Raw genomic sequence first — 144,179 nt, 5'->3', positions numbered from 1 at the left:
ATCACTTTAAAATTGTGTTGAGAGATTGAAGAACACAATGGAGAGAGACCACCAGTATCCGATTGTAGTCGTGTGCTGGGGGCGGGGGGATGTGTGTGCTGAAACAGAGGCCGGCAGCAATAAAGTGGGAGGTGGCACGGAGGTGGGCTTGGCTGTGGTAACACGTTGACCCAAAAGGCATAAGGTCTCGAATGTAACACAGGTTTACTTCTTGTTCCTAAAACTGCTCAAAGCAGGCACTCCGTTCACAGGGTCATTAGGGGCCCAGGACCCTTCCAGCTGGTGGTCCCACCACCCCCTGGACCCTCACTTTCATTTGAATCCAGGTGAAAACAGATCCTGGGGATGCCCCTGCGTCTGCAAAACCTTAGAAAAGGTATAGCTCGCTTCTGCGCCCATCCCACTGGCCAGAACTCACTATACCCCCTTGTTTCTCGTGTTCTGGACTTGTATCTTTTCCTCAGGAGTAAGTGCCATTTCAGCATTATCAAAGTCATGAGCTTTTGTGTTGGACTCATCAATGTGATACTTAAATTAATAAAACTTTTAATATTAAACCACCAGTGTATGATGGGGTATTGCACCATTTACTCAGATTTTTATTGAGTTCTCACTTTTCTGTTTATAAAGGAAAATAGGCAATGCTTATATTCTTTTCTTTGCATGAGCTTTCTGCTTTGTAAATGAATCAATGCATTGCCCGCATAGTTTATGGCATATTTATTACACTTAGAAGGTTACACTTAGAAGGTTATAGCGGTCCATAAATCCTTAAAGACGTTAAGCTGAATTTTTTTATGTGGAGCATTTTTAAAACCTTTATTAAATTTGTTGCAGTATTGCTTCCATTTTGCATTTTGGTTTTCGGCTGCAAGACACGTGGGATCTTGGCTCCCCGACCAGGCATCGATCCCACACCCTCTGCAGTACAAGTGCAGAGCCTTAACCACCAGGACAGTCCCTAATGGAAGGTTTTGAAGAGTGAATAAGTAAACAGCTGTTGAAAAATGATGTATCTGTGCTTTATAAGACCATTCGTATGCTTGTTTTTTCAACCTGTGCTGGACCCTCTGTCAGGAGGACCGATTGCAGCCTCAGCTGCTCTAGTGCCTGGGCTGGGTCCAAATGCCACATCACCTGAGCTTCCTTTTCATCTGTAAAAAAAGGTACCCAAAAGATGCAATGTCTCAAATCCCAACAGCCTACTGTTTTGTGGGAATTCACAGATACCTTCTCCAGTTTAGAAGCCATGAAGGACATTGTTTTAATCCCCCTTTGGCTTTCTGAGTAAGAGAGGTGTGGAGAAATCACAACTAAGTTCAGTTTGTATAAATAATAAACAGTCCTCTGTCCCTCTCCCACAAGGAAATAGAGAAAGCAGAGTGGCAATAAACCACGTCATGCGGGACTTGTGAGGTGGATCAGTCATTAAACACAGATCAGAGCAGATAGCGAAGCAAGTGATCGTCAGCCAAGCCCATGATTCCTGTGTTGGAATCACATGGTCTCTCACTTCCTGGAATTGAATCACAACAGAAGCAATGTGCTGTTCAGCTTCCCTTATCAAGAGAGTCCGCATGATAAGTCAGAGGTCCACTTCATCTATGGCTTGTCCCCACCCCACATGGCAAGTCCCACACAAGACCTTTGCACAGGGCTGCTCTTTCAGGCAGATCTGTGACCCCACTGGGTCAAGAGGTCACTCACAGTTACACAAATCAGGGCTTTTCCCGAAAAATGCAAGGGAGCTTCCCTCCATCTGTTATCTCGTTAAGCCAACTATGTGAAAACCCAGATTAGCACAATTTTGTTTAAATAAGAAGTCTTCACTTTGAGAAATGACAAGCTTCCCTAGTGCATTTAAAACAAGTCAGCTCCCAAACTAATTTTTGACCAACACTCAATATTGTTAACTGCATATCTCAAACAATCAGAGAGTAGACATCAACCATTACAAGTAAAGGGGAAAGAAAATATCTTTATCAAATCCTCCAAACATCCAGGCACCAGGGCACATGCCTCATATATGTGCTAGAAATAAATCTCAAGTCTGGCAATCTATGCAAGCCTAAGTCATCACATCACCTTCCTTCTTCAAATCAAAGTCAACTCCAAGTCCCTGGAATAGTGAAACGTCCAATGGTGGGTGCTCCTGACTGTCCCACACCTTCTCCAAGGTTATAAAAAGGCACACAGAGCTAAACACTCATCTCCCGTCCACATACATGGAGCCCATGGAAGTCCGGCGTCCAGTGGCTTCCAGTGCCAGGCTTGGGTGCAGGAAGCAGCAGCAGGAAGATGGTATCTCCAGTGGCCAAGGTCCAGCTTGCATGGTACACCACACAGCCACGCCCTCTTGATGTCTCCCCACCTTCCCAGAGGCTGCCAGAGGGAGAAGAGCAGAGCTCCTCCAGTTCACCAGACCCCCAGATTCCTGTCCCTCCTGAGCCATTGCCTTGCTCTCAAAGGCAACAGCTTCTCTCTACTGTCTATAGCATAATCCCCTCAAGAAGCCAAGGCTTCCGGAACCCAGATCCAACACGGAATCTAGAACTCAAACACAGGAAGAAAGGAAACCCAGTTGTACATGGCTCCTGATTTCCTCTCACAAGTCTGGCTTTGCTGAAGCGTGGGCTTCTGGGTGGCAGTCAGTAAGAAACCAGCATGACAAGATGCTTTGGGAAAGGGCGCTTCATTTGCTTCTAGTTTTAGAACTGTTCTGGCCTAGGAGAGTCCTGCTGAGTTGTGTCCTGAAAACATCACGTTTGACATTTCAAGTCGGCATGGGTTGATAAGCATTTGCTAGGAACGCAGAAAGAACACGGCCTGAAAACGCTGGGATGGACTTCACTGGTATAATAAAGTGGACCCGCCAGAATCCACTACTTGTTTGATGCTTACAAATACTTATTGAACATCTACTATGTATCAGGCACTATGTCAAATGATGACCTGGAGGAGGGCATGGGAACCCACTTGGGTCATACACAAGAAGCAACTCAGTACACATCCAATGATGACATAATCCAGTCTCCCGTTTGCAGCGTTTAAAGCAGACAGATTCATTGTGTGATCTGCACACAGAAATGGAGGCATTTCAGATGTGAAGGGGCTGAAAGAGACAGATCCTGCCCTGGGGTGGCTGCATCCGACCCCGTCATACACAAACATGGCACAAAATACCTGGAGAGCCATTAGGGCAAACCAGGGGTACTAACGCCAGCCACAGTGGGGACTCTGAAAAGGCAGGACATGTTTAAAGCCATCTCAGTAATCGGCCTGGCTGAGGCCTGAGTTGGGGTTTACACTGTTCTCGCTTCATTAAAAAATGTTTTAGTATCTATTACAAGCAGGCTCTGTGTTAGACTCTGGGAGTACAAGCTTTAAAAGAGTCAAAATTCATGCCTGGAAATGCTCACTCAAAAGTAAAGGAAGAGGCCAAGAAAACGGAACTGCAAAACAATGGTTTTTAAAAGTGCTGCAGTCAAAGCATCTTTATGGTTGGCAGGACTGTAAATCGGGGCAGTCGCTGTGGAAGACAGTACACAAGTCGCTCAAAACTTAAGAACTACCCTTTCATCCAGCCAGCCCACTTCTGGGTATATATCTGAAAGAATAGAAAATAGGATTGCCAAGAGATATTTGCAAACCCATGTTCATTACAGCATTATTTACAGTAGCCAAGGTGTAGAAGTACACTACATGTCCCTCAAAGAATAAATGCGGCTTGTGATTTATATACAGTGGACTATTATCCAGCCTCAAAAAGAAGAAGGAAAACCCTATCATATGTTACAATATGGATGAACCTTGAGGACATCATGATAAGTGAAATAGCTTTCCATGTGGCACTAGAGGTGAAGCACCCGCCTGCCAGCGCAGCAGATGCAAGAACATGGGTTCGATCTCTGGGTTGGGAAGATTCCCTGGAGGAGAGCATGGGAACCTGCTCCAGTATTCTTGCCTGGAAAATGCTATGGACAGAGGAGTCTGGTGGGCTATAGCTCATGGGCCACAAAGAGTTGGACATGACTGGGCACAGCACAGCACATCAGCAAGTGAAATGAGTCAGTCACAAAAGACAAACTGCACACTTCCACCTATATGAGGTATCAGTAGCATAAGATGAAAAAGTTCTGGAGATCTGCTATAGAGTGATGTATATATAGTTAGTACTACTGCCGTCTACATTTAAAATTATTCAGTTCAGTTCAGTCATTCAGTAGTGTCCGACTCTTTGCGACCCCATGAATCGCAGCACGCCAGGCCTCCCTGTCCATCACCAATTCCTGGAGTTCACTCAGACTCACGTCCATCGAGTCCATGATGCCATCCAGCCATCTCATCCTCTGTCGTCCCCTTCTCCTCCTGCCCCCAATCCCTCCCAGCATCAGAGTCTTTTCCAATGAGTCAACTCTTCACATGAGGTGGCCAAAGTACTGGAGTTTCAGCTTTAGCATCATTCCTTCCAAAGAAATCCCAGGGCTGATCTCCTTTAGGATGGACTGGTTGGATCTCCTTGCAGTCCAAGGGACTCTCAAGAGTCTTCTCCAACACCACAGTTCAAAAGCATCAATTCTTCAGCGCTCAGCCTTCTTCACAGTCCAACTCTCACATCCATACATGACCACAGGCAAAACCATAGCCTTGACTAGACGGACCTTAGTCGGCAAAGTAATGTCTCTGCTTTTGAATATACTATCTAAGTTGGTCATAACTTCTCTTAAGAGGTTATAAACAACAAGGTCCTACTATATAGCACAGGGAATTAGTTAATATCTTGCAACAAACTATAATCAGAAAGATTGTGAAAATAGTCTATTAATATATATAACTGAGTTACTCTGTATGGCAGAAACTAATGCATTATAAATCAACTGTACTTCAATAACGTTTTCTAAAAATTAAATTGTTAAGATGTTAAATTTGTATGCTTTTTTTAAACTCCAATAAAAAAGACATATTTTTAGGCTTTTCCCTTGCCTGGGAATCTGGGAGATTTTCAGAAAAGAGATGCTGTGTCAGCCAAGCTACAGGCTTCCCAGGTGGCTCAGTGGTAAAGAATCTGCCTGCCAATGCAGGAGACACAGGCTCAATACCTGGGTCAGGAATATCCCCTGGAGGTAGGAAATGGCAGCCCATTCCAATATTCTTGCCTGGGAAATCCCATGGACAGAGGAGCCTGGTGGGCTACAGTCCATGGGGTTGCAGGAATCAGACATAACTGAGCAAGTGAGCACACGCACGCACTCAGCTGAGCTGTGCAGAGAGGGCAGAAGTTAACCAGGGAAACAGGTCAAGGGAAGGGCTTCTAAGCTGAGGAACCCCCAGAGCTCATAACACTGAGCAAGTTCTCAGGGAGCCAAGGCTAAGCAAATTCTGCTTAAGGGCCAGAAGCAGTGAAATCAAAGAGAAGAGGACTTGGGACCGGTAAATCATTACCCTTTACCTGCCCCAGCAAACAGAAGGACAATATCCTGGGATGATCAATGCTGGCAGAGACTCGAGTTCCCTCTCTGTGACCCTGGACTTGCTGTGGGTGGCTCAGCAACGACATCCCCAGGAGGCATGGCAGCCCCCGAGGCGACCCCAGGCCTCCTAGCGAAGGTCTTCCTGTCCTGACCGCGCAAGTGCGGCCACCTGTGATCAGCGGTCTCACATCTGCCTATCAATCCTCGTCAGGGAGATGGGGGTGGGGAGGGGAGCAAGGTACAGAAGTACAAAACAAACCCTGACTGCCTGTGGAGAGAAAAAACAAGAGCAAGAACTGGTTCACAACAGCAGCAACACAGCCTTCCTTGGAAAGTTACAGGCAGAACGCATCCGCATAGGTCATCAACCTGGGTGTCCCTGAGGGGTGTGAGCCCTGAGCACTCAGCTAACCCCAGCACTGTCCAGACCACCGTCTTAGTCCTACAAATAAGAGCATGAGGAAGAAGAGACTTTGAAAGTCCTGCCTGCCAAGCAATGAAGAGGCAGCAGACATAATTTGCTTCTTTCACTTTAGCAGAGAAAGAAATGAAATGAGTATGAATCAGCAAGGGTTTCAGGCTCCACAGCAAATACAGAGATGAACACACACACACATGCTCAAGGAACCTAGGATTAGGCAGAGGAAATGAGACACTATACGGATTATGGAAACAATGGTTGGTGCAGCTCAGCAAGCTCGTCAAAATGAGCAACATCACTCAGGCACCAACTGCTGGGTTCTTTTTTGGCATCAACAGAGTTGGGAAGCCTTCAGGGAGCCTGTATTTTGGGGTGCCTAGAAGACTTCCTCCCTGGAAGATCACCCCTGTCATTTAGGACCATCACATCTGGAATGTGCTGAGCTTGATAAAGACAGTGAGGATGAAGGATGTGCTGATGGATGAACAGATGGGCCATGGCCTCTTCCGTCCTCCACTTCCTTCCTCAAGCCCACTCCACGGGCATCACCCCAGGACACTCCAACTGTCACCCAGCAAGGAAGAACCTCCGGCTCATGGGGCTTGGCTTCTGCCTGTATGTCCCCAAGCAGGTCACACATTGTGCTCATGGTTCCTTTTAGCTTTGCTCAAGATGTCAGACTGATTAACGTGGTCAGACTGGTTAAGAAGCCTCCTCCTCCTCCTTCTGGTAAGTTCCTTAACTAAATAGAACGCAGTGGCTCATGGCCCCAGCCCAGTGATTGAGAGTCACTTCAGTTTGAAACACAATTCATACACCTGTACATTCCCATTCTGGACAGAGGAACAGACTGATGCTCTGAGCAGAGGGAAGACGGGCTACTCTTTAGGGACATCTGTGACTCAGGTGTTAAACAAAACTGGAGTGCCTGGAGAAGAGCTAGAAACTCCCCCAGAGGATAAAGAGGACCCCTCAATGCTGTGATGGGCGGAAAAGGCGGTGGGCACAGCTCCGCCCCTGCCACTCCCGCAGCCTCCCACGCACCATGGTGGAGGGACTCTCCAGCCACAGAGCAAGCCCCTGGCTCCTGTGCAAAGGCCCTGAGACACGTCGCCACATGTGTCCAGAACAGGTCTGCCTGTACCTGCCCTCCTGCTGCCCCTCCTGGTGGCATCCTGCCACAGCTCCTGCAGCAGAAAACAGCCCCCTTTCCTTCCAGGGGTGCTACACCCGCAGAGTGCTGCAAAGAGGGGCCCTGGCTCACCCTGTCCTCCTGACTCGGGGTCTCCCGCTCCCCTTGTCCCTGAAGCAGCCCTGCTCTCTTCCTCAGCTCACACAAATGCAGCCCTTACCCCTTTTCCTGTTTTATTTGTTTAATTATTACAATGTCGTGTTGGTTTCTGCCTTGCAACAATGGGAACCAGCCATAATTACACACTGAGCCCCCAGGCCTCCTCCATCTCTCCCCTCTAGGTCATCACAGAGCGCCAGGCTGGGCTCCCTGTATTATACAGCAACTTCTCATCAGCCGGCTGTTGTACACAGGATAGTGTATATATGATGATGCTACTTTCTCCATCCGTCCCACGCTCTCCCTCCACCATACATTCTCCACCTCTGTGTCTCCATTCCTTCCCTGCAAATAGACTCATCAATACCATCTTTCTAAATTCTATATATATATGCATTAATGTAATTGACATGCAACATTTGATTTTCTCTTTCTGATTTACTTCACTCTGTATAACTGGTTCATCCACCTCACTAGAACTGACTCAACTTATCAAAAAAAAATCTGCAAACAATAAATTTTAGAGAGGATATAAAGAAAAGAGAACCCTCCCACACTGTTGGTGGGAATATTAACTGATATAGCCATGATGGAGAACAGGATTGAGATTGCTTGTAAAACGAGGAAGAAATCTACCGTGTGACCCAGCAACCCCACTACCAGGCATAGACCCTGAGAAAGCCACAGTTCTAAAAGATACACGTGCCCCCATGCTCACTGCAGCACTATTTACAACAGCCAGAACATGGAAGCCACCCAGATGTCCATCGACTGATGAATGGATAAAGAAGATGTGGTGTGTATATACAATGGAGTATTATTCAACCAAAAAAAAGAGCAAGCTTGAGCCTTTCCATCCTGTATCTGCTCTCTCTCTGGTGCTCAGACCTCATGCCTGTGTCCCTCCTTGGAAACAAGGAGCATATTTCAGCTCCTCCCAGGAAGCTGTACAAAGTGATTCCTCCCATGAAAGGCTTTTCCCCCAGCCCCCCAAGCATAGCAACCACGGCAAATGCAGAGCAGGTCTGGGAACCCAGGGTCACCATCCCCACATTCAGTCAACTCAGAACCTCAGTTCATGCTCTGCTGGAACACAAAGGGCATCAGCGGGCATCAAAACACCACCCACTTCCCGATGATGCCCCAGGAAGCCTGGCTGACGATAAGAGATCCAGACTCCATCTCAAGACTGGGCTGCTCTCTTCCCTATATCTTTGTGCTCTACAGGTGAGGTCAAGTCTTTAATCTTCCCTTTGCCTCAGGTCTGGCAACTTTTACAGACCTTTTCCTTTTATAACTGGAGTAGCTTCCAAGGCATCCCCAGTAATACCTGCAGTCTAACAGGTCAGTTCAGTCACTCAGTTGTGTCCAACTCTTTGCGGCCCTGTGGACTGCAGCATGCCAGGCCTCCCTGTCCATCACCAACTCCCAGAGTTTACACAAACTCATGTCCATTGAGTCGGTGATGCCATCCAACCATCTCATTCTCTATCATCCCCTTCTCCTCCTGCTTTCAATCTTTCCCAGCATTAGGGTCTTTTCAAATGAGTCAGTTCTCTACCTCAGGTGGCCAAAGTATTGGAGCTTCAGCTTCAGCATCAGTCCTTCCAATGAATATTCAGGACTGATTTCTTTTAGGATGGACTGGTTGGATCTCCTTGCAGAACAAGGGACTCTCAAGAGTCTTCGCCAACACCACAGTTCAAAAACATCAATTCTTTGGTGGTCAGCTTTCTTTCTAGAACAACTCTCACATCCATACATGACCACTGGAAAAACCATAGATTTGACTAGATGGATCTTTGTTGGCAAAGTAATGTCTCTGCTTTTGAATATGTTGTCTAGGTTGGTCATAACTTTTCTTCCAAGGAGCAAGCGTCTTTTAATTTCATGGCTGCAGTCACCATCTGCAGTGATTTTGGAACCCCCCAAAATAAAGTCTGACACTGTTTCCATTGCTTCCCCATCTATTTGCCATGAAGTGATGGAACCGGATGCCATGATCTTAGTTTTCTGAATATTGAGTTTTAAGCCAACTTTTTCACTCTCCTCTTTCACTTTCATCAAGAGGCTATTTAGTTCTTCTTCACTTTTTGTCATAAGTGTGGTGTCATCTGCATATCTGAGGTTATTTATATTTTCCCCATCCATCTTGATTCCAGCTTGTGCTTCGTCCAGCCCAGCATTTCTCATGATGTACTCTGCGTATAAGTTAAATAAGCAGGGTGACAATACACAGCCTTGACATACTCCTTTCCTGATTTGGAACCAGTATGCTGTTCCATGTCCATTTCTAACTGTTGCTTCCTGACCTATTCATCAGTCTATAGAGAGTACCAATTTCAGTGCATAAAGACATACTTTAAAAAGCCAACTTCCAACCTCCAGTCTGGTGTGTGAAGGGCTTGGGAGTTGTCATCGCCACCCTCCCAATAAGAAAGAAAAGCTGAATAAACTGAAGATTGGTGATTCTGGTTAGATCCCTCAGAGAACTGAGGTTGCAGAGCAAACTGCTGCCCCCTCAACTGGAGGGACAGACAGGCAGGTACAGAAACTGACAGCTCTCCAGGAGGGAAGCCCGCAGCTGTAGCCGACACCTGTAGGAACACATGAAGCTGTGATGGGCTAGTTGCTGGAGGCTCAGTGGGGACAAGCTTGAGAACTAAAACCGTTAAGGGGATCCAGGCTTTGAGGGGTCCTAGTAGCTCAGTTGGTAAAGAATCTGCCTGCAACGCAGGAGATCCAGGTTCGATCCATGGTTGGGGAAGATCCCCTGGAGAAGGAAATGGCAACCCATTCCAGTGTTCTTGCCTGGAAAATCCCATGGACAGAGAAGCCAGGCAGACTACGGTACACGGGGTCGCAAAGAGTCGGACGCGACTTAGCAACTAATCCACACTTTTGTGAGTGTTCCCCCCAGGAATTCTACAAGTTCTCATTATAAAGATCAGCTAGAAATCCCCTCTTGTTTTTCACAGGAGGAGGGAAAAACATTGTGTTCTCATTAATAAGACCTGCCCTCTAAAGGAACTATTTATCAGAAGGTAAGCAGCTGAGGCTTTACCAAAACCTGAGTGACCTGGGAGAAGGGAACCATCCAGTCAGGCTCACAAAAAGACTGAACTGCAAGCCTAGAAAACACTCCTTCTCCTCCACCCCACCCCACCCACCTCATCAACAGGGCTCCTACATAATTCCAGGGGATTACAGTTGAAAGAACTGCAAGCCTCAGACCCTATTTAAGGAGTCTCTCAGAAAAGCAAGGACAACAGGGAAGATGAAAGTAAGAGCATTAAAGGCAAGTTTAGCTTCTGACACCACCACAAACAGTAAACTCAGCATAACACCTAGCCTGATATACATAAGCCTCACACCAAAGGCCTGTCTACCTCAGGTCCTTCTGAAACAGTAGATCTGACTTTCAACAAAAAAAATTACAAGGCATAATAAAAGCCCACCCTGCAAAAAAAAATCCAGAGTTTAAAATAACAGTGACTAATTACGGTTCCAATGGAAAAGGTGAGCACTATGAAAGAACAGATAGGTAATATAAGCAGAGAGATGGAAACTGCAAATGAGAATCAAAAAGAAATGCTTGAAATAAAAAGCACTGTAACAGAAATGAAGACTGCCTATGATGGGCTTATCAGTAGACCAGACACGACTGAGGAAAGAATTGGTGATTCTGAAGAGGTGTCAATGGCAACTTCCAAAACTGAAAAGCAAAGAGAAAAAAGTATCGCAAAGCATGGAGCAGAATGTCCAAGAACTGTGGGGCAATTACAAACAGTGCAACAGACGCACAATGGGAATACCAGAAGGGAAAGGAGAAAAAGAAACAGAAAAAAATATTTGAAGTAATACTGTCTGAAAGCTTCCCCAAACTAATGAGATATGCCAAACCAGATCCAGGAAACTCAGAGAACACCAAGTAGAGTAAATTTTTTAAAAAAAGAAAGAAATCTCCTCCTAGTCATATCATACGTAAGCTGCAGAAAATAAAAAATAAAGGGAAAATCTTGAGAGAAGCCAGATGAAGGAAAAAATATCTTACCCTAAGAGGAACTAGGATAAGAATTATGTCGGTCTCTTTAGAAACCGCGCAAGCAAGAAGACAGTGGAAAGTGTCAGGAAGAAACTAATCAGCTTAACACTCTGGCTCCAGTGAAATTATCTTCTAAAATCTTTCATTAGAATGTCTGTCAATAAAGACATTCACAGAAGAACAAAGAATGAAGAAATATATTGCCAGTAGAACTGCCTTGCAAGAATATGAAAATAAATTCTTCAGAGAGAAGAATAGTGCTAGAAGTTAGAAGCTCAGATCAACATAAAGAAAGGAATTGCATTGGAGGAGAAATAAGTGAAGGTAAAAATTATTTTATTTTCTTATTCATTGATCCAATAGATAACAGCTTGTTCAAAATCGTACTTGCAACAATGTACTTGGTGGTTACAGATTATGGATAAGTGAGTGAATCAAAGCAAGGTTATAAAATGTGGTGCCCTAAATAGGAAACCTTGAAAACAGAAGGGCTAGCTTTGTGGTTTAGAGCTAAGATGGCACCTGGCGGAAGAGATGAGGGTGCGGCCTAAGCTGTTTGTTAAAACTTTTGATTGGCTCTCTCCATTTTGGAGCAGTGGACAGCGCGTGATCACCATAGACTCTCTACAATGAAGCACATGACGACTTGACCTTCAATGTGATTGGTGCAACTATGGTATATTAAGATTTGACCTTTAACGTGATTGGTGTAATTGTGGCATATTACAATTTGACCTTTAACGTGATTGGTCCAACCCTCTCAAAACCCCCTTGCTTGCCTATACAAACCAAGAGCTTGTGGCAATAAAGCGGAACTGCTTAGACCGAACCCCTGTTGAGTCTGATTGTCTCTCGCTGGCCGAGGGGCTGGGTTGGCGGACAGCAGGCTCACCTCTCCTCGGGACCCCTCGGCTTTGCTGAGGGAAGTTCCACTGCCTCTCTCTTTCTGCGGAGCACCCCCCACAAAAGACAGGAGGGAAGAATTGGGATGACTCTGCTATATTTTCACTATCTATGAAGCAGTATAGTGTTATTGAAAGTGGACCTGAATTAGTTGTAAACATATATTGCATTATCTAGGGCAACCACTCAAAAAAGTTTAAAAAAAAACCAACAGATACTGAGTTGGTCAAAAAGTTCATTTAGGTTTTTCCATAAGATCTTATAGAAAAACCCAAACAAGCTTTTTGGTCAACCCAATATAATTGATATATGCTAAGAGGAAAGATAAAATGAAACCATATATAAAGCTTTATTAAAAGCAGACAAGACAGAAAAAGGGGAAAGGAGGAAAAAAGAAATGAAGAACCAAGGGCAATGACTAGAGGACAATTTCAAACATGGTAGATAATAAACTAAAACAATAAACACTCTAAATTGGATGGTCTAAGTACATCAATTTGGAGAGGCAATGGTGCCCCACTCCAGTACTCTTGCCTGGGAAATCCCATGGACGGAGGAGCCTAGTAGGCTGCAGTCCATGGGGTCGCTGAGGGTTGGACACGACTGAGCGACTTCACTTTCACTTTTCACTTTCATGCATTGAAGAAGGCAATGGCAACCCACTCCAGTGTTCTTGCCTGGAGAATCCCAGGGACTGGGGAGCCTGGTGGGCTGCTGTCTATGGGGTCTCACAGAGTCAGACACGACTGAAGCGACTTAGCAGTAACAGTACATCAGTTAGAAGACAGAGACTGTCCGAGTGGATTAAAAAGAAGACCTAATTAAATGCTGCCTACAAGAAACCTACTTTCAATTTATGTATTTATTTTTTGGCTACACTGCGTGGTTTGTGGGGTCTTAGTACCCTGACCAGGAATCAAACCCAGGCCCCTGCAGTGATAACACCAAGTCCTAACCACTGAACCACCAGAGAACTTCCAAGAAACCCACTTTAAACAAAAAGATACAGATAGACTAAAAATAAATGGATATAGAAAACTTTGAAACCCTATGCATTTCTGGTAGGAATATAAAATGTTGCAGCTGTGTAGAAAACAGCTTGGCAGTCCCTCAAATGCTTGAAATTACCACGTGATTCAGCAATCCCACTTTGAGGTTTATACTCACAAGAATTCAAAGCAGAGACTCACATAGATACTGTACACGGATATTTCAGCAGCATATGCACAACAGCTCAAAGGGAGAGACAACACAGACTCCGCTGGCGGATAAATAAACCCAATGTATTTGTACACACGATAACATATTTTTCAACTGTTAAAATGAAATTAACTTCTGATACACGTTGCAACACGAATGAACCTTGAAAACATTATGCTAAGTGAAAAGAAGTCAAGGACTGTCACCATATAGGCCAAAAATAAGAAAGACTTCTGTGTGGCAGGCAGAAGGAAGGTATGCAGAGAAGGCTCCCTGGAACTGCCTTGCGAAATGAGCGCAGTTTCTGCAAAGAAGGGCATTTTAGGTGGAGGAGGCAGCTGAGCAAAAAGGTGCAGCAGGGAGGTCATCAGTCAGGTGTGACTCATGTGTAACGTAGACAAAGGGGAAAGTTCTGGAAGACCTTGTCCCCACCCCCACCCCCGTATCTGCCTATTCTGACCACCTGCAAAGCCCAGATTCCTCCAAGAACCTGCCCTACACACACCATGTCCCACCAGGGTACAGCCCAAGGTCTACGGAATCTTTACAAACCAAACACAGCCTGGCGCAATGCCTGCCTCCCAGACAGACCTTGATAAGTCAATACCAACTGACTCTGGCTTCATTTACATGATGGGAAACATGACTGGTGTTTGTCAAACAACTGGAAATTGTACCGCCACTCCTGCCCCCTTCGCTGGTTAATGGTCAGTCTCACAGCGCTGCCTCATGCTGTCTGGCGGGAGGCTCCATATGACTCAGGGCTCTGCTGACATTCCAGGAGGTCACAGCAGGGACACTCCCTCCAGACGTGACCCCCGGCACACAGCTGTGAGCACCAGCAGGTGAGGGGTGGGAGGGCCTTGCCCCTCTGGGTGTGCACTTAGCAACCTGATTTCTGAAGAAGAGAAGGGAAAAGATGACCCAAGACAATTGCTGCTTCTCCAAATGAATGTATATCATAATGAAAGAGAAAAATAAAATTTGGCCCACTTTTATAAGCGCAGATGCCTTTTTGCAAGCTTGATGGGAACTTTGGATGACTACACAGAAAGAATATTTTGAATCTTCCAAATTTCTATGCATGTGTGCATTAGATTTTTGACCATTAATGTTCATAAGATAAAATTATAATATTAAGCAAGAAGCGTCATTTTAAGAAGAAAGCACTTAAGATATTTAAAATGAGACATATATATGAATATAAGACTTAAATAGGCTTAAATATAGAATACATAATGGTAGATTTGGAAGATGAAAGCATTTCAGAGTAAAAGCAATAGTAAGTTATTGGCTTTATGATGATGATCTGGTGGAGAGCCGTGATCACCTTACAAATGGTAGTGATCACACCTGACATTTATTAAGCAATTACTGTAAAACAGAGGCTTTGCGAAGAGTTCCATGTGTTTCCTCATTTCGTGTTCTCCAGAGCATGGAGAAGGCAATGACACCCCGCTCCAGTACTCTTGCCTGGACAATGCCATGGACGGAACCTAGTGGGCTGCAGTCCATGGGGCAGCTGAGAGTTGGACACGACTGAGCGACTTCACTTTCACGCGTTGGGGAAGAAATGGCAACCCACTCCAGTGTTCTTGCCTGGAGAATCCCAGGGACGGCGGAGCCTGGTGGGCTGCTGTCTATGGGGTCGCACAGAGTCGGACACGACTTAAGTGACTTAGCAGCTGAGCGCTCCAGTAGCTATCATACTATTATCCCATTTTACAGATGAAGAACAGAGGCCTGCATTAGCTCAGCCAGGGTCAAGGTGACAAAGTCCAGCCCTGAGTTCTAGTCTTGAGCCTAAATCTTCTATCTTAACCCCCCACCTACCCTGAGACCGTCTCCTTGAGATGGTACCTATTCATCTATCCACTCACCAAAGAAGCGCTTACTGAGCGTCTGCATGCATACACATGCCACGTACCAGGGGATGAAAATGAATCTGCAACAACCTGTCCTCAGCAAATCTTTGGTAAAACTGCTATGAAGATAGCAGCTGGATTCATAATCGCCCCAACCGAGAAGCAACCCAATTGTCCTTCAGCACATAAGCAAACCGTGGCACCCACACATGGTAGAATTCTATCCAACAAAAAGGAATGCACTATTAATACATGTAATGTGGTACTAGTGTTACTACTAGTTACATGTACTCGTTACGACTAGTATCTCTTATGCTACATGTAATGCAATACTAGCAATACATTAACACATATTAATAAACAACTTCATGGGTTGCAAGGAAATTGTGCCCAGTGGAAAAAGTCAACCAAAAGGTAACACACTATATGAGCTTATTTATGTATAACAGTCTTGGAATAACAAAGTTAAAGAGCTGGAGAAAGCTTAGTGTTTGCCAAGGGGTTAGGGATGGGATTGGGAAGGAGGAAGGCGGCCACCAAGGACAGCATGAGGGTGTCTTGATGGGATGGAACCAGTAGGCATATTGATTGGAGTGGCTGTTATAAGCGTAAGTTATAAGCAGGGCTTCCCTGGGGGCTCAGATGGTAAAGAACCTGCCTGCAATGCTGGAGACCTGGGTTCGATCCCTGGGTCAGGAAAAATCCCCTTGAGAAGGAAACGACAGCCCACTCTAGTAGTCTTGCTTAGAGAATTCCATGGACAGAAGAGCCTGGTAGGCTACAGTCCATGCGGTCACAAAGAGACTGGGCTGAGCGACTCACACTTTAATAAGCATACTCACCTGTGATAATATTGCATAGAATTATTCACACACGTAGACTCAAAGGCACAGAAAACAGAGGAAATCTAGACAAGTTCCATGGAAGAATGTCAGAATGCAGGTGGTAACACTGTATGCGCTGTAGTTATGTGAGATGTTATCATTGGGGGAAGCTGAGTGAAGGCGTAAGGACCTCCCTGTGCATTTGGGGAGAACCTCCTTGAATCTTTAAATGATCTTAAATGTTCTAAAAAAAAATGTGGACTACTCTGTAAGTATTCTTTCTTTGTCGACACTAACCCCACCAGCAGCTGCAACATTGCTGCTGTGGCCCGGGGGTCACTGCCCTGAAAAAGCAAAGGTTTCATGGTCTTGGCAGAGGTCAAATGCAGGTGGCCTATGGTTAAATAAGTCAGCAGTTAACATGCAGCAGTCAAAGGACAGTCTCAAGTGCTTTTTTTTTTTTTTTTTTTGGCTGAAACATGGTCCTTTTACTGGGGGCTTCCCTGATAGCTCAGTTGTTAAAGAATTCACCTGCAATGCAGGAGACCCCGGTTTGATTCCTGGGTCGGGAGATCCCCTGGAGAAGGGATTGGCTACCCACTCCAGTGTTTTTGGGCTTTCCTTGTGGCTCAGCTGGTAAAGAATCTGCCTGCAATGAAGGAGAGCTGGGTTCCATCCCAGGGTGGGAAAATCCCCTGGAGAAGGGAAATACCCACTCCAGTATGCTGGCCTGGAGAATTCCATGGACAGTTCATGGAGTCGCAAAAAGACACGACTATGCGACTTTCACTTTCACAAACACACATTTTGCACTTTTACGCACTTTCTGAAGTATGATCTGAAATGAGCCATACATGGAACAATTGCTTCCACTCATATGCTGTGCTTCTTTCTGAAGAATTATCCCATTAGTGACCTAATCTATAAAACATGCCACCCATGAGCCTGAGTCAAAGACCCTAAGTCCCATGAAAGAACAGTAGCATCTGGCTGCCGGTCCAATCAAAATGACCAAAGCCTTCTCTTGGGGCAACAGAAACACAGGCTCTGTCTTCATCGACACCCTCTAATCCCCTCCAGACTCACTCTCTCTAAGCATTCACTTTTGTCCAATATAAGAGTCTGGGAATTCCAAGACACATCCGAATTTCACAGGTATTCGAGCAGGAAAAAGGCATGCCTTAGAATGCATGGAATACTGTGAGATTCCATCCAGATACCTCCAGTGAGGTCATATAACCTCTGCCCACATCTGGAGTACAGCCTCCCTTAATGCCTCAAGGAAAATGTTTCCACGTGCAATGATGCAATCCCTCCATGCGAAACTCAAGGTCCAAAGAAACCAAAAGGTTTCTTTCTGTGAGATAAGAAGGTGTGTGGGGAAAGAGGAGAGTGTGTGGTTATTTGTAGCAGTGCGATGAGCTCATATGAAACATGTCAGAAAAACCAGGGCCCGGAGTCATGTGTGGATGCGAGCACGTGTGGGGGTGTGGGCGTGCATGGAGACCAGCTGACCGGAAATGCATGATTCAGCCACACCGGCCCTGTCACCAGGCAGGGATGGAGAGATAATCGGCTACTTCCTGCCTGGGCAGGGGTCAGGAAGGCTCGGTGAGTCACCCAGCGGTGACCCAGGTGTCTCTGCTGAAAGCAACAGGGTCCCAGCCCCTTCTCGATGCACTTCCTCTGCTGAGTCACCGCCTGACTATGAAGGGAAATCTCCGGGAGCAGCAGCAACATGCTGGTGCCCACAGCTGACAAGAGAGCAGCTTCCAGAAACCAAACAAGCCTGTCACCCTGACAACAGAGAGGGCCTGAGAAGGACAGGGTGTGGTCACGAGCACCAGCCCCACCGCCCGGCTCCCCCAGGCCCAGGCTGGAGGGTTAGTGCATCCCAGGTGAGGAGGCTCAGAAACTGGCCACTCAGTGGAACCAGTCGGGAGTCACTCAATCACAGATCCCACGGGGCCCCAGACACCACCCAGACCAGGTGCGGACAAGACTTAGGAACAAGTGCACTTCAGGATCACGGACAGAGAGAACAGACTGTGGTGGCCAGGGGGAAGGGGCTTTGGAGTAGGGACGGAGTGTGAGGTCGGCCTTAGCAGATGCCAGCTCTGATATACAGGATGCGTACACGGCAAGGCCCTACTGTAGAGCGCAGGGAGCTATATTCAATACCCAGTGATAAACCATAATGGAAAAGACTATGAAAATGTATGTATGTATATAGCTACAGCACTTTGCTGAGCAGCAGTAATTAACACAACATTGTAACTCAACTATACTTCAATGGAACAGTTTTTTAAAAAATTTTAAAGGAATAGGTGCACGTGGATGGAAGAAAAAAATCTGCTTCCACTGACCCATAATAGATAATTTGGTGTTTTAATGCAGGCATTAAAAAAATGCCTGTGAATGTAGGCAGACATCTGTGTCTGCCACCAATAAAGTCCTAAGATGCTCATGTCCCATTATGGTAGTTGTGGATCCTGAAACACCAGCCACGCTTAATCTCTACTTGGAAATCACAGATTTTTTCAACTTGCCACTACATCTCGCTATTTAATCCATTATTAAAGCAGCACATATGTCACTGTGTTATTAATACAACTGTATCCCACCATTGTATGGTAAGGATAAGGCAGGAAAATCTCAGAGAGCAGGGAGCAAGCTCTCCTCGTGGAGACGTTCTCAGAAGCCTGAGAGGTTGGGTCAGAATGCAAAGCTCTTCACCCATGAGGCCACCAGTGCTCTGGTCCCCAGGAGAAGAGCAGGAACATTCTGGGTTCATTGTTTTTACTTTCTGTTGGCGGCTGCCAAGAGTCTCAGCTGTCATTTTTATAGCAGTTGTGATGGTCTGTATCACATGTTAAGAGGTGGCAGGCCGTGGGACACTGGAGTCCACGTGTGGTCTCATGGAAATGCCTGCACCCTTGACGGTGCTCACCACGCAGAAGACATTTGAACCCTTTAGGAACATGGGAAATACTTTCTCAGCACTTTCTCTCCCTCTCTCTCTGAGACTCTCCTGATCCATCTTGACCTCAGGCCTATTATCCAAGTCTGAAGTCCTGTCTCCTTCATCTGATCATGTTCTCAAGAGAACTGAACTGAAATCTTTCTACCTAGCTGCTGATCAGCCCAAACCCAGGATAAGAAACCAGCCCAGCGGAAACCAGTTGAAGCGGAGTTTCCAGGGCCCTCATAGACTTATTTCAACACACTGGCCAGAATCCATAGATCTGATGGATGATTCAGAGTCTGATTAAGAAACTCAGCATGTTGATGTCCTAATCGGGCAACCAGAATGATCACCTCCTGTACGCCAAGGGAGTAGCAGGTGAGATGATGCCCTTCAGGCCCCAGGGTGATATCAGGGTCATTTATCATCTCTGAGCAGCACCCCTCATCGGCCATTCACCCAAGTGCACCAGCCTGGTTACAGTCCCACATCATGGGACCCCAGCACACTCTGCACATATTCATAACATATCAGGTACATTGTGTGTGCATGCTGAGTTGTGTCCCACTCTGCGAGCCCATGGACTGTTGACCACCAGGCTCCTCTTCCATGAAATTTTCCAGGCAAGAATACTGGAGTGGGTTGCCATTTCCTCTTCCAAGGGATCTTCCTGACCCAAGGATTGAACCCTCATATCTCGTGTCTCCTGCATTGGCAGGCAGGTTCTTTACCCCTGAGCCACAAGGTACGTACATGGTGGTGATGAAACACAGAATCACTGCTTCACATGTGTATTCCCTTCTGGGTCACAGCAGTGTGAGAGCACAGGTTCCCACACGTGCCTGACACTGGCCACCATGCCCTCACCCGCCTCTTCCACATCCACCTCTGTGATAACCTCCTGCCCTTTGTTCCACTTCCTCCCCTCTGAGGTCACCCTAGCTCAGCCAAATTTAGCTTTGAAAACATAAAAGCATGTGCAAGGAAAAGCACACTGCCACATGCCCTGTAGGCCCGCCCACCCACCCCCCTCCCTCCAGAGGAGCCCTGGGCTGCGTTGGGTACTGGGTCCCAACTGCCTTTATTGGCATTCACTCTCTGGCTCAGCTGGTAAAGAAACCACTTGCAATGTGGGAGACCTGGCTTCGATCCCAGGGTTGGGAAGATCCCCTGGATAAGGGAAAGGCTACCCACTCCAGTATTATGGCCTGAAGAATTCCATGGGCCATATAGTCCATAGGGTCACAAAGAGTCGGACACGACTGAGTGACTGCCACACACACACACACTCTGTTCACATTCGGGATGTGCACCGTATCATTGCTTCCACGATGATCTTATTTTGGAAACTCTTCTGCAAGGTCACACAGCTAAGATGGTATTTGTGGCATAATGAGAAACAAGTTTGGTCTTTTAAAAATTTTAATTTCTGGCTACACTGCGTCTATGTTGCTGCACACAGGCTTTCCCTAGCTGCGGCAAGACAGGACTACTCCCCAGCTGCGGTGCTTGGGCCTCTCACGCAGAGGCTTCTCTCCTTGCAGTTCCCAGACTCTAGCGCTCAGGCTTTAGAAGTTGTGGCGCATGGCCTCATTTACTCTGCGGCATGTGGAATCTTCCCGGACCAGGGATCAAACCGGTGTCCCAGCACTGGCAGGCGGGTCCTTTACCACTGGACCACTGGGGAAGCCCCATGTTTGGTCTTTGTTTCCACTCCCGGGACACAGCCCCTAATACCTGCGGCAAGTCTTGAGTGATAGGAGTGTCTTCTGTTATTCATAAGGAGCTCCCTTTGATCAAACCTGAGTTATTCTAATGAGGAGACACAGGTGCGGCCCCCAGATGCTGAAGGGTGGGGCTTCCAGGATGGGGCAGTTTCAGCCCTCCTGGGTGGCCCTTGGGAGAGGCAGTGGGACTGCGGATCGAGCTCTATCAAAACTCTTAACAAGATTTGCTGAATTTCCTGGTTGGTGGACACGCTGGGGGCCAGGACCTCCACACCCCCTCCGACAAACCTTGCTCTAAGCATCTCTTCCTTCGAGTGCTCCTGAGTTGCAGCCTTTATAATAAACTGGTGACAGCAGGTGAACTGTTTTCCCTGGGCCTTATCAGCCAGTCTGGCAGATTATCGGACTTCAGAGCCATGAGTCAGAAGCCAGGTAACAACCTGGGATGTGCAGGTGGTGTCTGCAGTGGGGGTGGTCTCGTGGATGGAGCCCTTAGCCTGGGGGTCTGCTCTGGCCCCAGAGAGCATCAGAGTTGAGCTGAAATGTTGGTAACCAGCTGGTGTCAGAGAATGGGCTGTTGTGCAAAAAAACACACCTGGTATAAGGAGTGATCTGGAAACAGACCAGAACTGAACCAGGAGGGGAGCTCAGGCACGGCTGATTCAAACCCCGGGCTTCACCAGCTCTTGGTGCAGCCACCTGGCCCTGGCTTCATGGCTCTGAAAGGACTTTGGCTCCCCAGCCCTGCTCTGAGCAGCGAGCCTGAGGTGCAGGCCGCTGCCCCACAGCCACGGCTGAAGGCTTTCTCTGGGCTCACAGGCTCCCCACAGGCAGGCTGCCTTCTGAGTCCCTTCAGGGGCTACAGGGCCTCCCAGGCTGACTCACAGGAACCCAGAAACACATTAAGAGGCAAAACCGATGTTCAGCTCTCAGCCCCAGCTTGTCTGGAGTGTCAGACACACACCAGAAACAACGGTAGCAGAACCAGCCTGAGGCCTCGGCAGAGAAGAGCAGGGAGGTCTCGCCACTTCCCTCAAACACCTGTGTCCTTCCCCTTCCCCTGGTGCCTCCTCACTACAGAGCCTGCAATTTAAAAAAGAAAAAAGAATGAAGATCGGAGATTTTTCATTCACACAGCCTAGCTTGGCGATTCCAGCCACTGCACTCCCACTGGCGTTTCCAGGAGGATCGGTTAAAATCCTAAACACGTTTTCTCTGGGCACTTGCCACCAGGTTCCAGACAGCAGGAGCAGTTGAATACTAATTACTTGTAGACAAGGACGTGTGAAGACCATCTTTCACTTTCTTCACTATTTAAACCATCTGTTCCTGGCGCTTCTTGTTCCGACCTACTTTCCAGAAAACAAGTGGATAAACTGGCAAAAAATCTCTACTTAGGATGAAATTCATAAGATTTCTTTCCTTCCTTATTTGGCAAGTAAGTATTGGATGCCTCCTGCTCCTGAGCAGTGGGCTGAATGCTAGAGAGACTGATGGGCCAACACCACACTGTTCCTACCCCTACGTGCTTAAGCCTGGTGAGAGAGCAGACGGGAAGCAAAGAATTACACCAATAAACGTAAAAGGACAAGTCTGGGAATCCTGCAGGAGAGATACATGTGGTCCAGGGAGTGCATTTCACAGAGATTTAAATTGGTCATTGTGCGGATGTGAGAATGAGGCCATAGAGTCCTTGGGACAATAAGGAGATCAAACCAGTCAATCCTAGAGGAAATCAACTCGGACTATTTATTGGAAGGACCAATGCTGAAGCTCTAATACTTCAGCCACCTGATGAGAAAAGCCGACTTATTGGAAAAGACCCTGATGCTGCAAAAGATTGAAGGCGAAAGGAGAGGGGGACAACAGAGGACGAGATGGTTGGACAGCATCACCAACTCAATGGACATGAGTTTGAGCAAACTCCAGGAGATGGTGAAGGACAAGAAAGCCTGGCATGCTGCAGTCCATGGGATCGCAAAGAGTTGGACACAACTCAGCAACTAAACAACTAAGGGATGTCTCCCCTGAGGACATGACCCCAGATACATCAGGAGCTCCTTGGATGAGAGGGGGGAAGGGACACCAAGGAGCAGAAGCACTAACAGGGACGAAGACCCTCCAAGGGCACAGACAAGGGAGGTACAGAAAGTCTACACAACCCGGGAGGAGTAAAAGTGCTAAGATGAAGCCAGGGAGGTGGCTGAGGGCCAGGCCATCCCGTACATGGTGAGCTGTGCTTCTGGGGACTGTCACTAAGCCCAAGAGCAATAGGAAAAGAAAAAGCGACAGCCTTGGGAAAAGCCCCAGTGGAGGGAGGGCTTTGGTCACCGGGGTAACACAATCAAACAGTTCCTTCAGAAACGTGACTCTGGTTTCGTGGTGGTAACAGTGAGCAATGTCAGCCACACTGCACTCCCCTTACAAAATAGGAAGACATATGAACCAATACCTCCTCTGGGGATGACAACATTGATATACACAGAAGGAAAGCAGCTTGTGCAGGTCACTAGAAGTCAAAGGGCAAGACCTGGGACTTCCCTGGGAGTCCAGTGATTAAGACTTTGCCTTCTGGGCTTCCCTGGTGGTTCAGTGGTAAAGAATCCTCCTGCCAATACAGGAGACACCGGTTCGATCCCTGGTCCCACCTGCCTCAGAGCAACTTAGCTCATGTGCCACAACTGAGCCTGTGCTCTGGAGCCTGGGAGCTGCAACTACTGAGCCCACACCCCACAACTACTGAAGCCTGCACGCCCTAGAACCTCTGCTCCACAACAAGGAAGCCGCAGCAACAAGAAACCCCTACGTCACAACTAGAGAGCAGTCCCCATTGGCCACACACGGCAACCAAGACCCAGCGCAGCAAAAGAAATACATAATTGCATGCCTGCTCGGTCACTCGTTCACGGCCAGCTTTTTGTAACCCGGTGGACTGTGACCCACCAGGTGCTTCTGTCCAAGGGATTTTCCAGGCAAGAACACTGGAGTGGGTTGCATTTCCTACTCAAGAGGATCTTCCTGACCCAGGGATCAAACCCATGTCTCCTACATTGGCAGGCAGATTCTTTACCACTGAGCCACCTGGGAAGCCCACTCCAAATAAATAATTACTTTTTAAAGAAAGACTTCCTTTTCCAATGCAAGAAGTGTGGGTTCAATCCTGGTCCAGGGGCTAAGATCTCACATGCCTTGAGGCTAAAAAACCCAGATATAAAACAGAAGCAATATTGTAATCAATTCAATAAAGACTTTTAAAATGGTCTACATTAAAAAAAAAAAAAGTTTTAAAAAATTAAAAAACACCAAAGTGTAAGATTCTTGTTGCATGTTCCCAAGTCTCTAAACAGCCATTTTCAAAAAAGTAGATGAAAAATACACTGGTAGACACATTAGGTGACCCTCTTCTCTTAAACATTTGACACACTGATTCTTTGTGCAGGTATAATTGACTCAGCCAGTAGCCAGAAATACAAGCTGCGTAAGCCCACCCCTAGGGATGGTTAAGCCTCTGACCACCTCTCTCCATACACTTCTCCTCTTTCTCCTCCAATTTCTCTTCACTAAGTCATTCCTAACTTTTTAACTGCAGTGGCTTTCCTCTGGCAAAGATTGGTTCACTGCCTTTTCAGCATAACCTCATCAGTAAAAGTAAGAGAGAACCCAGAGTCCTGCAGAGGAAAGTACAGTGTTATGTGTTACTCCCTAAAGCAAGTCTAAGTCATCCTTGACCCCTGAGTCTATAATTCAGCCTTAAATTTGTTTAGGGGAAGTTCTTTATAGCAGGCCTCAGTCTTTGCATCTGTAAAATGGAAGTAAGACCTCTACTCTCAGCAGTGGAGGACAGGTCATTCCAACCAAACACCCTGCTGAGAACAAATAGTACAGCTAGAAAATGTGAACAATGTCTACCGGGACGGAGCAGGAAGCTAAAACTGCAGTGAAGAATTGCCATCTGGAAAAGATAAAAGCCCAGGAGATAAGCCCGTGCATGTGTAGACCAGTTTTCTCCTGGAGGCATCTGCTCATTCCAGGGGGTTGACTGAGAGGCTGAGCAGTGATGCTGTAGCCTCACCTGGCTAAGGGCCTGGGGACTGGAGTCTAGGGACAGAATGAGGAGGAAGACATTGTGAAAATCCCTCACTTTAGATTGAAACCTCACAGGACTACAGTGGTAACAGGGCAGGGGACAGTCCCATAGGAAAACGATGCTCCGTTTCAAAGGAGCTGAATCACTGAAACTGGACTGATGCAGTCAGACTGTTTGCAGCCTCAGGCGCCCAGCAGAAGAAAATGACAACATCTGGGGGAAGACAGCAACATATGAATGACCTCTGCAAGTAAGTTCATAAGAATAATGCCCTGTGCACATCCACAAGTAAGAAGGCACGTGAGGAGACAAAATCACAGGATCGAAAACCTGCAGAAACAGTAAACAGTGAAAGTCAACAAGCATAAATCATTCCATGCTTAATATGTTCAATGAGATACAAGACTAAGAATTTCAGCAGAGAAATGGAAATCATTTTGAATCGCCAGTCTATGTCTGACGCAGGATGCAGCATGCTTGGGGCTGGTGCATGGGGATGACCCAGAGAGATGTTATGGGAGGGAGGTGGGAGGGGGGTTCATGTTTGGGAACGCATGTAAGAATTAAAGATATTAAAATTAAAAAAAAAAAAGAACCAGTGGACATTGTAGAACTGATAATAACCAGTATTAAGAACAACCACAGTTAAGAGTTCTTGGGACAGGTTTAAGAGAAAAATAGTCAACTAAAATATAGAAGGCAGGAGGAAAATAAAGGAGGCATCGAGTATCAGAAAGATGGAGATCACAGCAGAGCTGAAAACAGAAATAGAGCAAACACTGAGAATGCCTAGCATACGTGCTTAATAAATTATTGAGGGAGAGAGGAAGGGGGGGAAATGTAATATTTAAGAAATAACGATTGAGAGTTTCCAAAAACAATGAAGAACATAAAATCCCAAATTCAAACCACTCTAAAAATTCTGGGAGGATAAATTAAAAAAAGAATTCCACCCCAGGCACATCATAATAAAGCCACTGAAACTCAAACACAAAAGTAATATCTGGATTGCAGCAAGGGAAAAAAAATGGCATATTACCTGTAAAACACCTAAAATGAAATGTCAGCTGACTTCTCAACAGGAAGCCAGTAGAAGGGTACCTTCAAAGTGCCGTGAAAAATAGCACATATATACAAGACCAAAAATTTAAAAAGGAAATAGCTCTACAAATCCTACAGACATTAAAAATACCCTAAGAAGGTATTATGAACAACTCTAGGAAAATAATTATGAAAAATTGAGATGGATAGTCAAAGCACCAAAGAAATGAAACTTACCAAAACTGGCATGATTACACAGAAAATTACAGTTGAATCCATCATTTCAAACCTCCCCAAAAGAAAGGGTCCACATGGGTTCACTGGGAATCCTACCAAACACTCAGAGGAGAAGTAATGCTCCGCTTATACAAATTCTTTTCAAAAAGAGAAATGAAGCCATCTCCAACTTAATTTTCTGAGGCCAGCCTAACCATGATGCAAAATCTCTTAAGAACGTTATAAAGACAGAAAGTTTCAGGCCAATCTTACTCATAAACACAGACATAAAAATCTTAAAGCAAAGTGAGGGTAAACCAAAGGCAATAATATATAAAGAGGTGAATATATCCCAGACAAGTTAGGTCTATTCCAGGAATGGCAGATTGCTTAATATTCAAAAATCAGTCAGAATCATGAGATATCTTACTAGCTGCAGAAAAGGCATTTGATAAAATTCAGCACATATTCCTCTCTTTTTAAAAAAACTCATAAACATCTAGGGATAAAAGATAATTCCTTGCTTTTATTTTTTTCTAAAACAGCTGCAAAAACTATAATATCTCTGGTGAAAAGGGAAGTACTTTCCTTCTAAGATCAGGAATGAGATGAATGCCCACTCTTACCAGCTCTATTCGACATTTTACTGGAGGGCCAAACAGCAATGGAACAAAAATGGAAAAGGATAAGAATTGGAAAGGAAGAGATAAAACTCGTCATTGTCTGACCTCATAATAGGTTTAGGTAGAGAGTCCAAAACAAACAAGCAAAACACTACAGGAAAACTATTAGAGCTAGTCAGTGAATTCAACAAGCTCCCAAGATACAAGGAAATTTTCAAAACCACAATTGTTATTCCTATGTAACAGCAGTAAATAAAGAATAAAATTTTGATGATGCCTTTTAACCTCTTCATGATCTTTGTAAATGTACCATTCAGTCCAGGAAAAAAAAAATTGTGATGAAAGTTTTTTCTTGTGGAAAAAAAAGATAATTTTTACAACATCCTCAAAACACACACACACACAAAAGATCCTAGTCTGAAAGATAACAGCAACCTCTTGAATTCAAAACTCTCCACACAACCTCAAAAAAAAAAAAAAAAAAAAGTAACCACCAAAGCCCCACACAACCTCCAAAGCACTGCCAAAGATAAAAGAATAAAAAAGAATGTTAAAAAAAAATAAAGCTTAAGATTATCAAGGAGCAAAAATAAACCACAATGCTCTCAGCATCCTCAGGATAAAGAGGAACTGAGAATTATGCAGAGAAATATGTACCTAATTACAAGAAAGCTACTGCTGGAGTTCTGCTGTGTGTTCAGGTCCTTCGGAGTAAAAGTCTTAAGAAAATCTCCCATAATAAGAGACCAGTGAACTATGCAGTCACACAGGGGCCCATGCTCAGTAGGACACTCTGCCTGGATTAAGGCTGTGTTCCTGCCGTCATGAAATTCTTAACTTTACCTTTGAACTGATGTTTTAGAAGTGAAGTCTGGGCCTTCACATCTCCTTGGCCCCTTGGCATCCCGCTAGACTGCAGGAGGGGTTGAGAGAGGGATTCTGAGAGTCAGGAGGAACTCAGGAGCGGCTTCCTCCTTCCCACTTCGCAGTTTGGTCCAGAAGCATCTCTGGGCTGCAGCCCTTCACCCTTGCTGTCCTCTGTTCTAACCTCCAGCGTCATTCAGCACACGGGGATCCAATCTCATCGCCCGCCTAACCCCGCCCTCAAGCGCTCAGCGTCTGTTCTTCTCAGCTGTGGGCATCCCTTCCCTGAGCCTCTAGGTTCTCATAACCCCAATTTCTTCCCTTTGTTCCTCTAGCCTTCAAGGCAGCACCTGTTCTCTGAAGCTATTATCTCCCTGTTACCCAAAGGTTCCTTCTTGGCTTTCAGTTTCTGAAACCTGGGTAACCATGTCTCCTTATTCAACTCTGTTGAGATAATGTGATTTCTGCTCTCTCAATTCAACAGATACATACAACACATATTCTTGTGACTTCAGGGTAGGGAAAGATTTCCTAAGCAAGACACAGAAGTGCTAATCAGAAAGAAAACATTTGGGAAGTCAGATTACATTGAACATATCAAAAGACAGCTTTTAAAGTATTAATAGGCAAGGAAGGGATATTTGCTATTCATTGAACACACACACACACACACACACACACACACACACACACACACACACAAAGTAGGCCTTCTATCCAGGAAAAGACCCTGATGCTGGTAAAGATTGAAGGCAAAAGGAGAAGAGGGGGACAGAGGATAAGATGGTTGGATAGCATCACTGCCTCAATGAACATGAATTTCAGCAAACTCCAGGAGGTAGCGAATGACAGGGGAACCTGACATGCTGCAGTCCACGGGGTCACAGAGAATCACGCACGACTGAGTGACTGAACTACAACAATCCAAGCATAAAGAACTACAAGTCAAGGCAGAAAACCCAATGAACAAAATATTTTAACTATATACAATTTTATTTGCCAATTACACCTCAATAAAATTGAAAAAAAAATGAGCAAAGACTTCAAAATGTACTTCACAAAAGATAATATCCAAAAGTCTAATAAATGTATGAAAAGGCACTTGACTTCATTTTTCACAAATGGGATACAAATTAAAATCAAGATGTCACTACACACCATCATAGAAGCTGGAGTTAGGACTGATAATGCCAGGCAAATAGCAGGGACGCATGCCTCAGAGTCTTGTACGCTGCGGGTGGGAATGTGAATTAGCACAACCAGTGCGGAAACCTGTTCAGCATCACCTACCAAAACTGAACACATGCCGATCACCCAGCAAATCCACTCTTGTTTACACAGCCAACCGAAACGCAGGCTCTTTGTCACTGAAAGACATATGCAAGGACGTTCATTGCAGCGTTTTCCTTAATAGCCCCAAACCGGAAAGACACAAATGTCCCAAAGCAGGAGAATGGAAAATAAATCGCGGTATATTCATAAGAAAATATCATATAGAAAATAAAATCAACTAAAACCGATGCGACAATAAGTATGAATCTTAAACATTTAATGTTGAATTTAAAAAAAATACAGACACCAAAGAACATACACAGTATAATCTTGTTTTTTTAAAAACAGCAGGCAGAACCAAACTCTAGTAGTTTAGGGACATGGATGGTAAAACTCTAAAGAAAAGCAGGATCATCACATGTGTTAGAATAGTGGTTACTTCTGGGAGGCAAAGAGGGGTGAGAATTAATAGGGGGATGAATAGGTCTTCTAGGTACTGGCAATGTTCTATTTTTAATCTCATTTTATGGTTTTTGCTTTTTGATAAATTATGGAATGCTACTTCATTTTTAAGCACTATTTTTTAGGTAGGTTGTATTTTGTAAAAAAAAAAAAAAGTCAAACTGTAGATAATAACGCACATTTCTTAGGATCATTGTAAGAATGAAGTGAACTAAGGGGTATAGAAGGCTTTGCAAACTGCTCATCATGTAATAAGTATTTAGTACATGCTTGCTATTATTATCAGGTGTTCTACAATTGAGAGACAGAAATAATCATGAACCTGGTCAGGAGAAAACAAAACGCTAACAAGAAGTTGTCAAAGAGGCTAAAATGGCTTCTAATATATACGAAAGACTAGGTACAGGGTGGAGGTGAGTTTTAAGTGTATTTGCTACAAATTGAGGGTTTCCCAGGTGGCACTCGTGGTAAAGAATGTGCCTGCCAATGCAAGAGATGCAAGAGACACAGGTTCAATCCCTGGGTCAGGAAGATCGCCTGGAGGAGGGCATGGCAACCCACTCCAGTATTCTTGCCTGGAGAATCCCGTGGACGGAGGAGCTTGGAGGGCTACAGTCCATGGGGTCACAAAGAGTCGAACACGACTGAAGCCACTTAGCACACATGCACTCTACAAATGAATGCCAGGAGACAAGGAACAGTGCCTACCACAATGTCTGCTTTATAAAATTTTCTCAGTAATTATTAGAAATACAGATGATGGATGGGTGTGTGGATGGATGGATAGACAGATGGACAGGTGGATGATGGATGGGTGGATGGATAGGTAGGTGGATAGATGGATGGATGGATGGATAAGGGGGTGTGTGGATGGATGGGTGGATAGATGGTTAGATAAACTGAAACAAGAGTTAGACTAATGTAAATTTTGAAGTTCCAAGAGTGTAGACTTTGTCCAGGCAGTTTTCCTTGCTCAGAGCTTAACACACATACAATAAAACTTTTAGGCTTTGTGATAACAGGGAAATCGGTGACCATTTTTGCAGGACTTGTTTTGGTCTTTCCTGTCTGTTCACTAGCCAGGGAAAAGGCTTATATCAAGAAGGATCTATAATATCTGCCATCAAATGGGTAATTTATTTTACCTACAAATTAAGCATTCTGCCAGGGCTATCAATCTAGGCTGAAGGCAGACAGTCCCCCACAGGGAGCAGAGCTACACTGATGCTTATCCGATGCAGCTGGATTTGCTAGGCTAAAAACATGTTTTCCGACGACAGCCTAAAATGACACCAGGCATCCAGAATGGAGACCACTGAAGCCACAATTTCCAGACCAGTATTATAGGTAATTGTAGTTCTCAAGGTTCTGCTCATCACAGAGACAAGAAAACATCATTACATCCACCAAGCAGCCGCACTCATGCTGTCTGGGTCTTAGAACTGCAGATCAAGGAGGCTGTTGAGCCAGGCTACAGTCACATGGCAGTTGTGTGCACTGCACTTTTTCCTATTCCAACTATAAGGCAGAATAGGCTCTCTCAGGAAGCCTCAGTGTCTCCATCTACCCCTCCATCCCCAACCCCAGCCATGTCTGTAGTAACACAGTTACGATGGAATCTGTAGCCTTCCAGGCTTATTTCTTGCACACACATTTCTTTCTATTTTAAAAACAATATCCAACTATATATGTATAATCTACTAACTCATGCGTTTGCTCTCTGTCCCATGTTCCTGGCACAGAGCTCCTAAAACCCTTGGAACTTCCTGAGTAAGTGAAGTGAAGTCGCTCAGTCGTGTCCGACTCTTTGCGACCTCATGAACTGTAGCCTACCAAGCTCCTCTGTCCATGGGATTTTCCAGGCAATAGTACTGGAGTGGATTGCCATTTCCTTCTCCAGAGAATCTTCCTGACTCAGGGATCGAACCCGGGTCTCCCGCATTGTAGACAGACGCTTTAGAGGGAAGCGAGCCACCAGGGAAGTCCTAAGTAAGAGGAGTCTTTTTTATTATTATTTTAAAATAGCCCTTTTTGATCATACCTGAGTTTATGCTAATCAGGTGATCAGGGTCTGGCCCCTACATAACCTCAGGATGGGGCTGGTCACTGGAAAGACCCAGCAACGAAAAGCTTGGAACTTTCAGCTCCACCCACTGACCTAGGGCAAGAGGGCAGGAGGACTGGAGAGTCAGCTTGGTAAGACTCTTGAGCAACGAGATGTGATGAGCTCCTGGGCTGGTGAACACGTGGAGGTTCTGAGAGGGCACACCCAGAGAGGGCAGGGATGCTCTGCACTCCGTCCTGCATACACGCCCTCTGCATTTCTTCCATCTGTCCTGGGCTGCTGTTGAGTCGCTATCTCTGACTTTTTGCAGCCCCGTGAGCTGCAGCCCACCAGGTCCCTCTGTCATGAGAGTTTTCAGGCAAGAATACTGGAATGGTTGCCATTTCCTACTCCAGAGGATCTTCCTGAACCCATGTCTCCTGAGTCTCCTGCGTTGGCAGGCAGGTTCTTTACCACTGAGCCACCAGGCTGTACCCTTTATAATAAACCTGTAACTGCAAGTAAAGTGCCCTTCTGAACTCTGAGCCATTCTAGCAAACCACTGAACCAGAAAAGAGGGTCCTGGGACCCTCTGATTTGTCATCCAGAGGACAGGTGGCCCCTGCGTCTGGCACGTGAAGTGGGGGGCGGCGTGTGGGACTGAACACTTTAACTTGCGGCATCTGACACTTAACGCCAGAAAGTTAGTGCAGGGCTGCGTTAAATCACTGATACCCAGCTGGTGCTGCAGAACCGATTGGTGTTGGGAAACACCCAGAATATACCACTCAGCACCTTGCTTTCTCTGCTCAGTGCTTCTCATAAACAGCTTTCACGGGAAGGGCTCTGGACTGCACTTTACTCTTTCAGTGGGAAAGCAGGCACTCACCACAGCCCCTAGGCTCCTGGTTCTTCCAGCATGTCTCACCCCCAGCTCCCGGGTGCGCTCCTGCAGCTCCTGCCCTCAGAGCTCTCTCCTGAGGCCTGCCCCATTCTCCCTGGAGGTATCAAGAACCAGGAGGGCCCACCGGATTAAGAAGGCCAGCACCAGGGCCTTAGAGAGCAGACATGGAGAACATAAGAGACTAGAGAACAGGCTTGTGTACACAGCGGGAAAGGACAGGGTGGGACGAACTGAGAGAGTAATGCTGAAAGGTATATTACCATACGTAAAACAGGGAGCTAGTGAGAAGCTGTTGTGTAACACAGGGAGCTCAGCCCGGTGCTCTGTGACAGCCTAGAGGGGTTGGATGGGCTGGGGTTGGGGAAGAGGTTCAAGAGAAAGAGGACGTATGTATGCTGTGCTGTGCTAAGTCGCTTCAGACTCTTTGTGACCCCACGGACTATAGCCCATCAGGCTCCCCTGTCCATTATATTCTCCAGGCCAGGTTACTGGAGTGGGCTGCCATGCCTGCCTCCAGGGGGTCTTCCTGACCCAGGGATTGCACCCACACCTCTTGCATCCCCCGCACTGGCAGGCCCTTTACCATTAGCACCATCTGGGAAGTCCCGGACATACAGCTGTCCCATACCTACAGCCGATTCATGTTGATGTATGGCAGAAACCAACACAAGCAATTATCATCCAATTAAAAATAGATTTTAAAAAAGAGGGCCCAGGGCCTGGCCTGCAGGTGGTACACTTTATACTCTGAGTTCCCCCATGGGGATGGGGCATGCACTGAGGCTTCATCTGAACTCACCCCCTGACCTGTAGTCTTCTCCCCTCACTCCCTGCTCCTGCCCCACTTTCATTTCCTCGACTTTCCTAGCAACACATCCCTGGTAAGTCACATCGCAGGTGTGTCTGAGTAAGATGACTCACCGTGCTTACTATTCCACGTATGGGTTATGCACTCGTCCACCCAGTCTCCCGTGAATGGGTTTTTGTGTGGTTCCTGACTTCACCTGTCCCAGACCATACCATACACACATCTGCACACCCATCCTACAACAGAGAGCTTCCTCGACCCCCGTTTCCCACCCCGAGTCTTAGGAGCTGGCCAAGTCAGTGGTCTGGCCTCCCTTCATCAGAGCTTGAAGGACCAGAGGGCCCGGGGAGGCACGCGGCCCTCCTGGAGCACCACAGCCCCGGGCACCCGCCATAGCCCCACTAGCTTCTCAGTCGTGCAGAAAAGCAGGCATGCCTGGTTTGTCTCCAAATCTTTTTCTTTCCCTGCCACCCTGTATTTATCAAGCACAATATTACATATTAAAGGAGAACAAATAAGAACTTTGTAGAATTCCACCAGGGCTTTGCTAAGCATGACATTTGGAAATGAGAACAATTTTCTGAAAAATGCCAGCCACGTTGGCACTGTACACACACATGGCCCCCACACCCCTGGGTTGGGTTTTTGGTTTTGGTTCTAGGGGGCTTTTTCATGTTACAACTGTGTCTGTCTTTGTGTCTTATTTATCTCACTGTCAAGTGTATCATGGCATAGGTACAGATCTTTTTTTTGTTGTTAATAATATACTAGGATTTGCTAAAACAAACACACACACACACTAACATAGAAACCCTTTTGAGTTTGCCCTAGAATTAATGAGACTTAATTCAATTTCCGGGAAAAGAAAAAAAAAACATGTATCTACAAAATAGAAACAGACTCACAGACACAGAGAATAGACCTGTAGTTGCCAAGAGAGATGGGGCTACCGAGGGGTGGGGTAGTGGAGGAGGATGGATCGGGAGCTGGGGATTAGCAGATGCAAGCTGTTATACACAGAATGGATAAACAGCAAGGCCCGACTGCACAGCCCAGGGAACCACATTCAATATCCTGTGATACACCATAATGGAAAGACCATAAAAAGGAAGGTATACATACGGATAACACAGTCACGTAGCTGTACAGCAGAGACTGGCACAACGCTGTAAATCAAGTATATGTCGATTTAAAAAACACATGGAAAGAAGGAGCCCACCGAGAAAACATAAGAGTCGTAAACACAGCAGCGAAGAAAGCATCACCAATATTAGCCACTGAGAAGACAGATGACTCAGCAAGCTTGTTTATTTTTCCTGGAGTTAAGTCAGGATCAGAGGACTCAGCCCACACAACTTCCGAACTGCTCAGCTGTCAGGTTCCTATGTAATCAATGGTTATTATTACACACCCTCCCAGAGGCTGGGCCTCGTATTTCTAGATCAATGACTCAAGAGTCCTTTTGTCAGAGAAATTACAAGGTTTTACACCCCAGTGTCTAATCTCTTCCTAACACCTTGCTGTGCCATGTTAAGTGCTTCAGTCATGTCCAATGCTTGGTGACCCCATGGACTGTAGCCCGCCAGGCTCCTCTGTCCGTGGATTTCTCCAGGCAAGAATACTGGAGTGGGTTGCCATGCCCTCCTCCAGGGGATCTTCCTGACCCAGGGATTGAACCTGCATCTCCTCTGTCTCCTGCATTGGCAGGCGAGTTCTTTTTTTTTTTTTTTTTTTAATTTTTAGTTTTTTATTTTTTAAATTTTAAAATCTTTAATTCTTACATGCATTCCCAAACATGAACCCCCCTCCCACCTCCCTCCCCATAACATCTTTCTGGGTCATCCCCATGCACCAGCCCCAAGCATGACAGGCGAGTTCTTTATCACTAGCACCATCTGGGAAGCCCCTCCTAACACCTTGCTGCTGCTGCTGCTGCTAAGTCGCTTCAGTCGTGTCCGACGCTGTGCGACCCCATAGACGGCAGCCCAACAGGCTCCTCCGCCCCTGGGATTCTCCAGGCAAGAATACTGGAGTGGGTTGCCATTTCCTTCTCCAATGAATGAAAGTGAAAAGTGAAAGTGAAGTCGCTTCAGTTGTGTCTGACTCTTAGCGACCCCGTGGACTGCAGCCTACCAGGCTCCTCCATCCATGGGATTCTCCAGGCAAGAATACTGGAGTGGGATGCCATTTCCTTCTCCATCATAACACCTTGGACGGTCCCAAATTTAAAAAAAAAGATGAAATCCTGATGCTGGAGAGGCTTCATTTATCAATGCTACTCTGAAATTTTCACAAGGAAAAGGCTCCAAGTGGGTTGAAAATTTCATTTTGAAATGAACAGCGAGGACATGGAAATCTATTTGAAACTCTCTTGTTTAAGAAACCTCTAAAAATGAGCCAAACTATCTTATTCTCTGGGGAAATCACTGGAATAGACACTTCCTCCACACTGTTCTCTTGATAACAGAACCTAAGGCAGGAATCTTTGGATTCCTTCTTGATTCTCTCCTCGTGGGCAGACGTTTGATCTCTCAGTGTCTGAAAGACCCCCTCTCATCTCTGGCTGTGTATTTCCACTCATGGAATAGTTCCAAGTGACATTTCATTCTGATGATAAATCTCCAACACGTTAAGTATACCTGCTAGTAGCCCCACCTCTTTCTTGAAGCTTTCGAGACAACTAATAAGGTCAGTCCACTTAAAACCCCGATGGCAGTGCAGGAGCCACAGGGGACATGGGTTCGATCCCTGGGCCGAGAAGATCCCCTGGAGAAGAAAATGGCAACCCACTCCAGTATTCTTGCCTCGAAAATTCCATGGACAGAGGAGCCTGGAAGGCTACAGTCCATGAGATTGCAAAGAGTCAGACATGACTGAGCACACACACACACCACTTAAAACACACAACCCCCATGTGAATAGAAGTGTTGTGGCTGCCATCTCTGGGTTGTGTGATAGAATTGGAGAAGGCATTGAACACATAATCGCATTTCACAACCCTAGGATGAGAGAGGTCCAACCATAACCGTCTCCTCTGTGTGTTTCAGTCACATCCAGCAAAGACTTTTTTTTTTTTTTTCATAAAACAAGCTGACTCACCTAGACCTCTCACCATCTCCTGCTGACGCACCCCTTCCCATTCTGGAAAAAAAAAAAAAAAAGATCTCAATTAGTCTCTGGGAATTTACATCCTCTGGTGGGAGGTATACCTTCCAGGCCAAACCATCCACAAAGAGGAGATGCTTTTTCCGGAGAGCATCTCAGTACTGACGCTTTAAGAACAAAAGACAAAGTTAAGTTCTGAGCGCACAGGCGCTCAAGTCTCAGAGAGGGGAGGGACTCAGACTAAGAAGCGGGTGAGGCAAGTGGAATGACAATGTGTCGGAGTCTAGGTGATTCATCCCAAACCTTCCATCAGTGGCCGAGTCAGAGGTTGCAGCCAGTTCTCCCAAATCCTGGCCTGGGCTCTCTTTCCACCAAAATGTATTGCTAATGTTATTAGAAACAAAGAACACGCGAGGGGACAGAAGGTACGCATCAAGGCTCCCATCACCTGCCAGTTACTTTTTAAATAATAATAATCATTGTTATTAATATCACAGAATGTTATTTCTGAAGACGCAACTGTATCACTTCCCCAGCAGTTTCATCATCATGTGCCCCCCAGGCCACCCCTCTGGGCCTACGACTCAGAGCATCACCAGCCAGACAAAGCTCAGAATCCTTAGCCTTTGCCTCCTGGAGTCCACACCTCCCAGGTGGCTCCCCGCAAGGCCTGTTCATCCACCACCACCACTTACTTGACCTGGCCCAGATCTGTGTACTCAACAAAAACTAAGCCAAAAAAGTACTCTAGGTCTGCAAGCTTACACAGTCAGATAAGGGAGACACGTGCTGAAATTATCCAGAATATAGACATAGATATATAGATAAATATAAATAGATTGCATTTTTGCATTAAAATTGATTTAAGAAAGAGAGGTTGAGTAAATTGTATTTCATTTGTATGTGGGTCAGAAAGAAACAGAAATAGATGTAAACCCTCAACGTAACACTGGATGTGTAGCCCAAACAGTATAAAATGCCAGGTTAATGGAAAACAATCATTTTCAATCGGTCTGCATTGACACCAAAGGCATGGACGTGAAGAACTGAAACTTACATTTTACACAGCTATCACTGATCTGAAAGTGCCAGGTGACCCCAGAGCTAGGAAACCTTCTCTAGAGGGCCAACCTTTGTCTCAGGTCATCTTTAGCAACTGCTTCAAGGAGCCGCAGCAGTGAAGGAGTCTAAGCCCCAGTCCAGCTCCAGGTGCCGGCTGTGGGTACCAGCCCTGAGGCTGGGTGCTGGGCGCCCTCTCCACACACCTACCATGTCAGCCCGGGGGCTTGAACGGGGTGACCCAGGGTCCCTCCCAGCAATTCCACTCTTGAACTCCTAAATAGCAGGGAGCACACTGTAGATGGATTTGCTTGCGTGGATAGCAGAAGAGGATGGAGCCACCTGCGAGTGTGTGAACTAAGATGCTCTGTTCCTCGTCTCGCCTGAAGCATCACCTTTCCAGGCTGACTGCCCCAAGGCTGTGGGCCTTCTCTGCCTCGATGGCGCCCCGACTGCTCTCCTGCTCCCTGGACCCCCAGCGCCTGGCTGGGGCAGCCTTTTCAGTCCCTTCTCTATGCCAGTGACCGAGGTGGGAAGACAGGCTGGGACCTGGGGCCCTCGGAGGCAGGGCTGCCGTGCCTGCACCTGGACACAACTTCCCTCAAGCAACAAAATATGAAAAAAAAAAAAAAAAAACCCGAATGGGACTAAAAATAACTGCGTACATGCACGGTTGGGGCAAATTCTGGACCAAAAGATACAAAGACCAAAAAACCCAGCTTCCACTTTTGAAGGGTCTGGAACAAAAACGGGGTTGGGAGCAAAAGCAGGGTACTGAGCGCCCCCTGCACTCGGCACTACAAAAGGGTGGGCAGGTTACCTAAGCCACCCTCCAGCCAGACCCCTAGACACACCCCTACCCTCACCCCATGGAAGGAACAAGCTTGCCCCCTCACCACAGCGGAGGCCCCAGTGAAGCCTTGCCTGGATTTCTTGTCTGGCCTCTGATCATTATCCATTATTCAGGGAAGGCTGAGAACCCTGGCTGGTGACAGTAGAAGGATGTTGGAAGCAAGGCTGGGGGAGCTTTTTCTGAGCTAAAAAATCCTGTCACAGAACTCGCTGTCACCCTGGCCTGGAACAAGTTCGTGCCCCCGAGGGGACCACATCCTGCCACCCACAGCCTTCCACCTCCACGCAGCTCAGAGGGCGACCTCACCGGGTAGGCAATTTGCCTCAGGGCTTTGCCCAGTTAGTTAAATTTGCTGCTACCAATTTAGATTTGTGGAAGAGAGGATAACATTTTTTTTTTAACCCTGCAATAAGCAAGCAAGCTGTAGGAGAAGACGCGCACACACAGGATGAAAAGGGAAAGTCAACTCTTCTAAAGATGTTACAATTTTTAATTATGTATGTAATAGAAGTAATTGTTCTCATTGTAAAAGATTCAAACATAGAAGTTTACAGAGTAAATTGTAAAGGTCCTGCTTTATCATTCCCACCCATTCTAACTACCACTACTATCCATTTGATATGTATCATTCAAGTCTATTTCTACGTATTGGCATATAATATACATATAAATTTATACATTTTATATAATTGCTATATAGTTGTATTATTAAATCATGTTTGTATATTTTATATTATAATTTATAATGATATTAAGTTATAATTATATTGATTAAATATAAATGATATATAATTAACATAAACTATATATTGTTGCATTATATAAAATATTTTATATATTATATACAATTTATTATGATGACATGAGTGATACCATACTACTACTAGTATTAGAGATATTTTCAAAACTGTATGTTTATCTCATTATTTTTGATTGTAGCACAGTTTTCCATAGTATGATCATATAATTTTTTAACCAATTCCATATTGATGGCCATTTAAGTTGTTTCAGATATTTTATAATCATATATCCATGCATATGGGTATATGACATATATCATTCCTTAAGATAAGACATTCCTATCATTTTTAAATTTATCCATGTTATAAATAACTTTCTGTACAAGTATTTGCATTTATGTCTTAGGACAGATTTCTAGAAGCTGAATCACTGAATTGAAGACAAACTTTTAAAACAAAAGTTTTACATGCTTAATTATCCAACTATCAGTCAGAAAGTAAACCGCACTCTTGCTCACAACACCACACATACATACACACACAATATTGACTGAGGACGTTCTGGGTGTCTGTTATCAACCATACCATGTTTTGACATGAGTTTTCAGAGCCATCTCATTCATTCTCGTAAAACAAAGCTGAGTTTAGGAGTGCCAAGAGTATATCCTTCAAATACACCAGGACAGCAGCTTAAGCCAAAGAGAACAGACTCTATACTAGCCATACAGCAGAAGGAGGAGCTCCCCACAGCCAAATAACACGGAAGACACAGACCGAAGGCTCAGGTGTTGGAGTGAGACACAGATTTGAATCTGTCTCTACAATGTGAAGCCTGTTCTCTCGTGACACCTGTTTTCAGCTTGTGTTCCCTTCTCGCCATAGCCTCCCCTTGCCTCCATCTCCTCCTCAACCCCAGTCACTTCGCCTCTGCCCTCAGACCAACCTTCCCCTCCACCAGGCCACACCCCTCCCTTCTAAGGCTTCCAGGTCTGCATCCCACTGGAGCACAGAGGCTTGTGACAGACCATCACACTTACCCACAACACCGGAAAAAGGAGAAAAACAAAAGCTAAATAGCAAAGACATATTTTTACAAAGCTCTGGGCCAGGGCTTGCCTGGCGGCTCAGTCGTAAAGAATTTGCCTGCCAGTGCAGGAGGCAAGGGTTTGATCCCTGGACTGGGAAGATCCCACAAGCCACAGAGCAGCGAAGCCCACGCCTGTGCTCTAGAGCCCCGGAGCCGCAGCTACTGAAGCTGGAGAGCCGCAGGGCCCACGCTCCACAACGAGAAGCCCCCACAGTGAGAAGCCCTTGTGCTGCAGCTAGGGAAGAGCCTGCACAGCAATGGAGACCCAGCACAGCCAAGAAAAAGCGAATAAATAAAGTTATGAGAAAAAAGATATTGGCCAGCAGAAACCAACACAGGGTGCTAAAGCAATTACCTGTTTATTAAAAATTAAAATTATAAGAGTAATAAAAAAGCCATTGGGAACCACAGATTCAAAAAAAAGTCTAAAGGCACTAAACTGTACAGAGAGCCAGGGGCTCTTCTCCGTGGTCACAGATGGCACTTTGTTCCGGAGGTGATGGCTGGGTCGGGAAAGGTGGGAGGGTGAATCTGAGGGACGGGAGGTGATGGATACATGAGACTGAGACTACATGAGATCACAGATATAAATGCACTGGTTCCCTCCCATCCCAGCCCTTGACCCTGGACACCCGAGGTATACTAACATCCCTTCTAACTTTTGCAGTGAGAGCTAGAAAAAATAGTTTAGGTTATTCTAGTTGAAGGCTCTCAATTTTGGCTGCATGTTAGAATCACCAGGAAATTTTTAAAAATACATCCATGGTGGGGGTGGCGGGGAGGGGAGGGCAAGAGGATGTCCGGACCAAGTAAAACAACAGCTCTGTGGCAAGACCCAGACCACAGTGCTTCCTAAACTTCACCAAGTGAGTCTGGGGTGCTGCCAATGTTAAGAAGCGCTGGTTTAATTCCACCTGTTCCTTTCATCCCTTAGACTTTAGATTTTCACATGTTAAACTATTTTATCTCCTCCGCACTGCTGAGGGCTCAGGCCACTTCTCAGCCCCCTTTCTGTCTTTACAGCGTCCAGGGACTGCCTTGGTGGTCCAGTGGTAACGACTCCCCACTTCCCCTGCAGGGGACACAGGTTCAATCCCTGGTTGAGGAACTAAGGGCCAATATGCAAAAAGAAAAGGTTCAGTGTGTCTTTACAGCATCCACCAAAGTGCTCTGCGTGCAGTAGGTATTCCATAAACATTCTCAAAGTGATAGATTAAATAGACACCCATGAGAGTTAATCTTTAGGCACTTAACATAGGGAAAAAATTGCACTTCTTTAAAAAAAAAAGTCAGAAAGAGAAAGACCAGCACTGTATGTTAATGCATATCTATGAAATTTAGAAAACCAGTACCAGTGATCCTACATGCAGAGCAGCCAAGGAGGCCCAGAGGTAAAGAAGAGACTTTTGGACTCAGCAGAAGAAGGCGAGTGTGGGATGCTTTGAGAGAACACCACTGAAACATGTGTACGTGTGTGTTACCATACGCAAAATAGATAACCAGTGCAAATTCCATGTGTGAAGCACTGCACTCAAAGCTGGCGCGCTAGGACAACCCAGAGGGATAGGGTGGGGAGGGAGGTGGGAGGGGCATTCAGGATTGGCTGGGGGGGCGGGGGACACATGTATACCTGGGGCTGATTCATGTTTATGTATGGCAAAGACCATCACAGTATTGTAATTATTCCCCAAAAAATAAATAAAGCAATATATAAATATTAAAAACCACACTTTTATTTTTTTATTTTTTTTTTTGAAAAGTGGAATTCATGTGGCTATTTTATTTTATTTTATTTTTTTTAATTTTTAAAATATTCATTTATTTGGCTGTGTCAGGTCTTGGTTGTGGAATGCAGAATCTTTCATCACAGCATTTGAACTCTTAGTTGCAGTATGTGGGATCTAGTGTTCTGACCAGGGATCGAACTGGGGTACCCTGCATTGGGAGTGTGGAGTCTTAGCCACTGAACCACCAGGGAAGCCCCCAAGTGCGTTTCTTACAGCTTCAAATTGAACACTTCAAATATAGGAGAGGGAGAAAGACATTTCCAAGACATAAAAATTCACAGCAGCCCAGGAAAGTGGAAGTGGATACATTTCCAGGGAAATCCCCTTAGTAAAAATGAAAGAAAAAGTTGGTTTTCCCACCCCAAAAGATTGCTTCCACAGTTTCTTCTCTTTCTGGAAACTGACTTTTGTTTAATCAAGTTGGATCCAGCAAAAAACTAAGATATTGACCACCTGGTAACCACAATCAGCTGGTTTGACGCCCCCTCTAGCTGTAACCATCTGTGTAATTCAGGGCAAATTATTTAACCTTTGAGCCAGAGTTTTCTCATGTTAAAAGAGAAACGGAAGCATATTAAACTTTTAAGTTTATTTGAGCAAAACTTCATTTGAATCGGGGTAGAACTAATTTAGCGGAAAGAAAGTTGCCCAAAGAAGCTGTGCAAAATTAAAGATTATAGCCAGAAGGGAGCAGAGACAAGGAAGTTATTCGAGGCAAAAAAATTGGGCTGGTTATTGCAAGGCTTCTTCCCTGTGAGGGACACAGGGGTCTATCAGGAGGTGACCTAACCAGAGCCGATAAGGTGTTTCCTGACTAACTGGTTTAAGACTCCATTTCTGGGAGGGCTGAAACTGTAATTAAGTTTGGGTTTGGTGCTGTGGGGCTTAGCATAAATGATTCTATTTTGGACCTGTTGCTTTGTTTTTAACAATATAAAGTGAGAAATAAAACCCCCAAAGAGCCAGCTTGTAAAGTTGTGGGGAAGATTCAACGCAATGTTCCAAATCTAAACATCTAGCCGTAGTGGGCATTCAAGTATTACTTCTTTGTATTCTTGGGGACCATAGCATATTACATGTCTTAAAGGTCAGTAGAGTCAAAGCTATGGTTTTTCCAGTAGTCATGTACGGATGGATGTGAGAGCTGGACCATAAAGAAGATTGAGCTCCGAAGAACTGATGCTTTTGAACTCTGGTGCTGGAGAAGACTGTTGAGAGTCCAGTCAATACTAAAGGAAATCAACCCTGAATATTCATTGGAAAGACTGATGCTAAAGCTGAAGCTCCAAAACTTTGGCCACGAAAAGCTGCAAAGAGCTGACTCATTGGAAAAACCCCTGGTCCTGGGAGAGGTTGAGGCAAGATAAGGTGGTGATAGAGGATGAGATGGTTGGATGGCATCACTGACTCAATGGGCACGAGTTTGAGCAAGCTCCTGGAGATAGTCGAGAACAGGGAAGCCTGGTGTGCTGCAAGTTCATGTACGGGATCGCAAAGAGTCTGGCACGACCTAGCAACTGAAAAACAACAATATGTTATTAATATTATGAATTATATATATATTATTATACATCTTTAGATAGCCTCTGGTAAGAAAATCAAGTTAAACCCTTGCCTCTAGTTTTGATTCCTGGAACCATCCAAAGACAAACCTGGTCCCCAAAAGAGCTGGGCGATCCTTGCCATCAGGACTAGAGGGTTGAGTTAGGACGGGTCTGGAAGATGACACGTCACAGCAGGGGAGCCGCAGACTGGACTGGCCAGGGGGAAGAAAAATGGATTTTTCCGTTACTAAAGCGAGAGCTGAACTCTTGAACCAACCGGATGTGTTTTCCTGTGTTTGGCCTTCCCCCAGACTCTCCAAAAGCAGTGGGTGGATGGATGTCTCTGCCGATTTCCTCCAGTTGTTTTCACAGACCTACACTTTGAGAGGCTGATTGTTGAGTCCTCATCTTTCTTCCCCACAAGAAGAGGGCTTTGTTCAGCGATTAAGTCAGGCTGAGAGGCAAAGCCTTCTTATTTTAGATCAAAGTTTGGGCCCCCAAGTAAAACAGCTCTCACTTCCTTTTCATTTAACTGACAATGTTTTCTCCCTTAGAGACTGAACTGGAGATTTCCATCAGACAGAAAGTCCCCACCATGGCTTGTAGAGATGTCAAAATACCAGGAAGTGACACCCCAGCTGCTTCCCAGGTGGCAGCATCTTCCTGCCAGTGCAAGAGACACAGGTTCAGTCCCTGGGTCTGGAAGATCCCCCTGGAGAAGGGCATGGCTACTCACTCCAGTATTCTTGCCTAGAAAATTCCATGGACAGAGGAGACTGGTGGGCTACAGTCCATGGGGCCACAAAGAGTTGGATAAGGCTGAATGCACACACACTCTCTGAGACCCCAGCTAGCAGAGGAGAGCATGAAGACACTCATTTGGGCATTTCATTTCTACTTCCAATGAAGGAACACAAGCAAAGATCACCTTTGGTTCACCTACTCGATGGCATCAGCTCTCCTCCTTCCTTTGTTTTGGGGCAGATTGCATTTCAGACTCGGGGCGGGCAGTAGCCCTGCCAGCAGGCGGGTTCTGTGTGCTCATTGTCACCATCTCTGGAGGTTTCCTCGGTGCCTCGCTTGGCAATACTGATGGGTTTTTCTCTGAAGTTCCAGAGCCGTCGAGAACTTCCCTCTGTCCCTGTCTAAAATGATTGCCTGCTCTGAGAGCCAAGGATTGTGCTCTGTGGCTTTGATCTTAGTATAAACGTCTTCAGTCCTTTCCTCGGGAATTACTGCCTGAGTTTCTTAGTACGAGTTTCACGGCAAAATCACCCCTAAAACGAGAGGTTCTACAGACCTCGAGTCCATCAAAAAGCGACTCAGGAGAGCTCTGGGGCTGAGGGAAGGACGCAGAAGGCTCAGGGACCCAGGCAGCATCTTTGAGAAGAGGGAAGAGGGTCAGTTTGCAGAAAATGAAGGAAGGTGTCTTCTCAGCCATTAGTAGTAGAGGGGAGCAGCTGTACCTGGCAGTTCAGAACTTTTTTCTGAATGCCACACAGAAAATTCTGAAAATTCCTGGGGTACTGTTTTCTCTCTCCTCCTTTCCAGGAAAGTAACTTCCACTGGAAAAACAGCTGGATCAGGAGTCAAGTTATTTCAGTCCCAGCTACTATTATGCCTGCAATTGTTTCCCCTTTGTGAGCCCCCGTTTCCTCACCTGTAATATGTTAGGGTTGAACTGGAGGACCTTGAAGGGGGCCTCCCTGGTCACTCAGTGGTAAAGACAGCTTCGTTCCCAATGTGAGGAAGATCCCCTGGAGGAGAGTATGGCAACCTACTTCTGTATCCTTGTCTGGGAAATCCCATGGACAGACGAGCCTGGCAGGCTACAGTCCATGGGTTCACAAAGAGTCAGACTTGACTGAAGCTTTCAAAACAGAGAAAGAAAATCACTTAAGTAATTTTTATAAAATGAGTATAAGTCAGAGTCAAAATCAGAAAAGAACAGTATAAGAAACAACTATTATAAGCCAATTTCACTTCTTTGGATGTGGACAATTTGTAAAGTCTTCATTGAATTTATTAAAAAATTGCTTCTGTTCTATGTGTTGGTTTTTTGGCCATGAGGCATATGGAAACTTAGCTCCCCGACCAGGGATCGAACCTGCACCCCTGCATTGGAAGGGGAAGCGTCAACCACTGGACCTCCAGGGAAGTTCCCAATCTCACTTTTAATTTACTGTGAGGCTAGAATAAAAAGGCTTGGTTTTGGTTTCAAGACTGCCGAGAATGATGGCTGAAATCTAATTCCTGGTGACTTTCATTTCAGGCTGAATCAATAAACAAAGAAAACTCAAAATATATGAGATAAAGACACAAGTTAGAAACTGGGTGAAGCTTCCCAACTCCTGCTGAGTTTCTCGGAGACATGCTTCCTAAGTTGTGTTTTCTTTTTTTTCCCCCAAGTTTTGTTTTCTCTGAAGAGAGGGCAGGATGAGAAGCCTACCGCATCAAAGAGTTCAAGTCACCAGCTTTCTTCCATTTATGCTTTAGAAAAAGGACAGGGGCCATAGCATTATCCGAGTGTCTCTCCACTGCTATACAAAGCAATTCCTTTTTCCACTGTGATGACCACAGTTTTGTGTCATTGAAACACTATGTTTTCACTGCATTACTGGGTCTAGAGTAGGCTTGGCTACAGTCTACAGCAAATATACAAAAAGCTTCTAAAAATGTCTACCTGCACGTTGAAATCTACAATATATCTTGAGACATTATTGACCGGGGGATATTTGCAGAAACTAAGGCCTGTAGCTGGTGATTTGTTACACAAGTGAATATTGAAATGTCACCCGTCAATAAGGTTCCAGTAACAAAAGACGTGTTAAAACGTCTCAGCTCAATAAGCTGTTAAAAGTAAATAATGACCAGGTTGGGTATATCTTAGAAAAGGAGGGGTGAAATAAGATTGAAAGCTCCCATAATGTAATTTAACACATCAATAGATTAAAGGCCAAAAATTAGAATCTTTGTACATGCAAAAACAAACAAAAAAAAAACCCACATTCTCTTTAATCAACTCCAATTTACAATTTAACATTAAAAAACTTACCAAATCAGAAAAAAAAATTACTTGTCCAGATGTACTCTGCTTGCTGTAGAACTAACCTATTCCTGTGTAAGAAAGCCCAGAGTCTGGACTGGGCTTAGGTCTCTCTGACCCAGAGCCTCCAACCGAACACATCTTTGGGAGGCTCTGTGCCCAGACCTGATCTGAACTGGAATATGGTTAGTGTCTTCCTAAAATGGGCTTCCTCGGTGGCTCGGATGGTAAAGAATCTGCCTGCAATGGGGGAGACCTGGGTTTGATCCATGGGTCAGGAAGATGACCATTCCCAGTAAACAATGGCTACCTACTTCAGTATTCTTGCCTGGAGAATCCCATGGACAGAGGAACCTAATGGGCTACAGTCCACAGGGTTGCAAAGGGTTGGACATGACTGAGGAGCTAACACACTCCCTAAAACACTGAGCAACCACATTGCTCCAGAGAGATCAGCATCTCTCCAGAAAATCCCTCTCTCTTGACCAAGTTCGTCTTCTCTGGCTGGTGGTGGTCAGACTCCCTTGGAGAGCAGAGGGTTTGATCTGCACTAGAGCACTTGATCAGAGAAGGCAATGGCACCCCACTCCAGTACTCTTGCCTGGAAAGTCCCATGGATGGAGGAGCCTGGTAGGCTGCAGTCCATGGGGTTGTGAAGAGTCAGACACAACTGAGTGACTACACTTTTCACTTTCATGCATTGGAGAAGGAAATGGCAACCCACTCCAGTGTTCTTACCTGGAGAATCTCAGGGACGGGGGCGCCTGTTGGGCTGCCATCTATGGGGTCGCACAGAGTCGGACACAACTGAGCGACTTCACCTTCACTTTTCACTTTCACGCATTGGAGAAGGAAATGGCAACCCATTCCAGCGTTCTTGCCTGGAGAATCCCAGGGATGGGGGAGCCTCTTGGGCTGCCGTCTATGGGGTCGCACAGAGTCGGACACGACTGAAGCGACTTTGCAGCAGCAGCAGCAGCCGAGCACTTGATCCACACTCCGTGTGTGTGCCTTCTTATCCCGGTGAGTAGTGGGTGTCATGCCTTCATTTGGCACCTGCGGGCCCAGAATGTCCCCGACAGCTGAGTCAACAAGGCCACGATGTCCCCTCAATGGGCTGAGAAAACAAAGAGCTAATGTGTTTAACTCCAAAGCCTTGGAGTTACAAAATAACAAATCACAATCTGTCTCACATGCTCTTTTCCACTCCATCATGGGGAGATGGAAAGTGCATTAGAGGAAGAGAACAGGCTCCAGTAAGAACAGTCCCGGGCCCCCAGGGAGCAGCTGAGGCAGACGTCTGCTTTGGGTGACAGCTCAGACAGATAGGCAGATCCGAGGGACTGCACCCAGAGGCTGGTCGGGCAGACGCTGTGTCCTTGCTCCCTCTCAGGGTGAAGGGGGGCTTGTCTGAAGTTGCCACCGCATGTTCACTTCTCCTTCCGTATTCCTCCCTCCATCCCTGCCATTCCTCACCAACCTCATCTGCTCAGATGTTCCAGGATTTAATAACAAAGTAAACAGTCTTAGATGGAATTACGCTCACATCTCAGCACTGGACCAAAGATGTGTTTGTTGTCCTGGGACCAACTGCTGCTCCACTTCCAGTCATGGCAGCGTGGTTTGTAAAGGAATCTTTTTCTTTCTTTAATGAAACAGTGAAGCTCCTGCCTGCTTCTCTATGCTCCCACCTCGGGCATCTTGGGCCTCAGGATCTGGGCATCCCCAGTGAATGGATTAGATCTCTGGCTCGGAAAGGGTGATGCCAAGTCTTAAAACAATTTCTGTCTCTAATACTTAGAACAGTGACTTGCATATAACCTGTCTTCAGCAGATACTTGTTGGGACATGGAGCTCTGTTCCACGCTGTATGGCAGCCTAGTATGGGGGAGAATGGATACATGGATACCTACGGCTGAGTCCCTTTGCTGTTCACTTGAAAGTGTCACATTGTTAAATCAGCCATACCCTGATACAAAATAAAAAGTTTTTTTAAAAAATAGATACTTGTTGAGGGGGTAGGGTAAGCCTCTTGCAAGTGATATGTGAAAGCTTCACATTCTGATGAATGAACCCCTCAAACTGCCCAGTAACTGAATCTGCTGGGGGAACAAAAAGAGACAAAGGGATAAATTGAGAGCTTGAGATGAATGGATACGCACTACTGTTTATGAAATAGATAAACAAGCTCCTGCTACATAGCACAGGGAACTATTTCAATACCATGTAATGACCTATAACGAAAAAGAATCTGGAAAAGAATCGATATATGTGTATATGTATAACTTATATGTGTATAACTTAATGTGTATATGTATATGTATAACTGAATCCCTCCGCTGTACACCTGAAACTAACAACACTGTAAATCAACTATACTTCAACTTTTTAAAAAAGAAAACAAACCCTGTTTTCAGAGCATTACAGTGAGATTGCTCTCATCCTGCCTGCTCCATCCAGACACCAGGAAGAAGTCATCCAGAGCAGTTACAGCACACGAGTGAACCATGATGGTGATGCTGACCTTCGGGTTGCCATGGAAACTGAGGTCACCACCTCCATCCCTGGCAGGATTATCAAGTACCAAACATTCTGGGTAGCAGAAGGCAAATTGTTCTCAGAAATCAAAGAACTGCAGAGCAAGTAAGAAACTCAAAGACTTATCTGCAGAGGAATATCCGTGAGTCCGTAGTGATATAAATAGATGCTTGAATAAGTAAATGAATGGGGAGAAGTGACTAATTCTCCTTACAGGAGAATCACAAACAACAATTATCAAAGAAAGGAAGGAAATAGAAAGTTGCCATTAGACATCACAGTAATAACAACTGCAAGGAAAATACATGAATGGATGCCAAAGCCCAGGAGTGAAACTTTAAGAAGAAACAGGGCATTTTGTTGTTATTGTTCAGTACTCAGTCATGTCTGACTCTTTGTGACCCCATGGATTTCAGCAGGCCAGACTTCCCTGTCCTTCACTATCTCCCGAGGTTTGCTCCAGAGCGAAAACTGCAACCACAGAAATGAGTTATTTGTATATCCTCAAAATGTCTCCCCTCCAAACCTTGATCAATTTCTGTGGTGATTTTAACACATGCCCACAAATTCTTTAACACTCCTCCCTTCAGAGATCGAGATGACTCTCCTCTTCTGAATGGGAGCTGGACTATGGCTCATTTCCAAAGAACTATAAATTGAAAGGGAAAAAATACCAACCTGACAATGGTTAGAACCAGCAGACACCACCCTCACCAAATGACTGGTTACCACCACCGGCAGCAAGTCGTGTTGTTACTTTGTCCCCCAAAATGGTGTGATGAGAAAGTCACTTGCCCCCAAATGCATTATCTTCGTCCCATCATGAGAAAACCTAAGACAAAATCAAATCAGGAGCCTTTTACAGGATACCAGACTAGCACTCTCCAAAAGTATCAAAGTCATTTTTTTCAAAAAAAAAAAAAGGACTGAGAAACTCACAGATTGAAGGAGGTTTAATGCCATGTGAGATCCTGAATGGGATTCTGGAACTGAAAGTGGATATTAATGGAAAAACTTGGGAAATTCAAATAAAATCTACAGTTTTATTGATGGCATTATACTAATGTTAATTCTTAGTTTCTTTTTTTAATAATAACTTTATTGAGATGCAATTCACATGCCATAAAGTTCACTCCTATACAGTATACAATTCTCTAGTTTTTTTGTATAGTGCAGAGTGGTACAGAGACCTTCCCTAGTGGTTGATGAGTATATTGTGTTTTCATAAGATGTTGACATTAGGGGAAGCTGGGTAAAGGGCAGATGGGAACTCTCTGTGCTATTTCTGCAACTCTTCTGTAAATCTAAAAATATTCAAAAGTGAAAAGTGTTTGTGACGCTATCTAGTCTACTCCCTTCGTTTTATAGGTAAGAAATCTAGGGATGCTAATGAGCCAATGTTCAGTATCCTCACACCCGGCATATGCTAAGTCATGATAATCGGTCCTTTAATTACACGGACTTGACCCTAATGGCCATAAAACCCAGATATCCTAGCCATCTAGTCCTGGGCAAGTCCCTATAGTCACTGACTCTATAAAGTAAAGATAATGTTAAGTTTTGCTTTTAAAAGATAAAACAGAAACATATAAAGTAAAAATAGGAAGCTGTTCCATTCCTTTCACTAACCACCAAATTTAGCCTTTCCCTATCCATATTTGTTGAGGCAAGGAATATGACTTTATTCTGAGAGCCTGCTGACCAAAAAGATAGCAGACTGACGTCTCAAAATAAGCATCTTGTCAGAGTCTATATCCCAGGTTCTGTTACAGAACAGAGATGGGGGAGGTGAGGAAACAAAATAAGACCATCAATCTTGCAGATATCACCAAAACAGCAAGTCTCTGGCAGGGGGATGTGTTAATTTCTTCCTTCCTGCCACCCACAGGTGGACAGGGTCCTGAACAAACGTGCTTTAGTCAGGCAGAGGCCGCAGAATTCTCTGAGGCAGGCCTTCACGTATGATTATGATAACAAAAGTAACAGAAAGCGAGTCAAGGAAAGTTCCAGCATGGAGTCAGAATTGGCTTTTCTCTGCTGTAACATATTTAGTGAAAAAGAAAGGTTAACATGGCTGAAATCTAATCTGCCTGGTGGCTGGCATGTCATTCTAATTTTAACTACAAGGAGGTAGACATAACTATGCATTTGAAGATAAAAGGAGGATTGGTGGCAATCAGAATAAACATTTCATGATACAGTTTGATAGAACAGTGTGGCAAAGAAGGAGCAACTCTGACTCCATGTTGGAACTGTTTCTTTGGCTTGATTTCCATTGCCTCGTCTCTGAGTCACTGGCCTGGCATGTGGCAAGCAGAGTGAGCTCAGACTCAATAACTGTTGGTTTCAACCTTCTAATTAAAAGACACAAGATTTTTTAAAGAATTCAGGAAATTCTTCATGAAGAAACTCTTTCCCGTCCTTTACGTTTCCACGCTGCTGTTCTCACAGCTTCTGCTCTGTCAGAAGCACTGAAAAGAATTTTTCTTCTTAATCCTTGTTAGACTGCTGATTTCAAGAGGGGAAAAAGAGCAACTCCTTAGACATCTCCCGATTTTGACATTATAGTAAAAATTGTTGGGATTCTTAGACCTTGACACTTCTGAAGATAAAATAAACATGCCATCTTCTATTTTATTTGGCTCAATAAAATTGTTCAGAATATCAAAAGTGGTAAAGACAATGCAAAATTTAATGTTTTTATATTGATGTTGGATATTTAACATTTTGGAGAGTAACTGCCCCTGACTGCAACTCAAGGAAATACTGTTTTGCTAGTAATGTAATCAGTTTTTGTTTAATGACATCAGCAAAGATGTGTTTATTATTTAAAAAAAAAAAAACACATGAAAACATATAATCTTTTACCTTTTTCTTAAAAAAAAAAAAGAAAATAACTTCAAAAGTACAGAAAAGTTGCAAAAATAAGAATAGAACCGAAAAGACTATGTAACTTTTACCTAGGTCTCCTTATTGCCAACATTTTATCCCATTTGCTTTATCATTCATTCTCACTCTCTCCAGGTAAATTTTCACTCAGCCATTTTTACAGTAAATCATAGGTATGTTGATATCACCCCCCTGAAACCAGTAGTATAAGAGATGAGGTAGAAATTTCATATGTGGAAACTTTTTCCAGTGTTTTCTACAAATTGTTTTAGCCCTAGAAAGCATTTCTGCTATGTTTTAAAGAATATTTATGACAACCTATATTGCTGCTCTCACTTTTTAAAGGCATTTTTCTCTCCAGATGGAGAATATTGAGAATAATTGAAAATAATTGCTTATGTTTGCATTTTTTAATGTTAAGTACTCAGTATGTCTTACTGATAGTCTTTGCTTTGCACACAACGGACTGTCTTTCAAGAGGGCTGTATCCTTGGATCGCTGTTGCTGTTGTTTAGTCACTAAGTCATGTCTGAGTTTTTGTGACCCCGTGGACTATAGCCCACGAGGCTCCTCTATCCATGGGATTCTCCAGGCAAGAATACTGGAGTGGGTTGCCATGCCTTCCTCCAGGGGATCTTCCTGACCCAGGGATAGAACCCGAATCTCTTGCATTGCCAGGCGGATTCTTTAATGATGAGCCATGGGGAAGCCTGTATGCTTGGATACCAATGGAGAAATGGAAGAAGCCAAGACACTGAAATAAAATGATTATTTCCTCCACTTCCTTTTACCATATGCCATTCAGAATAATGTAACAAAATGAATCTCCTTTTAAAGAACTATCTATAAAGCAGAGAAAGGCAGGAGGTCCAGGGTTCAGGGTATCTTAATTAATAGTTGATGAAGTCTTACGTTTTGCTTTGTGGCATAGAAGTTTTTTTACATACTAGGGCAATGCAGCTAAGTAAGATTTAACATGGGCAAAAGGCATGTTTTCAGACACATAACTTTTGCAAAAAAAAAAAAAAACACATGAAATTTAAAGTCTTGGATTGCTAGATACGATCCTATTTACCTTACATCTTAGAAGGTCTTCCCTTAAACCCCCAGGGGAAACCTTGTGTACCATTTTAAATATCACTATCCTGAACAAGTCGTGAGTGTCTGGCCAGAGAAGGTATTAAACTGAAGGAAGGAGGAAAATTGAACCCAGATTCTTGGAGACGAGATTAGGGAGATGGCCCTCCCTCATCACCACCCAACACGAGGATGAAGAGTCGAGATTCAGCAGATGGCCAGTGGCACATGAAAAGGTGCTCAGCATCACTGATTACTAGAGAAAAGCAAAGCAAAACTACAAAGCAGTACCACTTCAAGCTGGTCAGAATGGCCTTTATTAAGAAGTCTACGTGAAATGCGAGGTGGCTCAGATGGTAGGAAATCTGCCTGCAATGCCGGAGACCCAGGTTCAAAACCTGGGTGGGGAAGATCCCCTGGAGAAGGAAATGGCAACCCACTCCAGTATTCTTGCCTGGAAAATCCCATGGATGGAGGACCCTGGTGGGCTACAGTCCACAGAGCTGCAAAGAGTCAGACATGACTTAGCAACTGAGCTATCACTAAAAAGTCTACAAATAATAAATGCTGGAGAAAAGGGAAATAATAAATGTTGTGGAGAAAAGAGAATGCTCCTACACTGTTGGTGGGAATGTAAATTGGTGCAGCCACTCTGAAGAATAGTATGGAAGTTCCTTTAAAAACTTAAAATAGAGTTGCCGTATGATCCTGCAATCCCATTCCTGGGCATATATCTAGAGAAAATTCTAATTTGAAAAGATACAAATTTACAAATGGTTCATGACACTTAATATCATCAAAACAAACAACCCAATCAAAACATGGGCAGAAGACCTAAATAGACATTTCTCCAAAGAAGACATACAGATGGCCAAAAAGTACATGAAAGAATGTTCAACACCACTAAGTATTAGAGAAACACAAATCAAAACTACAATGAGGCACAATTGCACTCATCTCACACGCTAGTAAAGTCATGCTCAAAACTCTCCAAGCCAGGCTTCAGCAATACGTGAACCGTGAACTTCCAGATGTTCAAGATGGTTTTAGAAAAGGCAGAGGAACCAGAGATCAAATTGCCAACATCCGCTGGATCATGGAAAAAGCAAGAGAGTTCCAGAAAAACATCTATTTCTGCTTTATTGACTATGCCAAAGCCTTTGACTGTGTGGATCACAATAAACTGTAGAAAATTCTGAAAGAGATGGGAATACCAAACCACCTGATCTGCCTCTTGAGAAATCTGTATGCAGGTCAGGAAGCAACAGTTAGAACTGGACATGGAACAACAGACTGGTTCCAAATAGGAAAAGGAGTACTTCAAGGCTGTATATTGTCACCCTGCTTATTTAACTTCTATGCAGAGTACATCATGAGAAATGTTGGGCTGGAGGAAGCACAAACTGGAATTAAGATTGTGGGGAGAAATAATAACCTCAGATATGCAGATGACACCACCCTTATGGCAGAAAGTGAAGAGGAACTAAAAAGCTTCTTGATGAAGGTGAAAGAGGAAAGCGAAAAATTTGGCTTAAAGCTCAATATTCAGAAAACGAAGATCATGGCATCTGGTCCCATCACTTCACGGGAAATAGATGGGAAACAGTGGAAACAGTGACAGACTTTATTTTGGGGAGCTCCAAAATCACTGCAGATGGTGACTGCAGCCCTGAAATTCAAAGACGTTTACTCCTTGGAAGGAAAGTTATGACCAACCTAGATAGCATATTCAAAATCAGAGACATTACTTTGCCAACAAAGGTCCGTCTAGTCAAGGCTATGGTTTTTCCTGTGGTCATGTATGGATGTGAGAGTTGGACTGTGAAGAAGGCTGAGCACCGAAGAATTGATGCTTTTGAGCTGTGGTGTTGGAGAAGACTCTTGAGAGTCCCTTGGACTGCAAGGAGATCCAACCAGTCCATTCTGAAGGAGATCAGCCCTGGGATTTCTTTGGAAAGAATGATGCTAAAGCTGAAGCTCCAGTACTTTGGCCACCTCATGCGAAGAGTTGTCTCATTGGAAAAGACCCTGATCCTGGGAGGGATTGGGGGCAGGAGGAGAAGGGGACGACCGAGCATGAGATGGCTGGATGGCATCACTGAGTCCATGACGTGAGTCTGAGTGAACTCCGGGAGTTGGTGATTGATGGACAGGGAGGCCTGGCGTGCTGCGATTCATGGGGTCGCAAAGAGTCGGACATGACTGAGGGACTGAACTGACTGACCGACCAGGTCACATCAGTCAAAATAGCCATCATCAAAAAATCCACAAGCAGCAAACACTAAAAAAAGAGCCACCATATGATCCTGCAATCCCACTCCTGGGCATATGTCTAGAGAAAACCATGATTTGGAATGTTACTCAGCCATAAGAAAGAATGAGATAATGCCATCTGCAGCAACATGGATGGACCTAGAGGATACTAAGTGAAATAAGTGAGATAGAGAAAGACAAACATCACATGACATCACCTACATGTAGAATCTAAAACATGATAACAAATGAAGTTATTTACAAAATAGAAACAGATTCCCAGACATGGACAACAAACTCATGGTTACCAAAGGGGAAGGGGTGAGGGAGGGATACGTTAGGAATTAGGGATTAGCAGACACAGATTGTTGTATGTAAAATAGATCAACAGCAAGGTCCTACTGTGTAGCACAGGGGACTGTATTCAATACCTTGTAATAAACCATAATAGAAATGAAAAGTAATGAAAAGCATATGAAAAGTAATATATAAAAGAAATATATATATAAATATATGGAAATATATATATTGAATATATATATGAATCCCTTTACTGTACACCAGGTATTAACACAATACTGAAAATCAACTATACTTCAATTAAAACTTTTTTAAACAATAGTTGCAGTTCCAAGGGAAATGCAGAGTTGGGTGGGAGCCGTTTTATCCATTGTCCACCACTGCAGTTTCTGATAAAATATCTTGTGATCGGAATGGCAGTCAGGTGATCTGTGACTAATCAAGTGGAAAACAATTTGGTTAATAAAAGACAGAAGGGTAAGAAGTAACCTGAAGCAGAAGGGTAGAGTTCTGCAGAAGGGTCCCTGGCTTAGGGGTTCTGCCTGCCCCGCTAATGTCCTGTCCCTTTTTGTGGGAAATGAATGGGTGGCCACGGAAAGGACTTATGCTCAGGAATTATCAGATTTCCCTTTAAAAAGCCTTAAATGGTAATACTTAGATATTTTCTCAAACATGAATGAGGGAGATTATCACTTTAAGGAAAACAACTGACAGTATTTGTTGACCATTTTGAGTTTTCAAGTAAAAACTGGCTTTGTAGAAAACTAGAATCCATCACCATAAGGCTCATTGCTTTCCAATACTTTGAGAATTTTCTTTTAAAAATTTTATTTATGTGGCTGTGCCAGGTCTTATTTGCAGGACATGGGCTCTCTCATTGTGGAGCTCACGTTTAGCTGCCCCACGGCCTGTGGGGGGTCTCAGTTCCCTACCCAAGGACTGAACCCGCGTCAGGGATTGAACCTTCATCTCCTGCATTGGAAGGTGGAGTCTTAACCACTGGACCACCAGGGAATTTCTTTTCTTTTCCTGAGAACTTTTTGATGAGATCAGAGGGAGATTAATCAATGTGATTTTTAAAATATTGTGCTATGGAATGTGTCAATATTGGAAGATGTCCATAACTTAGTGAGTTAATATTTTCCAAATGGCCAATGTTGGATGTTACATAATCACATGTGGGTGAAAAACCAACCCAAAAATAAGATCAACCAACGAATTTTAATGTAACAAAGTACTAGAAGTTCAGTGAGGTAGTCTGAGATTCAGCACTGCAACTAACTATAATTTGTCCAGTCTGGGACAAAAAGGAATCTCACAATTATTTGAAAAGGCTATTAACGTTCTCCATCCATTTTCATCTACATTTCTGTGTGAGGCTAGATTTTCTTCCCGTATATCAGCCCACGCAACACATTACAATAGACTGAATATCGAATCAAATATGAGGATCTGCAGTTAACAACCTTTCTAAAAAATACAAATGCCATTCTCCTACCTAGATATTCTCTATTTTGAAAAATTAGTTATTTTGCATAAAATATAGGTTAGTTATAACAGGTGAATGAGTTTGTTATTTTTAAATAAATTACTAACACATGTTAATAGGTTTTGAATTTTGTAGTTTTCATTTCAAATACACTAAATACGATAGATATAACCTACATAAAATCTTTAATGATTTTATAAGTGTAAAGGAGTCTTTTTCCACTCTATTTTTTAAGACTCTTTTTTTTTATGTTGACCATTTAAGAAATCTTTACTGAATCTGTTACAATATTGTTTCTGTTTTATGTTTTGGTTTATTTGGCTGCCAGGCATGGAGGAGCCAGAGATGAAACCCACACCCCCGCCCTGGAGGACAGAACCTTAACCACTAGGCTCCAGGGAAACCTCTAAAAGCCCCTTAAGACCAGAAACCTGGAGAGCTGTTGCACTAGCTTATGTTGTGTTCACGGTTCTAAATTCAGGACATTCCAAGAGTAGCTGAGTCTCAGTGCCCGAGTCAACCATTAGAGGAAGCTTCTCTCCTTGGGCGCCCTGCAGGTGTTTCCACGCCGGGAGCATTCCTTGCAGCGAGCGCTTCTGGGATGGGAGAGGGAAGTGGCCTTTCTCTGCTTTGTCTGCAAAGTAGACAAAGGCTATTTGAGAATGTAAGCAAACTTCTCAAACTGCCTTGGAAAGGGTGAATGTGGAAGTCATGGATTTGGAAAACTATTTGCCTAAAACCTAACCCTAACCTATGTAGGGGAGCTCCTGGGAAAGCCTTCCTGTACCCCAAGGATGGGGTACCCCAACAGATTGGGCTTGAGGCCCAGTTTAAAAGAGGTGGGGAGGGAAAAACACAGACTCTTAAGAGACTGGATGTCCTAAGTCAGGACCCCTTAAAGAAGTTCTGTTTTCTTTCTCTCATTGGCATATAATTGCTTTACAGTGTTGTTTTGGCTTCTGCTGTACTTGCAAAGTGAAAGAGCTATACATATGCACACGTCCCTTCCCTCTGGAGCCTCCCTCCCTTTAGGCATTTTTGGAAGCAGACAGACCTCTCCACAGCCCCAGGGACACAGAAGCCCATTTGCTAACTAACATGTGACTGACTCCCATTCCTGTGGCCCATGATTCATGCAGCAGGGTCTGGCTCCTCGGTGTGGCTCCTAGGCTGGGTGATCTGGCGTCCTGTACCCTGGGGCTGATCCCCAGTTCTGGCTGGGCAGAGCCAAGCAACCTCGTTGAGATCCCCCAGTCTCGGAGCTGCACCTGTAAAGCCAGGATAACAGCCTGGACTTTGCTTTCAAAGAACCTGGCACACATTCTGTTCAGTTCAGTTGCTCAGTCGTGTCCAACTCTTTGCGACCCCATGAATTGCAGCACGCCGGGCTTCCCTCTCTATCACCAACTCCCGAAGTTCACCCAAACTCATGTCCATCAAGTTGGTGACACATTAGTAGATTAATAATGGCCATTTCGGTGCTCACTGTGTGCCAAGAATCATCAAGGGTGCTTCATTTATCACATTTAGTCCTCACAAAAAGCCTGGAAACTCATGAGAGTATTGCTTTACTTCTAAGGAGATTTTTGGTCTACATTTGGGTGGTGGTTTAGTAGCTAAGTCATGTCTGACTCTTTGTGATGCCATGGACTCCAGCCCGCCAGGCCCCTCTGTCCATGAGAGTTCACAGGCAAGAATACTGGAATGGGTTGCCATGCTCCCTTCCAGGGGATCTTCCCCACCTGGGGATTGAGCCCAGGTCTCCTCCATTGCAGGCAGATTCTTTACCAAGTGAGCCACTAGGGAAACACAACAGAAATCGAATTTCATCTTGTATTGGCTGTGTAAATTGTGCATTCTCTTTTGTACGAGAAGTTAGTAAACTGATAACGTATCTTACAAAAACATGGTATGAGTCTCCCCATTTTATGGGTGGGGAACAAGTTAAAAAACAGGAACTAACTTGTCCAGGTCCACACATAGACGTCATCATGGGACAGAGGTGAGCCTAAGACCATCTTTCTCCTGCACTGCAGGAGACACCGGTTAGATTCCTGGGAAAGAAAGATCCCCTGGAGAAGGGGTAGGATGGGCTACCCACTCCAGTATTCTTGGGCTTCCCTAGTGGCTCAGACAGTAAAGAATCTGCCTGCAACGTGGGAGACCTGGGTTCGATCCCTGGGTCGGGAAGATCCCCCGGAGGAGGGCATGGCAACCCACTCCAGTATTCTTGCCTGGAGAATCTCCATGGAAAGAGGAGCCTGGAGGGCTACAGTCTATGGGGTCGCAAAGAGTCAGACATGACCGAGAGACTACGCAGATATTAATTATTATAAAATAATGGCTATATTCCCTGTGTTGTACAATAATAAATCCTTGTAGCTTATTTATTTTATACATGAGAGTTTGTATCTCTTACTCTCTATGCTTCTGTTATTTTTACGCAAGTCCTCTTTATCATGAGCTTAGGTGTACGTCAGAACCTGTAGGTTGAAGCCACTGCCTTCATATCAAGATTACTGGGGCTTCATATCAAGGCCACTGGGGCTGCCCATGTGGCGCTAGTGGTAAGAACCCACCTGCCAATGCAGGAGTCACAAGAGACCTGGGTTCGATCCCTGGGTGGGGAAGATCCCCTGGAGGAGGAAATGGCAACCCATTCCAGTATTGTTGCCTGGAGAATCCCATGGACAGAGGAGCCTGGTGGGCTACAGTCCATGGGATGGCAGAGTCGGATACAATCGAGCACAACAGCACACACCTAAGCCATCAAAGCACTGGCTGAAGCCTCGACCCAAACTGCTCACACTGTGTCAAAAATGTGAGCTCCAGAGACTTCCCTGGCAGTCCAGTGGCTAAGACTCCATGCTCCCAATGCAGGGGACCCAGGTTCAATCCCTGGTCAGGGAACTAGATTCCACATGCTACAACTAAGAGCCTGCACGCTGCAACGAAGATCTGCTATAGCCAAATTTTTTTTAAAAAGTGAGTTCCAACTCAAGTTGATGAAACAACCATTAGAACCTAACCATAACAAACTTCAGACGTCCTGTCTTTAAGATTGCCAAGGTTCACAGTAAGGATTAACTACAAGCCTTTGTCCAAGGATCTAGAAGAGCTGTCATGTTTTTTTCTTACTGCTCTGGATGTGTTTCCAATTTACATTTTAGAAAAATTGGGGGTTGTCTAATTCGTTGCAAATATCCACTAGCCTGTAGTTTTGCTTTTGCTCATGTTCAAGGTTTTTTATGACCTTGGACTTAAAACATTCATCAGATGGAATCTCAGTATTTCCTTTGTAGTTTGTTATTGTTTTTAAGCTTGGTCTCTGTCCAACCAAAGTTATTCACCGACATTTTCTTCTCCTTTGTTAATAAAACTGAATTTTTGTAAAACACTTAGATGGTGCAATTCTATGATTTGATTAGCATTTTCATCCGAAATAGTTGGCCGATTCTCCCGCCACAGCTTATTTAAGCGATTCCAAGTTATGAGCGTCTCCACCAAGCTGGTGGGAAAAGTAGAAAGTTAGCCGAGGGCGAAGTGAGATAAGTATCAGTCTGCCTGGAGGCCCCTCCCCCTGCCCGGTCCGCAGGTGGGAACACCTGGTGTGGACGAAGGCACAGCCCTGCCCTCGAGATGCACGCCACCGGCTGTTTGCTCAGAGGTCACTTTGCTGCAGCAATGCTTCCTAGACAGGCCCACCCTCGCCCTGACTCCACACCCCATCTCTATGACTCGGTGCAATCTGCGGTCTCTTAAAAGCGCTAGTCAGTTTCTCAGAAGGACTTAAGAAAGGTGGAATCTGACTTTACCTAGGGAGTTCAGGAATCCAAACCAGGGCTCCCATATTCTCCCCCTGAAGACCTGACCGCGTTGACCACCAGCCAGGCCCCAAAGGGAGCCGGCTGGAGGATAGCCCCTGACTCCCAGCCCCGCAGGCGAGCAGCTTGACTTGACCTCTCACAGGCTCCACTGTTAACTCCATTACCCTGGCGACCAAGAACATGCAGGGGGTAAATTTTATGATGGTTAAACACACAAACCTTAGAGTCCCAGGCACTTGGATTTGAATCCCTGAAATTCGCCCATTATGCAGCCTTGGGGGATGTGACTGACCTTTGCTGAGACTCAGATTCTTCATCTGCAAAGCAGGAGGACAGAAACAGCCTCCCCTACCCAGGGCATGCAGGATAAGGATCTGCACTGCAGCTGTTTGATTGAATGACTTTATCTGCTGCAGGTGAATTTGAAGTCCTAGGGGACTTTTTGGCCAAAAGGCACGTGGGATCTCGGTTCCCCGGATCAGGGCTTTAGCCAGTGCCCCCAGCTGTGGCAGCATGGAATCCCACTCAACCACTGGCCACCAGGGAAGTCCCTGCACGTCCTGGTTAAAGGAAGGTGATGGGGCTGAGTGGCAGAAACTTGGTGGAGTGACCCCCAGTGTCATTAAAGAGTCTTCCTGTCCCTCCCCCAAAAAAGGACCAACGGGTGCTTCACCTGTGTATTTCAACCAGGTATTTTATTGTTCTGGCAACTGCAAAATATACAAATTTCCGACAGGCTTTCCGTTTGAAAGCTGGCACAGCTTCGTGCCAAGTAATTAATTCAGACAAATTTACAGAGAACACAGAGAAGTCAGAAGTCACACGTAAAAGGCCCCCAAGCCCACAACCAACAAAACCCAATCTATACAGCTTTCCACTGTCAGGATCCCTTATGCATATTAAATAAATAAATAGCACATCTGCTATCAAAATAATAAAAAAATAAATTTCAAGTATTAGAAACGAAAACGTCATTGGCGTGGTTCAAACAGTCTTTCTTCCCCACCCCCAAATGAAGAGCTTTGCCCACAGTCTCAGGAAAGAAGAAGGGGAGGGGCAAGCCCACCCCAAAACGAATAAGCGAAGTTAAAAATATTGGTCCCAGAAGCTTCGGGGGGAGGGGAGTGAGAGCCAGCGGTCAGCGAGGCAGAAGCCCTGCGACTGCGGCTCAGACACAGCCTCTGCCCGCCCCTCCCTCCCAGGAAGTCCGGTCTCTGGCCCGGGACCCCCAGCCTCTGCTCTCTGCCTGTCCCCCACCTTCCCCCCACACTGAGGTTCTCTCTCCACATCAAGGCCCCTGCAAACCAAGGTCCCGGTCAGGTCAGGCCTCCTATGTAAATGCAGTGATTTCGGGCAGTCAGAGGCCAGGGTAAGCATTCAGATAAGCCGTCAAGAGTTGAAATTCAGGGTCCGCTCCAAACACCAGAGGAGGAGCCAGAAGGTGGACGTAAGAGCCGTTCTCAGGAGGACAGCAGGCCCCTCATCTCAACACGCGCACAGACACACACTCAGACACACGCACACAGCACACGCGACGACAAGGCAGCAGCAAAGAGGGAGAGTAACACAAGCGCTGCACAGGCACGTAGACAGACATCCTCTTGGGAAGATGGCCAGGGATGGGAGGGCTTGAACAGTTTGATGTGAAACCCACACACCTGATTGCAGGGCCTCTGAATCCTGTCCCCGCTCCCCACTGAGTCCCAATCAGAGAAACATGCATTTTTCTTCTAAAAGCTCCTCTCAAACAAAAAATACAAATGAAAACAGCTCCTCTCCCTACTCCAGGCTCCAGCTGTCTAACCGGCCCCCCACCCCCGTGACTACTTCACAAGCTAAGAGGGGGAAGGAGCGGGAAAGGCAGGAAGAGAAGGTGACCTTTGGCACCGGCTTCTCAAGATTCTGAAAAGGGTCACTGGACAAGATCTTCCTAAGTTCACACCGCTTCTCCTGGGCCTCGACCCCCTTGAGTGCCCAGAGGCCCCAGGGGAAGACCAGCAGGCAGAAACTAGAGGTGTTCGGAACCACGTGCCCACAGCCTGCTCTGACCGCCCCCCACTAGAAATGCCACAGGTGCCGTGAAGGAGGACGAGGATGTCCTCTCCTCCGGATCTGCCCGGGGCAGCGGGTCTCCGCACACACGCAGGGCACTGCTCCGCATCCTGCGGCCAGCCCCCCGGAGGACATGGCCACGAGTGAGGCCTGGCTTGGGCCGCACCCAGGAAGCACAGGAGGGGATGAACGTCCCGAAGGAGGGGGCCAGGTCATTGTTCTGCATGCTGTCGCCCAGAGTCAGTCTAGCAACAATCCCAATGCTCCCTGCCCAGCCATTTAGGGGTGGGGGTATCCCCTCACCTCCCCAGAGGCACGCCTGGCTCCCACAACCTTCCACAGCTCCAGCCCCAAGGGCACAAACCCCGAGCATCTTCAGTTGCCAAAGGTGAGATGTTTCAGGTCACAGTCTGCCGTTAAGAAAGTGCACGAGCCAGCAGGCCTGGGAGCCGAGGGAGGAACTTGCGCTGGGAGGCGAGGCCCCCGGGGCTGTTTCAGCAATGTGTTTCCTCCTGCCAGACTGTCCCACGCCCTCCTCAGAGGCAGGACAGACTGGGAAGGGTAGGCGACATGCAGAGGGGCTGCTGCCTGGCTGACCAGCGGGTCCAGCGCGGGGCTCCTCTCTTCAGCTGCAGGACCGGCTCTCCTGGGTGAGCCCCACCCAGCTCAAGCCGTGAGCTTCCCTGCAGGAGGCAACGTCCAGGCCAAGGAGCCTCTTGGAAGTTTTCATTCCCTTGACCCTCAGCGGCTGAGAGCCTGGCCCCCCTTAAGGTTAGGAGGCGAGGACCAGCATCACCCCCAGTGGGGCAGGTACAGAACGAGATGAACAAGCCCACAGGGAGGCACCCCGTCCTGCCTCCTCTGTGCATGGTCCTTCCCGAGCCACTTGGGGTCCATGGGGTGAGTGGCCTGAAGGCTGGGGGAGCAGGGGCAGGCGGGGGCCCGGTCCCCCTGGAGCAGCAGCCCCTCCTCCATGCTGCCCTCTGCCCCGCTCCACTCTGCGAGACGTCCTCGGATCGCTGGCCGTGGGCAGACGGAAGGGCGGGAGCCGGGTGTGGGGAGCGGGGCGGTCAGTGCATCCTGGAGGCGTCCACGCTGCCCGGGGAGCCTTTCATGTTCTGCTCTCGGGAGAGAAGAGGGGGAAGCCGGTTACCATGCCTGTTGACTAGGCTTCGCAAGCAAAGATGAAGTTTGCAACTGACACGCGGGCCCCCTCTCCCCAACAGCCTGGAGGAGCAGCATTGCCAAGGACAGTGCGGCCCAGGAACGTGGTGGTGGCCGAGCCTGGGGTCCCATGGGGAGAGGGTCCAGGAAGGGCCCTGATAACACACCCGGAGGAGGCGGGGAGGGCGCGCAGCTCCTGGGGTCCGAGCCGCTCCCAGGGGCACTGGGTGCCAGCACCTGGGGCCCCTCCAGCTCCTGCCTCTTTAGAGTCCACAGCTGGGCTTGTCCCCACCCAGGGCACCCGTGCTGGCCTCGCTACCAGGCAGGGGCGGTGGGGGGGGGGGGTGGTTAAACCTGGACAAGCACTAGGACCCTCCTCTCAGCCTGGCCTAAGCAGAGCTGTACCACAGCCCTGGGGACCCGGGATACGGCTGGGATGCCGGAACTCAGGCAAGGAGCTGGGCAGAGAAGACCCGTGAGGGTGAAGCTCTCATCCTGTTCTCATTAGAGCAATCCTGCCCACAAGCCCTGCCCCGAAGGAGCCGGCCAGTACCAAGGCCCCTGAAAAAAATCGTTTTCCATCATCTGGGGGAGAGAGCTGATGTCCACACTGCATGCCCTGCCCGCACAGCTGTGGGCTCCTAACCCACCCTCCTTAACCTGCCCTGGAGAAAAGGGAAACACAATTTCTAAAAGTGTTCTCCTCCTAGACTGTCTTAGAGAGGCGGCAGGGAAAGTGGAACCCAGGAGGACAGAAACACAAGCATCATCACAGCCCACTCCCCTCCCGCCAGAACCAAGAATCTCTGAAAGAGAGGCCCATTGCAGGGCTGGCGGCACGGAAGCTGGGGTCCCACCTGAGCCCGCTTTCAGCCGGACTCAGGGCCCAGGCCACCGACCTGCCGCCCACAAGTGCATCAGATTGCCCCTGTGAGCCAGGTGTCTCCAGCAAGGCCCGCGAGGCTCATAAGCAGGGAGGACTCGGTCAACCTGCGGGGTCAGGATGGAGGTCCAGCTCCCACCCGCGCTGGGACATCACACGCCCGAGGCTGTGGCACCCACGAATGATGGCAATGCGATGAGGACACTGAAGACCACAGGCCACGTCATGCGCTCTGGGTGCCTGGGGCTCTGGACACAGAGACATGGGGGCTGCCCTTTAAAAACACACATGCTCCGGGGCCTGGGTGAATGAGTCACAGACTTCACAATGGCCAGTCTCCACGCAGACCGTGACGCCCCGAGGGCTGAGATGCCACGATGCAGAGAGGTGTGGAAGGAACGGAGGCCGGCATGCAGGTAGCGTTTACCTTGCCAAGGTTAGTAAGGAGAGAACTTTGAGAAAATGTGACAGACAGTTCGTCTTTCAAGCATAGAAGGGGGAAGGAGACACATGTCAGGAAAGAAAAACAAAACAACATCTTTAGTAGGATTGTCTTCTGAGTGCGCATTTGACATTTACAAGTCGAGGAGGCACGGCAACTTCGCTATTCTCGCCTGGGCAATCCTGTGGACAGGGAAGACTGGCGGGCTATAGTCCACGGGGTTACAGGAGAGTCGGACGCGACTGGGTGACTAAACAACAACACGAATTTGCCAGTTTCTGTTATGTGAGTACTATAAGAAGCTAAATAATTAAACGCATTATTTACGACTAAAAATAAAAAAGTCAAGGGTGCAGTGTGAAGGCCAGACGGTCTGCCGGCCCCCGGGGAGCGGGCTGCAGGACAGGCGCTGTGTCCCACCTGTCTATCACGAGTCTGCTTTACCAGGACACCAGCATCCTGGGGCCGCCACCCTAAGACCCCAAGGACTCCTGCTGCCTACGAGAAGGAACCCCCAGCCTGGGCAGGCCCCCAAAGCACAGGGCACTGAGCCTCCCTCAGGAACAGCTCTTCTCCACCAGGCACCAGCCCCGAGCTAGGTATTTTGCTAAGCGTTACACCCCCATTCTCGTCATCAAGACACCTGAATGCTGGCACACCTGCATGGATGCAGAGAACACATTTTCACTGAACTGGAGGGATTCTGACCAAAGGCACGACCAGCCTTAGAAAGAGACAAGTTCAGCCTCAAAGGGTGGCTGAATGGCCCTCTCCCAGCAGGAAGATGTCCTTTCTGGCAACACCAGGCTGTGGATCCATAGGAAGAGGACACGCACAGATACAAAACTGTAAGTTTCCAAACCTCTAAGGCTGGTTTTCACACAAGCACATTCGCCCCTGGGACATTCTACGTGTCAAAGGGGTCACGGACACAGGACTGTTACTCTTACAGACTAACTCTGATGGGCAAGCCCACCATTAAATAAACACGTCTCAGCCACAGGAAGTGGCTGCAAAACAGAGGCTGCAAGAGCCAGAAAGGAACCCAAACTGCTCTGGGCCTCGCCCCACAGGCTGCAAATGCCAGGTGCCCGGGATGGGCAGGGGAACAGGACCTGGGCAGCTCTGGAAGCCAGCAGAGAGAAAGTAGCCAGCCTTTGGGACTGGAGAGCCATCCAACCACTGGTTCTGCTGAGGGCTGGTAGGGTGACTGCGGGCGAGGCCTCACCCTCATCTGGGAAGCAGGGCCAAGAACTGCCCTGTGACCTCCTGGGGTTATTTTAAGGACTAAAGACTCGGGATGTGTACAAGCTGAAAAGTGATGACGTGTATTTCTGGGCACATGTATTTCAGGGTGTCTCTTGTTAAAATTTTGTGATATAACAGCCTCAGTTTATTCCTGTGGCTCGGGACCACCAGAGCAGAGGAAGCACTGGATTTATCCAGTGGAATTAAAACCAGCGCTGAATTAACCAGAAACTGCAAAGAGACAGCCGCACCCCATCCTGGACATGACCGTAAAGGCTGAGGGTGTTCTGGTCCAGGACCACATGATCCGGAGCAGTGGTGTCCAGGCAGACGCTCCAGAGTGGGGGTCCCAGAGCCCCTGAAGGTGGGCGATCCCTGCAGGACAGGAGGGGGTGCTCCGGCCCTCCACTGCTCACTGCGCAGGTTAGGCTCTGCGCAAACTTTCCTCTCAAAACGGTAGGGCTCTTGGGGGAGGCCCAGAACATAAAAGACAACATCAACAGGCAGATGCAGCTTCCTGCCAACGTCTGACGCTAAGAGGGAAAAAGCAGACCGATGTCCAGCCACTGAGAACCACAAATATTGACAGTCACCCCGCCCCGAGAGGGAGCGAGGAGAAGGCGGCGGCGGCCAGGATGGCCGGAGGACGCACGGAACACCCACTCCCTGCGTCCCGTCCTGAAAATTCACGGACCCTTTCTCCTTCCTCCTTCAGACTTTACAAAAACTGCCGTGACCCTCACCACTTCAACAGGCAGGAGGGCCAAGCTGGCAAGCAGGGAGAAAGAGATGAAAGAATTCAGAGAAAAATACTTACAAACAGGCTTTCCCTAGCAAAGGCTGCAGAGAGAAAAGGTAGGAGAGAGTCAGTGCGGGGAAAGGAGAGGGCCTGGGTCACTGGGGACCAGGCATTCTCTGTGGGATGGAGCCCTGGGCACCCCCAGCCTGGCCAGCGGCTTCCAGGTCTGCAACCCTGCAGGACGGGCCCACCCCCCCGACCCCCGTCACCCGGGGCAGCACGGCCTTGAGCGTCACCCAACCCCCACCCGACAGGTCCCTGTGTCTGTGACTGTGGCCCCTCACCTTCCATCTGTGACCCCACCATTTACACCAACACACAATGTCACTGACATGGCACTTCAGCTCTAAGTTTTCACAAAATCACCGCTGAGGGTAGGCCCGAAAGGACCACTATTAGATGTCTTCCAGCCAGTCTGTCTCCCTCATTTTAAAAAAACAGGGAGACTGACGGCCAGGGAGGTGACAGAACGTGACATAAAACCCCAGAGCTGGCACCAGGGTGGGACACGACCACAGACACACTCAGCACGAGTCTCCCCATGTTCAGCCTGTGGCAGAAGCTGCTGCTCCCCCACTCCACAGATGAGAAAACTGAGGCCTGAAGCGGGCCAATGGCCTGCCTGGGGTGGCACAGCACCGTCACTCCTGCTCCCAACTCCAGGGACACACACAGCACGTTTCCAGACAGCACAAGGTTTAAAGGAGTTTCCAGGAAACTCAGGAAGAGCCTGCGGGCCTTCAAATTCAGCTTGAACTTGAACCCGTGATTTCTATGTCAGAGGGTGGCGGTTAGGGGAGACCCCTAGGTGGGACCCAAATCTGTGCCTAGGGACTTCTACACCTCACACCCTGGCCAGGATTCTCGAGTGTTGTTGAGGAAGATAGTGGTTTGCTGGAAACAAATTTTACTGCCCAACAGCCAGCGTCTTTCAGCCTAGCATCACAAAGGATGAAACAATCTAAGAATTAATCTAGTTGGTTTTCTCCTTTGGGGTTTTTTTTTTACTGTTATAGGAGAAAGCGTCTATTCCAGGTCCTTTAGCCCGGGTTCCAGTCTGTCCACACCAGCTCCAGACACATTCTCAGGGCACCATCTGACAAAGCTTTTCTCTAACAGAGCAATGGCAAGGGAGGAAGTCAGGAAAGATACTCATCATGGGGACAGAAGAGATGTCCCCAGGCCACACAGAAGCCAACAGCCCTCAGCCAGATGGGGGCTGAGCTGGTCCTGAATTGGGGGTTGCCTTAACTTTTAGAAGAAACTGTCCACGAATGTGAATGGATCACGGACACTGGGCCATCTCTTTGCTTGGCCTGGTTCTGCCCAGGGAAGGCCACCTCCCCGGAAAGGGCATGTCCGTGCAAAGCCAAGGTCTCGAGAATGGATCTGGGGGTTCCACACTCAAACGGACGGTCCGTGTCCTCTCCTCCCAGTCCCCACCCCCCACACAGGCCTGAGTCTGTGGCCCCTGCCGCCCTGCCGGGCACGCTCTCCCCACCCTGCACGCGACTCGACTCAGGAAGGAGAAGGGGGGGTCAACGCACTTGTCCGGGCAGCTGCGTGGGCACCTCCGGGGGCAGGCAGGTGGGCAGGGCAGCGGAGGTAGAGGCCACATGCTCCTCAAAGCTGTTGATGCGAGGCTTTTTGGTGGGCTCGGGGCTGGCTAGTGGGGTGACACTATTGCGTCTCATGAGCGGGTTAGGTCCCTTCTTTGCATCCTAAGCGAGACAAAGACAAAAGAGAGAAGGCGACAGTTACGAGGAGGGGGAGGTAAATAAGCCAAAAAAACCCCCAAATCCGAAACCAAACCAGACACATTTCTCTGCTTCCGGATTTCACTGAGACCACAAGACAGACCACGAAGAATGGCCCTGGACCGCAGGGCCGCCGGCTCGACCCGCGTCTCCCACTCAGCAAGAACAAGGGGTGATCTCTCATCCCGAGCCCCTGCCCCGATCATTGCCAGACAACCGCTCAACAGACACAACGTTCGCAAAGCAGGCGAGGGAGGAAGAGAGAGCGGGACAGTGATGCGGTGACAGCACGTGGGAGGCGGGGGAAGACCTGGCTGCAAGCCTCCAGGGACGCAGAGGCGGGGTCCTGGGCTCGAGGCGTGGGCGGCGGGAGGTGTCAGTGCCAGGCCCACCTCCTGCTGACCTCAAGCCGGCATCTTCCCAGTTCCTGCTCCCAGGGAGCACACCCAGCCTCGGACAGGAAACGCAGCCTCCATCCCAGCCAGGGGACCACAGACACAGGAAATGCTAGCTTTCCTCCGGCCAAGGGACAACTCGATTGGAGTGGGGACCTCCAGGGTCTCCATCAAGCCCCTGCCCTGTTCTGCCCGGCAAAGCTTTCAGGGTACATTAGAGCCCAGTCCCAGCCCACCCCCATCATCCCGCTGCGGGAGGGTCCGGTGGGGAGGCTGCTGCCGCCGCCCATCCTGCCACCCCAACTCGGGAGGCACTGCCAGAGCCAAGGCATGCAGCCCACCTTTGTCTGGGTCGCCCAGCCAGGTGACTGGAGGCTGGGATTTGAATGCCAAGATCTTCTGGCCACGCTCCATGAGAGCAGGGACAGGAACAAGGGATGTCAAGCTCAGTGTCAAAGAAAGGGCCAGGTGGATGTCGGCAGAGCACTGGAGTCTGGCCGATGGGATAAAGTAAACTCAAACTTCCTTTCACAAGGTTCCTGTGCCTGGGCAGAACCCTGTCCTGCTCCTGGGGGATCCCAGCCAGGCTGACCCCAGGTGGTGGCGCGTGCGGTCAGGCACTGGGCTTGTCCAGAGAATCACGCGTCCCATCCGCCACATCGCCAACCCCCAGTCACAGCTGTGCTTCCCTGGCCCCACCCTCTTCTTCATTCTTTATCGTCTTTGTGAGATTAGAGATGTGAGTGCACGTGGATGACACCAAAATTTGTGGGTCCCACTGCCACCCGGGACTCTGGAACCTGCGATCATTTGGCTTCCCCAGAGGAAAAAGCGACGGTACCCAGACCGTGGTCATGTTTAAAAGAGGTTCCTCCTCCACACTCATTTCTTGGCTCAAGAGGAAATGGGAGAAAGCAGCACAGAAAGAAAGGAAAAGGAGGACGATGCCAAGAAGCCACCAGACAGGCAGGCAGGAGGCACACGGAGCCGAGAAAGCGGGGAGGGGGTCGGGGAGGGCAGCCCCGAGGACCACAGGTCCAGACGGAGGCAGGCGGATGCCACCGACTGACACAGATTTTGCCAGCCCCGCCACCACAGGGCGTTCCAGGGGCTGGCGCCCACGGGGCCCTCCCAGACAGATGACACAGCAGGGGTGAGGAGGGGGCCGCGAGCTCACACTCACCTCTGACCTCTCCCGGTGTGTGCTCACGGACTCCACGTTCAGGTAGATGGATTCTACTCGGCAACCTGGGTGAAGGCGGGGACAGGTCGGCTTCGGTTAAAGGGGGACCTGAGCTCACAGCCCCGCCTGGCCCACCCGGGGGGACCAGTCTCAGTGGGGCTGGGTCCCCACGCTCACCATAAGCGATGGGCGTTAGCTTCAAGACAGCGTGAAGTGGGCACTTCAGGTAGGGCATCTCCTCTGAAAATGACAGAAGGGCCCATGGTGAGATGGGAGACTGGAGGGTGGCCATGCCCAGGCCCCTCACCAGAGGCTGCGCTGCATGGGGACCGCAGACACCTGGCTGGGCAGGTGCACACCGCCCTCGCCCCTGACCCAGCACAGGCCCTGCTGCCAGCGGCGCCCTGCTAAGACACCCAGAAGAGCACGATCAGAGCTAAGCCAAAGCCTCACACAATGAGCTGGAGTAAGAGCATCATTCCCCAAACACTGTAGGAGTCGGGATCCCGCTGGCCCACAGGCAGACACACAAGTGTTCAGAGGTTGCTTGGCTGGGAGCCCCTTAGCGGTGGGTTGCCCCTTTCCCAAAGACCCACAGCCCCTGAGATGTCGGGAGACAGGGAGGCTGGGTTTCTTAAGGCCATTAAGCCCACCCAGCTTCAAACTGCTCTGATATCCTCTGGGGGCTGCAAGGAAGCACCCGGAGGGGGCTACCCCAGGGGCCCTGCCTCCTCGTGGAGGGGCTGGGACCAGCTCCCAACCCCACCCTCCATTAAGAGAGGGCGCGCTGCAGACCAGGCACCTGCACTCTTGTCCAGGAAGTAGGCCAGGAGGCAGCGCAGGACGGCCTGGTGGCAGATGACCAGCACGTTCTCCTGCCGCTCCAGTTCCATGATGACCGGCTCCAAACGCTGCACCAGGTCCTGGTAGGACTACAGAGCAGAGGGAGAAGGGGATGGTGAGCTGGAGCAGAAGCCAGGCACCCCCGGCCACGCCCTGACCATTGTTATAAACCAGGGACCACGCTGGGCACCCTGGGCCACGTCCTCTAGTTGTTATAAACCAGGGACCACGCCGGGCACCCTGGGCCACGTCCTCTAGTTGTTATAAACCAGGGACCACGCCGGGCACCCTGGGCCACGTCCTCTGTTCATTATAAACCAGAGACCATGCTGGGCACCCCCGGCCACGCCCCGCCCATTGTTATAAACCAGGGACCATGCCGGGCACCCTGGGCCACGTCCTCTAGTCGTTATAAACCAGAGACCACGCTGGGCACCCCCCCCAGCCACGCCTCTCCCATTGTTATAAACCAGAGACCACGCTGGGCAACCCCCCCCAGCCACACCCCTCCCATTGTTATAAACCAGGGACCACGCCGTCCGTCCTGCATCAGCCCACCACCCGCGTGCTGGTCCTGCATCCATCCCGGGCCCAGGGGACCCACACCACTGCCCTCTCCCTGCTCCTTCCTGACCCCCACCCTGCCCCGGGAAACGGAGCCCCAACACACAGCACAGCACGAAGGAGCCCGAACACGCTACACGGAGTGACGTCTGAGCGTATGACTCCATTGAAACGTCCAGAGCAGACAACTCCAGAGACAGAACACAGACTCAAAGAGGCCACGGGCCGGGGGACAGGAGCTGGGACTGACTGCTGACAGGCTGGGGGTCTCTTTTGGGGCAATGGGGAAACGTTCTAGAATTAGTCATGATGGCTGCACAATACTGTGAGTATAGAAAAAACCCACTGATGTGTACTTTGGCTAAAACGGTGACTTCTGTATGACAGGAACTTCATCTCAGTAGGAGAAAATTGAAAAAGAAGGGGTGAGCCTGTGACTTTCAAGACCATCGTGACCCCTGGTCCCTCTCTCACTAAGGAGGTCCCAGGGAATGAGACGAGGGACAGTGCCCTGGGTTCCCGGGAACTGACGTGTGACAAACGCTGAGCAGTAGGACCACAGACAGGAAGGACCCCTGCGGGGTGTCACCAGGCCAAGCCTTCCACAGACCCCAGAGCTCCGCCTGCACGGGACCCTCGGTGCAGAGCTCCAGGCAGCTGCTGGCTCAGCCCGAGGGCCTGCAGGGGCCAGGGGTCCCTCCGCCAGCATCCGTGGAGCCGGCATAAGGAACTTGCTTAACGCCTGCGATGATGCCCGCAGTCAGCAGGGTTCCTGCGTCCAGCGCACCAGCAGCCAGGACTGTTTCCCTTTCCTGGACTGTCATTTCCGTCACGGGGACACACCTCTGTCCCAGTTGCTGGGAAACCCACCAGTGCTTCCCTTGGAGCTGTGTGAGGGGGAGGACTCTGTTCACCGGTGGATGGGCGAGGAGGAGCACGGGGCAGCTCAGCCGGGCGGAGGCACAGGCCCTTCCTCCGCGGAGCCGCTCAGCCCCTCTGTGTCCCTGGCCTCTCCGGGTACCGCAGCCTCGGCAGAACCAGCGCTGGCTCCTCAGCCACAGCCCCGCAGCCCGCCCGCCAGCAGCCCAGCGCGCACGCACCTCCCCGGTGGGGTAGCGGTAGTAGTACTTGTCCTGCTCACGCAGCGCATACTCCTCGGGGTAGGTGTCCTTGATCTCCTCGTAGGTCATCTCCTCACACACGCCCTGTGGGCACAGGCGGAGGTCGCTCGAGGGCGCAGCCCGTAGCCACCGAGCCGGCCAGCATGGGAGGCTCGGGGGTCCCCCACAGCGCCTCGGGCAGAGGCCCCGACCCGCACTCACCGCGTCGATCTCGTTGAGGGCCTTCCACTGCTCGTAGGGCAGCTGCAGGGCCTCGGCCGTCTGGATGGTGCTCTTCAGCTGGCTGGTCCACACCTTGAGGTCCTTCAGGTTCTGCTCCTCCACAAACTTGCTCAGGGCGTTGGCGAACTGGGGGGATGGGGTGAGGGGCGCGCGCTGGGTCACAGGCTCCACCCGTCTGGGAGAGGAGGACCGAGCCCCTCCCGGAGGGCGAGGCTGTCCTCACTGCTGGGGGAAGGGGGCCCTGGGAGCCCTCAGGCGCACACACGTGCACACGTGTGAGTCAGTGTCTGATCGGCATACGCAGACACACACAGGGACTCGCACACATACACAGAAGGGCACCGGGCATACATGAGGACACACACATACACACAGGGACACAGACACACAGAGGAACACACAGACACACACAGGGACACAGACACACAGAGGCACACACAGACACACACAGGGACACAGACACACAGAGGAACACACAGACACACACAGGGACACAGACACACAGAGGCACACACAGACACAGGAACATGCACCTGTACACACAAGGACACAGAGGTACACACACAAGGGCACACATAGACACATACGCAGAGGAAGACACACAGACACAAGGACACGTGTACACACAAGGACACAGAGGTACACACACAAGAGCACATACAGACACATAGAGGAACACACCCAGACACAAGGACACGTGTACACACAAGGACACAGGTACACACACAAGGGCACACATAGACACATACGCAGAGGAACACACACAGACACAAGGACACGTGTACACACAAGGACACACAGACACACACAAGGGCACACATAGACACATACGCAGAGGAACACACTCAGACACAAGGGCATGTGTACACACAAGGACACACAGACACACACAAGGGCACACATAGACACATACGCAGAGGAACACACTCAGACACAAGGGCATGTGTACACACAAGGACACACAGACACACACAGGGCAGATACAGACACATACACAGAGGAACACACTCAGACACAAGGACACATAGACACACACAAGGGCACATACAGACACATACAGGAACATACACAGACACAAGGACACGTGTACACACAAGGACACAGAGGTACACAAGGGCACATACAGACACACACACAGAGGAACACACTCAGACAGGAATACACACACATATACACAAAGGCACAGATATGTACACAGGGACACACACGCACAGGGACGCTTCCCGCCCAGCCCCTGCTCCCCCTACCTTCCTGCCCCGGCTGGACAAGCCCGAGTCGCCCCCGATCTTGCCCTGGAGGTTGTGCTCGCTCTCGCCATGCCGGCACAGGTAGATGGTGCGGGGCTGCACGTGGATGTTCATCAGGTAGTACACGATGCGGCTCTGGATGTGATCCTGCACACGGTTCACCAGGAAGCGCCGGCCCACATCGATCACCTTAATCAGCGACAGGTCCCTGCAGGGGGGGCCGGCCCGTCAGACGCGGCCCAGCCCCGCCAGGCAGACTCGGCCTCCACCACACCACAGCGTCAGCTCCGGGGGGGGCACAGACCGAGAGTCGGGGGGGTCTGAGTCTGCAATTCCCACAGCAGAGTGGGGCTAGAGGGCCTCCCAGAGGATAGGAGAGAGAAAAGCGAGAGAACTGAAAGGAAGAGAAGCGGAAAGAGCAGAGGACAGAGAGAGACGGGGCCCAGCGCTCACTTTGCACACTCGTGCAGCAGCAGCGTCAGCACGCAGCGTCTATGGCAGTTACACCGAATCGATCACCAAGGATATACTTTTTTTGAGATATTAAAAAAGAGAGTTTATAAAAGTATCCAGGAGCAAACGCTTCATGGGAATATTATTCATCAGGAATAACATTCACAGCCCTGAAACAGGTGGTTCAGGAATTACCTGTCACATTTATCGGGGTCGAGGGGCTGGTAACTGGCCTCATAGCAGTTAATTCTCTTCATGAAGTCGTCCATGGCTTCTGCGGAGTTGCAATCTTTGTAATCCGGGCTGGAGATTTTCACTTCCTGTAACACCACAAAGAGGCAGCTGATGAATCACGCTGGAGGGCTTTCTGCTTAGAATGAGCAGGATTTGGGGCTTGCAAACTGGGAAAGGCATGGACGGGCTCAGAATGATGATGACCCGACCCAGCGTTCTAAGAGGAAAAACAAAAAGTGATATGGCTGAGCGTTGAGTCACAGCCTGACGATTCCACGGCGAGGGCACCCGCGGTAAGGCGAGGGCACCCGCGGTAAGGCGAGGGCACCCGTGGTAAGGCAAGGACAGGAAACCCAAGAGGATTCTTTTTAAGATATATATATATTTTTTATGCAGACCATTTTTAAAGTCTTTACTGAATTTGTGACCATTTGCTTCTGTTTTATGTTTTGGTTTTCTGTCGGGGATTTCGGATCTTAGAACCCAACCAGGGAACGAACCCACTTTCCCTGCATTGGAAGGCGAAGTCTTACCCACTGGACTGCCAGGGAAGTCCTGTCCCAGGTGGATTCTAATAAATCCCTCTGAATGGGCCCCGATTCAGGATCAGTCCAGTAGCCAGGTCACCGCTAGACAACCTGGTCTTCAGCCTCACTGAGTCCCACGTAAGCACCCATGACAGGAGGCTGCCTGTCAGCAAAGGTGCCCCAAGGGGTGCTGGCAATGCCCCGTCACTGTGGGTACCCTCCTGGTGGAATCATCGGGTTCCTCCTGCACTGCCCACAGGCGGGGTGGTACCCCCTTGTCATTGGGCCCCAACGGATGCTTCTCTACCTGGTCCCGACCAAGGCTCGCTTTCATGGGACCGAGATAGAGGAGAAATGCCCCTTGGGGCCGCCATCCTCTAAAACTGAACAAGCCTGAGAAACCTGGCAGATTTCAGGGGAACTCAGAATCCGTTCACACGTGCCCTTTTCTTCCTCAGCAACGACCACAGCCATCAAAGAGAGGCGGGCACACTGCAAAAATCCACCTTCAGCGGGGAGTTCGTGTTTCACGGGGGCACTGGTTTAGTCCAGAAGAGGAAAGAGTTCTGGAAGTGGACAGTGGGGATGGTTTCCCAACAGGGTGAATGTGCTGAGTGTCACAGAACTGAACACTTAAAAACGGTCAAAGTGGTAACCTTTTTTATTAGGTTGGCCAAAAAATTCATTCAGGTGTTTCCATGTGATGTTACAGGAAAATCTGAAAAGCGTTTTTGGCCAACCCAAAGTTATGCATGGAGAAGGAAATGGCAACCTACTCCAGTACTCTTGCCTGGAGAATCCCATGGACAGAGGAGCCTGGTAGGCTACAGTCCATGGGGCCGCAAGAGTGGGACATGCAACTTTAAGAGACTAAACCACTACCACCAAAGTTACGTATATTTTAGCATAATTGAAAAAAAAAAAACCCTCAGTTCACAGATCTCTTCCTCCAACACAGCCTCTCGCATAAAAAGCATGAGAGAAAAGTCTAAAAACTGCTAAGCAGCTCTGAGGCGTCATCAGAGAAAGAGATTTCTGAACACAGAGGGTTGGGGAACAGGGATCCAGCAATTCACAGAGGACGAGATGGTGCTTGAGCTTCTGGCCAAGTGAGTGTCAACTACTCACCAGGGAAACAGACTATCCTGCAGCTGCACTCTGCTTCCCTACCGGTGGAAATGTAGAACCAAACCAAAGAAATATAGCAAAAGCCTTTGTTTAGCCCAAGGCAACTTGTGTTTCCTCATACTTTGAGCCTCCTCCTTTGGGGCCACTGAAACCAATCTGGACTGATTTTTCTACCATTTCAATAGCCCTTCCTGAAATATGAACTCATTTCTGAGAAATGCATGCAAATATTCCCACTGCCTTGGAGCAAAGACCCACCACCAAAAACTAACAAACTCTCAGCATTCCTTTGAAGGACACACACTATATGGCCAAAGTCTGGCACTCCCTGTAGAAGGATCTGACCAGCTTTTTGCTATAGGTAACATCTTACTCGGATGTATTTGAGCTGGAGAGAAAGTGACCTACAACAAGAGAAGGGGACTTCTGGTGAAGTCTTCACGATAACCTTTTCTGTTTACAGTTTATTGTTATCAAGCACAATTTAAGAAGACATCAAATTAAGCTGCCAAGTACCCTCAGTTTACCCAGTAACCCTCCCCTTGACACAGGGAGAGAAGCAGGAAGACAGTTTTACCACTCCCATTTTTCCCAAATTTGGGAATTCTGCCTTCTGTCTGCAGGGTCCTATAGGTTGTTGTCAACACATGCCCATGCTTACCTACTGGGAAAACTTACCAGCAAGAGACGAGCCTCCTGTCTCTATTTCCATCCTCCGCCCTAAGCAGCTCCCTCACCCTCCAGCGGCCAAGGATACTGCCACCAAAACAGTTTTCCCACCAAAACTGAGTTCCTCGACTTCTCTCTTTCTGCCAACCACCTGAAGGGCCTTGCTAAGATCAATTCCGGGTCACAGAATGTGTTTCTAAGTTAACTACTGCTCTGCACTTCTGACCCGGCTGATTCCCCCCAAGATGATCCCCCCACCAGCTGGCAGAGCCAGCTCATTCTCGAAGTTCTACGGCTTCTCCTGGCTGACCCAGTCACCCTGTTCTCAGACTGCCACACTCTGGGGGTCTTACCATGATGTTGGAGGCAACGACTGTAGGGTCATCGCACACAGACTCAATGAAAAACACCTGGAAGGAAACAAGACAGAAACGTTAGGAAACAACAAATGCGGTAACACAAAGGGCCAACTTTGGGATCGCCGCGACATCGCTGCCACACTGGAGCAGGAAGGACCCCACACATAAATGCCCAAATACACAAAAAAGATCCAGCCCTCAGTCTCTGCCCTCCCACCAAGAGAGGATGCTCCCCTCCCCAGTCTCAGGAACCCCTTAGAGCCCCCACCAGGAAAGCCCAATCTGTAGGCAACAACTCCCAGGCAGCGGCAGGGGAAGCCCGAGCGTGGAGCTCAGGTGCTCCAGTCAAGGAACCAGTCAATCCCTGTGGGGCCCCCTTGCTCCTGAGCGCACCAGGCCAGGATGAGAAGTCAGGCTCACCTTGAAGTCACTTTCTTTGGCAAAATGGAGGATCATGTGTCTCCTCTCTCGAGTAGTATTGGTGGCATCGAAAACCTGGCCAGAGGAGAGGACCCGGTTGGCGCTGAGCAGTGTTTACTGCACTTTCTGGGGCTCCAGGAGAAACTGCATCCTCCCAGGCCCCCCACGGCCTCCCTCCTGCACTCAGGGACCGAAGGGGAGGCCGGGGTGGGAGCAGTCCTTAAAGCAATGCGCAGGGGAGGGCCACGGAGGGCTACTGGCTTCGGGGGCCACACCCCCCAGGTCCGGCGGGCTGTGCCCCTCAGTCTGCCCCACTCACCAGCTTCCTCTTGGGTCCTGGGGCTACCTGCACCCCCTGCTTCCCTCACGGCTCAGGCCAGACGCCTGTCCCCTCCAGCAGCGTCCCCCCATGGCTCCGTCCACATGCCCCTCCCTCCAGGGCACCGTCCGGCGGCAGGAGGGGAGACAAGACTTATTCCCTAGACTTACTGCGATCTGGCCCCCCTCCTTTGTCAGGTAACTTTTGACGTCTCTCAAGGCAGCCAGGGCACACTGCCTGCAACACGGAAAGAGACGGGTGCGTCGGAGGGGGTCCATCCGAGGGGACACCCAGGCACCACCACCCCACCCCCCACAATGAGCAGGGTGACCCGCAACTCTGCCGCTAAAGTGTACCAGGTGGCTGAGACCACCAGGCCGGAGGCTCCCAGTCAGAACCCCGCACACACAGCTGCGGCCCTCGGGGTGCTTGAGTGCGGCTGGCGTGCGGAAAACCACCCCCGGAGCTTCCAAAAGATGGCTGCCCAAGTCCTGCCCACGGACGCCCACTGTACCCATCCAGGCGGGGCTGGCACTGGGGCCGTGTCCTGCTCCCAAGTGGCTCTAAGGTCACACTTGGAAGCCCTGGTCATTTGGGGCCGAAAAGGAAATCCTTTTCTAGCGTAAACAGACGATTTTGCAGGGAATGATTTAGCTCGTGCCGAGTGAGATGCTGTCGCTGGTCCACCTCACACCAGCGGGTGCAGACCGCCTGGAAGCGGAGGACAGCGGCAAGGCTCGGAGGCCGAGAGGCTCCCGAGCTGCACACGGAGGGGCCGGCTGCCCCCCCTCCCGCCCAGTCTAAGGCCACGCAACAGACAGAGCGCCCTGCACCCACAGCCGGGGCCTCACTTGCGGACTTTCATGGCCTCCTCGTTGTCGGGGCGGAAGAAGTTGTAGGAGCTGTACTGCTTCACGGCCTCCCGGCGGTACTCGCCCACGTTGAACACTGCGCGGAAAAGAACAGCCCCTTCACTCACCATGCTGACCGCCAGAAAGGATCTCCCCGGGCCAGGATCCCTCTTTCCAAAGAAGGAAACCAAGCCGGCGCATGACTTGAATAAGATCCCAAGGAAACCAGGAACCAGGCAGTGGGCCGTACGTCCTGCACTGGCATCGCTTGATCTGGAAGGCAGCCGGGGTTCCCCAAGACCCAGCACTGCTCACGGTGCCCCTGATTCTCTGGGGTCACCTCCCACAGCCCAGCCTGGAAACTAGCCTTTCAGGGCCGGGGCTGGAGGCTGAGCCTGAAAGCAGGTGGTGGCCATGTGTCTAGTGAAAACTGGGGCCATGATTCCCGCCAACACGGCTGAGAGGGAGTGCGGACTCACGCACATGGCCGGATCCACAGCAGCCACTTTGTATACCAGCAGCCCACGGCCAGGATGGGCACTGGGCCCTGACCGGGCAGTTTGTGTATGTAGCACTGTGCTGGGCACGGGCTCGGAGTGGGGGTGGGGGGTGGGGCAACAAATGTGAAAAATTAGTTCTTGTGCTAAAGACATTCCCCGTGTCAGTGGGAAGACCAGATAGAAAAATATAATCAAAAGCACAGAAAGAGTACTTTAAGACAGCAGCGGAGGAATGTCACAAACAAGGGCTGGGGGAGTTTGAAGGAAAAGATCCACACAGACTGGGGTGGTCAGAGAAGGCTTCCTGGAGGAGATGAGGGCTGAGCTGGGGAAGCTGCAGGGCAGGGAGAACCAGAGAGCAGCCAGTGAGCAGAGACTCCCATGCACCCAGCAGGGCGTACAACACAGGGTGGTGGGTGACATACTGGAAAGGAAGCTGTGACCCCCCACTGCAGAGAGAGCCCCCTAGAGTGGTCCCGCAAACAGAGTTTCAGCAGCTGGAGAGGGAAAGGCCATTCTTTTCTGGGGGGATGGGGGTCGTGGCGAGCAGAATGTACCCCCAGTGTGACAGCTCTGGCCTGGGCTGCAGCCTCACCTTTCGTGGGGACGCCGATCCAGTTGAGGTAGCGGGTTAGCTTCTTGGAGATGTAGGTCTTCCCACGGGCGGGGAGCCCCACCATGACAATCACTGTCGGGGAGTTGGTGAGCTTCGGCCCACAGGCTGGGGAGAGACAGCAGAAGGGTCATGAATAAAGCAGCCAGCGCTGCCCACAACGGGCGTTAAAGAATCCCAAAGAAACGCAGCTTTCATCCCCACCTCGAAGCCCCTGCACTTTACAATCCCACAGGACTGGGCCCCTGACGGCCAGAGCCCTCTGTCACACAGCTCCCTCTTGCTCTGAGGTCCCCATGGCAGGGACCCCAAATTCCCAGCCTGACACCTAAGGGCCCCAAACCCAGCCAGAAAATGATGACTAACCCCAGAGGGGAAAGTAGCCCTGGGGTGTAAGGAAGGGACTCCCCTGTACCAACAGGGTGAGGTCATCAGTAGGAGAGGCTGTCTCAGATTCAACGTAACAGGTAAATAGAGGTGCCAGGTAAGAGACCTGGGGGGTGGGGCTCCAGCAGCCAAATTACAGATAAATTTCTGTACCTCCATGCACGAGGTCTGCATGGCTTTCCTAAAAAAAGGTTATTTTTAAAAGGCAATTTTCACAGTAAGAGTTTATGAAATGGAAGTCGGTCAGGGACCAAGGAGCTGACCCCACAAATTCCACCGCCCCTGCCTGCTCCTCCTCATCCAAGTTCCGGCTGCCGCCAAGTCACAAGGGCCCCAGGCAGGGCTCCCAGAAACCCAGAGGGTCTTGCCTGTGCAGCCTCTCCCGGCTTCTCACCCATGTTCCTCGGAATCTCAACAAAACTCTAGGGAGAGAGGTTTTCACTAGGTTTGCAGAAAGCAGCCCAAAGAACCCTGCTCTGGACATTCCGGATGCAGTGTTTCCTGAGAGTCCCTGACATCTCGTGAGACAAGTGCTCATGAGCCCAGGACCACCCATGTGGGGCAGAGACCAGCTGCCTGCCTGCTCCCCACCCAGCAGTGTGTGAGGCGCTCACTGACCACCACACAGCCCCACTCTCTGGGCTCTGGCCACAGTGCAGACCAAGCGACTCAGACTGCACCATGGAATTGAGGCTCTTTCCTTCTAAACAGGTGAGTGTCAGATGGGAGGGTGGGGGGCCACCAGGCTGCTGACAGCACAAGCTTGAGGAGACCCCTCCTCTCAATCTGGACACCTCAACACAGCCCCATGATGCTGGGCCTGGTGGCCAGACTTAGGTCACGTGTCCAAGCACTGGCCGCGATGCCCAGGTTCTGCCTCTGGGACCTGCAGCCTGGGGACACGGGCAGCAAGTGCCACACACAGACACTGCTTCTCCTTTCATGTTTCCAGACTGTCAGGGACAATCTCCATGAGAGCCAGGAAGAGGAGGAAAGGCTGTCAGGAGGCCACGGGACACTGAGGAGCCACAGACACCCTTGGCTGGGATTCCCCAGCGGCCAGGGGCTGGAAACAAACAGGCTCCTAGAAAACAGAGGCCTCTCGAACTGCGTGAGCACGGGACTGGGGCAAAGATGCACCAGGGGGCTTTCTGGAGTCCCCGAGGGGCAAGTGGAAAAAGCTGATGGCCTCCTCAGAGACCAGTGGGGACAGAAGACACACCTACCGTCAGCATGTGACAGCTGTAGGTGACTCACCAGAAAGTGAAAGCGTCCTCGCTTGTACCCGGAAACGCCCACTCTGCTGATCCTTCCCTCAACCCACTGGTTTTCCCCTGGTCTTATCTGATATCCCCACCGTGTCACTGCTCCCAGGAGCATCTCACACACGCTCACACACATACACACACTCTCGGCTGTGCACACGCATGCAATACTTCTGCTGGACTCATGCCAAGGAAGCAGAGGCAGATGCTGACTAATTTATCAAATAGGGGATTACTTCTATATCCACTAATCGTATGTGCAAATCTCCTCTGGCAATAGATACTTTGGGAGGAAAAAACAAAACCCATAAAGACACGGCAGCATAAATACCTTAAGCCCCAAATTCAAAACCAAATAAACCATCCCTTGCTTGTCTGGGGAAGCAGAAGTCATTCCTTGGGTCCTTTGGCTTCTTGCATGAGATTCAAAGAGCTGCCAAGGGTGTCTGCTGCTGCCCATCCGCCCAGGTGCTCAGGGGTCCCCAAAATGACAAAACTTTACCCTCCCTCCTGTTTGTTAAACTCACAGCACAGCTCAAGTGCTTCCCTGGTCCCATAATCTCCTGCCTCTATCTCAATTCCACTCGGACCCTCTTCTCTGCTGACCTTTTTAACACTCCCACCTCTCATACCTTCCTCCCTGGAGTCCTGCCTTTTCATCTTCCTCTCCAACAGCTCAGGAATAGGGAAGGTAAGTGTATAGCTTAACACTAGGTTTTCCCCAAAGTACTTGCATGTAAAAGGATATACTGAGGTTAGAGGTAAAGAAGCAACAGTCTGAAGTCCCTGGGCAGAGGCTGCATTGGCAGATTCCGATTCCAGTCCTGCACCCTGACTGAGCAGCTGACCTCTCTGATTCATGTTCCCCACTGCCTCAAGCAGGCAGGACCGCTGTCCTAGCTTACCATACTGATGCTGTACTGCAGGCTCAGAAAATAAAAAAAAACCAATGGAAGACACTTTGCCATTGCTCCTGTAGGCTTCCCTGGTGGCTCAGCAGTAAAGAATCTGCCTGCAATTCAGGAGCAACAGGAGACATAGGTTCAATCCCTGGGTCAGGAAGATCCCCTGGAGAAGGGCATGGCAACCCACTCCATTATTCTTGCCTGGAGAATCCCATGGACAGAGGAGCCTGGTGGGCTACAGTCCATGGGGTCGCAAAGACTTAGACATGACTGAAGCGACTTAGCACGCACATACTGCACCTCCTGTAAACTTCCTGCCACCCAGAGGCACTCCGAAATGTTAACCTCAAAAGATGCCACGTTACTCATGTTCTTCTCTTCTAAGTAGGTAGTTAGGCTTCAACACCAAGTTTCAGGGGAACTCATGGAAGACAGACAGCAGAGCTGCAGATGTAGACCGGGCCAGTGCCCAGCGGGCCTCATGCAAGTTCCACGGCAGAGTGTCTATGGTAACCCTGGCAACCTGCTCCCCCATCGCTGCCAGGCAAGGGCAAATGACATGCTGCAGAGTAAGCTCTGCTGTGACACCACCACCTGAAAAGGGCTCTCTGGGCAACAGGACCACACACTCCACCCTGGGAGAATGGAAGGCAGGCCCAGAAAGCCACGGCAGATACCTGGCTGTGGTCCACTGGACACAAACTTTCTCCTGGGATCATTTCAGCCCAGAGAGTCTGCCTGGTCCCGTGTTAGAAATCGACAGGGAAGGGACCTTGCCCCAGGGGGATGGTGGGGGGGTGGCAGTGAGGCGGGCTGAGGCTCGGCAGGGTGGGGAGACCCCAGCTCAGCAAAACCTCTTTCCTAAACTCTTCTGGACTGTGCAGTGGGTGCTGCACTCATTCATTGCTCTGCACGCACATTTTAGCTCAATGTCTAATTCTCATCCAGAGAATGGCCCTCCCAACCCAACAGGCTCTCTGCCAGCAAGGGAGGGTGGGGTGTTTCAGGGAATCAGTTGACAACGCAGGAACATGGTGGCTGAGAGGGCCTGGAGCCAGGAGAGTTCAAAGCCAGCACTGCCTCGGGTCCCAGACGAGTTACTCGACCTTTTGGAGTCTCGGTTTTCCCTGTCTGTGAAATGCACGGATGTTTCACAAAGGTTCCCAGAGGGTGAAGCAGAAGGTAACGTGTAGGATGATTGCTGTGGTAGCCTCCATCAGCCATTAGGGCTTCCTTCCATTAGGGCCAGACATGAGGGAACCAGGACCCACAAGTGAAGGAGGTCCCCTGCATAAGCGGTGAGGGACAGACCTGGGGTTCACCTTGGTCCTTCTCACCTGAAACCCTTGAAGTGCTCCTTCCTCAAAAAGTGGTTCTCGACTAGCGGCTGAACCTAAAAAGCTTTTAAAACCAGGATGCACAGGCTGCACCTGTAGCAATTCTAACTTGGAGAGGGGGTACCAGCGTGTATTTTTTCCAAAGTCTCCCCCACATGATTTAAATGTGAAGCCAGGGAGGAGATTCACGACCGCAGATTGCAGGGGCTGCCCCCGTGATAAGGTCTGTAAGATTTCCCCGACTTTCCCTCTTTGAGCCGGAAAACCATCAGTGGGGCTAAAGCCTCTGTGAGATGAAACCTTCTCTCAGCAGACAGTGCATAGCCTGCTTTACAGATGAGGAAACCGGGTTCTGAGCAGAGAAATGATACATGAGTTGGGACCTGCACACATAACTCTCTCCGTGATGAGAAACAAAGGATCGCTAGTTCTTGCCAGTCGAGAGCCTACTTCCTTGTCCATTCAGCTGATTCACCAAGTCAGTAAGTCTCCCTGAATTACAGTCTGCGCTTGAAGGAAGCGGCAGGATTTGTAAGAAGCATTTACCACCATGAAGTTGTAGCAACCGGGCCCCGAAACGATGGGCTTCAGAGGTGGAAGTGCCACCAAATGAATCAATCTGGGGCTTCCTGCGGCTGTTTTTACCATTCTTTATATATCCACAGTCGTGTTTTCTGTGTCCTCTGTTAGTTACCACATCTCAGATGGTCTGCTGTGACCCCCAACTAGGACAGCACTTAGAAAGATGGCAACAGGTTCAGGAGGGAGAAAAATCCACCCAGTTCCCAATGCCATTAAAGAATGGGGGAGGGGCGGGGAATGGGAAAGATGCCAGGAAGAGATACCCTCTCTCCATGATGGGAGGAGACAACTGTGACCATATAAACCCAGAAAGACACTGCTACTTAAAATAACAGCATGCAAGCAATAAATACCCAGGGTGCAGATAATCTTCTAAGAAAAAAATGTAACCCCACAGCCACACACAGGGATTGCAGGAGTGGGCGGGGACAAGGGACTTAATCCATCAGCTTCAGCAAACCGCCTCCCCCCCCAACCCCCCACCCATCAAGCTGCAAATTGTTCCGACAGGGATTTTCAGGCAAATATCTCATCTGCGTGCGAGACGTGCAGGCTGATAGGGACTAATGGATGGATCTCTGAAGCCCCGAGCAAAAGCGTGGCCGCACACTTGTGTCTGTCAGAATCACTCAACAAGCGGATGCCAGCCCAGCTCAGAGTTCCCCTCCCGCCCCGCCCTGCCGTGAACCCCAGAAGACGGCTAAATGTGAGTGTGCATTTCTGTGTGCACACATACACCTACAGGTGTTGAGAGAACCAATGTATCTCTGTGTGCCCCAGTGTATCGAGTGTTCTTTTATCAATATCTTTTATTTAAAAGTCAAAAAGGGGTGGGGCTCCTTCTGTATCTCCCTCCTGATTTCAGGTGGGGCATTTCTCTCCACCCACAGGTTTTACAGAAATATAACCGGACCGTGGTCAGCCTGTTCAGTGGACTATTTAAGAGCATACCTGAAAGGGCTGGGGAGCAAGACACCTGTAAGGTTCCCCAGTGCCCGGCTACCTTGCAAAGAAGCCTAGTTGTCCTTCTGTGGCCTGCTGGACCTGAGGGATCAAGCTGGTGGAGGAGCACTCTGCTCCACCCCACCCCTGCCAGCATGGGGAGCACCTTGTCAGGCTCCCATCACCAGGATGTCCTAAGAGCACCCCAGGGCCAACTCTCCCCACCTCCTGGGGCAGGTCTGAGGACAGGGAGGTAACTCACACCTGGGCAAACCCTAGGGAGAGGAGCTGTCACTGCGGCCTTGGTGACCAGCCCCTGAAAAATGTGATGGCAGAGAAAGCCCACAGGCCACCTAGCTCGGGGGATGCCTTGAAGCCACTTGGGAGGATTTGCACCTGGGAGCCAGTGTTTACCTCTCAGGCATCCTGACCTGACCTGACCTGGAGCAAAATGCTCACCACTGTCTCAGCCTGTCCACCTGACAGGCCCCTTGGTGATTTTGCTGGAGGAGCGGGTGTCGCCTTCAAACCTCTGGAACCACACTTTTAAGAGGTGGCTCTCTTCGTGGCTGGGGACAGAGCCCAAGGTAAATCTTCCCAAAGCATTTACGGGACAGGGCGGAGAGGCGAACTGTCAGCAAACTCCAAGTCCAGAGAGAGAGAGTGCGTATGTGTGCCCGCGCGCGCGCAGGCTCGCACACTTGGGAAACGCTGCCAACTGTGTAGTCCCCACCCGCAGACCCTCCCCAAAACGTGCACAAAGGCTGAGTTCCAGACAACTCTCTACGCCCCCGGCACAGGGGGTAGAGGGGGGCACGGGGAGAGGAAGAGAGAGGGAGGCAGACAGCAGTAAAGACCGCGAAGGGAGAGGGGGGGAAAGAGAATTAAAGATAGGAGATTAGAAATACATAGAAAGAAGGAGAAAAAGATAGACGATGGAAATACATAAAGAAAGAGAAACATAGAGACGAAGGATGGAGTGAGGGGGTGGAGGCAGAGAGAGGTTGAGAGGAGAGAGAAACACGCGGTGGGGAAGAGGAGGCGGAAAGCGGAGAAAAGGAGGCGGGAGGGAAGGAGGGGAAGAGAGGAGAGAGGAGGTAGCGATCGACACAGAACGGCGGCTGGGACCCGAGGAGGCGCGGCGGGCGCCCGGGAGAGGGGCCGCGGCCGCGGGAGACGCCGGCGTCCCTTCCCACGCGTCCCCGAAACGGAGGTTCCCGGCGGCGCCCGGCGCTTCCCGCTCAGCGCGCGCGCCGTTTCCGGGTCCCTCTGCGCTCCGCGCGCGAGCCGAGTCGAGCGGAGCCCCGCGAAGCCCTCGAGCCGGGCCACAGCGCCCCCGACGCCGGCCAGGGGAGGCGCAGCGCCGGCGCCGTGCCCGCCCCGCGCCGGAGCTGGTGGGGAGGAGCGGGGGGCGCCCGGGCCGGGACGCGGGGACGGCGCGGAGGGCGGCGCCCGGCCGGCCGAGCGCGCCGGAGGAGGGGAGCCGGCACAAAAGCGCCGGGCCGGCGCCCTCCACACAATGGCCTCTCTCCGCGCACGGCGCGCCCTCCCCGGCCGCCCGGCCCCGCGCGCGTCTGCACTCACTCCTGGGCAGCGAGGGGCGGTGGTCGACCGGGATCCAGATCTTCTGCACCCGGCTCTGAGTCAGCTCCAAGGGCATCTTCCCAGCCGAGGCTCGGCGGCCCTCCGCCCCTTCCGAAGAATTCAGACTCGGGGAGGAGAGCGGCCTGGCGACCCCGAAACAAAGGGGGACGAGGGTGCGTGCGCGAAAGCGCGGCTTTTTGGAAACGTGCTTTGTGCTAAATCACGGGCGCTCGCCTGGGGCGCGAGGCTCCCCAAGCGCTGCGAGAGGGACGCGGGGCTGGGGCGGCACCCACGGCTCCTGCGGGGCGCGGATGCTCCGAGCGCAGTGACAGCCGCGGTCCTCTTGCGCCGGCTAGAGCCCGTGCGGTCCTCGCCCGCTGGCCTCCTCTCCGGCTCTGCTGGACGCCCAGCGCACCGCCCCAGCTTTTAAGACAGCCATGCACACGTCAGCCCTGGGGCGGGGACGCATTCCTCGGGTTCCAGCCCCCTTTCACGTGGAAGGAGGGTGGCCCAGCCTGCTGGCGCCCCCTGCAGACCGGCGACGACGACTCATAACGCCCTAAAGGAGCCCTGGCTGAAGGTGCCGCTTGGTGAGCCTCCTCCTGTCATCCCCTAAAAACGCCCCGCACAGCTTCCCAGAATAACCACTGCAGCTGTGCTGGGAGGAGAGAAACAGAACCGTCCAGTGCGGCCCGTGGAGCCCTGCAAGCGAATCACCTGGAATGCTTATTGCATTCTAAAGACTCGGCCTCTTTGGGAATGGGACCCAGATACTGTGCATTCTTTTTTAAATACAAATTTATTTAAATTGGAGGCCAATTACTTTATGCATTCCGGGCCTGGCACGGTCACGGTGAAGACAGGGGTTTAGGGTTAAAAGTTGGGGGAAAGTTAAGAGGGGACGGGGGTGTGTGTCTCTGCTACCCTAGAGGGAGGCCAGAAGGAGGTCGCTGAGAGCGCCTCTGGGGTCACTCCTTGCTGGAACTGCTCCCTAATAATATCCGTGAGTCTCAGCCGCCACTGCCCTGGCGCCACCCCAGGGGAGGGGGCTTCCTTGGCCCTTGGTCCTCACTCTGCCCAATTTCCTGAATTCCTTAGAAACCCTGACCTGTGCTGAACACTGCTCCCCAAAAGGTCCCCGGAATGCTGGGCACAAGGAGGGGGCGGGAAAGACTCGGAGGCTGGACCAAAATGGAACGTGGCATCTTGGTTTTCACGGTCACCGTTTACAATATTTTCGATATACTTTTATTTCTTCTAGTAGAAGAGTAAATAAACCTCGATCCTATTCTGATCTGAAATTGATTACCTAACTGAAAGTTCGGAATAACTATTGGGAGGTGGCACCTTGATTGTGCAAACCCCTAAAATTCGCCAGTTTTTGCTGTGTGTTCCTCCGTATCCCTGGTTCCCAAGGCTTTGCATCAGCTGGGGACATGCGGCCGTCGTGAGGTCAGGTCCGTGGCCGCCCTGTGAAGATCTGGGGTGCGGGGAGCGGAGGGATGCCTCCCTCGCAGGCATTCACTTGGATGTGACTTCGGCACGCGACGCTTCAGTGAGCAGCGCTGCGCTGCACAGGCGCATCCCTCCGCTGGGGCTGCGCGGTGATTGGAAGGAGGCGGCGCTCGCCGAAACCCACACTGCCGCGGAACAGTCTGCGCAGAGGCTGCCACACGTCGCTCACGTACCGCATGGCTCGGCTGGGAAGGCGCCCGCTCCCTGGCGGCAGGCAAGCAGCTCCTGCCTGCCCGCCCCGCCCCGCCGCGCCGCCCCCTTCCTGGCACCCCAGCTCGCCCAGAGGAGGAGCTCCGAACCATCCCCCAGCCCGACGCCCACCCCCACCCTGGGCACTCCCTCAGTCCAGGCAGCCCCCTCCCCCAGCCCGCCTGGGGTCGCAGAGCGTCCAGCGCTACCCACCGGGTGGAGACGTACCCTCAAAACCCCTCCCTTCGCGCACCGACCCCCACTGCAGGCTCCTCACCGAGCTCAAGCATCTTCACTTTCCTCCACCCTAGCCCGCCCAGGGGTCCGGATCTCCCATTGTCGTCCACTGGGGGGTACCCTCGACCCCTTCGCTCCTGCACCCCGATCCCCACTAGGGGCACCCCGCTCGCCTGGATGTCCCCCACCTCCCCACTCCCCAGCCCGGGGAGGAGCGTCGCCCACCGAAACAGCGCCCTTGACCGCCTCCCCCCGCCCCGCCCCCTCCTCCCTCTCCCGAACCCCTGCCCTCCTCCCTTCCTCCGCTTTGCTGACTGCCTGGTTTCGGAGCTTGGGCAGCTGTTCAGAAACCCGAGTGCGTTGCATTCGGACTTGTTTTTCTGCACTGGGAGCAAATGCCAGAGATGACACCCTAGATCGCCCCAGGGAGAGTCCCACTCCACTCCAGAAATAAGAGCGGGCTGACCCAAAAAGGAAAACAGTGAGGAGGGCGCACCTGCACCCTGCCCCCAGCTGCTTGGGTCCGGGCGCCCCGGCTGCACCCCTGCATGTTTGCACACTCGTCTCTCCCTGAGGACCCAGGGTACCTGTGTGCCAGCTATTGCCCACCGATTTTTGTTTGCATAGGCTGAAGGACAGGGCAAGGCTGGGGTGGCATTCTTCCACCCTCCAAGCTTGCAGGGGACTGTGTTTCCGAGCAGGCCACAGAAGTGAACTGACAGTGTATCTTTAATTTCCCTGTCTGGATCACGTGTCTGACCAGGGCCCAGCTCTGCAGGCACAAGGCAGTGACAGTCCTCGGAGCTTCTAGCTGAGGCTTGGCGCCTTTGCTGCCTGGGTGTCCATAGTGCCTTAGAGCAGAGACGGAGTTCTAGCTGATCATCACCTCCCTCACCTGATGGAGGCCAGCAAACGGAAGTTTTTCGTAATCCTTCTCCCACTTCTTATATATAAGTGCAAAGAAACTGGGAGAGAGTGGGGGACGAGCTCGAATTCACACTTTAAAAATAAGGTGGGGGGGGTGGTGTGGGTCATGAGACAGCCAGAACTGGAGCAGTCCTTGCAGTCCCCCAGTACGGTATATCAGGGTAGTGTTCTTCTGGAAGATAACGTCGCTTCTCTGCAAGTTCATTTACGAACAAGCCAAGCGCATCTGAACTCCAGAATGGACTGGTCCAGAGGCAACTGGTTTAGACATCCACCTGTTTCCCTAGTTCTGTTAACAAACTCATCTATATCCAACCATCCATGGCTTTGACCCACCCCCAAATCTGGCGATCAGGGATGCCATCCTTCAGAAAAGGCAGCAGAGAATGTAAAAACCCCTCTAATCCAATGATATTTTTACAAACAGGACAGCTTCAAGGATTAGGGTGGGGGGGGGTGTAGAATTTTATGACCCAAGGTCTACAAGGAATCTTCCAGATTATCCAATCATCCTTTTAAATGAGTAAAGGGAAGTTTAGAGATTACAGGAGTCAGAACCGGGCTAAAGGTCAAGGACCACAGCCAGTTAGGAACTTTTTTCCCTTACTTGACACAGACATCTCCCAAGAGACTTGTGATGGCCACAGCCTGACTCCAGGGTGCTGAGCAGAGTGATGATGAGGGGAGAAGCGTGCACTGTAACTCAGATCATCTCACCCAGAACGTAGCTGAGAAAGCCCTGCGTGTGCGGCATGGCCTGCTGCCATGCTTCTTTATAGAGAATTCCTTTGCTGGGTCCAGACTCAGCAGGAGTGGTGGGGCTGGGTTTTCTCCATGACCTCTTGCTTCTCGGTTCCCTCTGCTAGCCGAGGTCATCTAACCACCTCCCCGCACCCCATCCCCCCAACTACCACCACCCCAGACACTCCTGTAACTACAGCAAAAAAGCAACACCATTTGCACAATGGTGAGCCACTGAACCAGGTTTAAACACTGAAATGGTGCTAGAACCCACCTTCTCCCCAGCGAGAGGAGACAGAACAAGCCCTGGCAGGTGGTGAGCAATCAGATATTGCTAATTAGACACAAAGTGTTGTCATTTGCTCCCGCGAACAATACAGTGTCTGAGAGAGTGAAGACAGACACCAACTAAAAGACTGAAATCAGCCCTTACCTCACCAACCATCCAAAGAAAGGGGAGAGGACTTAAAATATATATACATAAAATGTCACTCATACACGAATAGGAACACAGATACAGACAGAGACCCACACGATGCAACACCGAGTTGAAAACCCAGTTCAAAACCTGCACATGGAGGTTTATAGCAGCTTCATTCAGCATTGCCCAAAGGTGGAAGCAGCCAACATGTCCATCAGCAGGTGAAAGGGTAAATACACCGTGATGCCTCCAGACAATGGGATATTATTTACTGCCAGAAAGAAACGAGCTGTCAAGTCATGACAAAGACATGCAGGAATGGTAAGTACATATTCCTAAGCGAAAGAAGTCGATCAGAAAAGGCTCCAGACCATGATTCCAACTCCATGATATTCTGGAAAAGGTACAAGTACAGTAAAAAGATGAATGGTTGCCAGGGGTGAGGGAAGAAAGAGTGATAAAGGGGTAAAGTACAAGGGATTTTTAGGGCATTTACACTGCTCTGTATATTACAGTGATGGATATGTGTCTTTATATATCTGTCCAAATTCACTTAATATACAACACCAAGAGTGAACCCATGGTAAACGGTGGACTTTGAGTGACGATAACGCCTGCCACTGCAGGAGACACAGGAGATGAGGGTTCGATCCCTGGGTTGGGAAGATCCCCTGGAGGAGGACATGGCAACCCAGTCCACTGTTCCTGCCTGGAAAATCCCATGAACAGAGAAGCCTAGCAGGCTACAGTCCATGGGGTCGCAAAGAGTCGGACACGACAGCACACAACGGCAGCAGTAGATGTGTCTGTGTGGGTTCAGCCTCAGTAACCACGTGCCACCTGGTGAATGATGCTGATAACAGCGGGCACGGCATGGGTGGGGGTGGGGGGCACCTGGGAAAAGTCTGTACCTTCCTCTCAATTTTGCCGTGAATCTCAAACTGCTCTGAAAATAAAGTCCAGTTTTTTAAAATCATTTATTTTTCTACAAATGTCGTATAGATGTTTCTCCAAATGAGGGGACTTACTCATCTCATTATGAGGTACCAGGACACTTAAATGTGGCCACAGCCTGGCTCTTGGTGAACAGTCGCGACTGAAGTCCCACTGAACCAGCAAGTTTCCTTTCCTTCTGCCCAGCCCTTGTTCCTCCACTTTCTGCAGGCCTTTCCTCTTCTGAAGGCACACCCGTGACCTAGGGACCATACTCTTAAAACTGCCCTGGGTGTTTCAAGCAGGCATTGCATCAGGCTCCTGCTCTGAGAGTATCTGCCACTCCCTGCCAACCTCTTCACCCAATATCGAGACAGATGTTATGTGTGTGTATGGAATCTGGAGAGATGGTACTGATGAACCTGTTTGCAGGGCAGCAATGGAGATGCAGACATGGCGAACAGACTTGTAGGGGGAGGAGGGGGACAAACTAAGAGAGCAGCTTGGAAACAGATACATTACCACATGTAAAATAGATAGCCAGTGACTCGGAGAGCTCAGCCTAGGGCCCTGCAACCACCTAGAGGGGTGGGATGGGGTGGGAGATGGGAGGGAGGTTCCAGAGGGAGGGGACATTTGTATACCTGTGGCTGATTCATGTTGATGTGTGGCAGAAACCAGCACAATATTGTAAAGCAATTATCCTCCAATTAAAAAAAGTTTTTAAAGCATTCCTTTGTGTGTGTTTTTAAAAATCAGATATTCTGTGGTCTGTTTCACAGTCTGGTACCAGCAATCAGTTTCCCGGTTTTGATATTTTTCTGCCGTCATAGGAGATGTCCCCATAAGAGGAAGCTGGGTGAAGGGTTCATAGGACTCTATGTGCTATTTTGTAACTTTTCAATTTCAAAAGAAAAAAAGTTGTTTAAAAACACCCCAGATTTTAAATTGGTGATCACTCAGTTTGCTCAAATTCTGGAGAAAAAAATAGACAAAAGCATAGACAGTGTGTGCTAGGTAGCTTCAGTTGAGTCTGACTCTCTGCGACCCCCTGGACTGTAATCTGCCAGGCTCCTCTGTTCATGGGATTCTAGGCAGTACAGACATGAAGGGAGACGGGAACTGGCAGAAAGGGAGCCAGGAACCTGGGGATTTGCATGTGTTCCTAACACCTTTGCTTCCGAATCCCACACCTGCGGAAAAGAGGAATCAAGCTCAAACTGTTTTACTTTGGTGGAGGTGGGGGCGATGATTCTGTTTATGGGCTTTGTGTAGATCTTCGGGAGAGTATCAGCAGGTTTGCGGTCTTTGCAGGCAAGACATGAAATAAAGAGGAGACCCATGTAGAGGTCGGCTGAGGGCTCCCGACGACCGTGCCAAACCTGTTTTTCCTGGAGGGGAAAGCAGACACAGAGACCAGCAAGCAGCTCACTGTCCATCTTCTGGTACATTTAACAGATGCTCAGGAGCAGGAGCTGCGAGTCATGCACAGAACAGGCTGCACTGGAATCACAACCATCTCATCTCGGGTCTAGCCAGGAAGCAGCAGCAGGTGATCACCTAGCTCATCACAGTGCTGCGTGCTCTGTCTCACGCCGAGCATGACAAAGAAAGATCTCCCATGCCCAAGAGCTTGTAGCTGAAGACCAGAGTGGGACATGGCCACGAAATAGAATACAAGCAGGGAACTGAGAGACAGGTGCTGGGTAAGGTAAGATCATGCTGAATGCAGGCTCAGGGTAACAACCTCACGTTGGGAGAATACGGAGAGTTTGCATGGACTTGGGGCAGATGGGCTGGGAATTTCGTATCCATCTCATTGTCCTACAGCGTTTCTCGCAGATGGGCTGGGAATTTCGTATCCATCTCTTTGTCCTACAGCGTTTCTCCCCAAAGTCCAAGGTCACACACTGAAGAAAGTCAATATCTCTGTTTCTTCCCACATGAAACAAACATTTACTGACAGCAGCTGTCCTGGGGGCGCCAAAGTCAAATGAGGCATGGTCCTTGTCAGAAATACGGATTCATTTTTGAATTTCATAGTGTCCCCAACACACACACACACATGGACGGACACACAGAAACACACAGACACACACACTCTCCTACCTTTTCCCCTTAGAGTTAATGAAACCGAGGCTCACCAATATGACTTCCTTGTGATCACACAGCTATTAATAATGAGCCAAGGAATAAAAAAATACCTGACTAGGCTGGTATTCTTTCAAGTGTCACCCAATTAAATCACTTTCCAACTAGAACATTCAGTTTCCTTCTCAATAACAATGCCAACAACAAAACTTTGGATCCAAGTGGTTTCTATGACAGTATCTACATTACCTACTATTTGGATATAACGAGGAAATAAGAAGTGTCTTCAGAAACTATTACAAAGATTAATAACTAAGCCTACACTGTAAAGTGCTTCTTAGGATATGAAGAGAGAGTCACCCCCTGCCCCCGCCACCCCAACAGAGTCCCAGCACTCACACCTAACAGTGTCCTCTTCTTAAAAGGCTAATAGTTGCCACCACAGCAGATTAAAAAGAAATAACTATTTCATGAAATCAAAGTGAGTCAGCATTAAAAACTTCTTTTAAAGAGGTGCAGGAGGGAGGCTTTGAGCTCTTTGTGTACTTCTCAAAGGTTTTAAGATGTCCTAATAAAAGCAAAGAGGAAAAGAAATATCCTACTTCTTAAAAACTATTCGAACTCTCTGATGAGCTCCACATTTCTGTGGTTGATAAGGTATCTTTGTGGCCAGACTGTCAAAAGCATGGCATCACTGTGGCTCCAGGACAGTGCGGGCCCGCAGGAGCAATAGCTGTGGCTGAAGGTTTTCCAGTCGTGAGAAGAACCAGAAGGAGCTAAGGGCAGCGCTGGATCCCAGTGAACCTCATCGAGTGCAGACACCGTCGCTTCAGCGCATTGTGCTGTAACAAGCTGGCGGATGGTCCATGTTCCGTGTTGTATCCCGCATCTTCAGTCGCCCTCCCAGGTTTGTGGAGTAAGAAACACCCAAGTGGAGGCACAAAGAGGAAGGCGCTGGGCTGGGATCCAGATTCGGGGAGAAGGCAGGTGGGTGCAACAGACAGCCAGGTGGGTAGAGACTGGGGCGTGGGGGGCAGCCAAGGGGCACTTTGTGGACCATCAGGACAACTAGCTCTTGTTTTAAAATAGAGGAAGACCCCAGCGGGCACCGAGAAAGAGCAGCAAGAGGACGGGAGGGAACTTCTTTGTAATCCTGGCTGTTTTCAGCCAGAGGGGCTAGAATGGAGCCGGCCTAGTGGCAGGTACTCACAGCACTGGCTATCTGCATGTGCACTTGGTGAAAGGCTGGCCTCTGGTCATAGTGTTAAGGACAGGTTATAATAGGCAGGCAGCAGTCTTAGGACCCTGAGATAAGGTTCAGAGTCTCTGCTCAGGGTTAAGGAAGATAGGGTGAGGGGGAGCTCAAGAGACAGGCCCCCCTGCGTGGAGATGATGGTTTCAAATGACTTGGTTCTCAATTTCTCCTCCACTCCTTCCCCAAACAGCATTTATCCTAAGAGAAGGGCAGGCCAAAAAACTTTTTTCCTGGAAAATTCATCTCAAAGGCATGAAAACAAGAGGTGGCGGGGTGCAGCAGGAAAAGATCGAGGTGCTAGAACCCTAAGTGGATGTAGGGACCTGTAACCATACCATAGGATGCGGGTTACAGGGCCCTCAAATCCTGAAAAAGTTGCCACCTGCCATGAGGATGAATTGATGAGTAATCCCGGAGAATTCCATGGACTGTACAGTCCATGGGGTCGCAGAGCTGGACATGACTGAGCGACTTTCACTTTTGACGGCTGGGAGCCTCATTTAACAGGCTGCCTCGGCTCTGCCAGCAGCCGTGACAGGGACCCTTCAGGCACAGAACGCCTCCACCTCCCCTCACCTTCACAGACAACCCACTGGTGAGCAGACCACAACGTTCTATCCTGCCCAGCAGCGGTGGTCCTCCTGGAAACGTACCAAGTGAGCAATCTAGTTTAAAGACCATTCTCTCACCAGTTTGGTTTGTGACTTGGTCTCCCCAAGCTCCACCACCGCTGGTTGCACTAACATCCAACTTCTAAAGAGGAAAATCTGGGGACTAGACACTGGGCCACAGGGAGCCCCACCCCCCCCCCCCCCCCCACCCCCCCCACACACACAGCGCTGGCCACCCATTTGTCTCTGACACCAGCCTTGTTTCTTTTCATCACAATCATGGAAGCGTGCCCTGGAACACTTTGTGACTCTATTTCTTGCCAGAAGAGTTTCCCAATGACAATATTTTATTAGACACTAACACAAAACAAGGAGAGGTCGAAGAAGCAATCCAGAAGTGTAGTAAGAGCCAGATAAACTGAGGTGGCAGCTCTGGGTCAGCTCGCCAGGGAGCGGGGGAAACAACAGCAGCTACTGATCCCTAAGCGCCCCCCCCGCCATGCGGATGTCTCCTGAGGGTCTTCTAGGACCTGCATGACACTCTCTTCCAAATCACATATGGAAAAGAAACAGGCAAAAACCCACCTGTGCCATAAGAAAAGGGCTGGGTGACTTTCGGTAGGTGAAAGATTTCCAGAACACATCACTGGATAAGCTGAGGATAAGTTAGACAACTCGGGGATTTTTTTTTTTTTTCCCCCTAGTTCAGGCTGTTTCCTCATCAGCAAGAAAGCTATCACTTGGCCATTAGTCATGGCGGATGAAGAGGCCAGACAGATGCCAGGGACAGTGTGCAAACACCAGGACAGTGATTACATCAGCTAAAGACTCAACCAATGGACTTCCCTGGTGGTCCTGGGGTTAAGAATCTGCTTGCGAATGCAGAGGACAGGGGTTCAATCCCTGGTTCGGGAGGATTCCACATGCCGAGGGGCAACCACAAGTACTGAAGCCTACACTCAAGAGCCCGTGCTCCACAAGAGAGTAGCCCCCACTCACTGAAACTAGAGAAAGCCTGCACACAGCAACCAAGACCCAGTGCAGCCAAAAGGAAATAGACCGTTAAAAAAAAAAAAAAAGACTCAATCAGTCTGGTAGCCCTTCACTGCCCAAAGGCAAGCTCACAACAACACAGTTGCTGGTCAAATATTTGTTACTGGCTTGCGGAGGGCCAGAGCCACCCAGATACAGAAGGCTGGACCTGAAATCTGCACCCAGACTCTTAGCACTGCTCTCTGGGGATAGGGTACACACCATGCCTGCTCTCCTCTGCCTTCCACTCCCCCAGTGCCAGTCACCCCTTTATGAAAAAAGGCAGTGGGTATAGCAGTGTTTTTCACAAGAGCCAAAAGTCCAAGTATCCATCAAGAGATGAATGGAAACACAAAACGTAGTCCATCCATACAATGAGATATTACTCAGCCTTGAAAGGAAGGAGGTACTGATACATCCTGCAACATGGGTAAACCTTGACGACACTGCATATCTGCCGTTTTTGTTTAGTGGCTACGTCATGTCCAACTCTTTGCAACCCCATCGCCTGTAGCCCACCAGGCTCCTCTGCCCATGGGGTTTTCCAGGTAAGAATACTGGAGTGGGTGGCCATTTCCTTCTTCAACACGTGTGTCTAGGGGAACTCATTTGAATTTTTGTGTTCCCCGAAAACTCACCCTGCTTATTTAACTTCTATGCAGAGTACATCATGAGAAACGCTGTGCTGGAAGAAGCACAAGCTGGAATTAAGATTGCTGAGAGAAATATCAATAAGCTCAGATATGCAGATGACACCACCCTTATGGCAGAAAGTGAAGAGGAACTAAAAAGCCTCTTGATGAAAGTGAAAGAGGAGAGTGAAAAAGTTGGCTTAAAGCTCAATATTCAGAAAACGAAGATCATGGTATCTAGTCCCATCACTTCATGGGAAATAGATGGGGAAACAGTGGAAACAGTGTCAGACTATTTTTTGGGCTCCAAAATCACTGCAGATGGTGATTGCAGCCATGAAATTAAAAGACGCTTACTCCTTGGAAGGAAAGTTATGACCGACCTAGATAGCATATTCAAAAGCAGAGATATTACTTTGCCAATAAAGGTCAGTCTAGTCAGGGCTATGGTTTTTCCTGTGGTCATGTATGGATGTGAGAGTTGGACTGTGAAGAAAGCTGAGTGCCGAAGAATTGATGCTTTTGAACTGTGGTGTTGGAGAAGACTCTTGAGAGTCCCTTGGACTGCAAGGAGATCCAACCAGTCCATTCTGAAGGAGATCAGTCCTGGGTGTTCATGGGAAAGACTGATGCTCAGGTTGAAATTCCAATACTTTTGCCACCTCATGCGAAGAGTTGACTCATTGGGAAAAACTCTGATGCTGGGAGGGATTGGGGGCAGGAGGAGAAGGGGACGACAGAGGATGAGATGGCTGGATGGCATCACCGACTCGATGGACATGAGTTTGGGTGAACTCCGGGAGATGATGATGGACAGGGAGGCCTGGTGTGCTGTGATTCATGGGGTCGCAAAGAGTTGGGACACGACTGAGCGACTGAACTGAACTGAACTGAAAACTCACATGCTGAAGCCCTGACCCCCAGTACCTTTAAATGTGACTGTATTCGGACGTAGGGTCTTTAAAGGAGCAATTAAGTTAAACAAGGCCATTAGAGTGGCCCCTCATCTGACCTTGTAGAGTCTCTACAAGAAGAGGAGTTTGGACATCCAAAGAGAAACCTGGGGTGTGCCCACAGGAAAAAGGCCCTGTGAGCGCAAGGAGGCCTCAGGAGAAACCGAACCTCCTCTCAGATTCCAGCCTCTGGAACCATGAGAAAACAAGTGTCTGCTGTCTGAGCCACCCCATCGGGGGTATTTTGTTATGGCAGCTGGAGCAAACTAATACAATCATGCTCCAAGAAAGAAGCCAGACACAAAGGGTCAGGCCTCATGTAATTCCATCAGGGAGCTCTCCAGAATAGGTGGACCCACACAGACAGAAAGCAGATGGCTGATGATCAGGGGCTGGAGAGACCGGGGGTGACTAACGGGGATGCGGCTTTCTTTGGGGGTGGCGACCACCTTTCGGGACTGGATGGGACGCTCGTCGCACTGCACTGTGGACATATTGTACTAAATGCCACTGGACTGTGTGCTTCATGATGTCCATTTTGGAATCTCCCTGGTGGTCTAGTGGTTAAGACTCTGCTCTCCTAATGCAGTGGGGAGTGGTTTCCATCCTTGGTCCGTAGAGCTAAGGTCCCACATGCTGTGTGGCACGCCCAGGAGAAATCTCGCTTTAAAATCATTCATTTTACATTGTGTGAATTTCAGCACAATTAAAAAAAGAAAAAGACAGCAGATGAGGGCTGATGAAGAGAGACCTGAAAAATGAAAACATTAAATCTGTTAAAGTTGCGACAAGGTGGTCAACAAAATAGAGGAGAAGAGGATGATAGAGAGACCAGGAAAAAGCAAGTTTGGGAGAATGGAGATGAGCAGAAAGGACCCGCCAAGTGGCAGCCTTCGCCCTTTTGCCCCCTACCCAGCGCCCCCAGGTTCAACAACACAGGGAGGGGAGAGGAGAGAGCAGGAGGCTGAACAAGTCGCGAGCCGCTGAACCTGAGTGGGCTTGCTTGGCGGTGCATCAGGGTTAATGCTTACCTAAAGCACGGGATTTTCATACTAACAGTGCACAGCAGAGACTCGGCACACTGTGGGCTCAGGACCTCCCATCCTGAGATGGGAAGAGCTCTGTGAAAAGTAAGCCTTCTCCTTTTTCCAGACCCCGAATCTCTCCCTAAACTCTCAGCCAGGGGGTGCCACCTGAGCCAGAGAATGGGTTTCCCCAGCTCCTTCGTCTTCCCCATCCAACTCAGCGACATCCACCTTGTGGCTGGGAGGTTCTGCGACTTCCTGTAACAGCCAAGGTGCTCCTGAGAAACAGATTTGTATGTATGTATATGTGTATGCATGTATGCAGATATGTGAGCATGCGTGTATGTATATGCGTAGGTATGTATGTGTGTAGGTAAGTGTGTGTGTGTGTGGGGGGGGTCTTCCCAGGTGGTGCTAGTGGTAAAGAACCCACCTTGCCAATGCAGGAGACACAAAGGGATGCGGGTTCCACCCCTGGGTCGGGAAGATTCCCCAGAGGCGGAAGTGGCAACCCACTCCAGTATTCTTGCCTGGGAAATCCCATGGACAGAGGAGCCTGGTGGGCTACAGCCCATAGGGTCGCAAAGAGCTGCACGTGACTGAAGTGACCTGGCACACAACCGTGTGTATGTAGGTATGGATGTGTGTGTATATGCATGTATGTATACGTGTGTTTATGTATGTATAAAAGGAAACTCATTACACGGTTTTGGAGGCCGAGAGGTCCCACCATCTACAGTCTGCAGGCTGGAGACCCAGGAAAGCAGGTGGGATTCACTCAAGAACCAGGAGCTCTGACAAAGTCCAAGGACAGGATGGACGTCCTGACTCATACCAAGAGAGTGGGCCCACCCTTCCTCCATATTTCTGTCCCACCCAAGCCCTCACCAGACAGCATGGCACCCACCACCTTGGGGAGGCCCATCTACTTTCTGTAGCCCACTGAGTCAAAGCAACTTCTCCGGAAACATTCACACACACCCAGAAATCGTATTTTAACCAGCTGCCAAGGCACCCCTTGGCCCAGTCAGGTCAAGACATAAAATTAGCCGTTGCACACCCCAGGAGCCACTCTGCCATAATCCTTCAAGGCAGAATCCCCGTTTTAGCTAAACGATCTCCAAGCTGAAAGATGGTCTTCAGAGGAGCAGGTGAGCTGAGGCTGAGAGGTGGAGGTGGGGCCACTCCGCCGCCCACGTTTGGCGGCCCCCTCTCCTTCTGTACAGCTCCCCTCCCACCCTCCACACCCTGCCCCCAAGGCACCTAGCAGCTCCCTCCCCAAGTCCAGAAACCCCGGTGCCCTCCAGTGAGCCCTCAGCTTGAACCTGTGGCTTCCAGCTGGTTGTCCTATTATTAGACGAGCTGCTGGCCAGTCATTCCGTCCACCCAGCCAAACAGCCTTTCCCACCACTCCCACCCTGGTTTTCTCTGTGCCGCCTGCCCCGTCCTCCAGAGCAGATGCCCGCCCACCCTTCAACTCAGACGAGCAGCCAGCGAGTTCCCATGAGACGCGCACTCCTTAGGTTCAAAGCCCACTCCTGGGCTTCAGAGCAGCGTGAACACCGCTTTCCACGGCAAAAAGCAACGCCGACTGAAAGGCCAAACTGGCCTCAGGACGTGAAAGGAGTGGGGTTCTAGGCAGGAGGGAATGCTGAGTGACACCGTGAGACTTAGGGTTAACACTGCAGCCAGGCTCTCAAAATGACTGGCAAAAAGTGATCCTGGGAAACTCGCAGATAAGTGAAGTTTGGATCCTCAACCATGTGAACCAGCCCTTTGGATAAGGTCTCCAAGCTTATCTTGTGGGAGTGAGGGGCACAGAAGAGACTGCGGGGGCGTGGGCTGGGAGCCTGGATCCCGCTCTGAACCTATCTGTACCAGTCATGGCACTGCTCTCTCCGGACCCCAGTTCCCTCCTCTGCCCGTGAGCTGTCGAAATGGCCTCAAAGCATCTCCTCCACTTCTCCAGGGATTCTAATTGTTCTCAGTTAAACACAGATAAACCCAATGGTAATTGCTAGCCTAGAAGCACTTGAAAGAGGGGCAGCTGTGCAGGCGTGCACCACCAGAGCCGGCCACCGTGTCAGGCACACAGGGCATCTTCGTATGTTGGGTGACGGAAGAGTGGATTTGCAGCGACTCTTCATGGCTCACATCATGGGCCGGAAGCAGCCTCTGTAAATGTTCTGGGAACCCCAGCTCAGAGGGGGCCAGAGCACCAGTCATCCTGGCTCATCTGGAAAATGAGGATAATCGCCACCCGGCTGCCGCAAGAGGTGGTTGAGGGGATCAAAGCAGATACGACTAAACGTGCTTGTGGAAACACTGAGGGACTCAAAACAAAGATTAGCATTTTCTGAATCATCCAGGCCTACCCCGGGGTGGTGGTTGAAGTGTCTGAACAGACTTCCTCTGCTCTTGAGGCTCTGTGATCTGGTCTCCCTGGTTTCCTTAACACACACACATACACTCATACACACATACGCTCATACACACATACACTCATACACACATACACTCTCACACACACGTATACTCACACACACTCATACACACACTCATATACACACTCACACACACTCACACACACATACCTCATACACATCCACACACATATAGTTATACACACATACCTCACACACACTCACATACACTCATACACACACACTCTCACATACACATAACTCATACACACCCACACACACCTCATACACACACCTGCCACCGTGTCAGGCACACGGCATCTTCGTATGTTGGGTGAAGGAAGAGTGGATTTGCAGTGACTCTTCATGGCTCACATAACGGGCTGGAAGCAGCCTCTGTAAATGTTCTGGGAACCCCAGCTTGGAGTGGGCCAGAGCACCAGTCTCTGCATACAGTCTGTATGGGCTGTATGCCACACACACAGTCATACACACACACTCAAATATACCCATACACACACACTCTCACAGATACACATTCACACACTTACACATATACACTCACTCACACACTCACTCATTTACATTCACACACACATGCACACTCACACACACACACATACACACACAGACACAGCAGACAACTGAAGTCAAAACAACCGAGGTACCTGACCGGTAGGGAGCACAGACGCTGACCAGCGCCCACCTGCTGCCGTGGGGGGCACACACTGGGAGGAATGTGGGGGCTGGGCTGTGTCACTAGCCCGCTGACGCCCTGAGGTGCGCCCGGCTCTGTGATTGCCAAGTCAGAGCTGGCATACCCTTCCCTGCTCTGCTCCCCCTCATACTTCTTCCTTCTCCCGGGGGAAAACACCCTAAAAATAGAGCCAAATCCAGCCCCCCAAAATGTTTAAGTGCAGGTTTCGGAAAACAATGCTGACTAGACGTTGGAAAGCCTACCGCAGCTGGGCTGTGCTAACGCCCCGTGTTGGTCTGTAATCACCGGTGCTAAGACCACACCGCACACATGTCCCGTGCTGGGTGACGCCCTCTCAGGGAGCGGTGACAAAGTCAGACGCATGCAGAGACAGGCCATCAGGGTGCCCCAGCCGTGGGGAACCACACTCTCTGAGGACTAGCTAAAGAGCGAGCTGATAAGCTAAAATGCCGGCCCCGCGCAGCACAGGGGAGCCTGCCTCGCGTCCCACTGCTCCCACGAGCAGAGGCCGGAGCACTGGCTGGAGGCCGCGGGGGCGGCGCCGGAGCAGAGCAGCGACACAGGGTCTGCGCCACCGCGAGCCCAGCCCAGATCAGCAACCCGGTGACGCGGGACGGGGCACAGCTGCACACCTGAAATGCGCAGCGAGCTTGTGACCTCAGGGGCCTGGTTCTGCGGTGAAGTCTTCGGAACCAGATACTAAGGGAATCTGGGTAGGAAGCTGCCGACTCAGCATCTAATCGTGCATTGATCACACTGGGTAGACAAGGGGCCGGAGCCACTGATTGGGTGGAACATTCTTTTAACAAGTCCCTTGGAATGCAACAGCCCTCCGGTGATCCCGGCTGACAAGGCTGACAACTCATTCTTTCCAGTCACGAGCTGGGGCAACTAGAGACCATTATGGCCCCTCTGAACCAATCAGAGCCGCCAGCTCAAAACCCCACATAAGAATGGAGTCAGACACCTAGATCAGCATGTCCCATCTAGCGATGACTGAAGCCTCGGCGAGTCGCCAATGGGTGGGAGCCCAAGATGTTCACATCCCACGTAGAAAGAGTTCTGTTTCAAATTTTTAATTTTTGAATCAATAAATACAATCTTTAAATATTTTTCCTATGGCAGCCTTAGCAGCATGCCCCTCAGGTCTCCCTGTAAGAAAGAACCTGTTTGTCAGCTTCGAGGAGTGGGGTTAAACGAGGCTCCAGCTGCAGTACTTGGGATCCATGGAGGCCCCGGAGTCCGGCCATGCCCCTCCCTGCAGCTCCCAGGCAAGGGCTGAGCCCAGCAGGGCACGAGGGTCTGGCACTTCTGCCCACAGTGGGTGAACTCTGCACTGGAGCTGCCCTTGGGGCCAGACTTCTCAGACTGCCCTCCATCTTCCTGCCCCGCCTCCCCTTCATTCATATGTACTCATATCAGGGCTGCTCCTTGTTTCACAAGCATTACCCCCAATACATCTCTTAAACTTCTGACTCCATCCCACTGTCTGCTTCTCCAAGGCTACAACCAACACACGTGCCCAAAATAGCCAGAGAGCATCCGAGTGTGTTTGGAGTTCACAGAAGCAAGATAAGTGTGCTCTCAATGCTGGGCTGGCTTATCACTCAGACAAAGTATCAGCAGCTGCCTTGTGGGTTTGGACACCATACAGTATTAGACAGATTTCATGTATACTCCATGTTGATGACTATGTAAAAATGAACAACACAAGAAACACTGATGCTTGGACTTCCTTGGTGCTCTAGCGGTCAAGAAGACACTTTTTAATGTAGGGGAAACAGGTCCAATCCTAAGTCAGGGGACTAAGATCTCACATGCTGGGAGACAACCAAGCCGTGCACCCCAACTACTGAGTTCGTGTGCTGCAGATAAGACCCGAGGCAGCCAAGTAAATAAAATAAAGTAACTTTTTTTTTTTTAAAGAAACACTGATGTTGACATGTGACTTCCTGAGAAAGTGATAAGGAGATGTTAAAAAAAGAAACAAGGGGCTACTTTAAGGGGTTCCATTGGCCAAATCTGGTAGGAGCTGGGCAAAAAAATGAATAATGATAATAGATCATAACCCTGAGGAACACTTGCTCCTTGGAAGAAAAGCTATGACAAACCTAGATAGCATATTAAAAAGTAGAGACATTACTTTGCCAACAAAGTCTGTCTAGTCAAAGCTATGGCTTTTCCAGTGGTCATGTATGGATGTGAGAGTTGGACTATAAAGAAACCCGAGCGCTGAAGAACTGATGCTTTTGAACTTGGTGTTGGAGAAGACTCTTGAGAGTCCTTTGGACAGCAAGGAGATACAGCCAGTCCATCCTAAAGGAAATCAGTCCTGAATATTCATTAGAAGGACTGATGGCTGAAGCTGAAGCTCCAATACTTTGGCCACCTGATGCAAAGAACTGACTCATTGGAAAAGGCCCTGATGCTGGGAAAGATTGAAGGCAGGAGGAGAAAGGGACGACAGAGGATGAGATGGTTGGATGGAATCGCTGACACAATGGACATGAGTTTGAGTAAACTCAGGGAGTTGGTGATGGACAGGGAAGCCTGGTATGCTGCAGTCCATGGGATTGCAAAGAATCAGACATGACTGAGTGTCTGAATTGACTGACTGAACCCTGAGAAAAGTGAGAATCCCAAACCCATTCAACTGTAAATAAAACGAATAAATGTGTGCAGGAGATGAGACAGCTTCTCCTTGCACAGAATGCCAACAAATAAGTGTAAAAGCAATAATGAAATTTGTAAAGCACCGGTTGGTAATAACGATTTCAGACAAGAGTCATCGAGTGGATGAAAGTTTGGCAAGAAAAAGGATATTTGCAGAGTCTCAGAGTATCTGCCCACAAGACACCTCTTAGTTACAAAGGAGTAATAGTAACCTCACAGCAGACGAAGTTGGCAGATGCCATCCAGAACAAGGGATCAAAGTGAACATGGGGACAACCCTGCTGGTCGAGTGGTTGAGAATCCGCCTGCCAAGGCAGGGGACAGGGGTTTGATCCCTGGTCTGGGAAGATTCCACATACTGTGGGGCAACTAAGCCCACAAGCCGCAAGTATTGAAGCCCTTTCGCCTTAGAGACCAAGACTCTGCATCAGGAGAAGCCACCACAATGAGAAGCTGGTGCACCACGACTAGAGAGTGGTCCCCACTCACTGCAAGCAGAGAAAAGCCTGTGAGCAACAAGGAGGACCCAGCACAGTCATGATCAATTAATTATTTTTAGAAGTTAATATGGGCAAGAATGGGACAAAGACCTACCACGCATGTCCTGACATGACGCCCCAAAGACATGGTACTGCTCCCCTGGGTGCTCCTGCCAAGGTGCAAAGCCTGGGTCTCATCATAAAGAAGCAACCAGCAATTCCAGCTCGGGGATGGGGGGGGGGGTACTCTTAGAAGTAAATGGCCTGGATCCCAAGGAGGTATTTGCACACCCATGTTAAAAACAGCATTATTCATGGTAGCCAAGAGGAGGAAACAACCCAGATGTCCAACCCAGATGTATCTAAGTGAACGTATACACAGAATGTAGTCTCTCCACATAGTGGAATATTAGTCTGTAAGAAGGAAGGAAATTCTGATATCTGCTACAACAGGGATGAATTATAAGGACACTGTGTTGAGTGAAAAAAGTCAGTTGCCACAAAGACAGAAATATAGATCAATGGAACAAAACAGGAAGTTCAGAGATAAACACACAATGGAGAAAAGACAGTGTCTTTAACAAGCGGTGCTGGGAAAACTGGCCAACCACCTACAAAAGAATGAAACTAGAACACTTTCTAACACCATACACAGAAACAAACTCAAAATGGATTAAAGATCTAAACATAAGACCAGAAACTATAAAACTCTTAGAGAAAAACATAGGCAGAACACTCTCTGATATAAATCACAGCAAGATCCTCTATGATCCACCTCCCAGAATAATGGAAACAAAAATAAAAATAAACAAATGCGACCTAATTAAACTTAAAAGCTTTTGCACAATGAAGGAAACTATAAGCAAGGTGAAAAGACAGCCTTCAGAATGGGAAACAAAACAACTGACAAAGAATTAATCCCCAAAATGTACAAGCAGCTCATGCAGCTCAATACCAGGAAAATTAACAACCCAATCAAAAAGTGGCAAAAGAACTCAACAGACATTGCTCCAAAGAAGATATACAGATGGCTAATGAATACATGAAAAGATGCTCAATATTGCTCATTATCAGAGAAATGCAAATCAAAACCACAACGAGGTATCATCTCACGCCAGTCAGAATGGCCATCATCAAAAAGTTGACAAGCAGTAAGTGCTGGAGAGGGTGTGGAGAAAAGGGAACCCTCTTACACTGTTGGTGGGAATGCAAACTGGTACAGCCAGTATGGAGAACACTGTGGAGATTCCTTAAAAAGCTGGGACTAGAACTGCCATACGACCCACCAATCCAACTGCTGCGCATACACACCGAGGAAACCAGAACTGAAAGAGACACGTGTACCCCAGTGTTCATCACAGCACTGTTTATAACAGCCAGGACGTGGAAGCAACCTAGATGTCCATAGGCAGACAAATGGATAAGAGAGTTGCGGTACAGATACACAATGGAACATTACTCAACTATAAAAAGGAACACATCTGAGTCAGTTCTAGTGAGGTGGATGAACCTGGAGCCCATTATACAGAGTGAAGTAAGCCAGAAAGAGAAACACAAATACTGCATTATTAACAGTAACTACGATCCTACATGCAAAGCAGCAAAAGAAACACAGACATAAAAAAAATGATTTTTGCACTCTGTGGGAGAAGACAAGGGTGGGATGATTTGAGAGAATAGCATTGAAACATCTGTATTACCATATGTAAAAGAGATGATCAGTGCAAGTTCGATGCATGAAGCAGGGCACCTAAAGCCCGGGCGCTGGGGCAACCGAGAGGGATGGAGCGGGGAGGAAGGTGGGAGGGGGATTCAGGGTGGGGCACACATGTGTACCCATGGCTGATTCATGTCAATGTATGGCAAAAAAACCCCTTCACAGTATTGTAGAGTAATTATCCTCCAACTGAAATAAATTAAATAGTTTTTTTTAAGTTAGTCACAAAAGAACAAATACCTTATGATTCCACTTCCATGTCTGCTTCAGGTGAGGCACTGTGGATGGGTGGAGAGAAAGAGACAGGCAGGCAGAGGAGTGAGGGAAAGAGGGAAAGAACGAGAAATGGACTCAACCCTCTAGGTCGTCACCGAGCACAGGTTTGAGCTCCGTGAGTCACACAGCGAATTCCCACTGGCTACCTATTTTACATATCGCAGTGTATGTTTGCAAACTACTCACCTAGAGGTGGGGGATGGAGTGGGAGGTGGGGGGAGGTTCAAGAGGTAGGGAACATATGTAAACCTACGGCTGATTCATGTTGATGTAAGGCAGAAGCCAACACAATGCTGTAAAGCAATTCCTCTTCAATTAGAAATCAATTGTTTTTTAAAAAAAAAACAGGAAAAAAGAAAATCAATAAATTTTTAAAGTTAAAAAACAGAGAGAGAGACTCAGAAATCAAATAGGGTAAATGTGAACTTTTGCAAAATCTGGGTGAAGGTTATCTTGGGAGGCTTTGTGCTATTTTTGCAACTTTCATGTAGCGCTACGATTATTTCAAAACAAAAAATTAAACTCGAAAAACTTTAAGTTCACAAAGGGCCTAAAATGGTAGCAATTCCGCACATTCACATTCACTTCAAAAGGCTCTTCCTCAGGGTTGGAATTTACACACATCTGATCAAATCAAGGCATCTCCCATAGGTCAAAACCTAATGGTTTATTAGGTAAACCTATTATAAATTATAAAACGTTTAACTGCAATTACAGTTAATTTGACTTTTCACTTGTTGACAAGAGGCCCGCCATGCAGCTAACAGGTAATTTGTGCAGAAGCTGCCTAGAACAGTTGTTGCCTAATATCTCTCTCCTCATTTACCGTATTTTAAATGGTGTAACCTAAGCCACATCATATGTATTACGTTATATTAAACAGTGTGACATAAGATATGTCGTATATATTACACTATATAAATACTACAAAATCACGTATGCCAAAATACCACCAGCTCAAAGGATGCCTGGCCTTTTGCTTTTAAAACACTCTGCAAAAGTCCTTGGAACACCTCCATGTCATCTCACTAGGCAGAACTTGGTCGTAGAGCCAGTCACACTAGCCACCAACTCAGCGGGGAGCTCAGTCTTTTAACTGAACTCTCTGCCCAGGACTCTGCTGCTCAGAAAGTGGTGCATGGATGTTGGGGGAATGCTAACAATCTCTGCAATAGCATCCTTTTCTGCTTACACAGTTTTCCAACCAACATCTCTCAGGAGACATGGTCTTTAATCACAAGAAGAGTGGGGGAAGATATTAAGCTTTGTACTTAGACAAGACCAACGATGTTTATACATTCAACTTCCACTCTAACCTTTTTTTTACGGGGGGACACACCACTCAGCTTGCAGGATCCTAGTTCCCCAACTAGAGACTGAACCCTCACCCTCCACAGTGAAAGTGTGGAGTGCTACCTACTGGACTGCTATGGAGCTCCCTATAATGCCATTCTTGAACTCACTTGTGGAAAATTCATGTTTCCCTTCCATAACTAAAGCAAATCAAATAGCATGTGTTAGTTGTCAAAGACAGAACGTTGAAGATTTATTTCAATGGATGTGGAGACACCCCTCCAGAAGGAAACGGCAACCCACTCCAGTGTTCTTGCCTGGAGAATCCCACGGACAGAGGAGTCTGGCGGGCTATACAGTCCATAGGGTTGCAAAGAGTCGGACATGACTAAACAACTGAGAATGCATGCGTAGGTGGGGACATGACCCACTGTTTGCCCTCTAGCACCTCCACGCTCGCCCCTGGCTGACCAAACCTCAAAAGGGCAGATGGGGGAGGCAGAAACCCCCATCTCCCAGAGGGAACACTTGTCCAGCCACACCAGAGAGGAGATGGGCGGGACCAGCAGGACCCTCTTTGAGAACTGGTCTTCTTTCCCAACCCTCCACGGCCCCTCTGTGCCCGGTTTTTAGGGCCCATTCTCTCCTTCCTTATCAGACTTCTGCTGCTGCTGCTCAGTCGCTTCAATACTGTCCGACTCTTCGCAACCCCATGGACCTCAGCCTACCAGGCTCCTCTGTCCATGGGATTTTGCAGGCAAGAGTACCAGAGTAGATTGCCATTGCCTTCTCCACCTTATCAGACTAGCTTCCCGAAAAGATTGCATCACACCGAATTAGCTTATCAGTGGTTCCTGGCTGGCTTAGCACATCTCCCCTCCGGTGGTCCTTGACTTACCTGCCATCCAGCCCTTAAGCTGAAGAGACAGCTCATCAGGTGTTGACCCTGAGGCCCTGCATGAAGGGATGGGCTTGGGACTGGCCTCTTGTGGCTTGAGTCTGCTCCCAGGGGCTGATCTCTTCCGACGGGGCGGGGGGCGGGGGGGGGGGCGCGGGGGGGGGGGGCGGGCACCCTTAAGCGCCCTCATGTCTGCCTGCTGAGCGGAGATGCTCTTTCCTTTGGTCTTTGGGAAACTGGCCCGAGCCACTCCGTGTCCTGACCTGGGCCACCCCAGCTCCCTGCCTCCACAGTCAGAATGACACCCCCACCCAATGGAGTGGGAGGCTCGAGGCTGGTGGCAGAGGGGTGCAGGCGAGCCCCGCCTATCCCAGGCCAGAGCGGGGAGAGCGCCAGCTCCACAGGGATCCTCTGGGTGCACAGATCAAGGGAAGAGCAGCCCCCAGGGATGCAGGGAGCCCAATGTGACGAGCGGCCTCCACGGTGAGCTATCAGAAACCCACCACCAGGGAATAAGGAGGAAAAGGATGAATGCCAGAAGTCACTGAACCCGGATGGCGTCACTGCCAAGCTGAGTGTGTTTTTGGCGCTGTCACGTGCTGATGGCAGACTATGGGGACGAGGGAAGGACACATGAAAGTGAGGCCGGTGGGAGGCAGAGCGGACTAGGTTGCCAGGAGCCGGATGGGGAGGGAGGGACTCGGGGTTTGGGGTTAGTAGATGCAAACGATTATATGTGGAAGGGATAACCACAAGGTCTTACTGAATAGCCCAGAGAACTAGATTCACTATTCTGTGATAAACCACAAAAGAAAAAAATATGGAAAAGAATACACATATATACACATATATGCATATGCATAACTGAATCACTTAGCTGTACAGCAGAAATTTATAAATGAACGATACTTCAATCACATTTTTTAAAAACAATGCTGGGGGAATCTCAACTTTCTAGAATATATTAGGTATGTCTATAGATCAGAAGGACTTCCCCGGTGGCGCTGGTGGTAAAGAACCTGCCCGCCAATGCAGGAGACACAAGAGACGCTGGTTCGATTCCTGGGTCTGGAAGATCTCCTGGAGGAGAGCATGGCAACCCACTCCAGTGTTCTTGCCTGGGAAATCCAAGGGACAAAGGAACCTGGCGGGCTGCAGCCCACGGGGTTGCAAAGACTCGGACACTATTGAAGAGACTTAGCACGCATACATAGATCAGAAATGATGAATCTTGGTGGTTGAATTATAGGTGATTTTCATTTTCATGATGAAAGGCATAGCTCAGTTGGTAATGCCTGCGATGCAGGAGACCCCTGTTCGATTCCTGGGTCAGGAAGATCCACTGGAGAAGGGATAGGCTACCCACTCCAGTATTCTTGGGCTTCCCTTGTGGCTCAGCTGCTATAGAATCTGCCTGCAATGTGGGGAGACCTGGGTTCGATCCCTGGGTTAGGAAGATCCCCTGGAGAAGGGAAAGGCTACTCACTCCAGTATTCTGGCCTGGAGAATTCCATGGACTAAGTCCATGGGGTCACAAAGAGTCAGACATGACTGAGAGACTTTCACTCACTTTCATCTTCCTTAAGTGAATACATTGTAAGATACTTTATAAAGACTAGAACACAATACTATAACAGCTACTTGATAAAACAGCGACTATGTATCCCGAGCACTGCATGGGGGACAAGTTCTGCGCTCAACTTTTACCTTATATTTTCAACAATGCAATCAGGTAAGTAATAGTATCACTAGTTCTCAGAGAAAGAAATCCAGGTGGAGAGGTAAAAGTCCTGCACCAGCTCACACAATGGGGATTCCAATTCCAATGTGTCTGCTGCAAATAGTCCATGCGGTTAACCACCATGAAATGAAACCCTTTTTAAGGACATATATGCCTATGTGTGAATCTGGTTAAAGGGGGCAGAGAAAGAGGGAAAGACAGTGGATCTGGGGTGAGGGTCTGCCGTGGAGCCCCCATGTCACCCAGAGGAAGGGCTCTCTGTGGACAGCAGGCCTCACCACCTCTTCTCACCTATTTGCTGATCCTGGACCGTTTTCCTAGAGAAAGATCAAGACTCTCATTTCTCCATCTGACCTTTAGTACAAAAGCGGGTTGAATAACACTTGAAGAAAAACAACGGATACAGTATAGGACTATAGCAAGCAGAGATGAGGGCGTCTTTTGATTGCCTCCTTCCTGGTTTTTTGGGCAAGGGAACTCAGGAGCCCCAGGTTGGAGGCTGGAGGTGTCAGAAGGAGATGAAATCCCTCAACCTGGCAGCTTAGCTGTGGGACAAGTGTGGGACAGAGCACGGCTCTGCCCAACAGGGATTAGTCCAACACTTCCTGTGATGTGTTAAACTGTGTTGACGTATCACACAATACTAAAACCAGCCTTCTTCCAAAGGAGTTAGAACGGAAAGGCTGCAGACTGCTTAGAGTGTGTGCCCCCAGAGCAGGGGCCAGGGTCAGGCACGCGCACCTCCGGGCACTGTGGACAAGGGGGGCTCCCTGCAGAAATAGCCCGGCCAGCCCGCGATGCTTCATCTGTGGACTGCAGATTGAAACAGAAACTGTTTCCACGATCCTCACAAAGCAACGAGAGATCAGCTCAGGATGGAAAGACAGAACTGTGCAGCCTCGTGGGCTCGTAAGGGATGGAAGGCCGCTTCAGCAGGAAGTTCTCCGGGGCACGACCTGGTCCCCCAGGCATTTCTCCCAGCGGAGCCTCATGCAAAGCCAGGCCTCAGCCTCCTGGCTGTTTCCATCAGGTTCCTTATGTCCTAAATTTCAGTAACTTGAGGTCGCAGGCTGCTAGGCTGGATAATCTGGAGGCGGGGGGTGGTGCGGCAGGGAAAGAGCGACCACACAAAACTGATCGCCGAACCTGAACCACAGTATGGATCTCTGGTTCTCTGCATCAGGAGCACACGAAAACCATCCAGAGCACATCTTCTAAACATCTGGTGTGTAAACTCCGTGTAGACCCTTTTGATCAGGGCTGCTGGGTGGGGTTTAGGCTTTGCAATTGTTCAAAGCCTTTCAAGTGATGCCCGGGTCTAGCCAAATAAAGATTCCAATTTGCACCACACCTAACCAACGCTGTGCCGGTCTTCAGGTTGGGGCCACAGGATTGGGAGAAGTCAGCAGCGTCTGATCACACGTGTCTCATACTGTGTTCAGGAACCAAGCATACATGCATGGGAAGAAACCAGTAAACACAGTCCCCGTGGAGTCTGTTGATGTTCTGGAGACTCGTGAGCAAAAACATCTAGAATAAGAGAACTCCTCAGAGTCGGTGTTTCCGCTGTACCTACAGCCCTGTCTCCTCCATGGCCGATGACCATTTAGCAGCTCAGAAACCTGTTCTTATGTGTTTCCTTTTGCTTTTGAGGATGAAGAACTGGGTTGACCTTCTCCAGGAAGGCTGGATAAACTCTTGGGATACTAAACTACTAGGTGGTTTCCAGAGAAAATTCCCTCTTGCCTGCTATGCTAGACGAGAAAATCCCCCGAGAGGTCATTTGCCCATGGGGTCTGTTCACCCAGGAGAGATGAGGAGACTCTCTGGGAGCCCCACCCTCACCCCCTGTGAGAGCAGCAGGGGTGGCGGGCATGGGGATGGGCCGGGGCGTGTGTGCGTGCGTGTGTGTGTGTGTGCGTGCGTGCATGCGGAGCTCTGCTGCTTCTCTGCTGCAGGGCTTGGCCACATCCACTTTCTGAGGTTACCACGGTGGGTCCATGGGGACAGACGGACCCTCTGGCTGACCCTGCAGTGGAGCAAGTGGGGTCCCTGGGGCAGTGGTAATGGTGTTGCACTGTCTGGCAGAGACTTGGCCCTCTGCCCTGACCCTGGACTGGACGACAAACTTCACCCACACTTGGGCATCTGTCAATGGGCACTTTGGGCTGCTTCACCCTTTGCACTGCTGTGAATGAGCTTGGGTGTACAAACATCTGTTTGAGTCTCTGTGTTCACTTCCAGTTCTAGCTGAAACCTGTGAGGATCCGTCTCAGTATTATATGATTAGGACGTGCCGTAGCTTGAGGAACACATGCAACAATTTGTCATTTTCCAGACTAACACACAAAGTAGACCACCTTCATCTGAATTCTTAAAAGCAAGGCAGTCAGGACTTCCCTGATGGTCCAGGGGTTAAGAATCCACCTGCCAGCAGCAGGGGACATGGGTTCGATCCCTGGTCCTAGAAGATTCCACATGCCGAGGTGCCACTAAGCCCGCGCGCCACAACTGCTCCGCCTGCTCGTCCTAGAGCCCATGCTCTGCAACAAGAGAAGCCACCGCAGTGAGAAGCCCTCGCACTGTAACTAGAGAGCAGCCCCCACTCACTGCAACAAGAGAAATACAGAAAGAAAGTGAAGTCGCTCAGCCACGTCCGACTCTTTGCGACCCCATGGACTGTAGCCTACCAGGCTCCTCTGTCCATGGGATTTTCCAGGCAGGAGTACTGGAGTGGGTTGCCATAAGCCCATGACAAAGACTCTGCACCAGCCAAAAAGAAAATAATTAAATTTATTAAAATTTATTCTTGAAAGAGTAAGGCATCAGAGTACAAATTGCATATATCCCATGATCAACTTTTTGAAAAAAAGGAGGAAATTTCTGGAAGTGATAACAAAGCTACTTCTGTGTTATGGAATTATGGGGGATGCCTTTCTTTCTTTACACTTTCCTGCCCTTTCTACATGAGCCTGTCCTATTGTTATCCTTAAGGGGAAAAAACAGGACTGTGTTTTCCTCTTGGTCCAAATTCCTTAGGACTGCCTGCTGTCCGGGAGTCAGCACTGACATACGTATACCTCATTCATTCATTCAAATTAATGCTAATTCCAGAGATTTTTAGAAGCCGGTTACTCTGAATGGCTGAGTGCCCAGAGTCCGGTCATTTCCATGTGGTCACTTAGCCTGATCTCACTCTGCAGCTGTGAAAGGATGTGCCCAGTCTGGAGCTGGTCATGGGCCTCGGTGTCACTGAGAGGCCCAGCGGTCATCTCACAACTCACTAAGCTGGAAGGTGCCCTGGGTTCCAGCGCCACCCCTGCTGGCCACCTCGGCTGAGTCTGGCTCAGGTGCCCGTCTCCGTATTTCTGTACCCCATCCCTCCTGTACCCACTTGCTCAGACAGCAGAAATCCTGCCCACCTCGCTCCTGGGGCGCCAGCGAGTACATCGTTCAAAAACCCAGCCTAGTGGAACTCAGGGTCCCTTCTCTTCCCCCACCTTCTGCCTGATGCTTTCCTGAGTCTCCACACTGTCCTTTGACAGCCCCCACTAATGGTGACACCCCAGAGCAGAGAAAGAAGAAATGGGAAAATTCCTCCAGCTGGGGGCCTCCTCGCCACACTCCAGTCCTCCTCCCAGCACCAGAAGGAGCAAACTGTTAGCTGATAAATAATCAGAAAGCTTCCAGCAAAAACGGGATTTGGACAAAGAGCTCAGAAGCAGCATAAGGTCCTGCAAGTTCAAGTTTTTGGCTGCTTCACCTTCATCTGCTACTTCTCCCCGATGGGAACCAGACGACCTGGGTTCAAATTCACCACTTACCAGCTGTGTGACTTTGGACCGAGAACTTAACTTCTCTGCGCCTCAGTTTCTTCACTGGTAAGACAGGATCAGTCACATAGCCCAGGAAGCATTAGCTATTTTTATTCTTAGCCAATAAATTCATCACAGCTCCCTTTTACTGAATGTACCAGGCATTCTGTTAAGTACTTAAAAGAAATTCTCTCTCATCTTTGGAACTGACCCAACCATGTGGGAACTAGCTACCGCTATATCCTGGCTATTCTGGAGGTTAGGATGCAATCTCAGAGGGACTAAATAACTCGCCCTAGGACACGGAGGTGGGGAGGCCCTTCACAGTGGTCACTGGGGTGAGGAGGAGGAAATAGACTAGAGACCATTTCCCAAGGCAGTTTCAAAAGTGGTTCCAGCAGCAACCAAAGTCTGTCATCATATCCCACCGGCCTGCTTTGCAGAAGCAGAAGTGCAGGATGCCCGCTGGGGCAGAGGTGCAAGCTGGGGGGGGCGGGGGCTAGACACATGTGGGGGCCCTCAAACACTGCTGCAGGCCTGGAATTGCTCCAAAAGCAATAAATACCTGGATCCAGCAAACAAATTCAAGGCAAAGACGCCCAATCCATGCCCCCAGGAGAAATGACACCTGACTGCATTCCAGGGTAATCTCTAAGGCACCTGGCTTGGGGGAGAGTTCTATCCACTTCACAGTTCCTGCGGCTGCCCTCCCACCCCAGGACCCCTGGTCCTCACTACCCTGTCCTGCCAAAGTCACTTGGTGATGGCCCCCACCATGATTCAGCACACACACCCCACACTTCACGTCCCTCTTTCCTGTTTTATTTTCCGCCCCTTGGCACTTATCACCCTTAATGTGCTGTGTTCTGTTATCCTGTGTATTGACTCATCTCCCCCATGAAGGCACAGATTTTTGTTTGTTTCTGCCTCTGATGAAGCCCCAATACCTAGAATGAAGCCTGGCACCCAGTAGGTGGCAACATCCGATGAGTGGATGGTACTGGCTGTGCTGGGCAGCATGTGCCCATGGGCTCACACAGGTCAAAAGCAATGGGGCTTGGATAGATGGGGCTCTCTCTGAGTCTGAGCATCGCTGATGCTCGATTCCTCACGTCCCAGCTCCAGTAGACGAGGAGCGGCCATCACGCTGGGCTCCACCCGCTCCATGCTCAGCTCAGCCCTCTGTAAAACGGGCTGGGGATGCCAGGATCTCACTCAGTGAGCTTGGTGTGCACGCACACCAATGCCCAGGATGACACCCACACATCCTAAGTGCTCCATGCACTGGGATTTTTACCACGACACCCAGCAATCTGCTCCTGAAAGTGCCCGCAACTGCAGAGAAAAAGGGCAGAGGGCATGGACCAAGACCAAGAGGACATTTCACAATCGGTCGGCAACTTACCACCTCCTCAGTGGCCTCCCACTTCCCCCTACGGAAAAGAGAGACATCACTCGTGCGTGGAGCCGGAGGAGAGGTGATGCAGGGATTTGAGAGGAGAAGCTGGGGCCCCGCCGTCACCAATGAAAAGAAACCAAACAGCACCGTCCGTGAGGCTCGCCGGGACCCCAGGTCCGGGCGTCAGCCACTGGGGCTGCAGAAGAGCTGGGAGCCCAGAGCCAAGGATACGCAGAGCCCACGGAGCGCAGGGCGGCCCCACACCCACCCTTCCTCCCGCCTCCACGCTTAGTCCCAGGCTCGCCTGGTCGGTCCACAGCTGGGTCCGGCTCAGCCTCCTCGGCCAGGGCCTCGGGGCAGCTCTAGGTCAGCCCAGGCTGTGGCCACCCTCACTCGTGGAATCTGAGCTGCGCCCTGGGACACCCTGCCTGGGCAGCCATGCCAAGACCAGCCAGGTGCTGGGGCCCTGGACAGACGGGGAAAGCAGGGACGAGGTCGGGGGGAGGCGGGGAGCGGGCTGCTGGTAAACAGCCTGGGTCAGTGAACGATGTAAACAGCAGGTCTGCGCCAGGAGGCCAGGCGAGTGTGAGTCTGGGATGAATCACCAGCTGTAGCTCCCTGAGGGTACAGACAAGGAAACTGAGGCTCGGGAGTTTGGAAGACCAGCCCACTGGCGGCCCCCGACCCGGCTTCTGACCGCAACCTGCAGCTTCCCTCTGAGCCCCACCGCTAATTAGTCACCAAACCCTATTTGATGTAACATCGCTCAGACAAGTGATCTGTATTCCGCCTATTCCTACCGCCTCCGGTCAGATCTAAGCCCTGAAACTGAGCAGAGAGCACAGGACGCTGCTTCCGGTTTCCCTTGGACCCCCTGGCCACGCAAGCCTCCCTATTCCAGCCCCTGGCACACAATGCTCTCACGTTCATCTCCTGAAACAGTATTTCAGCTCTGCTCTTCCCCTGCTCGGAAACTACCACTGGCTCCCTACTCCCCCACCAAGACCACTTCTAATTTCTCTGCTTGCACTGCAAAACCTGTGCAGCGGCCTCTGTGTTGATGTGTTGACTTGGAGACCGACCTTTCTCTCAGACGGTGCAAACTCAGGGGTGGATGTCCACTCTTCCCATGCCCAGGGTCCACCTGTTCCAGTCCAGGACGTGCCAAACCCGACCTGGCCGTTACATGTGAAGCTTTAGGGAAAGTGTTAGAAATTCTGTTTTTAAAGAAATTCTTCTCATGCTGTGTTGGGAAGCTCACTGCAAGGCTGGTGTTGAGTGTGCGTGCCCTGCACAGACAAATCCCATTATAAGCTGGTCAGCAGTCCAGGAAGGCTTCATGGGGGAAGTGGGCTTTTTTTCTGCCAGAGAGGGATTCAGGGGTAAGGTGGAGCTTATAAATGGCAGGACATGCGTATAGGGTGGGCAGAGGGGGTCCTGGGCTGACTGCTCACAGTCAGCTTCTTCCCCAAACCTGAAGACCAAGCTCCAGGGGCTCCAAACCCGAGGTTGGTGACTCCTGGGCCGACTGCTGGGGAAATCTTCAGAGCCAGCCGGCCAAACCTGATTCAGACTCTGGCCCAGAACAGACTGGAAGCAAACCCTCTGGCCCTGGGGAACTCTCTGTTCTTGTGCTTGAAGACAGTTGATAGTTACATTAAACGTACACGGCCTAAACACTACTTAAAAGACACATCACACTGGATAAAGAGAAAAAGCAAGCCAGATGATAAGAAATCCAGCTTAAATATGAAGACGTGCGTTGTTCAAAGTAAAGCAATGTGGGAATTACAGCAGGCAGACACACGTCACCAGAAAAGGGAGCCGCTGTATTAACAGCAAAGTAGCTCTCAGAACAAACAGTATTCACAGTGTTTAAGAGGGACCTTCCATGATGATTAAGTAGGCTGAAGACACAACAAGCAGCCCACTTAGGATTATCACTAATCTAATGATTTAGATGATGACTTAGGATTATCACTGTTAGGTTTCAAATGTATTATTAATCACCATCATTTCTGTTTCGGTTGAATGGAGGAGAAAGCCCGGTGTCCACACGCTGAGTCACCGGGTGCTGGCGCCCCCGCCCCTGTCTTGCTGGAAATTTACTCTCAGGTCTCAGCCGACACACCCTGCCAGATCACCTTCTCTGCTGCCCCTTCCACGGCAATGGGACCCGCCAGCGGCACAGTGACCTGACCCCACCAGGCACCCAACAAGCTGGGAGACTCATCTCCGCTCCTCTGTCTCCCTCCTTAAGGCCAAGGACCGCCTTGTTCATCCCTGAATTCTGAACACTGAGGTCTAGGCACACCCTAGAAACTTTTCTGATGAATGAATGAATGAATGAATGGGACTTGAAGTCCTCAAAACCGCAGGCCTCTTAGCTCTCGTGGGCTGCCAGCACAGAGGCAGTCTTCAGTCAGACAGAAGGAACAGTGAGCACACGTTGGGAAGGACCCTCTCTGCTCCACTGCACCCAGCCCTGCAATCTCACGAGTCACTTGACCACTCAGGGGCTGTTTCTTCACTTGCAAGAAGAGGTGAAAAGAATTCTGCCAGTGACAGAGGAATGGATAAAGATGTGGTGCGTATATACAGTGGAATATTACTCAACCATCAGAAGGAATGAGACCGGGTCATGTGTAGAGATGTGGACTGACCTAGAGCTTTTTGTACAGAGTGAAGCAAGCCAGAAAGAGAGAAAAGCGAATATGGTGTATTAACACAGGTATGTGGAATCTAGAAACATGGTACAGATGAACCTATCTGTAGGGCTGGAATAGAGACGCAGCTGCAGGGGCCGGACAAGCGGGCAGAGTGGGCGGGGGCAGAGGCATGAATTGGGAGATTGGGGCTGGCATCCGTAACACACTGCGTTGGGTTGTGCTTCGTCGCTCAGTCCTGTCCCACCCTCTTTGCGACCCTACAGACTGTAGCCTGCCAGGCTCCCCTGTCCATGGGGTACTCTGGGCAATCATACTGGAGTGCGTTGTATTTCCTCCTCCAAGGGTCTTTCCAGGGATCGAACCTACGTCTCTTATGTCTCCTGCGTTGGCAGGCGTGTTCTTTACCGTTAGCGCCACCTGGGAAGTCCATACACACACTACCATGTATAAAAGAGCAAGCGGGAGCCGGCTGTGTAGCGCAGGGAGCTCAGCTCAGTGTGCTGTGGTCACTGGGGGCGTGAGGCGACTCCAGAGGGAGGGGATACACGTATTGGTATGGCTCATGCACTGTGCTGTACACCGGAAACTAACACAACCCTGTCAAGCAATGGGACCTTAATAATCGTGTCATCTATTAATTTAGGCCATGCTGGGTCTTTGCTGCCGCGAGGGCTTCTCTCTAGTCTTGGCCAGTGACTGCTGCCCTATAGTTGCAACGCGCGGACTTCTCACCGTGCGGCTCCTCTGGCTGTGGAGCACGGCCTTCAGGAGCTGCGGCGAGTGGGCTCAGCAGCTGGGCCCCCAGGGCCCCAGAGCACAGATTCAGCGGTTGTGGCACACGGGGTCTTCATGGACCAGGGACTCTCCTGAGTCTCTTGCATTAGCAGGCAGATTCTTTACCACTGAGCCACCAGAGAAGCCTTATACTCTAATAAAAAAGAAAAAACAGTAATAACAACTCTGGGCCTGGGGAGCTATCCTTTTTAAGCAGCAGTATTGAAATGTGCTTTGCAAATGTGAGCTAAGTGTCAGAAGCAGAAGGTGCCCACATCGCAGAGTGCCCAGAAGAAGGCAGCCGAGGACGGAAAACACCAGGACCCACACGGAGCAAGGAGGGGCGGCACCAGCTCTCACAGGTCCACCTGTCCGCTCACAGCTCCTTCTCTCCCCATCCCCTCCTCCGTGCCCGCACACCGCAGAGGGTCAGGGCCATCTGGCCCAAGAAGCAAAGCAGCATCACAGTGTCATATGACCCAGGACACTGACACATCCCTGATGGGAACAGATCCCAGGACCTCTGTGACACTGACCACACGGGGACTTCCTTGCAGTGTTGGAGGTCAGGCTGGGACATTCCAGGGAAGAGGCTCCACAGCATCTTGTTCCGACCCCCCCACTGGCTTTCCCTCAATGACTAAAACACCAACTGGAACAGTACTGGAAAAAAAAAAAAAAAAGGCAGGCAGAGGGACCACTATTTCACTCCTTCTGAGTCAGCCCTCCAATTGCAGAATTTGGGGCTCCAGCACAGACGTCCTGAACACAAATTTGCATTTCAGCAACAAAGTCTCCGATGAGTCACAAGCATTCAACTTTGCGGAGCACTGGTCTCTCCCTGCTGTGTCATCATTTCTGAGCAGTGACCTCCCAACTCTTCTGATGGCAAACCACCACCTCCCAAGAAGGTATGTCTTTAGTTGTAAATTATATACACATACCACTGTGCTGATAATATTATGTACATTGTAAAACCTGCTTGAAAATTAGAAATGAAGAAGGATGAGTTCGCAGTAAATAGAAAGAGAAGTTGTGGTATTTTCTTCTGGCACTTGAAGTCATGCTTTGGGGGCTGAGGAGGGACATGGTGTGCCCTGCCTTTCTCAACAGTGAGCTTAAGGGAAGGAAGCTCGGGGTCCTGGCATACACAGGTCATCTCCTCCAGCTTCTCACTCCCCTCACCCCCCAGTACACTCTGTTCCTGCTTGACCATCACCTCCATACATTACCCAGCTCCACTCTTCTTCTTAATCTTCCCTTCTGTACCATCCACTGCCCCAGGAATTTCTGTGGCTGAAAGTTTCTAGTCCCTTTCAAACATTCTGTCTTTCTGTACTTCGTTTGTTACAGGGACAGGAAGGAAAACACACATGAGGCGCAGAGGAGGGTGGGAGTGAGCTTGGAGAATAGATGTCTCTTTTAATGTGAAAGCCATCCGTCCTCTTTCTGATTCCTAGATCACCAAACAATCTAAGCAGTCTCTCCGGATAAGATGAGGATCAAAGTACAGAGTTTTTTAAACTGCTTCTAGGCTCACAGCCTCCTATCTTGGGATAAGGGTCTATGGCTCTTTCTGGAGCTCCAGTAAATGGTAAACTTGGTTCTCCCGCTGAAAGCAAACTACAGTCTCCTCATTACAGAGCCAGTGGGTGGGCCCCCAAGGCACATCCCCCAGTGCTGACACTTCAAAATAACCACAGACAGAAGTCCAGGAGACTGGATGCAAAGAAGAAAAAAAAAAGACTCCCCAAATGTTACTAATTTAAGGTTTCTACAAACAGGGAAGAGGGAGAGTCAAGTCATCCCAGAGAGCACACAACCAGTGAGAACATCAATCTTTCCAGTGCAAACCCAGAGCCTCAGAGACGCTGGTGGAGGTTCAAGGACGTGAACATACAAAACTGAAATGGAAACCTTATAAAAACCCAACTGTGAGAGGCAGGGAGGGGCCAGTCCTCCCTGGGGTCTCTGACTCTCCTGGCAAACCTTGCAGCAGAGCCCAGGAACTGGAATTTCACCCGAGGACACACACATTTACAGATGCCACACCTTTTAGGGGGGCCTCCCAGGTGGCGTAAGTGGCAAAGAATCCGCCTGCCAATGCAGGAGACACGGGAGACACGAGTTCGATCCCTGGGTGGGGAAGATCCCCTGGAGTAGGAAATGGCTTGTCTGGAAAATGCCGTGGACAGAGGAGTCTACTGGGCTACAGTCCAGGGGATCACAAAGAGTCAGACATGACTGAACATGCACACACTTTTTAGAAAGATTTTTTAAAGATTCTTTAGACTTTGAGCCTCTCTCTGGACCTCAGAAAACTACCTCTTTCTCGCAGTTCCTCCCCCACACCCACCAATCAGCAAAGGCAAGTTCACTTACACACACACACACACACACACACACACACACACACACACAAGGCACCCCCCACCCCCACCCCCAGCCTCCTGGCAGCCTTAGGAACAGACACAAAGTTTCAAGATCAAAATAAAAAAATCCCAGGGGAACACACCTGCTCTGTACCCACTGAAGATGCCTGTCTCCCAACAGCTCCCGTGACTGGCCACAGGTTGAACCCTCTTCATTCTTCTTCCCACTAAAAATAAGATGCGTGCGGCCACCAGAGACCCCATCACAGCCCCACAGGCTGTGAGAGTGAAGAACACAGCCCTTCTCTTCCCCAGGTACAGGGCCCACTCTATTGGCTACACCCAAGAAAGCAGATGGTGGTCCCTGCGGAGAACCTAGGGTGGCAGGAAGGGGGTCATTCGGCCGAGGACCCCTTCGGGAGGTGTGGTCCTGGGTGGATGGATCTCTGGCAGTTTCCTGGACACAGCACTGCAGACAGCCCGCCTTTCCACAGGGCAGGCCTGGGAGTCGCACTCAGGTGGTCTGGAAGGGCACTAAGCCCTTGGAGCGGCATGGCAGCAGTGCTGACCACCTGCCCCCCGCATCGTCCAGTGCACTGACGCCCAGACAGCAGCGGGTGGCAACAACACCCTCAGAGCTGGCATCACTGGGCAGAGGGCACCAGCCACGGATTGCCAAGCACGTGCCAGTCCCAGACCAGGCTGCTTCTTGCTTCATCCTCACGACCACCCCACAAGGCTGACAGGTGAGGAAACCGAGGCAGAGAGAGAGGAAGGAACTTCCCCAAGGCCACGCAGCTGGTGTGTGAACCCAAGATGTGAGCCTCCAGAGGCTGCAGCAACATCCCACCTCTGCCTCCAGCACAGTCTAAGGCTTTGATCTCATTGACGGAATCTCTTACTGAATGAATAATACGTGAACAGTGAAAGACAGCTGGCTGGGGAGCAGAACCTTGGCTCAGTAAGCAGGAGCAGAAGTAGGGACCTCACAGTCAGGCGATTTGGGCCCCACCCCAGCGGTCCTTCAGGGTGAGTAGGCTAGGGTGAGAAGGGGGGAAGCTGGGAAAAGAAGGATGTGATTCAACCTTTGCCCCGACCCTAACCCTAGGATGTTCATCAGTAAAAATACAAACCAAGCTACTATTATTACCAAGTCCTAGCTCTCTCTTGGAGAAGGAAATGGCAACCCACTCCAGTACTCTTGCCTGGAAAATCCCATGGATGGAGGAGCCTGGTAGGCTACAGCTCATGGGGTTGCGAAGAGTTGGACACGACTGAGTGACTTCACTTTCACGCACTGGAGAAGGAAATGGCAACCCACTCCAGTATTCTTGCCTGGAGAATCCCAGGGACAGAGGAGCCTGGTGGGCTGCTGTCTATGGGGTCGTACAGAGTCGGACACGACTGAAGCAACTAAGCAGCAGCAGCAGCTGTCTCTGTTTGCTGCATATTGGGCCAAGGCATCCAAGAGATGAGGAGTTGAGGCAAAGGAGACACTTGAGTCGGTAGCCGGCTGACCAAGAAGAAGGCAAGCTAGTGCCTCAAAATAACCATGTGATGACTGGGGGGCTGGGGGCAGGATGGTCTGTATTCCAGGTTCTTTTATAGACCAGAGATCCCAGGAGATGAGGAAGCAAAATAAGGCGGCCATTAGTCTTGCAAATATCTCCTAGAATGGCAAGCCTCAGGCAAGGGATATAGTCATTTCTTCCTTCCTGCCAGCCACAGGTGGACTGGGTTCTGAACAAAGGCACTCTAACAGGCAGAGAGGCAGGATACTCTGAGGCAGCCCATTCCATATGATTATAACAACAAAAGCAACGAAAAGCAAATCAAAGAAACAGTCCCAACATGGAGTCAGAACTGGCTTCTCTGCAACACTGTCCCTTCAGGACGATGTCCATGGGGCCGTCCCTGGTGGTCCTGTGGTTGAGAGGTCACCTGCTGACGCAGGGGACACAGGTTTGCTCCCTGGTCCGTGGAGATTCCACATACTGCAGGGCAACGAAGCCTGTGCATCACCACTGTGGAGCCGGTGCTCTAGAGGGTGAGCTGAAACAGGAGGAGCCACTGCAATAAGGCCGAGCACTGCAACTGCAGAGCAGCCCCTCGCTGGCCGCAACTAGAGAAAGCCCACGCACAGCGACCAGAGCAGACAGAAATAAACAGCAGATAAAATAAACTCAGATGATGGCCATGAAGGCTGTGAGGAACAGGAGAGTGCAGGAGAGGACCTGAGAGACAGGAAGTAACCCAGCAAGAAAGAGGCCAGAAGGAAGCAGGCAGACGTATTTCACTCTCTGTGGTGCTGCTCAGGGCTGGACTGGGCTGCCTGGGAGATGGCCAATGTCTTGGTACCCTGGAAACGGGAGGACCCAGGAGGTTAAGGATGCATAATCAGGAAACGTACTGAAAGGAAGAGTGGACATTCAGCAACAGCCTTCTGGAGGTCTAAAAACTGTGTGCAGGGTGGATGCAGCCGCAGGCAAATTCCTCTAGGGGAAGAGGGCTCAGCCTGGTATTTTCTCCGTGGGTTATTTTTATAAGAAATTGTAACCAGGTTCACTAGAGAGCCAAGAAAAACCAGATTCTGCCTCCTATGTTACATGCATTTCATACCCCTACCTTCCTCCCAGGGTTGCTAACATGAGAAACACTGAACAATACATGTAGTGGAGACAAAAAATGACTCCTAAAGTGCTCAGGGTTTCAGAAAGCTTGAAGATATTAACTCATAAAGTGAATCCAAGACCTCAAAGAGGGCCACTTCCTCTATGCATCTTCTCTAGAAGCTTAAAAGTGTGAACTCTTGAGGCACTAGGGGCCACAGACTGAAATCCAACCAGCCTGGGCCCTCCCCTCCTGACTTTTCACGGCACTGTGTCTCATGCCGCCTGTAGGACTGACATACTCAGTCCTGCTTGCTCCCCCAGACCTCAGCTCTTACTGTGTTAGTCCCACCTTTACCTGAGTCTAGACAGATGGAGTGCAAAGAGGCAGAGTGTCAGATGCAAAAAATGGGCTGGGAGGTTGTAACAAGGACCGATGACAACTGGACCCTGTGACCACACTTGCTAAACTCAGAGTCAGGACTGTTTCAATAAGAGAGAGCACTTGCAGGGCCAACGGAGCAGACATGTGCCCTGATGGAAAATCTGACTTGCTGGTGAAATGGGGGGATCTCCTCCTCCTCAGGTAGCCCTGGTATCCTTGTCTGGCCCAGGACAAGATCCTTCTCCATCAGATACAGAAATCAGTGACACGGCTAAACAGGGCTGGCTGAACCTTCCAGTCCAATGCACTCCATCACCGCAGAAACACTTTGGCACTGTCATTACCCACAAAGTAACCCACTGCATTAAAACCGATGCATCATGAAAAATGAAAAGGCTCTGGAATCTGGCAGATCAGAGTTTGAATCTAAACGCCACCATTTTCCTACTGAAACAAGTAAACACCTATCTGTACCAGGTTCCTGAATAAAACTCCAGCAAGGTTCTTTGCTGCTCCTTCTCCGTAATTGACCTGAAATTCACCTGCCATAAATATCCCTATTCTGTCCCCTCAGGCAGCACTGTACCAGAACAATCCAAGAGTCCTTCACATATTTGTAGCTGGGCTTGTGTGCCCCAGGGACCTGTCTGGGCTAAACACCCCAATTCTTCAACCACTCTTCACGTGACTTGGTTTCCTGACCCTCCACTATCTGAGTCACTCTCGAAAGTTAATTCCAGAGCTCCACAGACCCAGCTCATTCTAGGCTCTGAGTGAGGGTGAGAGGCTGGGGAAGGAGTTGTTCAGCTAGGGGTCGAAGCTTGAGACACCTAAGCCTCAACCCATGGGGGCTGGGAGAGCTCGCACGCAGAAGGTGGCCGCGGTTTCCTGGGGCCGCAGAGGCCCCCGACCCTCTGGAGGCGCCCTCCAGGCGAGGCTGTGCAAGTTGTTTACACCGTGTCACACGGAACACCGCGTCCACGGTCAATTTGGTACATCTTTTGGCGTATCTTTCGGCCGGGCAGGAAAACGCAACGCGGCCACTGTTTACGTCCCGAAGATAAAAACACTGCACGGGCTTACGCAATCTCCCCGTCCGGGCTCTTTTTAATGCCTCTCCGATCCCCTTCCTCTTCTGCGGCGCGCCCTCCCGGCCACGCCCGGATACCAAACCACCTGTCGCCCTAGTTCCTCTGGCGCTTTAAACAAAATACGGCCACTCCCGGGCCTTCTCGGAAAGAACCCTATGCCGGAAAATGAAACCAGGCCGCGGGGAGGGTAGGCGCGGAACACGAACGCGGCGCCTGCCGGTACCGCGGGGCGCACGCCACGCCGTGCCCACGTGCAGGACCTGCGCCGCTGAGCCGGCTGGGGCGGCGCCACGTGAACGCGGCGTGATGCGCACCGGGGCGGGGCGGGGCGCGCGCTGATCGGCCCGTGCGCCGCACAGGCAGCCAATCCGCGCGCCCGTCCGCGCGCTCGGCCCCGCCCTGTCCCCTGGGCCCCGCCCGGCCCCTCCCGCCCCTCCCGCCCCTCCCTGCCCCTCCCGCCGCAGCCTCGTGTCCCGGGGTGACCTTTCCCCGGGCAGCCGGGCGCAGCTGACCTGCTCGCCCATCATTAACCCAGGGAGGGTGAGGCGGCGGCCGCTGGGGCAGGGCTCCACCTGCAGGCTCCTGCCTGGCCTCCCACGGCGGAAGCCCCGCGGACACCTGCCCTCTGCCTGCCCCTCTTTCTCCCCTAGCCCCTGGGCCACCTCCGTCCCTGCAGCCTGGCTCCAGGAGGTGTATCGAGAGCGGCAGAGCTAGCCACCCTAAAATATGCCTCCTGGCTTAAGGATTATTTTGAGCTGGTTATTTTAGAGAGACCGCAGACAGAGGAAAAGTTACCCTTTTTATAAGAGAAATTCACATTAGAAGGGGTCCTGTTTATGGGAGACAGTGCTTCTTCACCGACCTATCCTTCATTCTGAAGCCCCCAGACCCTCATCCTTGTCCTTAGTTCAATTGCCTGGCAGCCTTTTGAGTCTCATATCTTTGTGGGTATATGTCTGTTCATATACAGAAACATTTTTTTTCCTGCTATTGATCTTTTTATGAGGGGAGAGGCAATCTTCATCGAACATTTTTCTTTCATTTCCTTTCTCCTCCTTTAAATACCTGGTGGTCCGTGCAGCATGTTGCTTATCTGCTCGTGGCCGTGGGTGAGGAGCAGGCCTCTTGCCCAGAGGAGTTGGGGGCACTCAGACAGCAGGTGCGGGAGTGCCACACTCTGTCCCCTGAACTTTTCGGTAAAAATTCTGTTAAAACACATGCATTGTGAAATGACTGGCAGATACAGAAGGAACCGAAGTATTCTTGCTTGTGGTCTCCTTCAGACCTCCTGTCTGCAGATATTTTTTAAGGCCCCAGAAGACAGGACGATCAGCCCCCACCTGTGCACTGAATTTATGGTCCACTCAATGCCATCGCTCATGGGGAATCAGATATTCAGCACAAGGAATTTTGGATTCCAAATTAATAGTACCAGGAGTAAAGGAGAGTGAAGATTAAAAAAAAAATGGCTCACTGTGCAGCTTCTGGGATCTCAGTTTCCTGACAGGATCGAACCCATGCCCCCTGCAGTGGAAGCATGGAGTCTTATCACTGGGCTGCCAGGGAAGCCCCGAGATTTTTTAAAAAAAAGATTCCTGGGGAAAATATAAAAGGTAAATATGCAAAATTGGGAGGAAGGAGAGGAAGAGCTATCTGGTATTGGGCCAGAATGAGAGCAGTATGAATTTGTATTTTTTTAAAGCATGTTTCCTAGCTCTGGCCACTGAAAAGTCCCCAGAAACAATGGTAGCCCATGAGCAAAAATCAAACCAGAGCCCAGGCCTGACTTATAACCACCATCCTCCAGTGAAAGAAACCAGGGCTCTCTGGAGCAGCCGCTGATCCCAAGGCTGAGACAGGATGTAGAGACAAAGCACCTGGTGGTGCCAGAAAAATAAGGAAGAGCTCAAAAGGCAAAGGGAATGTGTCGAAATGTGTCGAAAAGACATGGCAGCCGACTTGAAAGGGTGTTAAATCTGGGATGTTTTGAGCGTTAAAATCCATCCAGTCAGGATTGGATTCTAACACATATGATCATCATTTTAAAAATCCTCGAATCCATATGGATAATTTAAGAGAACAATTCTTGATTTGGGGAGTAACACGCTAAAGTATTTGGGGACGAAGTGTTAGGATGTCTGCAATGAAGTCTCAAATGTTTCAACAACAGCAAAACACCCTGAGACAATAACACAGTAAAATGCAACAACCGCTGGAGAATCCAGGCAATGCGCTGTACCTGCAACGTTGCTAAATGCTTACCATTTTTTAAAGTAGAAAGTGGTACAGACAGAAATGGAAAACTTCCTCCAGGCAAGGAGTATCACTCATTGCTGACACATGCAAAGAATGCTTGTGGACCTGAGAACTGTTTTCTGAGTCATTGAACATAAATCAAACATCTTATGTTCCTGTAGACTCACAAATAAAATACATAATGCAGTGAAAGGGACATGTCTGGGGCAAACGAATCCCCGGTGTTTTGTCCAACATTCGCGGCAGAAAGGTTTCCATCTACTCCCAGGCCACCTTCTCAGCAGGGCAGTGTCCCCCCAGGGAGGTTCACGTGCTCAGAGGGGGCCTCTTTATAACGGTCTCTGAGGAGGGCAGGTGCAGCTCAAAGAGCGACGTGGACATTGATTATTAAGAAGCACAAGGGGTCACTGCAAAGGTCTCCTGAAACCAAGGTCCCCCCTTTGGCTAGTTGTGCTGGGACACATTTCTGCTGTCATTTAAGCATTTTATGTCTCCTTCGTTACAGGAGGTCGGCCAGGCCCATGTCATTCATTCATCACACACTTGCTGCCGTGGTTCTCAAGCCTTCGGGAGGAGACCCAGGGTGGCCTGAACTCTGTTATCTCATGTTCCAGGGCCCTCCTCTCAGGGGTTCTGATTCATTCTGCACAACCCCCCAGACACCCTGTGTGAATGGGACAGCAGGTGTCCTGGCTGGAATAACTTAGGACTTCAATCTAAGCAGCTTGAAGAGGACAGTGTCTAACCCAAACTGGCCCCCCTCTGAAAAAGAGGCATTTGACTTGTTAACCGGGCAGAGCAATGAAAGAGAGGTACAAGGCAGAATAAAACCTGCAGAAACACCCCTCAGAGAAGTCATTAGAGCGGTGTTACAGCGTCAACAACACACGGAGGCTGAGGGGCTGCAGGCACCCGAGCCAGGGGGCTACAAAGCCTGGAGGCTCTGGACACGGCGCTGGCTCTGCAGCCTTGTGTTCCTTCCCGTGAAGGTCAGGCTCCTCTGCGTGGATCTTCCGTGCGATCGCTGTCAGGGGCTGGGAGAAGATTCCATTAATAAGTTAATCAAGAAGAAAGAAAGACCCTCAAGTCAGAGAGTGATATCCTTTGAGGCCTGAAGCATTAATGTTCCTACTAATTCTTTAGTTAATTCAGTATATGGTTATCAATCCTATCGGGCCCGAGGACAAGGGGACACTGCCCAGGAGCTTACGGTCCAGCTGGGGAAATGGAGTGAACATACATTACGGCACAGGAACCACTGTTACCTCCGGAGAGAGAGAAGGGGCTAGATCTTGCAAAGGGAAGAATTGCTTCTTATGTCTTAGTGAATTCAACACCTACAGACGTGTAGAGACTGATGGAGATTTGAATACTTCCCGTATATATGTTACAGCTCAGCTTAAAAACACATAAAATGTAAGCCAATAACAGAAAGGACTCACTTAGGTCTTGGTGTAAACCACTTTTTTGTAATCACCAAAGACGTCAGGTGTATGGATCCCCAGATTAGGACAAGATGACACTTCAGAGCAGGAGAGACTGTCCTGTTGTGATTTGTTCAAGTCACCTATATACCAGCTCTTAGTGTGACGCAAACTTTGTAGAGGGGATGAAGAAGAGGGGTTAATGAAAACTGAAAGACCTTCAGGATACCCATCGAGATAACTACATATACTACATGTATTACCAGTTAAATGTAGGAATCATTAGTGTAGCCCTTTGGGGACTAAAACTCAAATGCATATTGAAGAAACCAACCCTAACAGCATGAGAGATGAAAGAGGATCATTAGAATCACACAGTGTGCTTGCTGAAGAGATGACCCAGCCGATTCCTCCTTTTATAGAAGAGAACAAAAGTCCTGAGAGATGAAGGGACCATCAGAGGCCCTCCGACAGAGAGAGACATCACAGGACTGGAATCAAGTCCCTCCTGCCCTCCCAGTACGCTCTCCCACGCCCCCTGAGGTCGGCTGGGGCACCCCCAGGCCAAGGTCCACGTCACCCCCGCCCGGAACCTGGCGCCCTCGGAAGCAGCAGAAAGACGTGGCGGGTGGGCAGACGTCCAGACGGAGACTGGAACCCAGCACCAGCCTCAGCTGTTCCTCCTGGTCATCCGTCACCTCGGCAGGGTCTGTGAAATCTTTCTCTCTTTCTGCTCATCCAGAAAGTGGAGACAAAACCTTGCTTCTTGAAGGCTGAGAAAGCAGCTGCCATGAAGACGATGAAGTCTTTTTGTTTGGTTTTTGGAACGGCTTTCTTGAGACATAATTCACGCATTTAAAACCAAGCAATGGTAGGACTTCCCTGGTGGTCCAGTGGCTAAGACACCGAACTCCCAACCCAGGGGGCCCGGGTTCCATCCCTGGGCAGAGAACTAGATCCCCATGCCAAAACGAGGATCCCACGTGCCGTGACTAAGATCCAGCACAGCCAAATTAATTATTTTAAAAAAAAAGCTATAAAAGGGAATGAAGCTTTTAAAAAGCATATGGCTTAGATTTTGTGGTTTTTATTTTTTTGAAAGTATCTGTATCCAGTGTTTTGAGGTCTTTTTTTAATAGGCATGGGCAATACTGAGTGTAGCTGTCTTCAGAGTGTAGCTCATTCAGACGGCCACAGAATACTCCATTATGGGGCTATACCAAGAGTGAACTCATGCTTCTGTTCATGTGCTTTCGGGGTGTTTAAAGGGCTTCCTAACAGAGTCTCAGTGGATACCAGCTGCCCAGGAGTCTGTCTCAGTGACACACCCAAGAATGACCTGGTGATAGGATGTGTGGGTGTCCACTTTATAAGGCAGCCCCAGACTGCCTCCCAGGCACGCGTGCCAGTTCAGTCACCCTCCAGCAGTATGTCAGAGACCACCCTTCTGGTCCACGTTCGTCCCAGCACTCCATAACGCCAGCCTTCCTGTCTGTCAGCAAAGAAGGGGAAAACGGTGCCTTCTACCACGCTCTCCACCTGCATTTTCCTGAGCGGTGAAGAGGAGGAATTTCTTTTTCTCCTTCATCCCATTACACACCTGCTGATTTCTAAAAGGTTTTCCCAGGCCTTTGGTTATTTCTAACAGGAGCCAGAGAAAGGAACGTGGCCACAGAGGCACACAGGCCACCCCGCTTGCTGGGCACAGCTGGTGCTCCTGGGGTGCAGATGACCGGTTTACCATCAGGCCCTGAATTACGCACTGGGAGGCATCCACAAATGAAATCTGTAGAAGTTTTATAACGTGAAGAAATCAGTTTCCTCTAGAGCACTCAGTGACCACATGACCTTTCCCTGCATTCAAATGACTTTATACAAAAAAGCTTTTATATCATCTAGGATTTGCACCAAACCTGATTTCAGCTTGAAGCGTGGTTCGTTCCCCATTTTCACGTCTGGGAAATGATGTCATGACAGCAAGCATGACTCGTGGTAAAGTGGATGCTGACTGACTCACTTTCGTGAAAAAGGGATGACATTTGAGTTTTAGGTTTTTCATGCAGAAGCCAGGCAATTTGCAGATTCAGATTCCTTTGCTGTTATTACAGCGAGTTGCTGATAACATTCTTGTTCTGATTTTCTACTGTGTCTGCTGACAGAATTGCTTTGAAACTTATCTTCCATACTTTCCAGCCTGTAACCCAGGGCCATAAAAATAACTTGGATTCTATTTGTTGCTCCAATATGAATGTTTTCAAACCTACTTCTCCAACAAGAGGCCATCCAGGGGTCATCAAGCCCAAGGAACGAGGGTTGGTGGAAGGTGGGTCAGGTATCCACCGTCCCAGTTTGCTTGGGATGAGGAGGCAGCTGGCTCTGGGGACTGTCAATGCTAAAATGGGGAGATCTCAGGGACACGGACTTGACTCCTAGTCAGGGAACTAGAAGACTGTCTGGCAAAGACTCTTGAGAATCCCTTGGACAGCAAGGAGATCAAACCAGTCAATCCTAAATGAAATCAACCCGAATATTCACTGGGAGGACTGATGCTGAAGCTGAAGCTCCAATACTTTGGCTACCTGATGTGAAGAGCCAACTCATTAGGAAAAACCCTGATGCTAGGAAAGATTGAAGGCAGGAGGAGAAGAGGGCAGCAGATAATGAGATGGTTGGATGGCATCACCAACTCAATGGACCTGAGTTTGAGCAAGCTCCAGGAAAGAGTGAAGGATAGGGAAGCTTGGCGTACTGCAGTCCATGGGGTCGCAGAGTCAGACACGACTGTGGGACTGAACAACAGCAGGTACTGAAGATTCCAAACGCCGCAGGGCAACTAAGCCTGCATGCCGCAACTAAAGAGTCCTGTGCTGCAGAGAAAGATCCTGCATGACACAACTAAAATCCGATGCAGCCAAATAAATACTTTTTAATAAAAAGAACGTCAACACTGATTTGACTTGAAAGCAAGTTTCTTCTTACAAAAAGTGTCTGTCTGGAGATCAGCCCAGAGCAAACTGGATCTCTGCAGATGTCCACTTGCCAAGTCCCAATCCTCCTGAATCCTCTCACAGTTACTCAGCAATCACTGAGCCCCCCAGCCCTGCTGTGACCTGCCCCCTCCACTGACCACGCCAACTGTTAACAGTAACGTGCCCAGCATGTGCACAGGTCAGCTGGGGGCAGTCGTGGGAGCCGCCCCAACTCTCTCTCCCTCCACATCCGATCCAGACCTACCATCTCTACCTCCTGAATACATCACCTGCAGTCCGGTCCCAGGAGGGCAGCCACGTGCCAGCCTGAGGGTTTATAATACAGTTGATTTGTGGCTGCCCTCCACCAAGTCCCTCCTGGGGCCTGCCATCCCACTGCAGGGAGGAGGCCAAGGCCTTACAACGGCCTTGAGGACTCACACCACCTACCCAGCCCGTCGGCACCGTGACCCACACCCACCCTACATCAGCCCCTCCCACCTCCATACTCAGCCCAAGGCAGCCGCAGGGCCTTTGCATCTACACATCCCCCTGCCAGACACTCTCCTAAGAAACCACACGGTTCACTCCCCACTCCCTTCGGTCCCTGCTCAAATGTCCCCTCAGTGACCATCCTATTGCAAACAGCAGTGCCCCCCCACCTTCCCTCATCTTTCTTGCATTATTTTTCTACCCCACGCAGATACCCTGTGGACAGATGCTGTGCTCACTGACTCGCCTGTTACCGTCTGTCTCCCCGTCAGAATGGAAGCCCACAAGGGCAGGCGTCTGGCCAGTTCCCTGCTGCCCCCTTGGCGCTTCACCCAATCCTGCTCCACGAGGCAAAGGACAGATATGTGCCATGCAATCGAAGGACTTCTGGAGGCGACTGAAGTAACATCACCGGGTCGGGGTCGTCCGAGGCAGCCCATCCGGCCTCCCAGTGCGTCTCCTGCCTTTTCTCCCAAGTTCCTCAGCTGTAACTCTCTCTTTCCTCGTGTTCCCCAAACATCTGTTTTCTGATGTTTCCCCAGAGAAAGGTGGCCCTTGCAGATGGATGGCTGCGTGGTGGGGGCCTCCTTCCTTTGATGCAGATTCACAAAGCCCCCCAACCCCACTGAGTCTGGGAAGGTCCCTCGCACCCCCAGACCTGCTAGAGACCCTCAGTCACACCCAGGGCCCAAGCGGCAAGAAGTCTGGAGGTGCCCTGAGGTGCAATGGGAGCGTTCTCAGGAGTGCTGGGCTCTCCCTGTTCCTGGCCTTGAAGTGGGTTTGCTGAAGCCTGACCAGCCTCCTTGTTAATGAAATGGAACTGACTGGAAATGTCACCGTGTACCTGTATGCTAAGGATGAGACTGTTTCATGAATCTTTCTGTCCAGACATCAACCCAGTACCATTAAATCAAAATTTCTGGCACATCACTTTTTTAAAAAGCCCCCAGTTAACCCAAGTGTGGGCTTCTGTGGTGGCTCAGCTGGTAAAGAAATCTACCTGCAATATAGAAGACCTGGGTTCAATCCCTGGATCGGGAAGATCCCCTGGAGGAGAGCAAGGCAACCCACTCCTGTGTTCTTGCCTGGAGAATCCCCATGGACAGAGGAACCTGGTGGGCTACTGTCCGTGGGGTTGCGACAAGACAGATATGACTGAGCAGCTAAGCACAACCCAAGTGTGCGGCCAGAAATAAGACAGACGGTACCCCTGGAGGCCTGTCCCTGGCCAGCACCTGCCGTCCTGGGACCACGATGCCAGGGGCTGGGCCTTCCCCAGGGTCCTGCTCGGGTGTTTCTCCCTCTCTCTTCCTGCAACTCGCGAAGCTCCTGTCCACCCCCACAGGCTGATGGAACCTTGCTCTCCCTCTGACTGCACAGGCCCAGGTCCCTAGGCCTCCGGATGAGCCCAGGCAGCCTCAGGGGGAGGCCTCCCTGAACCCTGCTCTAGGTTCAGCAGGTCAAGCCCACAGGCAAAACACCAAAGCAGTAGTCAGTCCTCAGAAAGAACACATTTGTTCCCTCAAGAGCGTCAGCACCTCTGCCCATCCCAGCAGGGACACCCAGGGCCGGACAGTCCCACACCCTGCTGTTGCTCACACATTGCCTGCCTGGCCCCTGCCCAGAGCTTCGACATGCCCCCAACCTCAGCTGGGCCCCTCTGCTCAGTCCCTTGACACAGATGCAGCCAGTATCCAGACGGGCTGTTTCAGGCCAGTGGGATAAGGATGCGCTTCTTCCTGGCACCCAGAACACCTTCAGTTGCCACTCTCTTGAGACATCAGCCGGTCCCCTGGAGCTGCTGGGAGAGGCTGTCCAGGGTGCCCAGGATAGAGTCCTTGGAGGACATAGTCCAGTGGAGGACCCCCTGCCTCCCACAGCTCAGCTTAGCTAAAGGAGCTCGGAGGGGCAGACAGAGCAGAAAGCGTGTGTGATGAGCGTCCAAGCCGGGGGGCGGGGGGTGGGGGGACATCGGTCCCTGGGCCGGAGCTGGAGCGATCTCAGGGTGCTACCCCTTTGTTTCCAAATGGTCAGCTGAGGCTGAGGGCTGTCCGCACCTCCCAGGACCCACTGGAGATCAGGAGGAAACAGGAAGGCCACCCACAAAGGAGCTGGGTACTGGGAGACAGATGATGGCTCAGGCAGGCCTGCCCGGGGAAAACTCTGTGAAGTTCAAGGAGAGACTCACGTCCCATGCAGAAGAGGTTGGGGAAGCGGGCGTGCCGGAGGCTTGGACACTTCATGGATCCACAAATCCTGAGCATGTGTGAGCAATGGGTGCTTTTAGCTCCACAAGGGGAAGAGAAGAGCGTCTGCCTGCATGGGGCCCCCAGGTCTGAACCCACCAAGGCGCAGACCACACCGGCGCGCAGCATCAGGTGCTGCTGTTAAGGACCTACAGTTTCACCCAGAAGCATAAAAAAAATAGGGACCGTCGTCAGAATCACAAGTGTGTCTGCCTTGCTTACATTTATGGCTCGGCGTTGTCTTTATTTTAGACTACGCATGGGAGCATGACCGTAAATCTTTTGGTGATCAGGGAATCTGACAGTCTTACTTCGGCTCTACCACTGCTTACCGCAGAGAAAAATGGAGTTTTGGACAAACTAACAAGGCACAAGGATTTATGGAGCACTTGCAACCACCTGGCTGGACAGAAGTATGAGATCCAGACCCTCCCCAAATCGAGGGCAAGCAAACTGAGCAAAAGTAAGCGTCTGCAAGAGCCCAATCTGCACAGAACAGATGGAAAACAGGGCAGAGAAGACGTGAACTTGAGCAGGGCCTTAAGGCAGGACCCGAAGCCTGTGTGTGTATCCACGTGTGCAGATGTACCATGAAGGATGGTACATCTCCCCCTCCCCAACCAATGAGGGGGCGGACGGCTCTCCCAGGGGAGCAGATGCAGGCGGGGAGCCCAGATGTGGGAGCATGGGGGTCCTGGGGGCCACCACTGGATGCTGAGGACATGGACCACAGCAGAGGACACACTTAAGGGAACAGGAAAGCGTTAGAGGGGCATAGCTCAGGGATCGAAGGCCTAGGAGGACAAAGCAGAGGATCCTGTGGGGAACAGAGGCCCTCAAGGAAACAAGATGGCCCGGCCTGGCTGGCAGGTGCTTCCCTGGGGCAGAGTTTCTGAGATAGAGCCTCCTGCCCAGCAAGCTGCCCCGGACCCACGGGAGGAGAGCGCCCCACGACACGGCCTGCCTGCACCAGGGCAGAGGGTGGTGCTGGCCAAGCACCGGAGCGCTGGGGCTGATGGAGGGACGGGGGACCAGCCCAGCCTCCTGGAAGGTAGAGTCGGGGTCTGCTTTTTGCAATCCTATTGGGAGAGAAAGGAAGGAGAGGGCCCCAGCTTGGGTCCAAAAACCCACTGCCAGCAGCTCACCTGCAGGAACCCCTCAGGGGCCTCCTCTCCTGCGATGGTGGCACTGGTCTGTGCCTCCACTCCCAGCAGGAGCCAGAGCGGCTCCCTAGGCACCTGTAGGCAATCATCTGGCCAGACCAGGGCACTGAGTCCTGCCCCTGACAGGTGTGCCCTCGGGGCCACAAACGTGTTCTGGAAACAGAACAGGATTTATCTCCACGTGCAGACCCATGCCCTCCTCGGGCCTCCCTCAAGGACAAAGAAGATTCAGGCATCTAACTTTCTCCTTTCTCCTGTCCAACGTGGAAAATGCTGCTGGCCCATAACTGCAGACTTTCACGCTGCACAGTCTCAGCCTGATGCACAAAGTACCACATCCCCGCCGAGCCTATCATCGTGGGCCAAGCTGGAAAGGCAAAGCCTCGGTCCAGGTCTGCTTAGCGCCCAAGCTGACTGCTGCATACAGAGCCTCACTGAGCCTCACTCCTTCACCCTCACAGTGGACGTAACAGTCCTGGGGTGGTTGAGAGGGTAAGTGCACACAGGCAGAGCTCTCACCCCAGGACTGGAAGGTGCTCCCTAAGTGTGACTTTGGTTTCTCACTGTTATTTATTATCAGAACCTCACCCCTCTCTCCCCTTCCCTTCTGAAGGTGGGATGTGCAGGAACACCTAGGACTCCACCATCTAAAGACATTTTTCCAGCTTCTTCACCTGAAAGAGTCCGAAGAATTTGGTCCAAGCCCCGGACTCGGAATGGAACACCCCTCCACCCCCTAGAAAATCACCATCCAGCCTGGCTTCAAAGTCCCCCAGAGGGGGACCTGCCAGGTTCACAGGTTTAATCGCCCGATTTACCGCCTAAGTTTTGGGGTAGGGTCCTTCACTCAATGATTCTTCAGATTGAGCGTCTGCTGTGCGCCAGGCACACTGGAGGTTCTCTACCTGCAGTCATGCCCCCGGGCATGATCCACCTGCCGTGATGGGTTCCCACCTAAGTTTTTGCCGCCCCCTTTGTTCTCACGATTTTCCCTGATGGGCCCCATCAGGGTGTTTCATTGTCACTCTAGCCCATCTCAAGATTCCAGCAGTTCACCCAAGGGTCCCACTCTGTTCCCCCCCACACACACAGCCACCAGCACCCTGGAGCCACCAAGGAGAGAGGCCAGGGCGGGTGTGAGCATGGTGGACATGTGAGCAGCACGAACACGGTGCTGGCATGTCACCCCCTCGGCCGGCGGGGAAGGCCATCGAAGGTTTCTGCCCGCCACCCCAGCCCCGCCGTTCACCCCATTCGGGCTCCATGCTTCCTGCTGCAGTCATCACAGCAGGTGGATCACGCCCGGGGGTGTGACTGCAAGTAGAGAACCTCTAGCATGCCTGGCGCACCGCAGACACTCGATCTAAAGAATGAGTGAGTGAAGGAGCACACGACTGAGCGAGCAAGCAAGTGGTGTGCAGTCACGGAACTCTGTCCTCACTACATTTAGTGCCATCCATCGAGCGCCTCCAGAGGCAAGGCACAGGCTGAGAACCAAAGCCTGAGCGGCGATCTGTTTGTCACCCCAGACCCACTGCCACGAAGGGCAAGGTCAGGTCCCAGCAGGTTCGGGTCCCCACGAGCTGACCCACATGCACATGATGAGCTTCCTGGCCCTCTGCTGTCAATGCCCTAGGGTCAGAGAGAGGGAGCGGCAAGCGGTCTCTGCAGGGTCACGAGCCACCAGCATCCTCCAGAGAGGGGCAGGCCCCATCCAGCCACCAGCTCCAGTGACCGCTGGACCTTCAGCGACCCCCGGCCTGGGGTGGGACTGCTGGGGCTTCTGTAATACCCACTGTGGTTTTTCTCTCCCTTATCCTGCATCTTTGTAATAGGACCTTCACTAAGCTCTTCTCAGCTTGCCTGGAATGAGTGGGCCGAGTCCTTCCTGCCAGGCCCTGACCCAGCTGGTCCCCGAATCTGTCTTGCAAGACACAGAAACACAGCCTAGGAGACACAGCCGTCAGCCTTCTGGATGTGAGCCACAAAGGAGCCCTCCATCTGGCTTCTCATTGTTTTGCAGGGAGAGAAGCAAAGTCTTTTCATTTCCCATTTTTTAAGTTATTTTAAAAAAATATTTAATAGATTCAAATTCTTTAAAGTATGAATGAGCGAAGATGCTCAGTCGTGTCTGACTCTTTGTGACCCTACAGGCTATAGTCTGCCAGGCTCCTCCGTCCATGGGATTTTCCAGACAAGAATACTGGAGGGGGTTGCCATTTCCTTCTCCAGAAGATCTTCCAGACCCAGGGACTGAACTCAGGTCTCCGTCATTGTGGGCAGACTCTTACCATCTGAGTCACCAAGGAATCCACCCTTTAACGTATGAAAGAGTATATATATATGTGTACACTGAAGTCTTAATATATATACCATGCATATATGCTGTGTATATGTATATATATAGAAGTCTCTAGCAGCGAGATGGTTCCCAGGATGGAGTGCCACAGCCCTTCTCACAGGCTGACCTTTCCACCTCCTGACAGGTCCAAATGCTGTCTCATCACCGAACTGGACTGAACGTACCTGGTCTGGCCCTAATTTCCACTCACTGCATTTATTTCTCAACAGGAGGTCCCAACCCAGTCAAGTGGGGAAGTTCTGCTTGGCCTGTAAGCCCACCGGAGCCCCGCCCTGGCTCACAACAAAGCTTATGAAAAAGCCACAAGGCCCGTCTCTCACATCCTGGACCCTTCAGGAATCAGTATTCATGGAACAGAGGGGCAGGGTTCGCCTGTCCAGGCAGCAACGTTCTTCTCTTCAGACTAGGGATAAAAGTCAAAACACGGTGGGCAGCGTGAGGACGGAGGTCTGCTGTGAGGACCGAGGGAAACCTTCACAGGTGAACATTGGCTCAGCTGGCTGGGGACCTACTCCTCCCGCGCAAGGCTGGCTCCCTCCGAGTGAACGGCGGCTGTGCCCCCAGGAGTCTGCCTCCAGAGACCACACAGACGCAGTAGATAAATGACCATTCATGCTGCAGCGACATGAGGTCAGGTGGGGACTCTGGGGAGTGCCCAGAGGCATGGCAGCCCCATTATACGGAATAATGGATCCATTGAAGCCGGCCACTTTGGGACCACGCGCCATCAGCCGAGGACCTGACTGAACCCTCAGTCCCTGCGCTGAGCTGCCACCTACCTTCTCAACATCCCCACAGGCCGGCATGCAGACCGTGCCCCTTCACAACCAGGACCTCACAGTGGCACCGTAGCAACCTCCGTTTAAGGGACAAAGGCCAACAGGGTAATCGGGGAAACCCTAGCATTAATCTGATGATGTATCGAGATGATGAGAGAAGTGTAGAGACGGCCAGAAAGGTGGGTGGAGGCAGCGGGAGGAAGCCACGCAGCCAGTCGCCAGTCCCCAGGTGTTCGAGAGGGAGTCGCTGGCATGGGTCACTGGTACCCAGGTGGGGGTAGGGAAGCCTTGGGTCTGAGTGAAAGTGGGTCCCCGAGCCCTTGCCAACAGAAATAGAAAGAGCAGGAGTCAATCAGACTGCTCTGTTTGGAAAGTAAGCCGAGTCTCTTCTATCCATCCATCAGGGTCCAACCTGAGGATGGCGCGCCCTGGCCCCGCTCTTCAGCGCCCGGGGCACAGCAGGGCCTCCACCACCCCGCCAGGAAAAGGGCCGCGGGAGTAGCCGGGGCTTTTCTGCAGAGGAGCAGGGCCCGAAGGCGGGCCCGGTGGGAAGCTCGGCGCAGGCTGCCGGGCACCGGGAGGCAGGTCTTGCCTGGTGGGCGGGCCGTTCCTCTGCCGGCTGCCCCGCGCGCCGCTCACCCGTCCCACACGTCCCAGCTGACGCGCTCGTATTGCGGATGAAGAAATCGCGACTCCGGTCGGCTAAAGGACTTCCCGAGAGCCAGAGGGTAAGCAGAAAAGGCCGGAGGCAGGACTCCCACTCGGCTCTGCTTCCACACCTGCATGCTCCCCCGCCCGTCTCTCCGGGAGGCTCGGACCTCGACCCGAGCGCGCCGCCGGGACCCGACGCTGCGAACCTCTCGCCACCTCTGGCCGCCATAGAACACTCCCCTGCCAAATCTTCAACCCGCCGGGAGAACCCGATTCCACCTGCATCTCAGAACTTGCTGCGGCGCGATCGGATCGGGGCTTGTCCAAGTACCGCGGCGCGCGCGCTGCACCCCGGCTCGGGCACGTGGGGGTCAGCCCGCCGGGTGGCCGGAGGCGGCGACGCGGGGTCGGAGGAGCCGCGCGGAAGGAGCGGGGCATTGCGGGGGCCTCGGGCACACCGCGGCGCCCGCGTCCCCGCGCCCTACCGGCCTCCCCGGGCACCTGGCCGCTCAGGTCTCCCGCCCCGGCCCGAGCGCGCTCCGCGGGGACCCCGCCTACCTTTTCGGAAGGGCATCGCGGAGAAGTGCTCCCGGGACGCTGAGGCTGAGCGACGGCCGAGTGCCAGCCCCGTGGCTCGGGGGCGCCTGCGGGCGCCGGGTGTCGGGCGAGGGAGGGGAAAGGGACATATTTGGGCAAAGGCCGGCGCGTCACCGGCAGAGGGAGGAACCGCGGCGGAGCGGGAAGCGCGGCCCCAGGGCGGGCCTCGCGGAAACCGTTTAACCCTTGCGCTCCCGGTCGGCCGGCCGTCGCCGGCAATCTCCCGGCTACTGCTGGGGTCCGGGTCCCGAGCTCCCTGACGCCCGGCCTGCGTCTCCTGACGCATCTGAGCGGAAACTCCTGATTGGGAACAAAATCTACTCCCTTATTAAAGCCTTCGGGCTGCTCGGGGGGCTTCATCCCTGGAAGTGTTGGGAGAACTTTATTCCATTTCAATCTTTTTTCCTCAGGCCCAGGAGATGGCTCCAACGCTGGCTGAACTGATTTGAAATTAAATGAGGGCTGGAGGGGGCAGCCACACGCACAGCTCAATAAGTATGTTAAAAAATAATCGTGGTAGTGGGACTTACGGAACTGTAACCCAGAGAATTGGGGGAGGGGCGTTGCCCCTCACGTTACTGGTTTGCTTTCGAGACCAGCACCTGAGAAAATGGTTTATAATATGATGGACTCAAAGAGCCTCAAAGGCAGGTCATCCTTCCAGTCAAGTAGGAGTTAATTCCTGTGACAAGTGCTATTTCACGTTACAGTTTGAAGATGTTAGCACAATCTCCTGATCTAATATTTAAAGCATCCATGCAAATAGCAGTTGGCATTTCTATGTGGTGAAAACTACCAACCAGGTGAGCTGGAAAAGTCAAAGCCAGTAGTGTGGTTTAAAATTTTTTTTTTCTTAATGAGAATCAGAACCATTACAGCCCTAACTACCTCCTCACCCCCCAACCCCCTCCACCGCACCCTGTTTTGAAAGAAGGAAGTGGCCATTGGGTCAGACTGTCTAGGGCCCTGGTGGAGCCTTCTGGAAAGACACTGTTACATGGACCCAGCTAGAGAGTAGGCTAGTGAGCCCTGGTGAGTGTGGGCGTCAGTCTGCCCACAGGAGCAGGAAATGAGGGACAGGTGGGAGAGCCCCAGATGCAATTCCAGCTCCCTCTGCCCCTTTCTCCCGCCAGGAGCATAATGCGTGGTGGCCGTGCACTTTACTCCATGGTCTGAGCTGCCACGGAAGGCAAACTGTATCTAAGTGCACAGATAAGGTGCACAGGAAAGCACATCACAGATGCAGACTGCTCTGAGTCACTGAAGCCACAGGACGTGCACCTTGCAATGACCGCCCTTTTGTCCTTCTGGTTGGCACCTTCACTGCTCTATGGACTTGAGTGACTGTGAAATACAGTAAGAAATCTTTGGTCTTTTGTACTGGTTCTCGGCACACAGCTCCTAAAACCTTTGAAATCTCTGGAGTGATCTTCTGTATGCTAGTTAGAAGAGCAGTAGCCAGGAGCCCCTCGATAGTTTCAGGTTAGGAGCCGGTGGTCAGAAAGACCCAGCATGACTAGAGGACTGGAAATGGAGCTCAACCACCAATGGGCAATGATTTAATTAATCATACCTACAAAACGAATCCTCAGTCAAAACCCCACCATGGCGGGGTTAGGAGAGCTTCTGGGTGGTGGGCATGTGGAGGTGCTGGGATGGCGGGGCACCCAAGGAGGCCTGGAGGTTCTCTGCCCGCTCCCCTCTCACCTGCCCCCTTCATCTCC

General features: G+C 49.9%; 1 protein-coding gene and 1 long non-coding RNA gene across 6 annotated transcripts; one reads left to right on the top strand and one right to left on the bottom strand.

Annotated features, from left to right (window-relative positions):
• Positions 1 to 61,303: 61,303 nt before the first annotated feature.
• PFKFB3 (6-phosphofructo-2-kinase/fructose-2,6-biphosphatase 3) lies at positions 61,304 to 142,478 on the bottom strand. 5 transcript variants are annotated; one of them, XM_060397174.1, is made up of 16 exons: positions 142,417 to 142,478; positions 80,603 to 80,728; positions 79,508 to 79,604; positions 78,827 to 78,893; positions 78,338 to 78,412; positions 77,912 to 77,968; positions 75,196 to 75,320; positions 74,548 to 74,755; positions 73,280 to 73,426; positions 73,058 to 73,162; positions 71,353 to 71,482; positions 70,728 to 70,790; positions 70,551 to 70,615; positions 68,763 to 68,936; positions 67,234 to 67,256; positions 61,304 to 63,797 (listed from the first exon to the last, which is right to left on the bottom strand). In XM_060397174.1, the coding sequence occupies exons 1-16, from the start codon at positions 142,430 to 142,432 to the stop codon at positions 63,791 to 63,793; spliced, it is 1,485 nt and encodes a 494-aa protein (XP_060253157.1). In that variant the 5' UTR covers positions 142,433 to 142,478; the 3' UTR covers positions 61,304 to 63,790. The 5 variants fall into 5 exon arrangements, with proteins under 5 accessions (XP_060253157.1, XP_027832305.1, XP_014955020.1 ...); XM_027976504.2 differs by lacking the exon at positions 142,417 to 142,478 and adding an exon at positions 87,623 to 88,022; XM_015099534.3 differs by lacking the exon at positions 67,234 to 67,256.
• On the top strand, positions 111,281 to 126,929 carry LOC132657547 (uncharacterized). The gene is made up of 2 exons (XR_009595899.1): positions 111,281 to 121,970; positions 122,844 to 126,929. It is a non-coding gene; the product is annotated as an uncharacterized LOC132657547 (long non-coding RNA).
• Positions 142,479 to 144,179: the final 1,701 nt, after the last annotated feature.

Source organism: Ovis aries, chromosome 13 (assembly GCF_016772045.2).
Source record: "Ovis aries strain OAR_USU_Benz2616 breed Rambouillet chromosome 13, ARS-UI_Ramb_v3.0, whole genome shotgun sequence".
Lineage (NCBI taxonomy): Eukaryota > Metazoa > Chordata > Mammalia > Artiodactyla > Bovidae > Ovis > Ovis aries.
The sequence above is the reverse complement of the archived record's forward strand: the minus strand, read 5'-3'. Positions and strand labels throughout refer to the sequence as shown.

What these genes read in the sequence shown, in the direction of transcription:
- PFKFB3 (XM_015099532.3), bottom strand. Translation starts at nt 87,698, where the DNA reads ATGCCCTTGGAGCTGACTCAGAGCCGGGTGCAGAAGATCTGGATCCCG. An exon ending in CCAAAGAAAGTGACTTCAAG is followed by an intron (nt 77,969 to 78,337) that starts GTGAGCCTGACT and finishes GTTTCCTTCCAG; the next exon opens with GTGTTTTTCATTGAGTCTGT. An exon ending in TCGTTGCCTCCAACATCATG is followed by an intron (nt 75,321 to 77,911) that starts GTAAGACCCCCA and finishes GTGGTGTTACAG; the next exon opens with GAAGTGAAAATCTCCAGCCC.